Source organism: Amblyraja radiata, chromosome 6, assembly GCF_010909765.2.
Source record: "Amblyraja radiata isolate CabotCenter1 chromosome 6, sAmbRad1.1.pri, whole genome shotgun sequence".
Lineage (NCBI taxonomy): Eukaryota > Metazoa > Chordata > Chondrichthyes > Rajiformes > Rajidae > Amblyraja > Amblyraja radiata.
In genome coordinates this window covers 83,014,817-83,158,995 of record NC_045961.1, presented here as the reverse complement: position 1 = coordinate 83,158,995, position 144,179 = coordinate 83,014,817, and positions in this window count along the sequence as shown.

The window sequence follows — 144,179 nt, the reverse complement described above, 5'->3', positions numbered from 1 at the left end:
AGCAAAAAACAAATTGGTGGAGAAAATCAGTGGATCAGGCAGCATCTGTGGGGGATAGACACAAAATGCTGGAGTAACTCAATGGGTCAGTTAGTAGCCACCTGACTAACTAAGTTACTCCAGCACTTTGTATCTATCTTTGGTATAAACCAGCATCTGTGGTTTCTTTTTATTACATTTTACAGCATCTGTGGGGGGAATGGATAGATGACGTGTCTGGTGTGTCAGGCAAGTTGTGCACAATAAATTCTAAACCAGCTAAAGTATGTACTATTGACTAGATCATCTGCCTTTCTGTGAGGCTGGTTAAAGGATTAAAATATTGCCCCAGGATATCAAGTAGGACTCCTCTGTTTTTTAATATAATTGAAATGGAATTTTTTATGTTGACTTGAAAGGCTGAAAAAGCTTTTGGAATAAAGTCTCATAAACCACACCAATTCTGATGGTGAAGCACTGTTTCGGTGCTACATTGGGAGTGCCAGCCTACATTTTCAGTTCAAGCCTCTGGAGTAAAAATATAAATAAAAATAATTGGAGTCTGATAAAACACCAAACTGACACCATCTTTACACTTTGAAGTGCTCATCATCTACAGAAATTAAGATTTGAAGCCAATAAACCATAATTTATGTAAATTAGATTTAGCAAGTGCAATTATGGAAATGCTTCAATATATAACGCCAGCCCTTCTGATGCTATTAAGATGTACTCAAAAATACATATTAGGTCTCAGCAAGGTGAGTCAAGGGAAAAACAATTTGTAATTACCAGACTCATACACGTATAAAGATACAACATATCTTTATTAAACACTTACAGCAATGGATATGCAGTACGTTACATGTCCAAGCTGCTACATCTACTGCGTGACGTAGGCGAGTTCTTAATATTATAAAGCATGTACTAGGCGGGGCTACTACTAACAAGCACTATGATTGGCGAGCATGTTATAGCCGATCTACATCGCTTCTTGTAGAGAATAAAAGAAACTACGGTGCCTTAAACAATATACCGAAGGGATGCTAACAATATGCTGGCAAGATTATACAAAATCGCCATATCTAACGGGTGGCCTGCAAACCCGTCCAGCCCTCGTGCGGTAGAAGACCGCCTCACCTTCTTTCGCGGGAGAAAAAATGGGATTCGGGAGTAGGGACACGACCGGCAACCCGGCGGACCTGGCGGAAGTAGCCATAGGCGAGCCAGGTGTAAACCGACGCAGCAATAACGGCTGGTTGTGGAGTAGCTGGAACCGATGTTGAAGCGGGGCATCAGGACCTGTAGTTGCAGAACGCGGTTCCTTCACTGGATGGACATGTTGACGATTGCGTCTGTAGATGACTCCGTCCACTTCGACAAGGTACGAACATGGTTCTTTGGACGGGCCGTAAATGTGCCCCAGTCATGTATGTCCTTTGTCAGTTTGCAGGCGTGGTGCTAAACTGTTGCAGATAACACACGTTTCGTTTTTTTCACGTATGAATTTTGTAATTCCGGGCCAGTTAAACATACTTTGGGCCCGCAGAAGAGTGGCTTCCGTGCTGGGGTGGCCCCTGTGGATGTTGTTGTAGTATTCGCCCCATAGTGCGGTTGGAACCACCGCCTTGTGGCCTTTGACTATGATTACATCCTGTAGCACTAACTCGTCACGGACTAGGAAGTAGGGTCGTATCTCGAGCGGGGTATTTGACTGTTTATGGGGCCAGCTGTTCCGTATGAGAGTGGACAGCAATTGCAAAGTCTGTAGTCCGAGCACCACATCGCGTTCCACATGCTATGCGCGAAAGAATACACAATGAACTCAAACGCATGGTCTCAATGGGAATTATTGCTGAAGTTGCTGACCCCTCTGACTGGATTTCAACCATGATCGTTGCAACTAAGAAAAACAAAGAAGATACTCATCTGCATCAATCCCACTTCTGACACCATGTACTTATTGGACTCGTACACGTATAAAGATACAACATATCTTTATTAAACACTTACAGCATTGGATATGCAGTATGTTACATGTCCGAGCTGCTACATCTACTGCGTGACGTAGGCGAGTTCTTAATATTATAAAGCATGGACTAGCAGGGCTACTACTGACAAGCACTATGATTGGCTAGCATGCTATAGCTGATCTACACAATTAAATGTCGTAAGCATAACCGTTGAGCTCAAAGCATTTCAGTCTAGATTGCTAGGCCAATGGCTTGAATTTGTTTGTGTGTACGAGCCATCCTTTCACAGGGAAAAAAAATACACAGTGCTGGAGTAAGTCAGCTGGTCAGGCATGGATAGGGGACATTTCAGATGGGGCACAGGGATTTTGATTGATTGAATGCCACAGCATGGTAACAGGCCCTCCGGCCGACCAAGTTTATGCCGACCATCGATCACCCATTCAAACTAGTCTGAAGAAGGGTCTCGACCCGAAATGTCACCCATTCCTTCTCTTGTTCTTTCCTACACACTAGTTATATGTTGACCCACTTTCAAATCTACTCACTATACATTAGGGACAATTGACAGTGCCCAATTAACTTACAAACCGACAAATCGGCATGTCTTTGGGATGTGGGAGGAAACCGAAGCACCTACATAAATCCATGCAGCCCCAGAGAGAATGTGCAAACTCCACATAGACAGTACCCAAGGTTAGGATTGACCTTGCAGCTCTACCAGCAGCTACATTGTGACACCTAGAGGATACAGAAATGAAGGTTGGGAAATAAAGTTACGTTGATGTAGGGCAAAGGTTTGTAAATCATTTTTCTATACAGTACACAAAGGAAATTTGTGCGGGTTTCCTCCCGGTTCCCCAGTTTCCCATGGGGAGAAGGCAGGAGAGTAGGGTTAGGAGCAGGCACGTGCTGTCAGGGTAGGCAATGTAGGCACTGCCTACCCTGACTAAAATGATAAAATGGTAATAACTAAATATAAATAGTAAAGGCATGGGAGAAGTATGCCTATCTAAGAGACCGATCTCTTAGGTAAGCATATTTCTCCGTGCCTTTCATCCGCAACACTTGTCACCCTTGAAGGTCTGTGCAGCCCATGTGCCGTCAGCGCTGCTTCGAGCCGTCAATTTCAAGCGGAGCTGAAGGCAGCTGAAATTCTGCCTTTGCTGCATTGCGCATGTGCAGCACTGGTTTCTTGGCGGGGTTTTCAAATATGGGTTGTCATTATTTTAAGTGTATCTTAGGAAACAAAGAGAGAAGAATGGAGTTCGTGTACCGATAATGTGGTAAGTATATTTGTGTTTATGTTTTTAAATACCATATTTCCCGGGATGTGGAGGGAGAGTTCCTTTTACAGTGTTTGGGGAGTCTGGCCCAGGGTAAAGTTGCGGGGAGGGCACAAATGTTGTGAAGGAGGGGATCAGGATCATGCCACTTGCGACGCTCCTTGCACAGAGCCACCGCATTGAGGCCGGGGGGGGGGGAGAATTACCTCGGGTGGCTGTGAGCGGCCGCCGGGCCGGACAGCGGAACCGGCCGCCACCTCAGCGCCTTCTGCTGGCCCCCGCTCACCTCTGGCAGCTTTCCGTCTAAAAACCTCTCTCCTGACGCTCGCTGGCCTCACTCATGTCCGCCGCTTCCCGCAAATCCTTAAATTCCGACAGCACGATTACGGTTATTTGGCTGTGGGAATTTAAGGATTTGCGGGAAGCTGCTGACATGAGCGAGGCCGGCGAGCGGCAGGTGAGAGGTGTTCAGACGGAGAGCACTGCCAGAGGTGAGCGGGTTGGCAGAAGGCGCTGAAGTGGTGGCCAGTTCTGCTGTCGGCTCCCGGCAGCCACTCACAGCTAACTGAGATGCTTCTATCCCCGGCTACAATGTGGTGGCTCCATGCCTGGAGCGCCGCAGTAGCGGTGAGTGAGTGAGTTACTGGCATTATCCCCGACCCCCTTCTTCTCAACACTCCTGCCCACCCCGCAACTTCAGCCCTGGCACAAACTCTCCACACGCTGTGATAGGAACTGTCCCCCCAATTGGTCCCTTGAACAAGTGTTGTCATTCAATGAGATGACAATTGATTCGACTTTTCCCTGTGCTCCCGTTTTTCCCACCATCTCTCCACCTGCCATCACCCTTCACCCCCCACCCATTCAGTAATTCAGAATAAAGGAGACTTGGAAGCCTTGGGCAAATTGAATTGTTACTGTCTTTATTTTAATTTTTAATATTTACGGAGAGAACAATCTGCGCACGTGCGGTTTAATTTTTTTTTAAAGACGACTGACTGCCTACCTTGAGTAATTACTCACGGCACGTGCCTGGTTAGGAGGAAGAGATAGATCAGCCATGATTAAATAACGGAGTAGACATGATGGGCCGAATGACCTAATTCGTGGCTTGGTTCGGCAATTTGAGCGCCCTGGCGAGGAAAAGACTACAAAAAGTAGTAAACACTGCCCAGTCCATCATCGGCTCTGACCTTCCTTCCATCGAGGGGATTTATCGCAGTCGCTGCCTCAAAAAGGCTGGCAGTATCATCAAAGACCCACACCATCCTGGCCACACACTCATCTCCCTGCTACCTTCAGGTAGAAGGTACAGGAGCCTGAAGACTGCAACAACCAGGTTCAGGAATAGCTACTTCCCCACAGCCATCAGGCTATTAAACCTGGCTCGGACAAAACTCTGATTATTAATAACCACTTTCTGTTATTTGCACTTTACCAGTTTATTTATTCATGTGTGCATATATTTATATCATGGTATATGGACACATTTATCTGTTTTGTAGTAAATGCCTACTATTTTCTGTGTGCTTAAGCAAAGCAAGAATTTAATTGTCCTATACAGGGACACATGACAATAAACTCACTTGAACTTGAACTTGAACTTCTACTCCTATTCACAGTGTTATCCCAGGGTTATGAATCTGTGGAATTCTCTGCCTTAGAGGGCAGTGGAGGCCAATTATCTGTATGCTTTCCAGAGAGAGTTGGATAGAGCTCTTAAAGATAGCGGAGTCAAGGGATATGGGGAAAAGGCAGAAACAGGGTACTGAGTGTGATCAGCCATGATCACAGTGAATGGTGGTGCTGACTCGAAGGGCCAAATGGCCTACTCCTGCACCTATTGTCTATTGTCTATTGCCTATTGTCTATGACCTTGTGAACATAACGATGTGCGCATTTGTAGATTAATTGGTCTCTGTAAATTGTTTCTTATGTGCAGTGAGTGGATGAGAAAGTGGGATAATATAGAACTAGTGTGAACAAGTGCTCAATGGTTTGCATGGACTTGGTGGGCCGATGGTGTATGCTGTATCTCCAAACTAAAAAAAAATAGCACCTGCATTTCACAACAATAATCATTCATGGTTAAGCATTTAATTGGTTCATAGTACATTGGAATATCTTGAAAGATAAGTAGAAGACACTGTCTCTTTTAATGGATTCAGGAGATTGATTACCTTCAAATTCCCAAAGGTGTGAGCTGATTTTCCTGATTAATTTCGATGAATTGTGTAATCCATCAACATGTGGGAAAGGGGAGTTTCAAAGAATTAACATTCTGAAGGCATTTGATAAGATTCTACAGAGGACCCTATCAATGGAAAGGAGAGAGCAAACTGTACAAACTGTTATAAACTGTAAAGAAAAATTGCAGAAGTGATAACATTGAAAAGCTATTTCAGAAAATTGTAGAGTTATGATTTTTACAGAAAAAGCGATGACAAAATACAGTAATAAAGGGAACTTCAATGTACCAGAAGGCCAGAAATGTTTGTGTGTGGCTGTCACAGTTCATGGATGATGCATCAACTTGGTCTTGGACTTGATGCCACAAACCTCTATACCTCCTTGGTCTATGGGTTTGCCTGCTCTCATACCAGAGACAAAAACAAACCTTGCAGAGGAACCAACACATCTGGAAGTAGAGTTTCAGGGGGTCTGGTTGGTGAGAGACAGCTAGGGTTTATAGACCAAAGGTAAGAATTGCAGTAGCTGGTCTACCTTTGTGGGACCTCCTTTGGGTGTGGGTTGAAAGTCATGAAATGTTGGGAATTGGCTGATGGGAATGGGAGTGTTAACTAGAGACTTGGTGACCATGGATGATCACTCTTTGGGACAACATGTACTAGTTCCCAGCATGGTGAGCAACAGTATTTGATCCAGATCCGATCACAATCCGAACTGCAGATGCTGATCTACACAAAAAGCTGGAGTAACTCAGCGGGTCAGGCAGCATGACTGGAAAAAAGGAAAAGGTGACTTTTCAAGACCCTTCTTCAGACTGAGTCAGGGGAGAGGGAACCGGAAGATATGAAAAGGTACATAGAACAAATGAATAAAAGATATGCAAAGAGACAGATCAAAGACAGCAACTATGATCAGGGAAGGATGGAGCCCACAATGACAGTGAAACTAATATGATGACTAGGTTTGGGGAGGGACGGAGAGAGAGGGGATGCAAGGGTTACTTGAAGTTAGAGAAATCAATATTCATACCGCTGGGTAATAAGCTGCTCAAGCAAAATATGAGGTGGTGTTCCTCCAATTTGCGTTTGGCATCACTCCGACAGTGGAAGAGGCCCAGGACTGCAAGGTCAGTATGGGAATGGGAAGGGGAGTTAAAGTGTTTGGCAACCGGGAGATCATGTAGGCGAAGGTGGACTGAGCAATGGTATTCAGCGAAACGTTCAACCAGTCTGCGCTTGGTCTGACCAATATATAGGAGTCCACACCTGGAGAAGCGGATACTGTAGATGATGTTGGAAGATTGAGAGTGAACCTCTGCCTTACCTGAAAGCCCTGGACAGAGTCAATGCTCAAGAGTGGTTTGCAACCAGAAATACCTGGTTACATTTCCATAGTAATATAATCTGATCAAGAAATGAATAAAATCAGCTCCTATCCTGGAAAAATAAACAAGGCATGTAGCACTTAGAATAGCAGTGCACTATTTCAAAGTTTTAAGGCAGTATCTTCAAATTTAAGACAATTCACTCTCCACTTAAAATCTATACAATTTTCAAATGAATTTACTAATCTGACATTGTACAATATGTAGTAAACAAATTTATGGAATGATACGGCACATTTCCCCCGTCATAACAGTACCAGCTCATTGAGAGAGCTCTTCATTTAGTATATGATATGCATTGAGTATAAGAGACAGGAAGTCATGTTGCATTATAAATATTTGATTAGGCCCTATTTGGAGTATTATGCGCAGTTTTGGTAGTCCCATTTCAGGAAGGATGCGATGGCTTTGGAGAGCGTGCCGAAGAGCTTTACTCGAATACTGGCTGGATTAGAGAGTATTGTCTATTAGCTATAGACAGTGAGATTGGACAGACTGTAAGTGAGATTGGACAGACTTGGATTATTTTCTCTGGAGTGTCAGAGTTGAGGGGAAATTTCATAGAAGTATATAAAATTATGAGAGGCAGAGATGAGTAGAAATATTTTCCCATGCTGGAAATGGGCGGCCACGGTGGCACAGCCTTACAGTGCCAGAGACCAGGGTTCAATCCCAACTGTGGGTGCTGTCCGTATGGAGTTTGTACGTTCTCCCCGTGACCACGTGGGTTTTTTTCTGAGATCTTTGGTTTCCTCCCACACTCCAAAGACGTACAGGTTTTGTAGGGAAATTGGCTTGATATAACTGAAATTGTCCCTAATATGTGTAGGATAGTGTTAATGTGCGGGGAATGCTGGTCGGTGTGGACTTGGTAAGCCAAAGGGCCAGTTTCCGAGCTATATCTCTAAAATAAAAAATAAAAATCAGAGATGCTGTATCACTAAACTAAACTAAACTAAACTAAACTAAACTAAACTAAACTAAACTAAACTGAATGAATCAACATGGCTTTAAGGTCAGAGAGGAAATGTTTTAAGAAAATGAGCGGGACAAGTTTTTCACACAGAGAGTGGTGGGTGCCAGGAAGGCATTGCCAGTGGTTGTGGTGGAAGCAGATATTATAGTGTCATCTTGGAGGCTTTTATAATAGGCACGTGGATATGCAGGGAATGAAGAGATATGGATCACATGCAGGCAGAGGAGATTAACTTGGCATTATGTTCAGCATTAACATTGAGGGTGGGTATGCTTGTTCCAATGCTGTACTGTTGTACATTCTCTGTTCCTTCTCTTTTTCCATAACACTCAAAGCACAGAGAAATGAAATGCTTTTGTTGTATTAAAGACATGCTTCTGTAATTTAAGAAATTACAGAATACACTCACACATAAATGACTGAGCTTGCCATATGTCTAATTAATTGTTGATTATTTTCCCCTTACTGTTCTGTCTTGAGGCCAAACTAGCATGGAACGAAAGGGCTTATAAATCAACAGCTGGTGGAACACAGCAGAAGGAAATGTTAATGATATATAAAAGACAAATGGCGCAGGCTATTGGCAAGGACCTATTGAAGGAATGGATGTGGAGAAAGTTGGGCATTTTGACAGAACACCTGGTACCATATTAAACAAATCTTGCACAAATCACAATGGAAGCCTACTCTTACTTATAAGGAATGATTCCAGAAAATAATGCAAATCAAATGCATTATTAGCTTTCATAGGATTGAAGAATACAAATCATAAATATTGTTAATAATTCCATTTCTGATTTAATTGGGGAATGTATGCTCATTTCTGATTTAAAAGGGGAAAATTCATCGCACTATACGAATTAACTGCAAGGAAAGGTTGGCTAAGATGTGCCCAATTATGAAAAAATATTCCATAGTAATGGAAGCAACTGAGAGAAGTGTTTATCCCAGTGGCATGCACAAAGTCTCTTCTTGTGAGGTTAGGTTGCAAAGTGGAAATCTCAGCAAGACTCACCGCTCAAGACTTATTAAATGCATAATAACAATTGGTGCCTGACAATCAGTGATTTATGCCCAGGAAGAATAGTGATGTTTCTCCTGGCTGGGGTGCCTAGAATCAGGAGCCACAGACTCAAAATAAGTGATTGGCTTTAGGACACTAATGGGAAGAAATGTCTTCACCAGGAGGGTGGTGGATCTTTGGAATTCTCTATCTGAGTGCTCTGGAGGCTTTGCTACTGAGTATATTCAGGAAAGCGATTGATAGGCTGTCTGATATTAGAAGAATCTATAGATATGGACAGTGCCCAAAAATGGTGCTGTGCTAAAAGGGCAATCACAGAAGTATTATGATTATAAGAGCAGGTTTAATTTGGGCTTGCTGAGGCCAGTCACTCACTCCTTATACCCCCAAAGTATTCCAGCCTTCTACAAGACACAAGTTTGGAGTATGATGGAATGATCTTAACTTGCCGAAATGAAGGTATCTTCAACAATTCTCAAAAGGTTCAACATGATTCAGTGTAGCAATCTGCCACCCTAAACATTCACCCTTTGGATCACCATGCGGTCAGTGTGTACATCCATGCAATGCATTGTAGCTGCCTGCTAAGTTACCAAGAGCACCTCCTAAACCAACAATCTCTACTACCAAGAAGATGAAGGCCAACTGGTGCATGGGAACGCCACCATTTTCAAGTTCCTCTGCAATTGCTCACCATCTTGATTTGGAAAGTCTTTTGTTGCTGCTGAAACTAAACCCTAGATTACCCTCCCCCTGAGCAATGTGGGAATGTCTTCACTAATAAGACCACAGTGGTTTATGAAGATGCCTAGACCTTGAAAAACAATAAGTTAAAAAAATCTTAGTGAACAGCAACTGGGATGGCACAGTGGTGCTGTGATACAGTTGCTGCTTTACAGCGCCTAAACCCGGGTTCGATCCTGATGATGGCTTCTGTCCGTAAGGAGTTTGTATGTTCTCCTCGTGACCTGCGTGGGTTTTCTCCCAGTGCTCCGGTCTCCTCCCACATTCCAAAGTTGTAGAGGTTTGTTGGTTTGGTAAATTGCCCCTTGTGTGTGTGGGATAGTGCTAGTTTGCAGGGATTGCAGGTCGGCATGACTCGGTGGGCCGAATGGCCTGTTTCCACACTATCTCTCTACACTAAAAAGGGCACGAAGTAGTGAATGGCCTTCTCCTGCTTCAGATTTTTTTGTTCTTGTGTTTTATTTCTGTGAATTTTTGGCTTTGCATCAACTATATCTCAGGAGGCGGCAGCACTGATCCCTGAGTCGGACTGCACTGAGATCAAGTCTCGTTTTGACATTTGAACACTAACCTCTAGGCTGTTCCAGTACAAAACTGAGGAAATATGTATAGAGATACAGCGCGGAAACAGGCCCTTCGGCCCATCGGGTCCACGCCGACCAGCGATTCTCGCACATTAACACTATCCTACACCCACTCGGGACAAATTTTACATTTACCAAGTCAATTAACCAACAAACTTTCACTGTCGTTGTCATGGGTGCTGTCCTTTGGATGAGATGTTAAACAGACCTCTCATTTGTTTTATTGAGTTAAATGGAATTATTCAATGAAAAACAAGGCAGTTATGCCCCTGTCCCACTTAGGAAACCTGAACGGAAACCTCTGGAGACTTTGCGCCCCACCCAAGGTTTCCGTGCGGTTCCCGGAGGTTCCTGGAGGTTTTTGTCAGTCTCCCTAATAGTCGAAAGGGGTTTCCATTTCTTCTATGTTCCGGCGATTATTTCAAAAAATTAAAAACTGGTCGCGACTAAAAATAGGTTGCCGTTTTAAAAATCGGCAATTTTTTAGTCGAAGCCGGTTGCGATGCTAGTTGAAGGTGGTTGCCGGAGGTTGCAGGTAGTGGAAGGTAAGACATTAGGGAGACTGACGAAAACCTCTGGGAACCTCCGGGAACCGCACGGAAACCTTGGGTGGGGGCGCAAAGTCTCCAGAGGTTTCCGTTCAGGTTTCCTAAGTGGGACAGGGGCATAATCCTCTTGGCCCTGGTCAATTTTTATCCCTCAACCAACATCACTAAAACAAATTGTCCAAACACTATTTGATTGCTGCTTGCAGCAGCTTGCTCTTTGAAAAGTGGCTGCTGCGTTTCTGGAATTACAAATAATCCATTGGCTGTGAAGAGAATTGAAATGTCCAGTGGATGTGAAAGGTTCTTAAAGAATTGATGCCATTCTTTAAGTGGTTGAAATTTTTTATCATAGATGACTGGAGGAACTACAGTGTGCTAATCTTTCAACAGCAGGAATAAACAAAGCCAGGTGTTGGAATACTGAAATAAAAACAGCGGTAAAAACAGTTAGTAGAGTTGCTGCCTCACAGTTGCTGCCTGGATGGAAAAATCATATAGAGTAGATGAATCAAGGTGAGAGGGGCAACGTTTAAAGGATATGCGCGGGGCAACTTTTTTTACACATGGGGTGGTGAGTGGTGGGTTCGCACTGCCAAGATTAGGCAGGTTTAGGCAGATATGGTAGTGGCATTTAAGAGGCCTTTGGATAGGCATATGGAAATGCAAGGAATTGACAATAGACAATAGACAATAGGTGCAGGAGTAGGCCATTCGGCCCTTCGAGTCAGCAACGCCATTCAATGTGATCATGGCTGATCATCCCCAATCAGTACCCCGTCCCTGCCTTCTCCCCATATCCACTGATTCTGCTATTTTTAAGAGGCCTATCTAGCTCTCCCTTGAAAAATTGAGGGATATTGATTACATAGAAGTCGATAAGAGATGGTCTTGGCGTCACGTACAGCACGGCATTGTAGGCACTGCTGAAGGGCCTGTTCTTGTACCGCACTCTTCTATGTTCTGTGTTGTCACATTTCCTGTAACCTGGGTTTAATCCCCACCTCTGGTGCTGCCTATGTGGAGTTTCTATTTTCTCCCATGGGGTTTCCCTGGGTACTCCGGTTTCTTCCCACACTTTTCCTTGACAAGGGCTCAGGTTTTCTCAGCTGGGGTAAGAAACTGCTGACCTTATATTAACCCCTTCCCCCAACAAATTACTATTTGTTTAATGGTGACAAGAGTTTGTAGCTGCTGCAATCTTGAGCAGAAAGCAAAGAGCTAGAGGAACTCAATGGATCAGGCAACATCTGCAGAGGGAATGTGTAAATAGCTCATTGTAAGCTTCCCCCCAGTCTAGTTTCAGTCAATAAGATACTGAGTCAAGCACTTGACTTTATTTTGGACAAACACAATAACAGTTCCCCACCACTATACCTAATCACCGCGAGTTTGATCCTTGTATCCGCTTGGCCAAGCAGAGACACAGTCACACAGTCCTAAGCGTTCTCCCAGAGGATCGACACAGGACCTCGTGGGAACCACCTTTTATAGGTCCCCGAACCTTGAGGGGCCGAACCATATGGGGGTGATCTCTTTACAGTCCAATAACAGATATCGATTAATACTGTACATGATAGACATTCCCCTAACCCAATAATACAGTAACCAATACATTGTATTCAAATGGAGTTTCTGGAAGGAGGCAAACATAGCAACATTTGCCTAAATATTCAAGAAACCCAGACAAGGCTCAACACTTAACCCAATCAACATCTAGCAAAGTAAAGCTTTGCAACAATATTTACAATGTGTATGTCTGATTTGCATTCACCCACCCATTTCATGCAATTTACACCTAATTGTAAGAAACTGCAGATGTCCCATTCATTCCCTGCAATTCTTATCTAGGCTCCAGACAAGCTGGCACCATTCGGCAGCTTCTCATTTATGCAGAAGGCACATTTAAATTGACCAAATGACCTAGCAGCCCAGAAGCCTTTACTCAATTTTAGTGTCCTGGCATCTCCAATTTGGCCAGAATTAACATTCCTTCCTTTTTATCATAGATGATAAACCATCATTTATGATAACCAAATAATCAGATAATCAGATAACCAGATATATGTGTGACTATTACATTCTCCATCTATTAACAACAACAAGATGATGATGTTTCTTCCCAGAATCTTATCAAGCTTCCCGAGTTTTCGTGGGCATAGCTTCTAAATTTCCGTCTGATGAGTTCACCTCCAGAGTTTTTGTGGGCACGAATTCCCTCCATCCGTGGTGTTGACCATTCTTCCATCCCTTTGCATAGTCAAACCTATAACCTATAATTCCTGAAAAACTTGGCACAAAGCAAGTTACCATTCATATACTAATGCTTTCCCATACATTCCACTGTAATTCTGTTCTGTCACAAACCCTTTTGGGGATGGGAGATTGCAACCTTCACGTGGTCTGCCCTGTTTCAACGAATGCAATCAACCCGGCGTGCACAATCAAATAAGATCAAATAGAACAAGTTGTCCTACAACTTTAGGCTGTGCACGCCATACGCAAGAAGAAGACAAACCCTTTTCTATTTCACTATAGCTATCTCTACCACATTCTGCTCTACAATATACTCTTTACTATCCTTGGATCAACACTAATCAGCCCTCTCCGTATTCACATGATGTTCCTTAATGTATATCTAATGATGGTTTCTCATATAAATTTCAGCTGGGTTCACTCCAGATTTCCCTACATAGGCTGTGGGCCGAGCATCAAAAATGTGTCTAGAAATAGGATTTCGTGACCCAAGTCACCAAACTACATGAAAGGCTGTACATAGTACTCTCTATTGCGGCCGTTATCAGACCCCTACAACGGGAGAAAAACTGAATGGAATTCCACTGCAATGGAAGCCTATAAATAGCGATCGATATCCCTCCGTTTTTTCCCCGTTGTCTATCTGTTGGCCTTCCCAGATGGGGCAGTATCATTTCTTCTTTGTTGATGGTCTTTGTTTCTGGGGAGCTACCTTACCTGTGCTGTGTCTTCTGCCCGTTCTCAAGGGTTCACATAATCTTTACCTCACTCCCCAGATAGTAGTATGCTGTAGATTATACTGTCCTGGAGGCACAAACTTATAGGCTGTGGGCCGAGCATCAAAAATGTGTCTAGAAATCAGTTTTCGTGACCCAAGTCACAGAACTACATGAAATATTCCACAGATTTAGATGAAATATAATTGAGAAGGATGTCATAACTCGTCATTGCCGAAAATTGCACATTAATTAATTAAACTAATTAGAAAATGAGATCGGGAAAGTAAGCGCCATCTAGTGGCCAATGCCCATATTACACGATGGGCAGCCTATTTCCATGTTGCAGTCCATATAAACTAGATATTATTATACCTATATATATATATATACCCATCTCATAGTCATTAAGTCTGCATGGACTTCAATTCATAACATTTCAACCTCTTCTTAATGTTAATGAGAATAACACTGTTACTACCATAGATAAATTAGTTCAAGTTCTATGTTTCTATGTTTCACATACACCAATTCATTTCTACATAAACATCAGCCATTTCTTACCATTTCTCACTCCAATGGCAGCCTATAAAGTGCAATGAATATTACTCCGTTTTTCTCCCGTGGTCGGGGCCTGCAAATGGCCGCTACGGACGGCACTATGTACAGCCCCCCCCCCCCCGCCCGCGGAGATGATCCGCGGCTCCGCATTCGCGAATCGGCCGCTTCACTATGTTAAATCGGAGCACTTTTTCCCGGTAAGTTATCGCAGGCAGCTCCGAGATTAGATGGTTAAGACTTATTACTCTACAACGCTGGCATTAGTGAAAATGTTTAATTTACTTGTTATTGATACATATAGTTTAGGCCCTCAACTTCATGAATGAATGAATAAAGTGAATGAATGAGTGAATGAATGAGTGAATGAATGAATGAGTGAGTGAATGAGTGAGTGAGTGAATGAATGAAATGAGTGAATGAATGAAGGAATTAATGAGTGAGTGAATGAATGAGTGAATAAGTGAATGTACAGCCTCCAAATCTCATTTTTTTCACATTATAGAGGGTGCAATTAAATTAATTAAAGTTCATACAGATTAATTTTCATAAATTCAGACTTTAGATCTTACCTTTCAGTTTGAGTTGATTCACAAAGTTTCACAACTTTGTGTTGCAGCACCTCAGCAGGGACTTTGCTTTCAAGACTTTCTTCCACTTCTATCCACTTAGCTGCACATTTTTCAGACTTCTTAATGCTTTTCTCACTAAATTCAATTACCCTGCTGCAAGTTTCCACGACATGTATTCCACAGAACTAGAAAGAACCTTCATCGGAATCTCCAGTAAAACAGGCATCAGTGAAGTCCCCTCAGCCATGTTGTGTGCTAGCCTGAAGCAAAGCGCGTGATTGGCCAACTGGCATACAACTCAATGTTAAACGTGCTTTGATTGGATAAAAAAGACCCAATTTTTTTTCGTTTTTTCTCTAATTTAATAAAAATGTGCAAGTCTTGTTCATGACGAGTTTCAGGGGTGATTTATATAATATTTTTACACAATATGTGAAAATTTCATATAGTTCTGTGACTTGCGTCACGAAACACTGGAATAAAGCTCCTCAGCCCACAGCCTATTAATAACAAATGATTGATCATAGTCACAATGGTTTAATGACTCCTATCACTACTCCTGCACCTCCTGCACAATTCATCTCTTCTTTCCCTAGTGCCAGTTTAGTTTTCTTTAGTTCTTATTCTTTCTGACACCAGCTACTATGTTTCCCTTTTCGTAGTCGTTACTTTTAGTGAGGTTTCTCGATCCCAATTAGATTCTTTGTGACTCTCTTCCTGGGATTCGGAAGGGGTGGTGTTCTTGTTCTTATAATTTATTATTATCTTTGGCCATGTGAGGATGCCCACAGATTTCATACTTTGTATTAGCTGCCAGATCAGGGCTACCAGAAGGGAATGTCCCTGCTCCCTGATTTTCTGGCCAGTGTCCTCTTCCTCTACCTTCGGGGTCCCAAGTGTCCCTGTAACCTCTAGGGATCCACTGACCTCTTAAACCCCATGGCCCTCTTCTTTTCCCCCTTCCTTCTCGATATTCCCTCACAGGGGAAGATCGGCTCCAATGTCCTGATTCCCCACAGTTGTATCATTGATCAGGTCTAACAGCTCTATACCCTCTCCAACCAAACCGAGGGAAAGTCGGCTCTCGGTAAGGCATGTCAATCCAGGCTTAAAATCCTCCTCCTCCTTAACATCCTTCGAAGTTACTTCCCGTTTCTGGATTTTTAGTATCCATATCGTCGGGAATTTGCTCTGATCTTATAATATTATCGATGTCAGGATCAGCCACTTCATAGCCTCCTACTGTCTCACCCTCAGAAAAGCTGCTCGTTCTGCTACCGGAATCTCTGTACTTTAGGAAGGATTCTTCCACTTTCTCACTTGACTTTCCAATTAATTTTGGCACCCACTTCTGAGGAACCTACCTCCTAGCTCCTTGATCCCCACACTATCCTCTGCTGGTGAAGCAATCATCGGAGTTAGAGTGTCCTTTCCCAATTTTCCTACTTTGGATTTGAATTTAGTGGGTGGAGTCGAAGATAACACTGACTCCTCCCGAGCGCCCTGTTCGCAAGCTGCGAACTAAGAACATGAGAGTGCTGAGAGAAATGCTGTGACTCTGTTCCGAAAAAGTCTACCCACCCTTGTATATATTGGGCTTCACTCCCTTCGGAATCCACGCTAACCGCGGGACTCTTACTAAATTTAATAAGTTTGATATTAGTCAGCACCTCCCCTTTAAGAACCATCACAGTCACTTCTCTTTTAAAAGCTGATGTCCTCTCCTGCTCCTGCTCCTGGCTTCCACTATATTCCTTTCCCTGTTCTGGAATATCTAGAGAAGGACCAGTTCTCTCTTTTTCCATTCTAATCCCTAACTTGAATGCTGCCATTCTTAATGTAAAAGCAGAATGACTTCTTTATTTCCTTTCCTTTCAGTGAAGAACATTCTCCATATCTCAATAAGCTCGTTCCCTTCTTCACTGTTTCCATATCGTCTAACAATTGTCTCTATGTAGGTTATTCCTACTATAGACTTTAGCCCACCTATCGGCTAAAGTTCGTTCCACAAAACTTTATTTAATTTTCCCGATAATTTTCTTAATCTGTCTGCTTCATACGGAATTTTCTCACAAATTATTCTTATCGGACTTTCAGGAATATTTGATAGGTCCTTCTCCAGTACATTTCCCATCCTCCTTCACAATAGACACAATACAGATAAGATTCAAAGCCCTCACACCTATTCAATACTCGCTCCTTCCTTACAGACTCCAAGGCCACTGAAATCGCTCCCACACAATAACTAAAGTCTAGCAGATTCACACCTCTCACACAATTGTACCTTCAATCTTTCCCAACCATTATTCAATCATTCTACTCAATCGCTCTTATTCAAACGCGCTCTCAACTTTCTTATCAGCTCAATCACAATCACTTCATTCAACTCTCAGCCTTTATACAATGAATCTCCGGTTTCCCCAACTAAGGCTCCGGCTCTTAATATTTAAATTTTAGCAGCAATCTCTCCCAAGCAGCAATCTCTCCCACTCAAAACACTTTAAGTTCACACAGACAAATAAACCAGAACCACGCAAGTAAAACTATAATCAAACACGAAATTATTCCCCCAATTACAAGTAAACCAAGATACACCCAAATATAAACTATAAGTATCCACTTATTATGACAATGAATCGCACTCTAATAAATCCTCCTCGTGGCGTACTCGGTTAACGAAATTACTCCTCCCCCGACACAGCGATCGAAAGAATACGGACCCTGATCGAACCACCACAAATCAGATTCTAACAATATTACAATCCCAATTTAAACAGATACAAATATTCAATTCAAACGCACTTTTACTTCAATTATCTAACACCCAAAAATCCTTAAGCACTCACACAGACAATACAAGTAGCGGTCCACGATCTTAACATACTCTAAATCTTAACATACTCTAAATCTTTTTACATAGGCTCCACAGTCAAAAAGACACAACAGAGGATGTACTTCCTACGGCAGCTGAGGAAGCACAATCTGCCACAGGCAATGATAGTCCAATTCTACACAGCCATCGTAGAGTCTGTTCTCACCTTCTCCATCATGGTCTGGATTGGCTCAGCCACAAAGCACGACACCTGGAGGCTGCAGCGAATCCTCCGATCAGCAGGGAAGGTTATTGGCTGCAACCTTCCCTCCATTGATGAATTGTACACTGCAAGGGCTAGGAAGCGAGTGGGCAAGATCATCTCTGACCCCTCTCACCCTGGCCACAAACTCTTTGCATCACTTCCCTCTGGAAGGCGACTCCGGATGGTCAAAGCTGCCACAGCCAGACATAAAAACAGTTTTTATCCATGAGTAGTTGCTCTACTCAACAGCCAAAAATCTGTAGCCTCTCTTTAATCCCCTTGATGTATTTTGTTGGTTCACATGCTTGATCAATGGTGTTTTATCATTAATGTTTTATTATTATTAATGTTTAGTGTTTTCTGAGTCATTCGTAACTGTCACTGTATGTCATGTTGTTACTTGTGGGCGGAGCACCAAGGCAATTTCCTTGTATGTGAATACTTGGCCAATAAACTTACTTACTGACTTACTTACTTACATACACAAAGTATTTATACAATTCAGATCCGATAAAGATGCTAAAAAAGACGATGCTGGATTTTTACAATTTACAATAATAATTTAACACGCTAGCGCGCAGTTTACAAACACGCGATCTCAATGCCGCGTCACACTGTTATCAATCCGTGATCCTCTCCCTCCAATACCGAAGATTTTCCCCATTCCTAGGATACTGTTTACTGAGGGGTACTACTTATTAAATGGACTACTTTTCCACCTAAATGTTACATTCCCCTGCTAAGACTGGATTTCTATAGGGGAACCTCAATCCCTTGTCTCTTAGTTCTGCAGAATTAGGGGTACCTCTCACAACCGGGTACTTTTCACCAAGTAAACCTGGTTCTCGTCTCTCAGTTACTCTTCGCTATTAAGTACTAATCAACAATCGATCAGAGGGTTACTATTCACTGTTGATCAGCTGCTATTCGAAATCAATCTCAAACATGCACAAACTCCAAAGTTCTATTTACAGAGAATTCAAATTCTACCGTACACGCAGAACTTCAATATGAAATTCTGTATTTGGAAATTTGATTCTGCAAATCTAAACTCGTTCTCGGACCAACTAGTTTTGGTGCATATCCCTCCACATACGCGGGCTCACAAATTCAAATTAAATTGCCCAATGAAATCTCGAATGGACTAGAGTATTCCCAGCCAATCTATACTCTAGCCACCGAGCCCAGTGCCTTTACACGATTCCTCGTCAGTCACTTCAGGGAGGGATCTGGATATCTTCACCCAGGCGTGGCCTCTAACCAACCTAGATTTTACCTCTTCAAAAGGATTTCCTTTACATCTGCTTGACATCGAGTGTCAGCGCCTAGCCTCTTCGCGCTGGCAGTCGATGCCGATTTTCGGAATGCACCGCTCCAGTTAGCGCTCCCAGCAATGACAGGTCAAATGCTTCACTGCTTAGCATGTAAACCAGACTTGTATTTCAATGCCCCACCAGTTGGATACCAACTCTGGGACAGGTTGCTCTTTTGGCTCTCGTTAAGCAGCTGCAGCCTGCCAACTATGATTAAGTTTTGGGCCATCCTCGCCCTTGTTTTATGGAGACCTAACCCAACGGAGTGCTCTCCACCCCTCCCCCCCCCTTCCCTCCCGTGTTTGCTTGCTGGACTCTTTTTTACGATCTCGTTGGGACCCTTTCCCAATGATCGATCAGCTCCGTCTGGCGAAGTGCCAAAAATCAATGCGCAAACCGATTTCTGCACTCGCGATCAAGACAGCTCAACACCATTAGTCTAGGTATGTTACAATACTTACCTTCAGCGGCGCTGCAATTCTGCCACTGGTCGTGTGCATGATTTTTGCGCATTTGAGGGGGGGATGGCGGGGTTAAAACGGGGTTTTTTCCCGACCTGGTCCTGAATTATATTTGTTGGAGTGCAAGATGTTGCTAAAGAATCGTTCCTACGGCCGTTCTGTGCGTTTAAAAAAAAAATTCACCCGACAAGTTAATCGCTGGAATTATTTTAAAATCAGCTTCTGAAGCCGTCAATGCCGACAACTGGGACGGATTTTATGGAGGTCCAGGTGAAATAAAGTAGTATATTTTTATGTATAAAAGTGTTTCTTAAGATGTATTTAATTCACATTTTAAGTTGCGAAATGGTGATTTTTCCCCCCCGAAGAACCGGCAATGTATTTGCTGCCAATGTGGGGGACTAAATTCACCTCCACCCTGAACGTTCCAAATGGTCCCGTTCCAGAAAATCCCACTCGCAAGCTGATTTAAATGGCCATTAATTTACAGGTATTAAACATTAAATTCCTTCCATTTGGCCTATAAACCCATGACAATGAGATTTAAAAATTATGTTATATTCTTAATTCTTGTGTGGATGTTATTTGGACACTTAGGCTATTTAAAAATGTTTATCTATTCTTAAGAAATGGATAGATGTTTAGATCTAGTAATTGAATTTTGTAATTAGCTACAATTAGGTTAACTAATTATATGCTTTAATTTCAAGTCATCTAAGTAAGATTGTTTCATATTTGTTTCAGAATGCTTCAATCTATAATAACTGAAAATTTCTTTCAGTTCTCTTAAATTTTAAGAAAGTTATCGGCTTTTAAATGTTCTTGATCACAGCTTTTGTGTTAAGTCAATGAAAAAGCAATAGGGAACAAGATGCCAATTTCCGAGTATGAAAATGGCCATAACCTTTTAAATACTGAAGATATGAAAGTGAATTAGGTGTGAAATTAAACTTTTTTTATGCTTTATCTGATGGGATAAATTAAAGACTTGATTTTTAAAATCTCAAAATTTTGTAACATTGCTACTTAATCGCAAACTTGTGTTTTGGGGGTCCGTTGAGATCTCGGACGAGCCCCCAATGTAAATGACTCATTCTAAGCTTCCCCCCAGTCTAGCTTCAGTCAATAAAATACTGTCAAGCACTTTATTTTGGAAAAACACAATAACAGTTCCCCACTACTATACCTAACCACCGCGGGTTTGTTCCTTGTATTTGCTTGGCCAAGCCCTTCTAGCCTCGTGCAAGCAGAGACACTCCAAAAGGTCACGCAGTCCTAAGCGTTCTCCCAGAAGATCGATATCGGACCTTGTGGGAACTACCTTTTATAGGCCCCCGAACCTTGAGGGGCCGAACCATATGGGGGTGGTCTCTTTACAGTTCAATAACAGATATCGATTAACACAGTGCATGATAGACATTTCCCTAACCCAATAATACAGTAACCAATACATTGCATTCAAACGGAGCTTCAGGAAGGAGGCAAACATAGCAACATTTGCCCAGATATTCAAGAAACCCAGACAAGGCTCAACACTTAACACAATCAACATCTAGCAAAGTAAAGCTTTGCAACAATATTTATTTACAATGTGTATGGCTGGTTTGCATTCACCCAATCCGTTTCATGCAATTTCCACCTAATTGTAAGAAACTGCAGACGTCCCATTCTTTCCCTGCAACTCTTATCTAGGCTCCAGACAAGCTGGCACCATTCTGAGCCAGAGTGCTGGGGCCCTCGGACCAAGGCAGGAGTGCGCCAACCACCAATCAGAGCCTTCATGGACAACCTGACTGTCACCACTGAGTCAGTGCCAGGAGGCAGGTGGATCCTGCAGGGGTTGGAGAAAACTGATTGGATGGGCAAGGATGAGGTTTAAGTCAGGAAAATCAAGGTCACTGGTGCTGAAGAAGGGCAAAGTCATGGACAGGTTCCGCTTCAGCATCGAAGGGACACCAATCCCAACTGTCTGAAAGGCCAGTGAAGAGTCTTGGCAAGGTGTTTAACAGCAGCCTGAAGGATACAGCATCTGTCCAGGCAACCTGTCAGGAGCTGGACAGTTGGTTGAGAGCAGTGGACCGGTCGGGGCTTCCCGGCAAGTTCAAGGCATGGATTTACCAGCATGGTATCCTGCCAAGGATACTCTGGCCACTGCTTGTCTACGCAGTCCCAATATCCATCGTAGATAATTTGGAGAGGAAAGTCAGCAGCTTTCTCAGGAGGTGGCAGGGACTGCCCAGGAGCCTTAGCAGCATCACCCTTTACGGAAATAACACCAAACTCCAGCTGCCCCTGAAGTCCCTGGAGGAGGAGTTTAAGGTGACTCGGGCCAGAGAGGTGATGCTGTACAGGGACTCCAGCGACCCCAAGGTGGCTCAAGCAGGGGTGGAGGTGAAAACTGGGAGGAAGTGGTGAGCCGGCGAAGCCGTGCTGCAAGCGGAGTCTCGGATACGCCACAGAGTCCTGGTGGGAGCAGTGACTCGGGGAAGAGCTTATCTGGGAATTTTCCCATCTCCCCAGTTTGACAAGGCCAAGGGGAAGGAGAGGCGCAGGCTGGTCCAGGAGGAAGTGAGGGCAGTGGTGGAGGAGGAGAGGTGTACCAGAGCAGTTGGCTTGAGGCAGCAGGGAGCCTGGACAAGGTGGGAGCAGGCCATGGACCTGAAAGTCACATGGACTGAGCTCTGGCAGGCTGAACCACAGCGCATCAAGTTCCTGGTCCAGGCAGTGTATGATGTCCTGCCCAGCCCATCGAACCTCGTCATCTGGGGCAAAGTGGAATCTCCAGATTGCCCGCAATGCTCAGGCAAGGGGACGTTGGAACACATCCTGAGCTGCTGCCCAAAGCCTCTTGGGCAGGGCCGGTACACCTGGCGTCACGACCAGGTTCTTAAACCCATTACAGAAGCCATCAGCATGGGAATCAGCAGCTGCAGACGAGCACGCCCCACCACCCAGATGATCACCTTCGTGAAGGCCGGAGTGCAGCTGCCAAGAACCACAGCAGCCATGAAACCGTCAAGAATCCTGGCGACTGCGCAGGTCTGGCAGTTTTCCGTAGACCTGATGAAACAGCTGAAGTTCCCACAGCACATTGCCACGACCATTTTTTACACAGAGAGTGGTGAATCTGTGGAATTCTCTGCCACAGAAGGTAGTTGAGGCCAGTTCATTGACTATATTTAAGAGGGAGTTAGATGTGGCCCTTGTGGCTAAAGGGATCAGGGGGTATGGAGAGAAGGCAGGTATGGGATACTGAGTTGGATGATCAGCCATGATCATATTGAATGGAGGTGCTGGCTCGAAGGGCCGAATGGCCTACTCCTGCACCTATTTTCTATGTTCCTATGTTTCTATGACCACCCTGAGGCCAGATATCCTCCTGGTCTCAGAGGCGACAAAAAACATTGTCTTGTTGGAACTGACAGTGCCATGGGAGGAACATTCTCAGTGGAACATTGCTTCAGTTCTCCCGAGGTAGCAATGATCTGCCAGCACCCCATGTTGCTAATGTTCTACCAGTGGATATAATAATAAATAACAAAATGTAGTTCAGTGATAGCTTCCTGATTCCATTGACGGATAGCTTCAGAACACAAGCATTTGGCTTCCCTCAATAAAACGGTGACATGAAGGCAATTGCAGTATGGAAGTTACCTACCAACACCTGTCTGGCCAGCTGTCAAGGGAGCATGGTTTCAAATGAATGAACAGGAAACAGTATTAACATTTTGGCAGATTTGGCATTTTGGCTCTATTCCACGAGCAGAGCTGAGTAACATCGATTGCCTTTGAAATCTAAATAATAACCTAAGGGTGACTGTAGGTATTCAGTGAAATTGCATAGCACAGTTCAATTTCATCTCAGGATGTGTGATACTTGATGATTAATAACCAACAAGCAGCCTGACTCAAATAGCAATTAGAACCCACTGCTTAGCTCAATTTAAACTGCTCAATTAATTCACAGTTGGAAACAAGTCAATGCCACTGGTCCTGTCGCAAAACGATGCACTTGGTCCAGTAATGTGTCTTTTGGACAAAATGTGGAGCCCTGTTCTATAAGGGAAATGTAAAGAATCCCACAATGCAATTTCATAATAGAGCAAGGAAGCTAATTCTGGTCAATGCGTATTATTCAGTCCTCAACACGTGGATGGTGCAAGAAAATTTCCGATCATCTCCCCTTGTTCTCTTCTTGAAAACCAGCCCATTGTGTCTCCCCAGCCCACTGGTCCCTCAACACAGTCAGATGGTACATTGAAGGGCCATAAACTGCAAGGATGTTGACTTGGACACCACGTGTGGTGAAAGCATAGGTACAAGGTGATAGGCAGGAGGTTCAGAAGGGATGTGCAGGGGATATGTTTTACACAGAGACCGGATGGAATCTTAATTTCAGATTTCTAACTTCTGCAACTTTAGTTTTGGGAAGATCCACTGCCAGCATTAATCCTCCATCAAGTCTCGACGACACTTTCACAAAAGGGCAGTCTCCCATCTTGTTTCACTCTTTCAATGGGTAGTTGATGGTTGACATGGACATGATGGGCCAAACAGCCTGTTTCTGTGCAACTCTTTGTGACTCTGACTCTTTCATCCTCTTCCTGCTGAGTTACTTTTTAACTTTTCACTTTTGGCCCTTGACCTTTCCTCTTTTCTCCGATCTCTGCCTTCTGGTTCTTATGATCCTGTTTTGAAAGGTGGGGAGGAGGGAATTCAAGAGCATCAAGAGACAAAGAGTTTAATTGTTATATGCGCCAGGAATGGAAAAATGAACTTCTTACTTGCTGCTGGTTTACTGGCACACTAGTCAAGTCAAGTCAAGTCAAGAGAGTTTATTGTCATGTGTCCCAGATAGGACAATGAAATTCTTGCTTGCTGCAGCACGACAGAATATTTTAGGCATAAATACAGATCAGACCAGATCAGTGTGACCATATACCATAGAATATATATATACACAGATAAAGTGCAATAGGCTGTTATAGTTCATAGTTTGTTTGAAGTTGTGTTTAATAGTCTGATGGCTGTGGGGAAGCAGCTGTTCCTGATTCTGGGTGTTGCAGATTTCAGGCTCCTGTACCCTTCTACATGATGTAGACAAAAGTGCTGGAGAAACTCAGCGGGTGCGGCAGCATCTATGGAGCGAAGGAAATAGGCTACGTTTCGGGCCGAAAACAATCTTCTACCTGATGGCAACGGAGAGTTGAGTGTGTGGCCAGGGTGGTGTGGGTCCTTGATGATTCTGACACTAACATAGCAACACAACAAATAAATGTACAATGATCAATGATACAATAAATTATTAGTTATACTGTGTAACCGCACCATAATAGTCCAAGCTGAAATATGCGGTGGAACCTATACAAAGTCCATAGTACTTTGTTGCTGAGGTAAAGCTGTAGCTAGGGTTGTGCAGGGTGGTTGAAGAGCCTCAAGGAACACCTCTGCTCCTGTCTTGCTTTAGCTGGACCCTTAAAGAGGGCAGGGCTCCCCCATCATGGAAGGAAGCAATTATTACCACTTTACCCAAGGAAGGCAAAGACAAAGAGCAATGTAAACATTTCAGGCCAATCTCAATTTTAAATGTAGACTACAAACTATTTACCTCAATCATTTGCAAAAGACTCGAGACTTTTGTACAAGATCTGATTAATGAAGACCAAACTGGATTTATTCGGGGGCGTCAAACACAGGATAATATTAGAAGAACCCTCCGCATTGTGGATAATGCTAAAAAAAAGGATACAAATATGGTCCTGGTCAGTTTAGATGCAGAAAAAGCCTTTGATAGTGTTAGTTGGGTATTCTTATATGAAGTACTGAGGAGATTTGGTTTTAATGAAGATGCAATTCGGTGTATTAAAACAATATATCAGGAGCCTACAGCAAGGATTAAGGTAAATGGAAACATATCAAAAAGGATCCAGTTAGAGAGGGGCACAAGGCAAGGATGCTGTCTTTCTCCTACTCTCTTCGTTTTGTATATCGAACCCTTAGCACAAGCAATAAGGCAGAGAGAAGACCTGCAGGGGGTCAAAATAGGGGGGAAAGAACATATAATTGGTCTTTTCGCTGATGATATCATTATTTTTCTTGAACGACCAGATATATGTCTCCCAAATCTAATGAACCTATTTGAAACATATGGATACTACTCAGGGTATAAATTGAATATAACAAAAACACAAATTCTTTCATTCAATTATTCTCCATCCCAACAAATCAGAGATGCATATAATCTGAAATGGAACTCTAAAACGATGCAGTATCTTGGTGTAACTATAACCAAAACACTTTCCAACTTGTTTGAAACTAATTTATAACAAAATTGAAGAAAACATCAAAAAGGATGTTGAGAGGTGGTCGACCCTTCCTCTAGACTTCAGTGCCAGAATACAAACGGTAAAAATGAATATCCTACCTAAACTACTATATTTATTCCAATCTCTCCCAATTAATGTTCCCCGAGATAAATTCATAGCCTGGGATAAAATGATCTCTAGATTCATTTGGAATAGCAAAAAACCAAGAATAAAATTAACAACACTTCAGCTGCCGAAAAGCGAGGGTGGAATGGCTTTACCAAATCTGAAGAAATACTTTTATGCAGCTCAACTCAGACCTCTGGCTTGTTGGTGTAGACCTGATTATGAATCTCGATGGAAATAAATGGAAAGGGAGATACAGGGTTTCCAGACCCACATTTTGGTGGGAGACAAATATCTGAGAGGGGCTTTGAGACATGCTATGGATCCAATAGTAGCATTTACGTTAGAAATATGGAATGTTATAGTGGAAAAATACAAATTAAAAAGAGGGGTTCACGCATTGAAGTGGTTCGCATATGACTCAAAGTTTAAGCCAGGGGTGTATGATTCAAAATTCAAAGAATGGGCACAAAAAGGCATAACGGCAATGTATACAGTTTCAGAAAATGGCGAGTTTATGAGCTTCCAAGATTTAAAGTCAAAGTATGGTCTCGAAAACAAAGATTTTTTTAGATACTTGCAATTAAGAGACTACTTTATAAAAGAGATAAGGCCAGAACTAGATGAAACTTCAAATAATGTGATCAAGGTGATTGTGGATGCATACAAACAGAAGGGGTCTCGGGTCATCTCTGCTTTCTACCAAGCTCTGTTGGAAAACGGGGAAGAATCAACGCTCTACATAAAAACAAAATGGGAAGCAGAATTAAAGATTCAAATAACAGAAAAAGAATGCTATCAAATGTGTGAAACACAATGTTCATCCACAAGTTCACTAGTATGGAGAGAATTTTGCTGGAAGAATCTATCTCACTTTTTTATAACACCCAAAATAAAAAGCAGACAACTTGCTGTCCAACAACACTGTTGGAGGCTGTGTGGGAGTACGGAGGCAGACCACTCGCATATTTTCTGGAACTGCGTAAAGATAAGGCCATACTGGGAAAATGTTAATGCAGCTGTAAATAATATCTTGGGTTATAAAATCCCAAATACCTGCCCTGTGATGTAACTGGGGCGTATTAAAGATAGTGTAAAAATAGAAGATACATATTTGATTAAAGTTTTGCTTGCAGCAAGTAAAAGCCATTACCAGGCAGTGGCTTAATGAAAAAAGTCCAAAACAGGAACAGTGGTTAGAAATTGTGCGAGACATCTTTAATATGGAGAAATTGACATATTCCTTGAGAGTCAAGGAGAATTCATTTGAGAAGATCTGGGAAAAATGGAACGTTTATTTGAGCCATGACACCAATTAGATAAATGCCGAGCTAGATATGGGAAGATTGCGTTATATAGAACTAGATGGTATGTTTGTATGAATGTTGAATTATCTCCAGATAACTAATCAATGTAATGGTTTTTCTTTTTTTAATTTGGTAAGTGAACCACACGGACTTATTCCAATTTTATTTTTTTATTTACTTCTTTTTTTTTTTTTCCCCCATCTACTTATTTTTTTATTTTGATTGCTGTTTTTCTTACTTTGTTTTATTTATGGTGATGGTGATGCACTGGTTTGAAAATATCTCTTAAAAATAAATAAAAATTTAAGTGAAAAAAAAAGAAGAGCCTCAAGGTTGTAGAAGAGAAATGGAGGACATTTAAAGGGGAAAATTTAAGAGTACAGAATCTTTATGTTCCTGTTCGGTTGAAAGGAAACAGTAAAAATTGGAAAGAGCCATGGTTTTCAAGGGAAATTGGACATCTTGTTCGGAAAAAGAGGGAGATCTACAATAATTATAGGCAGCATGAAGTAAATGAGGTGCTTGAGGAGTATAAGGAATGTAAAAAGAATCTTAAGAAAGAAATTAGAAAAGCTAAAAGAAGACATGAGGTTGCTTTGGTGAAAGGTGAAAGGTGAAAGTAAATCCAAAGGGTTTCTACAGCTATATTAATAGCAAAAGGATAACGAGGGATAAAATTGGTCCATTGGAGAGACAGAGTGGACAGCTATCTGCAGAGCCAAAAGAGATGGGGAGATATTGAACAATTTATTTTCTTTGGTATTCACCAAGGAGAAGGATATTGAATTATGTGAGGTAAGGGAAACTAGTAGAGTAGCTATGGATACTATGAGTTTCAAAGTAAAAGAAGTACTGACACTTTTGAAAAATATAAAAGTGGATAAGTCTCCAGGTCCTGACAGGATATTCCCTAGGACATTGAGGGAAGTTAGTGTAGAAATAGCCGGGGCTATGACAGAAATATTTCAAATGTCATTAGAAACGGGAATAGTCCCCTAGGATTGGCGTACTGCGCATGTTGTTCCATTGTTTAAAAAGGGTTCTAAGAGTAAACCTAGCAATTATAGGCCTGTTAGTTTGACTTCAGTGGTGGGCAAATTAATGGAAAAGATACTTGGAGATAATATATATAAGCATCTGGATAAACAGGGTCTGATTAGGAACAGTCAGCATGGATTTGTGCCTGGAAGGTCATGTTTGACTAATCTTCTTGAATTTTTTGAAGAGGTTACTAGGGAATTGACGAGGGTAAAGCAGTGGATGTTGTCTATATGGACTTTAGTAAGGCCTTTGACAAGGTTCCTCATGGAAGGTTGGTTAAGAAGGTTCAACTGTTGGGTATAAATGCAGGAGTAGCAAGATGGATTCAACAGTGGCTGAATGGGAGAAACCAGAGGGTAATGGTGGATGGTTGTTTGTCGGGTTGGAGGCAGGTGACTAGTGGGGTGCCTCAGGGATCGGTGTTGGGTCCTTTGTTGTTTGTCATGTACATCAATGATCTGGATGAAGGTGTGGTAAATTGGATTAGTAAGTATGCAGATGATACCAAGATAGGGGGTGTTGTGGATAATGAAGAGGATTTCCAAAGTCTACAGAGTGATTTAGGCCATTTGGAAGAATGGGCTGAAAGATGGCAGATGGAGTTTAATACTGATAAATGTGAGGTGCTACACCTTGGTAGGACAAATCAAAATAGGACATACATGGTAAATGGTAGGGAATTGAAGAATACAGTTGAACAGAGGGATCTGGGAATAACCGTGCATAGTTCCTTGAAGGTGGAATCTCATATAGATAGGGTGGTAAAGAAAGCTTTTGGTATGCTAGCCTTTATAAATCAGAGCATTGAGTATAGAAGCTGGGATGTAATGTTAAAATTGTACAAGGCATCAGTGAGACCAAATCTGGAGTATGGTGTACAATTTTGGTCGCTCAATTATAGGAAGGATGTCAACAAAATAGAGAGTACAGAGGAGATTTACTAGAATGTTGCCTGGGTTTCAACAACTAAGTTACAGAGAAAGGTTGAATAAGTTAGGTCTTTATTCTCTGGAGCGCAGAAGGTTAAAGGGGGACTTGATAGAGGTCTTTAAAATGATGAGAGGGATAGACAGAGTTGATGTGGATCAGCTTTTCCCTTTGAGAATAGGGAAGATTCAAACAAGAGGACATGACTTCAGAATTAAGGGACAGAAATTTAGGGGTAACATGAGGGGGAACTTCTTTACTCAGAGAGTGGTAGCGGTGTGGAATGAGCTTACAGTGGAAGTGGTGGAAGCAGGTTCGTTGGTATCATTTAAAAATAAATTGGATAGGCATATGGATGAGAAGGGAATGGAGGGTTATGGTATGAGTGCAGGCAGGTGGGACTAAGGGAAAAAAGTTGTTCGGCACGGACTTGTAGGGCCGAGATGGCCTGTTTCCGTGCTGTAATTGTTATATGGTTATATGGTTATAAGGTTGCTGGGGAGAGGCTGTTTGTGAGCCCCTCTCCCTCACCTACCCTGGGAAAAAGACTGGCTATCAACCTTATTTATGCCCCTCATTACTTTATAAACTTCTATATAGTTTCTTCCACTCCAGTGTTAAAAGCCCTATCTATCCCATCTCTCTTAACTCGTCCTCCAATCCCAGTATGATACTTGTGATCCTTTTCTGCTCCCTTTCCAGTTTAATGACATCCTTCCTATATCAGGGTGAACATTTCTAGACATCTAACAATAGGAGCGATGTCACTTGGAGGCATCATTGGTGGCTAATGAAGGAAGCTTGGTCACAGCGATAAGACAGAATTCCTCCTCATAGGCTCCAAAGCCACACTCAGCAAAATCAATAACCCCACTCTCACCATCGACGGCACCACTGTCTCCCCATCTCCCCAGGCCCGCAACCTTGGCGTGATCTTTGATTCCACCCTCTCCCTTGAGCCTCACATCCGCCATGTCATTAAAACCTCCTTCTTTCATCTCCGCAACATTGCCAAACTCAGACCCTCTCTCACACTGCCTGCTGCTGAAAGACTCATCCATGCCTTCATCTCCTCCCGACTGGACTATTGCAACTCACTTCTCCTTGGCATCAGCTCCACCTACATCAACCGACTCCAACTGGTCCAGAACGCAGCCGCCCGACTCATCACCCACACCAAATCCTGGCATCACATCACTCCAGTCCTCAAAAAACTTCACTGGCTTCCCATCTCCCACCGGATCACCTACAAAATCCTGGTCCTCACCTACAAAGCCCTCCACCATCTGGCCCCCCCATATCTCACTGACCTCCTCTCCCCCTACCAACCCTCACGGTCCCTCAGATCCACATCAGCCGGTCTCCTCTCCATCCACAAGTCCAACCTCTGCAGTTTTGGGGACAGAGCCTTCTCCAGGGCAGCTCCCAGGCTCTGGAACTCCCTCCCCCAACTGATCCGCAATTCCGTATCCCTCACCATCTTCCAGTCCCGCCTCAAGACCCATCTCTTCACCACTGCCTATCCTTAGCCCCACGTCCCCGTCCCTTTTCATCTGTGCATTAATTGCCTCATACTGTGTTTTGTATTGAATTCTGTCTTTACTTTGTGTACTAGTCATGTCTCTACTATTTATTTCATTCCCCTTACATGTTTTTCCTCTACATGCTCAATTTTTGTAAGGTGTCCTTGAGACTCTTGAAAGGCGCCCATAAATAAAATTTATTATAATAATAATAATTATTATTATTATTATTAACTACATAATTAAAGAATAAAGAAGAAAGTATGTACTGATCATTGGAACATTGTTGTACCTCTCCTCTGCACCATATCTCATCCCATCACATCTGTTCTCATAACACCATACAATATAGCAGAATTAGGTGATTTGACCCATTAAATCTCTTCCACCATTTAATCATGGTTGATCTATTTTCACCTCTCAATCCCATTTTCCTGCCTTCTTCCTACTTTGATATCCCGTATTAGATACAAGATACTACAACCCATCAGGTTCATACTATTTCCCAGGGAAGTAACCCCGCTAGTCTTTCTCTATTACCTATCCATTGCACCTTATTCTCTCTCACACATCATGATTACTACTCCTTTTGATTATTTTTCCACCTTATTTTATGCTAAAGAGCAATTTACAATGGTTAAGCAACTAATGGGTACATCTTTGGGATGTGGGAGTGCCCTGGGGAAATCCACACAGTCACAGAGAGAATATACAAACTCCATATACATCAAAGATCTTATAGCAGAGCAAGATAGACCACTCCTCGAAAAACGCGTAGTATGACGTGTGTGATTGTCGACGCCATTTTTTGAGGTATTTTATTGGGCTTCCCCCACACTGTCATGGCGTCCTCATCTAAATCAAAGATCTTATAGCAGAGATCTTTGATCTAAATCTTCACATCACTGCTCTGCTATCAATTGTTCTAATCGTAAATCTAAACAACCAGACCTGTCAATCTTTAGGTTCCCCAATAAAAAAGAAAGGTGAGAAAATATTATTATTATTTTCAGTCGATATTCTGTCGTGAAAATGTTATTTTCTGTTCTCCCATCAACGGCCATTGGGAAACTAGGTTTGTCGGTACATTAGAAAGTTATTAGACTTATTTTTAATAGATCTTTACTTACCATAATAATAAATACAATTTTAACACTTCTGTACATTTTTGGTTTTGTTCTTGTAGGGGATTGGTCTCCAAAATATGGCCCGCGGGACACATTGGGCCCAGTGACCACGGGATTTTTCGAGCTCAGATTCAAGTCCGAGAACGCGGCGGCTGTTACCCGTTATATCCCTCGAATTGTCGAGACATCACAAGCAAAGATCACAAGCCCGCCGTGAATATTATACAACTCTGCTCTATTATCTTTGGGTGCAATGGTGGCCGGGGGGTTCGGCGGCGGCGGCGGCCGCAATCAAAGATACGAGAGGAGCTCTGCTCTATAATCTTTGGTCGGAATGGGACGGCTGCGCGTTATAATGTGCTATCGTTCCACTCCCTCTCCCCCTTCTCCCTCTCCCTCTCCCCCTTCTCCCTCTCCCCCTTCTCCCTCTCTTCTCTCGATCTCTCTCTCCCCTCTCTTTCGATCTATCTCTCCGCTCTCTTCTCTCGATCTCTCGCTCCCCTCTTTTCTCTCGATCTCTCTCTCCCCTCTCTTCTCTCGATCTCTCGCTCCCCTCTTTTCTCTCGATCTCTCTCTCCCTCTCTTCTCTCGATCTCTCTCTCTCTCTCTCTCCCTCTCTTCTCTCGATCTCCCTCCCTTCCCTCTCCCTCTCCCTTCCCTCTCTCCCTCCCTTACCTCTTCGTGAGAGTTGGCAGCTCTGCTATGCCTTGGGTCCAAAAGAGGATAGAAAGAAAATACTTAATGGTCTTTGTAAGAAGATTTTAATAAGCTCTTCTACATTTAAGGTAAATTGACATATTAGAGGCAAAAAGCATCTTCAATATACAGGTCTCTCCACACAACTGAAAACAATTGCATTTAAGTGATATATCATCCATTGTTCAGGCATGTAGTTATGATCATCTTTTTTCTTATTAGTTAATCCTAAATGATATCTCCTGTAATTTCAGATGTCAACAGTGGGTCCAGAATACTCGTCGACAAGATCTCCTGCACCGAACTGCAGAGTATTTGTCAAATAACTGCCGTCTTATGTACATTGTGTGAAATTGTGATTTGTTAACTGCACAAAACTAATGCAAATGGCGATATATTTATTATTGTATCTACGTTGGACATTTTGCTCTTTGGTGTCAGAACGCGGGGTGGGAGATTGCAACCTTCACGTGGTCCGCCCTGTTTCGACAAATGCAATCAACCCGGTGTGCACAGTCAAATAAGATCAAATAGAACAAGTGTCCTACAACTTTAGGCTGTGCAAGCCATACGCAAGAAGAAGAAGTAGAAGTGTCAGAACGCAGTCTGAAGAAGGCTTCCGACCTGCAACGTCACCTATTCCTTTTCTCCAGAGATGCTGCCTGACCCACTGAGTTACTCCAGCATTTTGTGTCTATCTCTGTTTAGATTCGACTCGTGGGTGGAGATTGCGGCTGGTCTGGTGATCTAGACCTAGGGCCAAAGTCTCAGAATATGGGTCATGATATTTAGTAATGAGACAAGGAGCAGTTTCTTCACTCAAGGGCTGGGAATCTTGGAATTCTTGATCGCGTGAGATGGTGGAAGTCGAGTCCTTGAAAGGAGAGATATTTTTTTTCAAATACGAAAAGGATGAAGGATAATGGAGAGAATGTGGGAATAAGGTGTTGAGGTGCAGGATCAACAATAATCTTACTGATGGTGGTGTGAACTTAGATGGCTTATCCTTGCTTTTATTTCTTACAGAGATACAGCGCGGAAACAGGCCCTTTGGCCCACCGCGTCCGCTTTGACCAGCGATCCCCGTACACTAACACCATCCTACACACACTAGGGACAATTTACACTTATACCAAGCCTACAAACCTGTATGTCTTTGGAGTGTGGGAGGAAACCGAAGATCTCGGAGAACACCCATTCAGTCACGGGGAGAATGTATGAACTCTGTACAGACAGCACCCACTGTAAGGCAGCAACTTTACCGCTGCACCACCATGCCGCCCTTAATCCACTAGGGCACTAGGTTACAATAAACTTCCTACATATTCCAGGAATGCATCTCATAAAAATGGGAGAGGTTTAAATGCATTGTAAAATCTGCTCTCAGTTTCCTAGTATTTCCTAGTTTCCGGTATTGCTCTAATGGCCTCTTTGTATAATTTTCTTTGATTTAAACCATCCATTGTTCTGCATTTAGATTTTATTTTTTCCCCTGTGGATCACAAGGCACTGTTTGTTTCAGGAGTGACTCTAATCTCCAGCGTAATTTGACAAGACAGCCAAGAGGGCAAACACAGGCAGTTCAGAGCTGCTGCCTGTATCGCATGAGAGAACAAGAATGAGACCAACTTGTTTTTTGCAGATCATCAACCCTTGACTGATGTTATCAATGCCGATGGTGACTCAAGGAGACTCAACCAGGTGGTGGTTTACAAAGGTCCATGCCCATTGTTCCTCATGGCATACCACCAGCCTCAACAGATCACCTAGTCATAGAGTCTCACAGCGTAGAAGCAGGCCCTTCAGCTCAACTTGCCCATGCTGGCCAACATGTCCCATCTACACTAGTCCCACATGCCTGCATTTGGCCCATACCCCTCTAAACCTGTCCTAACCATCAAATAACCTAACAGAACTGTCATATGAGGAAAGATTGAAAAGACTTGGCTTGTATTCACTGGAGTTTAGAAGGATGAGGGGATATCTCATCATATTGTTTACAGTGTACTATGTTTACAGATTCTGTTGTGCTGCTGAAAGTAAGAATTTAATTGTTCTATCTGGGACAAGCTAGATGTAGGAAATTGTTCTACATGACAATAAAACACTCTTGTTAGATGCAAGGAGATCTTATAGAAACATATAAATGTATAAAAGGACTGAACAAGCTAGATACAGGAAAATGCTCCCAATGTTGGGCGAGTCCAGAACCAGGGGCCACAGTCTTAGAACAGAGGGGAGGCGATTTAAGACTGAGGTGAGAAAAAACGTTTTCACCCAGAGAGTTGTGAATTTGTGGAATTCCCTGCCACAGAGGGCAGTGGAGGCCAAATCACTGGGTGGATTTAAGAGAGAGTTAGATAGATCTCTAGGGGCTAGTGGAATCAAGGGATATGGGAAGAAGGCAGGCACGGGTTATCGATTGGGGCTGATCAGCCATGATCACAATGAATGGCGGTGCTGGCTCGAAGGGCCAAATGGCCTCCTCCTGCACCTATTTTCTATGTTTCTGGAACACTCATCCAGCAATCCTTGAGCCCACCAGCTCATCCCGTAGTCAATTCATCAGCTTTTCCATAAGAACTTCCATCAGTTCTTCCAAAAGAACGACAATCAGCCAATCTCGATTACCCTCAGCCCATCAAGCAGCCCCTTAATTCACCCAGAAGTCAAGTCAAGTCAAGTTTATTTGTCACATACACATACGAGATGTGCAGTGAAATGAAAGTGGCAATGCTCGCGGACTTTTGTGCAAAAGACAAACAACCAAACAACTATAAACACAATCATAACACACATATTCTTTTACATAATAAATAATGGAAGGAAAAACGTTCAGTAGAGTTAGTCCCTGGTGAGATAGGCGTTTACAGTCCGAATGGCCTCTGGGAAGAAACTCCTTCTCAACCTCTCCGTTCTCACCGTATGGCAACGGAGGCGTTTGCCTGACCATAGCAGCTGGAACAGTCCGTTGCAGGGGTGGAAGAGGTCTCGTGATATTGTTGGCTCTGGAGTTGCACCTCCTGATGTATAGTTCCTGCAGGGGGGCAAATGAAGTTCCCATAGTGCGTTCGGCCGAACGCACTACTCTAACACAAGTCTGAACTATTGAATGCTCACTGCATCTCTTTCCATGTCGGCAAGTTAATATCCAGCTGCATGAACCATGTGAAAAGGGAAAAAAAATAGATGCATGTGGTGCAGTGATTTGTGCAGCACTATAGGCCTGGAGACCAAGATGAGTTCACCATTTAACGGAGTTTGAACGGGGGGCTTGAGTCCCCCGACCGAGGAAGAACAAAAGGAAGGGACTTGAACTTTATTTCGCCTTCCATCACAGTGAGGAATGTGTAGGAGTCACTGTGGTGAATGTCCGTGGTAAAATGTGTTTTTTAGTGCTGTTGCTTTTAATTGTATGACTGACCTGGCCAATGAAATTCCTCGTATGTTGCAAAACATACTTGGCAACTAAAATCTGATTCTGATTCTGAAAAGCCTTTCCCTTCCATACTCTTTCCTCTCTTTGATCTTTTTGCAGTTGACTGCCTTTCTGTATTGTTGCAAGAGATTGTCGCGGCATCCAGCATCCTCGGAGAATGTAGAATTAAAGGCAGAGGCAATGCCAGTTTTAAAGATGGTTATTTGCCTCAAGATTGGATTATTGTATCTCCAGAACCTCCCCAGAGGCTCTGGGAGACAACGTTCAAGAGGGAACACAAAAAGCCTAATTAGGAAGAATATTAAGAGTGAGATTTTCAATTAAAATACTGTAATTGATGGAACCTTGCCTTTAAATTGGTTCTTGGATGAAACCCTGATGGTTCTCACATTGTCTCTTTAAATTTACACTCCTTTTCACACGCATTAAAACACACAGCCACCGCCATTCACAGTGATACTGCCCGGCAGTCTCATAATTACACAGTCAACACAGCCACCTTGACAGCCACACAAAATGATGTAAATAAAAATTGTTTTCCTTGTTTAAGAAGTTCAATTTAGAATTATTTGAAATTGTGGGGGTTGGTACAAAATACTGCTGACCCACAAATGTGTTGCTATGAGACATTCACGTTTAAAAAATCCATGTCTCAAGAAAAGCAAGAAGGTGCCCATGTTATTTGAGCAACGTATCAGATGAATTTAAATATGTAGGTATGTATGCATTAGTTTTGCTCCTAATTCCCTTTTACAAATCATTTATATATATGGTAAACAGTTGCGGCCCCAACACCAAGCCTTGCGGCAAAAAAATCCAGAAGATTAATCAAACATGATTTCCCTTTCATAAATCCATGTTGACTTGGACTAATCCTTTTACTGCTATCCAAATGCCCCATTATTACATCTTTAATAATTGACTCCAGCATCTTTCACACCACCAAAGTTGGGCTAACTGGACTGTAATTCCCCGTTTTCTCTCACGCTCCTTTCTTGAAAAGTGGGATAGCATTAGCTATCTTCCAATCCACAGGAACTGATCGTAAATCTATTGATCGTTGGAAAATGATCATATGTATAAATATATATGTATGTGTATATATGCATGTATGTGTATATATGCATGTATATGTATATGTGTGTATATATGTATGTATATATATGTTTATATGTGTGTATGTATGCATATAAATGTATCCATATGTATGTGTGCATTTGTATGTGTGCATATGTATGTGTATACGTGTCTATGTATGTATGTGTATATATGTATGTGTGTATATGTGTGTGTGTATATATGTATGTGTATATATGTGTGTATAAATATATATATATGCATATATTTATTATTACTATATAATTATATATATAATTGCCTTTATGGTTTATGTATATCATCTTACAAGACAAATGAATTAATAATGATTATTTAAATCAAAGTTGCTTCTGATCCATGAGAATAAACTTTATTATCTCTAACTTGCCTCTCACACACAGACACACATTCATATAAATATATAAAATATAGATACGTTAAATTTAATTTTGTGCAGTGTGTGTTAAAGCAATACAAGGGAAACTGCACAATACAATGCAAGGGAAACTACATAAAGGAGGGGGCTGTTCCCGCTACAAGATACTCGAGGATCTTTGCTTTGGATCAAAGATTATAGAGGAGCTCTATAATCTTTGCTTTGGATCTCAGCGGGTGGCATACCGGAAGTCGCGTGTCGCATTAAGAAATGGCGGCCGTGACGTTCCGTCACGTACTACACGTCAGTCCATTGGATTTCGGAGGAGTGGTCTATCTTGCTCTGCTATAAGATCTTTGATATACACAGCATCCACGTTCGGGATCAATTTCAGTGTAGACTAGTGCATGTTCCTTTAACACAGTGACCTCACCACTACTAACCACTCCCCATATCACCAGTATAATTGTAACCTCCCCACCTCCAGATCGCTCTCTAGCTCCGGTGACAGACCACGGACAGCTAGGGCAGGAATGTGTATGAATAGTAATGTGTGTGTGTTTAGTAATAAAACAGTGGTGAAGACTTAGTGTGTTTCCGCTAGTCTTTACATGGTGTCATAGTAGTAACTTGCACCTCCTGTTTGTCGGGTTTTATTTGCTTTTCGCCCAGTTCCCTACCCTTCATTGTTTCTCTGCCGTGTCTTTACCATGGCCAACTCTTGTCGCAAGCCTGATATGTTAGTCTTCGACTCCGACATTGCACATCGGTGGGCTGTCTTCCGACGCGACTTTGAGCACTACATTGCGATTGCCCATCCTGGTGCCACCCCCGCGACACAGTCACACCTGCTCCTCAACCTGGCTGGCCCGGAAGCCCTGGAGCGAGCGGAGTCGTTTAAATACGTTGCTGGTGAGGATGCTCAGGACCCGGTATGTCTTTTGGCTAAATTCAACGGTCTGTGCGACATTCCCACCAACTGCATTCTAGAGCGGTTTAAATTTTTCAATCGGCGTCAGGCACCCGGTGAGCACATTGACACCTACATTGCCGCGCTACGGCATCTAGCACGGCGTTGCCGCCTGGGCGCGCTGACCCCCGATCATATGACCCGGGATGTCTTGGTGTTTGGTCTACAGGACGAGAAACTGCGGGCTGAACTTCTAAGGAAGCCAGATCTGACTTTGACCGAGGCTCTGCACGCGTCTCGCATGGCGGCGGCTGTCGCCTCCGTGCAGCCTGCAGCTCAGGATGTTAACGTTGCCGTTGTTTCTGGACGCCGGCGGGTAGATGGCCCGCAGCGCCAGCGTTGTTCCCCCGCCCCCTCGGGTGGCAGCCCGCGCCGTTGCCCCAACTGCAACTTTGCATCACATCAGTTTAATGTTTGCCCCGCGCTGGGGAAGACTTGTAATTTCTGCAGAAAGCTAAATCATTTCTCTGCCTCTTGCCGCTCCCGTGGGAAACCTGTTCCTGCTCCCAGGAGAATGCTAAACAACCTTGGGGAGGCTGATAGCGCGCTCGGTTCATAGTACCAGTCAGACGAACTCCCTGATTCTGATACCAGTTCTTCCCATGATGATTTAAGCCTTTTTTCACTGTTGAGTGCACCTGCGCTGATAACGGATCCTTCAGTGCGTGTTACTGTGAATGGGGTGACCTTCCCAGCAAAGGTCGACACGGGGGCAGTGGCCAATGTTATGTCAGTGAGCCTCTTCAAACAGATAAGGTCTGGGGAGAAGGTCACTCCCGGCAACTCGCGTCTACATGCCTATGGGGGAGGCGTGCTCGTACCAGTCGGGAAGGCAACTCTTATCTGCAAGGTTTTGAAGGCCGCTCGGCCCCTCACTTTTTATCTGCTGGACACTGAGAACATCACGCTGTTGGGCGCCCGTGCTTGCCAGGACCTCGGTTTGGTCTCCTTTCACCGCGATATCCACCAGGTGCGGACCCTCCTGGACCCCCTGTGTGAGTACCCTGATCGTTTCGACGACGAGCTGGGCAGGCTGCCCTGCAGTTACAAGATCGTTGTCGACCCGGGTGTCGAGCCTGTGGTCCGCCCTCCACACCGCGTCTCCTTTGCCATGAAGGACAAGGTGGAGTCGACTCTGCGCCACATGGTGGCCGTGGGCATCCTCAAGGAGGTGAGTGATCCCACCCGGTGGGTCTCCACCATGGTTGTTGCTGCAAAGAAGGATGAGAGTGAGCTTCGCATTTGTATAAACCCCAAGGACCTGAACCTTGCCATTAAGCACCCGCACTAACCCATGCGGACGGTGGAGGACGTCGCTGGACAGGTTGGCCCGGCCACTGTCTTCTCAGTCCTCGATGCCAAAAGCTCTTTCTGGCAGATACCGCTGGATGAACATTCCTCATACCTGACCACCTTCAGCACACCTTTCGGCAGGTTCCGTTTCCTTCGCATGCTATTCGGGATAAATTCTGCCAGCGAAGTCTTCCAGTGCACCATGGAACAGCTGTTTGCCGGTCTGCCGTGTGCTATCATAGTCGACGACATCCTGGTATACGGGAAGGACGTCGCTGGGCACGACCTCCACCTCCGCCAAATCCTGGACAGGGCTCGTGAGATCAACCTTAAGCTCAACCCTAAGAAGTGCCGTTTCCGCGTCCCAGAGGTCACGTATGTGGGCCACGTCTTCACTGCTGAGGGGCTGAAGCCCGACCCGCAGAAGACGGCTGCGGTCTCTGGGATGTCTGCACCCGCCGACGTGCCCAGCCTGCAGCGCTTTCTGGGCATGGTGAACTACCTGGGGAAGTTCATTCCCGACCTCAGCGAGCTGAGCGCACCCCTGAGGGAGCTGATCAAAAAGGACACTGCCTGGGCTTGGTTCCCGAAGCACCAGAATGCGTTTGACATCCTGAAGTGCAGACTGGTTAGTACCCCCACTCTCAAGTTCTTCGACTTGCAGCGACCAATTGTCCTCACCTGCGATGCCTCGAAGTTCGGTCTTGGTGCCACCTGCCTGCAGCTTTACGATGGCCTGCAGCTGCCTGTCTCCTACGCTTCTCGCACCATGACCCCCGCTGAGCAGCGTTATGCTCAGATCGAGAAAGAGCTCCTCGCCGTAGTGTTTGCCTGCTCGAAGTTTAGAGATTACATCCTGGGCAACACTTTCACTGTCGAAACCGATCACCAGCCGCTGGTCACGATCCTGAATAAACCGATCCACGTCGCCTCATCCCGCTTGCAGCGAATGATGCTGCAGCTCCAGCGGTTCACGTTTCGGGTCGTGTACCGCAAGGGCAAGGACATGTTCGTGGCCGACACGCTGTCCCACGCACCGCTGACGTCCACTGCCCGACACCCGTACGAATCGTCTGACCTGATGGTGTTAAACATTAATATTGTGCCTTCACAGCAGATGCAATCCCTGGTCCAGCACACTGCCAAAGATCCTGCCCTGCAACAACTTGCCGACGTCATCCGGCGTGGTTGGCCTGACCGTCCCTCATCCTTGCCGGCCGGTGCATGCCCTACTTCCTGGTCCGGGACGAGCTTGTGCTGCACGATGGCGTGGTGGTGAAGGGCCACAAGGTTGTGGTGCCTGCTGCGCTGCGGGACCACTACTTTCAAACCGCCCACAGCGGCCATCCCGGGGCCGAGGCCACTCTGTCCCAGGCCCAATGCCAGTTCTATTGGCCCGGCATGGCCCATGACATCCGGGAGAGGGTCTCCGCCTGCTCCACCTGCAATAGCCTCTCTCCCCATCAGCAACGGCAGCCGCTTCTGCAACAGCCTGCCCCCGATCTGCCATGGATGGCGGTCACCACTGACATCTTCGAGTGGCGTGGCAAGCACTTCCTGGTCTTTGTGGACTCCTACTCCAGCTGGTTCAAGGTGGACCAGCTGCCCTCCCTCACATCTGCTGATGTCATTGGCAAGCTGCGCCGCCACTTCGCAACCTTTGGCTCCCCTGCGAGTTTGCAGTCGGACAACGGAGGGCAGTTTTCCAGTGCGGAGTTCCGCGATTTCGCTGCCACCTGGAACTTTCGTCACTTCACCAGCAGCCCCGAGTACCCGCAGAGCAACGGCCTTGCTGAGCGCGCCGTCCGCAGTGCCAAGGAGCTGCTGGAGCACTGCAGACTTTCCCGGTCGGACTTTTACCTGGCCCTCCTCAACCTCCGCAACATCTCCCGTGACCCTGCCCTGGGCTCGCCTGCTCAGCGGCTCATGTCCCGCACCACGCGCCCTCCGATTCCTGTGTCCCAACGGTCCCTGGTGCCTTCTGTCCTCTGCCCTGATGCCGTCCAGGAGCGCATTGCCCAAAAGCAGGATATACAAAAACGCTCCCACGACAAGTCCTGCCGCCCCCTTCCGCGTCTGTTCCCTGGTCAGGTCGTCCGGATGCAGTCCCCCTCCGGCCACTACCGTCTGGCGGTTGTCGTCGGCTCTGCCGGCTCGCCGCGGTCTTACCTCATCGACCACGAGGGTACCATCTACCGCCGGTCCCACCAGCATTTGCGGCTGGTCAATGAGCCCGCTCCGCCTCCTGCTGCCCCTTTCGCCCCCCCGGTTTCTTCCTCTCTGCCTGCCGCTCCTCGCATGCCCCGAACTCTACCCTCTCAGCTCTATGTGCCCCGCTCCCCTGCTGCCAGCCCGCCCTCGCCTGTTCGCGTGCCCGGCCCTGTGCCGCCTTCCCCTCCCCGGTCTCCGAACCTTCCCTCTCCTGCCGGTTCTCTGGCTCGTTCGCCCGCTCCTGCTCCTGCTCCTGCTCCTGCTCCTGCTCCTGCTCCTGCTCCTGCTCCTGCTCCTGCTCCTGCTGTTCCTGCGGAGGAGGGGGAGGGCGGGTTGCGTACCCGCTCCGGGCGTTTGGTCAAGCCGCCTGTACGTTACGGGGAATTTGTTTAACTGTTGCCTGACTGTGTTAACTGCTTGTAGCGTATGAGTCGTGGTCGCCCTGTCACTGCTGTACTGCTTTGTTTCCAAGGGGAAGGATGTAGACTAGTGCATGTTCCTTTAACACAGTGACCTCACCACTACTAACCACTCCCCATATCACCAGTATAATTGTAACCTCCCCACCTCCAGATCGCTCTCTAGCTCCAGTGACAGACCACGGACAGCTAGGGCAGGAATGTGTATGAATAGTAATGTGTGTGTGTTTAGTAATAAAACAGTAGTGAAGACTTAGTGTGTTTCCACTCGTCTTTACATTCAGGTCCCCAGATCAATGAGGCAGCAATGTTACCTGCTGTTCTAACCCTGTAGCTAGTACTCTAGCTTTAGCCCAAATAGTAACTTACACTGTTCCTACATGAGCTTCAGTTTTCTTAAGATCCAGTAGTAATGTTCTAACCTCATAGTTTTGCTGAGTTTAAAGTACGTCGTGGCCTTGTTAGTTCCAATACTGGTACCAGCTGAATAAGCAGTAGTTTAAACACTGGCTTTATTTTGACTCTTTCTGAAAATTAGGAGCTAATTTATAATATCTTTCAGGAGTCAACATATGCCATCTAATTACTTTGCCAAAATACATCTAACTCTTTGTCTGTAGTGCCTGTCAATTTCTTCAAAATGGTTACTCTTTGGATATCGGAGGTCTCAGCTAATGGCTCATCTTCAGCGTGAAAGGGCTTGCAAGAAATCACCAGCTACAAGAGGAAATCCCCTCGCTCCTTGGACAATCGTCAGTTGACCAACTACCTGAATGAGTAAAAAAGAACTGTAGATGTTGGTTTAAATCGAAGGTAGACACAAAATTCTGGAGTAACTCAGAGGGTGAGACAGCATCTCTGGAGAGAAGGAATGGGCGACGTTTCGGGTCAAGACCCTTCTTCAGATCCTAAACGTCGCCCATTGCTTCTCTCTAGAGATGCTGTCTCACCCACTGAGTTACTCCAGCATTTTGTGTCTACCTAACAACCTGAACGGGTTCTACTGCAGGTTTGTTAGACAGAAACATAACCCCAGTTCCCTGTCCCCCTCTCCCCCCATCCACTCCTCCCCAATTACCACTTTACACCTACTCACAGCCTGACTCCAGTCTGCAAAGACTGGGGTCTCGTCCACAACCCACCCCCTCCTTGCTGCCTAACATCAGTCTGGCCACTTCTCCATCACTAACAATAGAAATTGAAGAGTTGGAGAAGCTATTCAGGAGACAGAAAAGCCAGAAAACTCCAGGACCGGACAATGTTTCCCCCTCAACATTCAAGCTCTGTGCCCAACAACTGGCGCCAGTCTACACTGACATTTTCAACCAGTCCCTGCTAACCCGCACTGTCCCTGCCTGCTTCAAAGTCTCCACTTTTGTTCCTGTACACCAAAAGCCATGGATTACTGGTCTTAATGACTACAGGCCTGTCGCACTGTAATAATGAGGACCTTTGAAAGGAATGTGCTGGCCCACCTGAAAAATATCACAAACCCCCTGCTGGATCCCCTGCAGTTTGTACACTGGGCCAATAGATCAGAGGATGACTCAGTCAACCTAGGCCTGCACTTCATCCTCCAGCACCCAGGGGACCTAGGCAAGAATTTTGTTTGTGGATTTTAGCTAAGCGTTCAATGCCATTGTGCCAGAGCTACTACACTCCAAACTCTCCCAGTTGACTGTGCCTGAAACCTCTGTCAGTGGATCACCAACTTCCTGACAGACAGGAAGCAGCATGTGAGGCTGGCAAAGCACATCTCGGGCCCGCTGACCCTCAGCATAGGAGCACCGCAAAGCTGCGTACTCTCCCCTCTCCTTTACACTCTCTACACCAATGACTGCACCTCCACAGACTCCTCTGTGAAGCTTTTCAAGTTTGCAGACAACACAGCCCTGATTAAACTGATCCAGGATGGGGAGGAATCTGACTACAGACAGGAAGTGACACGACTGACGTCCTGGTGCCATCACAACAACCTTATTGAACAAGCATTTATTCCTTCCAAACACAGTCGTACCTAATAAAGCATTTATTCCTTCCAAACACAGTCGGACCTAATAAAGCATTTATTCCTTCCAAACACAGTCGAACCTAATAAAGCATTTATTCCTTCCAAACACAGTCGGACCTAATAAAGCATTGTACTTTCAAGCACAGGCAGGGCAGTAGGCCAAACAACTCATGGCATTGTCATTAAGGGCTAACAAATCATTTATTGCAAGTATATTGCAGACTCACAGTTCAGTTGATTCACAGCTTTGAATGACAGTTGTGGCCTCTCCCTCGCGATCTTGCAGAGTGACTGACTCATGTCCGGGCATCCGGGGTTTTATAGTCCTGCCACCCCCTGGAAGGGGCGTTACCTTCATCGTGGTGATTGACAGGCGAGAGGACCAATCAGCTGATCTTAAGGTTTTTTAAACACACACAATTTTTTTATTTTTCATCGATGGGAAAAATCCTCAGGGTTGACTCAGCAGAGGAGGACTTTGAGTAAGATGGCCAAAAATCACAGTGATACAGGGTAGCATTTTTTCTAAAATCAATATAAAGCACAGACAGGAAGTGGTCAAGATGAGACTTTTAATTGTATAGATGTTTTATTCTTAACTGTTTACTGTAGATTGTGTTGTTACTTGCAAGCAAAGCACCAAAATAAATTATTTGTATGTAGACATATTTGGCCAATACAATTTATTCAATTCAATTCAATTTTCTAATTGGCAGTGATTACATAAATTCTATGCAACAAAGTTCTGAACAACTTGTAACTGTCTCTGACAGTTGGACAGCACACAGCTGTTAAACCTCTCTCTTCCTCATTAAAGAAAATTGAAGTACTTGCATTTCATCTCGCATCCCTTTCAGAATGTCCTAAAGCTCTATGCAGTGCGATGTAGAAAGCACACCAGCCAGCAAGTTCTCACAACAGCGAAAAAATAATAGGGATGAAATAATTTATTTTGACATGAAAATCAAAAGCAAGCTGCCGATGCTAGAAATCTGAAATAAAAACGGGAAGTGCTGGAAATACTCAGCAGGTCAGGCAGCATCTGTGGAAAGGTTTTGTGGAAACAGATGATTTTTCAAGACCGGATCATTCATCGGAACTGTAAGGAAATATGAAAAACTTTCTGAAGATTGAGTCTGATTACTTTGCCAAACGTTGCTCTGTTTTTGGTGACCATTTTCCATTGGACATAGTTGAAAGGAGCTGTTCCTAAACCTAGTTTTGTGCAACTTCAAGTTTCTGTACTTCTTGGCCGATGGTAGCAGTTAGAAGAGAGGATGGCCCGAATGGTGGGGATCTTTGATGATTGTTGTTGCCTTCTTGAGGCAGCCTCTCATGTCGATGCTTTTGATTCTATATATAATTTACTTTTTGTGTATTGTCAGAGGCTATGTGCCTGTGATGCTGATGCAAGCAAGATTTTCATTGTATATATCTCATTGGCTACATGGCTGAGGTAGCAATAAACTCAACTTCACTTGACTCATTTACTCTTCCTCGGTCTGGAAGACAAGGAGAAAATTTATAAGGTCAGTAAAAAATCTGCTGGTAGAACTCACTGGGTCAGGCAGAATCTATGGAAGGAAGTGGACAGGTGATGTTAGGAGATGGGACCTTTCTTTAGACACGTCAGTTGTTCAACTCAGTTATAACTCAGGGCAGCACGGTGGCGCAGCGGTAGAGTTGCTGCCGTATAGCACCTGAGACCCGGGTTCGATCCTGACTATGGGTGCTTGTCTGTACGGATTTGCACGTTCTCACCGTGACCTGTGTGGATTTTCTCCAAGATGTTCGGTTTCCTCCCACACTCCAACTATGTACAGATTTGTAGGTTAATTGGTTTGCTATTAAAAAAAATGTAAATTGTTCCTAGTGTGTGTAGGGTTGTGTTAATGTGCGGGAATCGCTGGTCGGTGTGGACGGCGGGCCAAAGGGCCTGTTTCCACGCTGTATCTTTACACTAAACTAAAACTAAACTAAACAATATGCCTGGTTTCCAAGTAAACTGATTCAATTGCAATAACTTACTGTTTTAACCAACTTAATCTAATTATCTCAAGGAGCTTTGTCGATGCATTATCTAATAAAATCAGACAACATGTTGTTGCTGTTAACCAATGGCAAGATGCTGTCCAAAATCTTTAGTTTGAGTTTAATTTAGAGATAGAGCACAGAAACATGCCCTTCAGCCATTGTCTATGCCGATCATCACTAGTTCCATGTTATCCCACTTTCTTATCCTCATCCACTCCCTACACACAAGGGGCAATTTACAGCGGGGTAATTATCCTCCAAACTTGCACATTTTTGGGATGTGGGAGGAAACCGGAGCACCTGGAGGAAACCCACGCAGTCACAGGGAAAACGTGCAAACTCCACGCATGCAGTCAGCACCCAAGGTCAGGATCAAACCCGCGTCTTTAGAGCTGTGAGGCAGCGGCTCTACCATGTCGAAGTAAGTTTTAAGAAGGAGTTAATGAAGGAGAAAGATTGAGAGGTGGAGGAATTCCAGGGCTGAGAGCCATTAATGGTACAGTTATTAACACTGAGAACGATTGCGAGGTCAGAACTGAGGATGACAAATTTCACAGAAGTACTCATTTAATTTGAAATATAGTCCAATAAACTACTATGCAGATGAAGTCAAGATGCAAAATTGTGGATATGGCTAAAGATTAGGGGATTCATCTCCAAGTTATTTTATAGGATAATGATTAGAATAAACATCTCTTCTCGGAAAAGCAAAAAGCTGCAGATACCACTGAATCTGAAATAAAATACCACTGAATCTGAAATAAAAACAGAAAGTCTTGGAAACACCTAGCAGGTCAGCCAGCATCTGTGAAAAGGAAAATAATGAACATCTCAGATCAAAGATACTTCATCAGTTACCATTTGCGGAACGTGAGCAGAGTTTCTGGTTCAAAAGGTCTACCCTGTTTTGGTTTCCACAGTTTGGTTTCCACCAATGCTACCTGCTTGTTGAATATTTCCTGTGATCCTTTATCCTGTAAGTACTTGATGACTGCATTACTGAAGAATTGGAAGGAAATGGGTTATTTTCATATGCCTTGGTGTGCCAGTATATGGAGTAATATTTTACTAAATGAAGGTTGGATCATTGCCATGGTGTTATGAGGTGTGAGCATGCAAATAACTTATTCAACCTGGTTGGAAATGCTGCAGTGGAGTTATAGAGTCAGGGAGTTGCACAGCATGGAATCGGATCCTTCGGCCCACTTTATCTATGCCATCCAAGCTGGCATCCTGGGCTAGGATTTGCCCAGATTTTGCCCCCATCCCTTTACAACCCACCTATCCTATCCTGTAACTTGCCCAGTGAGACTGTAAAACGCCGATATTTCCATCACAAATATCCAGGATGCTGTTCGCATTTTTCCACACCACATGATGAAATCTCTGCAACTGTCAAGTGGCTACTTTGATCAAAGGCACATCTATTTTCTCACAGAGTGTGGCTGTCAGAGTGTGCGACATTTATCTTGGAGCCTAGGAAACTTTTAGATGTTTCATCTTTCATTGTATACTAAGCTGGGCAAGAGCCAAAATCTGTCGTGATGATTGAATCTCTCCCTATTATTTATTCTTTCACTGTTACACTATTACTTTCTGGTGAACTATACCTTAGTTAGTCTCCAAAGAAATGGACAGGTACTTTTTCTTATTGCCTGGCTAAATCTACTTGTGAATTGTTCATCTGTTTGATCTTGAGACAGAGGATTTGTCATTGTAAAGCCAGGAACAGCAGTGACAGGGAAAAAAAAAGTTTAATATACAAGTCAGCAGAAATTAATTCTTGGAAATTAGGCTGCAGAATAAACTCAGAGATGGCCTGTACATTTCAGAGCCTCGTGTAGTGCCGTAGGAGGTCATTTTTGGTAATTGTGCCTATGGTGGTCCCTGAAAAGAGTTGCCCATCAAATGCTCATTTATTTCCTTGTAAAGTGTGGCTGTCAGATTGTTAAGGGGCTGTCCCACTTGGGCGAGTCCTAATTGGTGAGTTTAGAAGAGTTTGAAAAAATAACATGTTGAAGACCTCCTTCGACTATGTTGAAGACCAGCTTCGACTAGCTATGACTAACTTTGGGAAAATTGGACACCGAATAGTGGAGAGTGAAGACGACCTCCTTCGATCTCCTTCGACCCACTTAGACTATGATGAAGACTATCTATGACTACCTTCGACTACCTTCGACTGCCCTCGATTACCTACGACTAACATGCCGACCTACTACAACCTACTACGACTAAACCTACGAGTAAATAAAGTATCAGCTTTTTCCATGGCGACCTTTTTTTACTCGTGGGCATTTTTTAACATATTGAAAATATCGCCGCGACCGAGCTGAGGCCTCGAGTACGCGAAGACCACTCTCGAGCATGAAGGAGAGTTACGAAGACCTCCTATGACCTCGTGTCGACCATGCAGCGAGTATGAGTCAAGGGCAAACTCGCCAGAACTCGCGGATTAGGTCGCCCAAGTGGGACAGCCCCTTTATAGGCAATCCAATTGATTGGAGCCCCAATCATCAAAGCTCAAACAAGCATTCCTTGACTGTGGTTTGCAGAGAGATGTGAACGCAGCCCAGTCCTTCATGCAAACCAACCTCCCTCATCCTCCTCACCAACTCCATCTATAGTTCATGCATCCTCGGGAAAGCAGCCAACGTAATCAAGGACCACCTACACCTCTGCCATTCTTTCTTCTCCCCTCTCCTGTCAAGGAGAAGGTATAAATGCTTGAAAGCATGTACCACCAGCTTCATACACAGTTACTTACCTGTTGTTACCAGTCTACGGAGTGGCCCTCCCATAAGCTAAGATGTAGAGTCGATCTTCCAACCTTCCTCACCATGGACTGTTTAATGTAACTGTAATGCTATGATGTTGCAACACTATGTTAAGCACTTTTATGCTTTTCTCTTTGCACTACCTGTTGTACGTTTGCATGGCTTTATTGCACATGTGTATAGTATGATTCGATTGGAGAGCATACAGCCAAAACTATTCATTATGTCTCTGTACATACGACAATAATTCCTTATAAACCAATTCCTTGTTGAGGACCTTGAGTTTTTAAAAATCTGCACTTTCTCTGTAGATGTGACACTATATTCCACCTTCTGTTTCTTTTCTATGTTTGCTCTAGTTTAGCTTAATGTAGTTTATTGTCACATGTACCAAGGTACAGTGAAAAGCTTTTGTTGCGTGCTATCCAGTCAGCGGAAAGACTCTACAAGATTACAATTAAGCCGTCCACAATGAACAGATACATGACAAAGGGAATAACATAAAGATAAGGATAAAGATAAAGTTCAGTAATGTTGGCCTTCATTGCAAGAGGATTTGAGTTTAGGAGTAAGGAGGTCCTACTGCAGTTGGACAGGGCCTTGGTGAGACCACACCTGGAGTATTTTGTGCAGTTTTGGTCTTCTAATTTGAGGAAGGACATTATTGCTATTGAGGGAGTGCAACGTAGGTTCACGAGGATGGCGGGACTGACATATGATGCAAGAATGGATCGACTTGGCTTGTATTCACTGGAATTTAGAAGGATGTGAGGGGATCTTATAGAAACATATAACATTCTTAAAGGATTCGACAGGATAGATGCAGGAAAAATGATCTGATGTTGGGAGAGTCCAGAACCAGGGGTCACAGTTTAAGAATAAGGGGTAGGCCATTTAGGATTGAGATGAGTAAAAACTTTTTCACCCAGAGAGTTATGAATCTGTGTAATTCTCTGCCACAGTAGACAGTGGAGGTCAATTCACTGGATGTTTTCGAGAGAGTTAGATTTAGCTCGTAAGTCTAAAGGAATCAAGGGATATGGGGAAAAAGCAGAAATGGGGTACTGATTTTGGATGATCAGCCTTGATCATATTGATTGGCAGTGCTGGCTCAAAGGGCCGAATGGACTACTCCTGCACCTATTTTCTATGTTTCTCTGTTTCTATGTAAAGTCCAATTTTAGATTGTCCATGGGTCTCCAATGAGGTAGATAGTAGCTCAGGACTGATCTCTAGTTGTTACTACGATAATTCAGTTGCCTGATAACGGGTGGGAAGAAATTGTCCCTCAATCTGGAGAAATGCTTTTTCGCACTCCTGTATGTTTGCCTGATGGGAGAAGAGGGAATGTAATGTCTGGGGTGAGACTCGTCCTTGATAATGCTGGTGGCCTTGCCGAGGCAGCGTGAAGTATATATGGAGAAATGGAAGGGGGGTTGGTTTGTAGATGGTCTGGGCTGCATCCACAATTCTCTGCAATTTCTTGCAGTCCAAGATGGAGCTGTTCCCAAACCATTCAATGCATCCCAATAAAATACTTTCAATGGCACATCTGGAATAGGAATAGGAATACTTTATTGTCACATGTGACTAAGCACAGTGAGATTCTTTGCTTGCATACAAAATGTATACATAATCATTCTGAATGATGGAACAAGCTTGGTGCAAAATAGAAACATAGAAAATAGGTGCAGGAGTAGGCCATTCGGCCCTTCGAGCCTGCACCACCATTCAATATGATCATGGCTGATCATCCAACTCAGTATCCTGTACCTGCCTTCTATCCATACCCCCTGATACCTTTAGCCACAAGGGCCACATCTAACTCCCTCTTAAATATAGCCAATGAACTGGCCTCAACTACCTTCTGTGGCAGAGAATTCCACAGATTCACCACTCTCTGTGTGAACAATGTTTTTCTCATCTCGGTCCTAAAAGATTTACCCCTTATCCTTAAACAGTGACCCCTTGTTCTGGACTTCCCCAACATCGGGAACAATCTTCCTGCATCTAGCCTGTCCAACCCCTTAAGAAATTTGTAAGTTTCTATAAGATAAATAATCTATTTCAGGGCCTATTTTTCTCGCTTCTAAATTACACAATTTTAATCTATTGGTAATCTAAATAGTAAATTGCAGCAATTTAAAGAGCATTTGGATGTCCAACATCTGCAGGTTGGTGAGAGTTGTTCCTGTTGTACGCATGTATTGGCATGATTTGGTTGGACAGCATGCAATACAAAGTTTTTCACCGTATCTCAGTATATGTGACAATAATACCAATACTGATACCAATGCATGATTTACAGGGCACTTCAGTACTTCATTGTTTACTGCAGTGGCACATATCTACTGACCTGGGCATTTATAGAGTTTGAAAGGTTTACAGCATAGAAACAGGCCCGTTGGACCAACTCAATCAAGATGGCCATCTACACAAACCCCACTTCCCCGCATATGACCCATATCCTTCTGACCTTTCCTATCCATCTACCTGTCCAAATGTCCTTTAAATGCTATTGTTGCAATTTACTATTTAGATTACCAATAGATTAAAATTGTACAATTTAGAAGCGAGAAAAATAGAACCAGAAATAGATTATTTGGCACCGAGCTTGTTCCATCATTCAGAATGATTATGGCTCAATACCATATTCTTTGACTCCTTTTGTATTTGGAACTTTATCCAGCTCATTTGTTCACTATATTCAGTGTTTTGACCTTCTGCAGTGGAGGATTCATTGTTCATCACCCTCTGAGCAATGACATTTCCCTTGCCTTAAGTCCTAAACACTTGGCCTTTATCCTGTGATCTTGACCCCATGTCTAGACCACCTCAGCCAGGTGGAACATCTTCCCTGCATTGACCCTGCTTTGTCAGAATTTCTCTCATTCTTCCCAACTTGACGGAGTACAAGTCTAATCAACCTAATCTCTCCTCATGTGACAGTTGTGACATCCAGGAAGCAGCCTGGTACACCTTGGCTTCACTCCCTCCTTTTCATTCTTGGGTAGCGAGAGCAAAGCTGCACACAAAGCTGGCCTACTTCCCTTGGCAGTAGCTGGACAGTAGCCTTAAGGCCATTGGTAGGATTAGACTTTGGTCAGTAGACTTTCTAGGTACAGCGCAGAAACCACCCCTCCAAGTCTGCATCACGCCATATATTAACATGATCCTATACACTGGGGGACAACTTTAACAAAGCCAAATAACCTATTAAACCTGTATGTCTTTGGAGTGTGTGAGGAAACCGGAGCACCCAGAGAAAACCCATGCGGTCACAGGGAGATGGCACAAACTCCATACAGACAGCACCCATATTCAGGATTGAACCCGGTTCTCTGGTGTATGGAAGCAACTCGACCGCTGCGCCACTGTGTCACGCTTTAGATTAGAATAGAGATTATGAAAATATCTTGTCACCCAGTGTGGAGCATGGAACCCAGCACCTGAACGAATGATGAAGATGGAGGCTAACGTCATATATAAATCATAGAAACATAGAAACATAGAAAATAGGTGCAGGAGTAGGCCATTCAGCCCTTCAAGCATGCACCGCCATTCAATATGATCATGGCTGATCATCCAACTCAGTATCCTGTACCTGCCTTCTCTCCATACCCCCTGACACCCTTTAGCCACAAGGGCCACATCTCACTCTTAAATATAGCCAATGAACTGGCCTCAACTACCTTCTGTGGCAGAGAATTCCACAGATTCACCACTCTCTGTGTGAAAAATGTTTTTCTCATCTCAGTCCTAAACGATTTCCCCTTTACCCTTAAACTGTGACCCCTTGTTGTGGACTTCCCCAACATCGGGAACAATCTTCCTGCATCTAGCCTATCCAACCCCTTAAGAATTTTGTAAGTTTCTATAAGATCCCCCCTCAATCTTCTAAATTTTAGCGAGTCTTGCTCAGAAATGCCACATCTGCAAGACTGCTGGCCTAAATATTCCCATGTTGGTGTGTTTAAGCCAAGAGAGCATAAATATAAATCAGGGGGTAGGGTCTTTAGAGGTGATGCAATTTTTTTACTTGGAGAGTGGCTGGAATCTGGAATGTGGTGCCTGAGAAAATGGTGGGTGCATATATTCTTACAATATTTAAAAGGCATTTGGACAGGTACTCAAATCCTCAAGGTATAGAAAGCTAGGGACCAAATGCAGATAATGGGGCTCGTAAGATATGTGCAATGGTCGGCATGGACATGATGGGCCTCTTTCTGTGCTAAATGATTCTATGACTTGCAGACTGGAATTGAGAGTGGATTGAATTAGAGTGCTTTGAAATGACCAGCATTGATATAAGGAGAAAATAAAGGCTCCTTTAATGTACCATTATTAAAGGAATATTTGACTGGAATAGTGGTAAACATTGCTTATTCCATCGGGTATTGACCACCCCACCATCATAAGGGTGTACAGGAAGCTCTGCCTCAAGAAGACACCTAACGTCATCAAAAGCCATGTCACCTTGACCATGCTCTCACCTCGTTGTTACCATCGGAAGGACGGTACAGGAATCGGAGAAGTGGTTATCTCCAGATTCAAGGACAGCTTCTCCCCATCAACCATCAGACCATTGAACTGCAATGCAAATCCCAAACCATAACCCTACCTCAGCAACGATCTATTGTGGACTTTGTTAAGGCTGCACTACATACTCTGGCTTTCTCTTTTATGGTCTGATTGCCTAATATAAGATGGCCAGATAATCTGTTCTTGTGATGTCGACTGAGTGGACACCATCCACGGCACTGAGCAGAAATCTTCTTCTCTCCTTAGATCTTGTGGCATGAATCTTTTATGGTCACTTGAGTGAGCAAGCAGTTGAACGCCTCAGCCAAAATGAGGCATCACTGACATTGCAGCACCCCTACTCTATTGCACTCAGTCTACATAATAAAAACCCAAGGTAACATATTATTCCCCCCCAAAAAACTCAAGGCAACTTATTAACTGAACCACAAGGCTAGTGCATCCTTATTAATGCGAAAACCCTCATTCTAAAACTAGCTACTTTAAGCTCCACACTGCCACAGTTAGGGTGAACAGAATCATCACATTTTAAAAATGATCAATGATCAATTTCATTATTTATCAGGCAGCTAAGATCTAGTACACAGAAGACCTGCAGATGCATTTGTCTGCACAAACGGAGAAACAACACACCTCGCCAACAACTAATTTGTCTGAAGTTGCGTGCACCTTTTCAAGTGGTAGTATTTCCTTTGAAGCATCTGGATTCAGTCTCCACTGCCTAGAAATATCTGTCCCATGCCTCATTAAATTCATTTGCTACCTCTGCAGATTCTCCCACATTTCCAGTTTTGTAGAACTGTTTTGTCGAGCAAAATCAAAAGGAGAAATTCAAACTTTTCTCCTGCTTGGAATCATTACTTGGCCAGTGTTTGGTGCTGAACATTATCTTAATAGTTGCCCCCAGTTTGACCATCTGACCTCATATCCTGTCCATCACTACCTACTTCCACCTCCCTAAACTGCATCACTGTTGCGATCTTTTATCTCTAGACAACCATTTCAACGCCCTCCTGACTATCTTATCATCTTCTATCCACACAGACCCCTTGCTCACGTAACCTCTTGTTTCCTGTATCCTGATTCACACAGAGAGTATGTACTGCATGTGGGGCAGAGCATAACTAGTGGCCCTCAATATAAAAATGGTCACAGAGGAATCCAATAAGGAATTCATAAGGAGATTATTTTGCCCAAAGTGAGGTGAGAATGTGAAATCCGATCCCAAAGGGAATGGTTGAGGTAAATAGAATAGATCACATTGATGAATTTAGGTAAGAAGGCCAAAGTGGAGCTGGCATATATATGAGTTGTACAGAATGGCTTGTATTATATGCCCTGTGTAGTCTTATATAATGTGAATAACCACAATTCACCCATCACACTGTGATTTTCAAGCCAGAAATCCGAGCCTTTAAATTCTTCTGTAACCTCCTTCAGCATCGAAAAGACCGACCCTCCTCTATTTCAATGAAGGAAGCATGGCAGCCAAATACCTGCAGCAAAATCACACAAACAATTGTGCTCAGATTATCTGATTTGCGGGGACAATTTACAATTCTTACCAAAGCCATTTAACCTACAACCCTGGAATGTGGGAGGAAACCATGGCTCCCGGAGAAAACCCATGTGTTCGCCGGGAGAGCATATAAACTCTGTACAGGCAGCACTCATAGTCAGTCAGGTTTGAACCTGGGACTCTAGCGCTGTAAGGCAGCAACTCTAATCCTGCGCCACCGTGCCGCTCATCGTCTTCAGCTTCAATCATTAAACCAGATAACACAGAACTGGCTGCGTATGGCATTATTTTCCTTAAATGTCATACCACTGAAGTCACAGGGATTGAAATTGAAAGCTGAATAAAATGCACACGCACTGCTCTGTTGTATAGCTGGGCCTGAATTTCCACCCTGGACTCTCTGATGTGGGAATATTCCCTTAATGCTGCATGGACAGACAAGAGAGATTATACATTCAAGGGGAATAATTGGCTGTGTTCTACAGCACTGATGGCATGTATGTGGTAGCTGGTTGTATTTTCCCCACTCTCACCTCTATGATTCCATTGCCGTCATGCAGCAGTTGATGTGGGTGATACTTGAGCACACATTTACTGCCAGAAGCCGATGAGGAATTCTGCTCCACAGTTTCTGGCACGGAGCTGAAACCCACTGTTTCTTGGTAAGCTCCGACACTCAAGAAGCTCAACACCATTCAGGCCAAAGCAGCCCACTTGGTCGGCATCTTATCCGCCATCATAAACTTTAATCCGTCCACCACCTGTACACTGCAGGTGGCTCGATTGTAATAATGTATTGTCTTTGGAAATGTTTTTTTCTCCAAGTTGTACACCATCCTAATTTGGTAGGATTTCTTCATTCATGTAGGGTCAAAGTCCTTCCCTATCCAACACCATAGTGGAATTGTCTTCAACAGAAGGAATTTGATGCTTGGCGTAGGCAACTCACCCCTGCCTTCTCTAGGGCAGTCAGGGATGGACAATAAATGCCTCATTAGCATTACCTACATCTAGTGAATGAATTTATGATAAAAAAGATGTCAACAACCAATGAACAAAGGCTGTTGTAATAGAAGCTAAATGGTTAATTAAACTCTGGGTTTAATGCTTACATTTTCTACCATTGCTTTATTTTATTTGGTATTTTGCAGGATTTGAGACAGTAAGAAAATAATTTCCCATCAGTCTGACCTTCATGAACTCATTAGTATCCAGCATGACAGGTTCTTGATACGTCGAAGAGGAGTGAGTCACACTACACTTGGGTTCCAGTGCCATAAATGACCATCTTGATAGGTCAAAAAACTGGAAAGAGGAGTTTATTTTGTTATTAAAGGCTTGTTATTGGACTTCTAAGATCTTAATTCAGACGTTGGTTTTATTTTGATGGCTGAGGAAGTTTAATATCCCGATTACACCTATCACATTGTCAAAGTTGTGCAAAGATATTTTAGAGGCAATAGGTACAATATACTCCCAGGAGATCACGAGGTTTTTGGGGTGGAGAGGGGTAATAGCGGTATAAAGGGGAGGGTAGTGTCTTGTGTTCTGTGTCTTGTGTCTACTGTTTGTGGGTAAGTGTGTCTGTTTAGTGTTCAGCCATGAGCGAATGGCGGTGCGGGCTCGACGGACCTGGTGGTCTACTCTCGCACCTACTTTCTATGTTTCTATGTTTCTATGTTATACATGGTTAGCCATGCCAAGATCCAAAACTCCAAACAAAAAAAGAAAGTTCCAAGCAGATGGATATGCTCCACTCCATTACAATTGGACCTTATGAACGATACCCTAAATTCAGTCCACAAACTTGTTATTCAAAACTGCTAATTTCCCAGCCTTAGAAGTCCAGTCGCAACCCTGATTTATTGCATTCATTTTATTATTATTGTGTGCTAGTTGAACATGGGGAATGCCTCAAATGGAAACTGCATTTTAACATGACTTTAACTTTTGTCAATACTTTGTGGTGCATGTTGTCACAGCCTTGCCTTCTTAACTCAATTCTGTTCATCTGCTCAGGCCATCTCGTTTCCTTACTCAGGGAATTCACCTCTACCATCTAGTTGGTGTTCTACATATTATGCTAAACCAATGCTGCAATGAATTATATTCGGCACTCATCAACTCTCCTATTAACTTGTCACCTATCCGTATTCTCCAGGGATGCTGCCGGATCCATTGAGTTACTCCAGCATTTTGTCTTACCTTCATTTTGTTCTTTGCTCTGTCTGCCTTTATCCATAATGCATCTACATTTGCCTCCCGATTCCATCCCTCTCCCTCCCCTACCTTGCCCTATTGGGACGACAGATGGCACAATGGGCTAAGTGTTCGGCTGGCAACCGGAAGGTAGCCGGTTCGAATCCCGCTTGGAGTGCATACTGTCGTTGTGTCCTTGGGCAAGACACTTCACCCACCTTTGCCTGTGTGTGAATGTGTATGAGTGATTGGTGGTGGTCGGAGGGGCCGTAGGCGCAGATTGGCAGCCACGCTTCCGTCAGTCTGCCCCAGGGCAGCTGTGGCTCCAGAAGTAGCTTACCACCACCGAGTGTGACTGAGGAGTGAATGAATAATGCGATGTAAAGTGCCTTGAGTATTAGAAAGGCGCTATATAAATCCCATCCATTATTATTATTATTATCTGTCTGTCTTCCTACATCCCTCCTCGGGCAACATATTATCTCTTGTTTTTGTCTCACCCCCTCCCCTTCTTCTCTGTATGCCAGTAATTTCCCCTTTCCATTCACAGTCCAGATGCTGGGTTTTGACTCAAAACATTCCTTTCTATCTACAGATGCTGATCAACCCTGTGATATCCTCCAGCAGATTGTATTGTGGCTCCAGATTCTAGCATCTGCTGCCTCTTGTGTCTCCACAGTCGCAAATGAACCAAACTCCGGGTGTCTGGACTCACTTGTCACCCAAATCATGACAGTAGATTGAAACTAAAAAAAAAAGTGAAAGCGTGAAATCTAAAACAGAATCAGAAAAGGCCGGAAAAACTCAGCAGGTTAGGCAGTACCTGTGTTAGGCAAAACTGTCAACATGCCAAAGAACGGTCCCTTCCCAAAACGTCAACATTCATTTCCTTCCACGGATTCTGCCTGACCCACTCAGTTCCTCCAGCAGTTCCCTTTTGAGTTCATCTTTTGAGTTTTTCTTGCATTTTCTGTTTTATTTCAGGGCAGGAATTTCCTCCCTGAAATTTTATTAATAAACTGGGAAATATGGATATTTAAACATTGTGTGGTCTTGGTGGTCACCACTAAAATTGGTTAGGTTTTAAATCATAAACTGCTGAGTATTTTAATAGAACTTAAATTCCACAGCTGTCATACATTATGTATGAACACATTTTCTTTATATGTTTCATAAGGCTTCTGAGTTGTGAGATCAGAAACCTAACCACTGCACTAAACCATACCTTTACTGGTAATGCATTGGTCAATAAATCATTACATTTAATTGGCACTGGCACAAAGGCTTAGAATCTTCTCAAGGATCTTAAAGACCTTTGAAACTGTTTTCGAATCAGCTTCATCGGAAAAGAAAATCCTTCAGTAGATTTAAGAAATGCATAGTTACTGAAACAAAAACTGAACAAATTAATTATCATAGCAGACAAAGGTTTGTTAATCATTTATTTTAGTCTCATACTAGATGACGTACTATTTCAGCTTCAATGGTATCCACTAAATAAGCCCTAACCTTCTTCATCCTGGGCAGTTCCTCAGGATTGATGGAGATGTGTTTCTACTCTGAGCCTCAGCTCACAGATTTACAAAAGTCAATGAATGTGGCCTTTCTTCTCTCATAAATCTAATCCAGTCCAATAACCATCTGAAGTATCCACGTTCTTCTTAGTCTAGCTTCTAACTGATTCCTGAAATGTCTTTCTTCAACGGCGGTCATGCCATCAGTTGTCTCTGATCTCTGTGATTCCCTCCCTCAATCTGTCTACCTCACCCTTTTACTTTAAAATCATCCTGAAAAGCTTTCTCTCTGTGCAAGTCTTTGACCATCTGTGCTTATCTCTCAATATTTGGCACGTAATCAAGTTTTGGTCGACAATGTTTCGGTCAGGTTCCTGGGCTCTTTTTGCCATTTTAGGATGTTGTATAAATAAAAGTTTGTTGTGTTCATAGAACAGTAGAATACAGCACAGGAACATGCCCTTCAGCCAGCCCCCCGGCAAGGTCATGTCCGTTATTTGACTTTTATGTTGAGCGGCATTCGGTCCGTTGGTTTGTAGGCTACGCCGCCTTTCGGGTAGGTGGCGTTTCGGCAGAGCGGCCATTCGGTGAGTTTGCTTTTAGGCAACACAGCCTTTTGGTTAGTTGGCTTTTAGGCGTTCCGCCCTTTCGGTTAGTTTGCATTTAGGCATCCCACCCTTTCGATAAGTTGGCATTTTGGCTTTGTTTCCATTCGGTTATTTGGCTTCCACTTCTTTGCTTCGGCTTCTCGTCCGTCAACGCCACATCCGCACACGGTAAAACCTGACTTGTTTACGTAACAGCATGTTGACTGTCCCATTCTCTTCCAAGAATGGACATTGTTATTTTGTAGTGAGGAGGGAGAAATGGTTGATTTCATAAGTTAAGTAAGATGGGACTGAGGGATGGGTGATGTTTCGGGTCGAGATCTTTCTTCCTTTGAGATCCAATGCAAATTGGAGGAACAGCACCTCATAGTTTGCTTGGTCAACTTACAACCCAGTGGTATGAATATTGACTTCTCTAACTTCAAGGTACCCCTGCTTTCACTCTCTCTCCATCCCTCCCACATCCTTGTTCTCAGACTAGTTTTTCTGCTCTCCTGTACATTTTAGTGATTGTATTCCTTGTTGTCAACTTCCCCTCAGTTAACAATGATCTATTTTACATTTTCCTTGCTCTTCGTCACCTATGATCTCTTGTTCTCACACCTTACCCTTCCATTTTTCTATGTCTCCCTCTCCCCTGACTCTCAATCTGAAGAAGGGCCTCGGCCCGAAACGTCATCCATTCCTTCTCTCCAGAGATGCTGCCTGTCCCGCTGAGTTATTCCAGCTTTATGTGTCTGTCTTCCATGCTCAAAGGATATATCTGGCTTGCTCTTGGTCCTATTTCATTAGAGATTTCTGTGAGCTTGTGTGCATGATTTGCTGCTGGATTTGTTGCATTGCCGCTGTGACTGTATTTAAAAAAGTAGTTATAAGATGTTTTGGGATATTCCAAAGTTTTAAAACAAGCCTTCCCCTGCGGGGAAAATATCCTGGCAAATTAGAAGCCAGTACAAATTCAGCAACTTTCTACTCCATTCAGTCAATGTGAAGTAAAACAGTAGTATACTGTATGTTTGGTCCAATCCAGGCTCATAGCAGACAGGTAAATCAATGATTATCTGCCCTGCAAGTGCCTGAATAGCTCAGCCTGGAGACAAGGTCTCACAAGTCAATATCTGATGGTGTCAAATGCATGGTACATTATTTTAAGTGACAAAGAAAACCACTGAAACCTTCTATGTGATAAATAGGACTCAACGTCAGCATCAACAGAAGGCACACTGTCCCGATCGTGAGACTCCCTTCATATTCTCTTTGGAACAGGACGGATTTACTCCATGGGATTGTGGTTTGCTCAGCAGTAAAGCATGAGAATTTCAAATAATCATCTACTGCAGTGTCACTGCAAAGCGCACACATACTCACACATACGCCCACATACACACACACACACACACGATAGATCAAGTCAAGTTTATTGTCACATGCACAAGCACAGTGAGGTATAAGAACAGTCTTTCCGCTGACTGGTTAGCACGCAACAAAATAATTTGAAACTGTTAATTCTCTACTGCCAATCCAACTTCCCTTTGAAGCTTGAAGATGCTCAAAAGCTTGAAATGAAATTTGAAAACACACCATCAGACCCGAGAACAGCTTATGCCCCTTTGTTATGATGCTTCGGAATGGTCATTCCACAAGAGGGGATACTAAGGTCATATGTTCATAAGGTCAATAGAATTAAGCTATTCGGCCCATTAAGTCTACATCATTCAATCATAGCTGATCTATCTCTCTCTCCTAACCCCATTCTCCTGCCTTCTCCCCCTAACCTCTGACACCTATACTAATCAAGAATCTATCTATCTCTGTCTTAAAAATATCCACTGACGGCCTCCACAGCCTTCTGTGGCAAATAATTCCACAGATTCACCACCCTCTGACTAAAGTTCTGTTCAATACTGCTCAACTCAACTCGCCCCCATTGTGAACAATGAACTGTGTCTATGGACATATGAAAACTGTATTCTTCACTCTGCATCTTCCCTTTATGTGCCTATTATACTTGAGTTTAATTTGACTCTATTTATATATTACATTATCTTATCTGATTGGATGGCATGCAAAGCAATGCTTTTCACTGTACCTTGGTACACGTGACAATATTAAACCGAAACCTAAACCTTTCTGAAGCCAACGGTTAGTTCTTTGGTCTTGTTGATGTTGAGCGAAAGGTTCTTGTAGTGTCAACACACAACAAGGTGTTTTATCTCTAAACATACATGCACTTGCACGCGCGCACAAACTCACACATATACAGACTTACATACATCCCAAAGATAACAAGAACATTCTGACAGCTCATTGCAAAGTTGTCATATAAGTATTATATTTTGCATTTTATTGTTTGGGGCTACTTCATAGTTATGAGAAAGTTAAGCAACATTGCAAGATAATCCATTGTATACATGGCACATACTCTGGTATGCAAATATATTCTCTTCAACTCAACACTTTTCTTGATTGGCAGATACTGTTTGACAATTTATTAATTTTGCATCTTTCATATGAAAATACTTTGAATTGATTTGAACTGAAAATGATTTCTGGTCTTTTTACTCATAGCTTACCAAGTAATAGACACATTTTTAACATATTTAAAACAATGCACAAATTGCATGTTTCAAAACAACGCAATTACATACAATTGATCTTGTACATGTTTATTTAAGAGTTGCATATACTGTAAATGCCTAACCAGAAGGGTTGTATAGTATCCATTCTGGTTTAGGCATTCAGATGCATCTTTTAAACAAATGTATCCAAGGACTCCAAAGACGTACAGGTATGTAGGTAAATTGGCTTGGTAAATGTAAAAATTGTCCCTAGTCTGTGTAGGATAGTGTTAATGTGCAGGGATCGCTGGTCTGGGCGGACTCGGTGGGCCGAAAGGCCTGTTTCCGTGCTGTATCTCTAAACTAAACTAAACATATATAACATGTATAACATCATATCTACTTTCAATATCTGTTTCCCAGTATGAAATACAATTTGTTACATAAATATCCTTGACTATTCTCATGTTGATTGCTCATAACACGTTGAACAACATTATGCTTTTGAAGGCTTTTAACTGATGCAATAAGCCTTCTGGGAGCTAAATGGATCTGTTATGCCTCATCTATACCAACTTCATGTAGATCACATGTTTAATGTAGCAAAACAACCTGAGGTCTTTAAGGGAGCATTGTCAAAACAACATCAAGCCACTATGGAATTTTGGGGCAGAGGAGCTCATGCTTAATTAGGTAGGTAGGGTTTAAGGAGAGTCTTAAAGGAGGAAAGAGAGGGAAAGATGTGGAGAGTATTTCAGGAGTGAGTTCCAGAGCTTGCAGACTTGGCTGCTGAAGCTTCCACCGCCAATGAATAGTAAAAACTAGAGGGCATTAGGTCAGGAGTGGGAGGATGAAGCGATCTCAGAAGAATGTAGGGCTGGTGATTACATAGATAGAGAAGTTTGTGTGTGTGTGGGGGGGAGGGGGGGCTAGTTTGAAATTTACAATGAGACCTTTAAAACCAACATGTTACTTTACCAGGAGTCATTGAAGGTTATCTAGCGCAGCAGTGGTGATGCTCTTTCAGAGAGAAAGAAGAAAATAATAGAATAATAGAATAATAGAAATTAAATGCTTTGAGAAAATAAAAAAAGTTATTGATTGCAAAATTCTGCTTACTTTTTCAATACAATATTTTAGGGGTGTCTTTAATTAATTCAGTACCCAAACATTAAATCTGGAGAATTGCTTTGCTTCATTTAATTACTTCTCGCCGTATCTCTCTGACTTTCCATCAATACCTTCTCCTCGATCTCTTTCTGCCTCTTGTGTTATTCCCTTTCCATCTGTCTCTCTGCCATAGAGTAGCCTGAATAGTTACATCCCTATTAACTAAACTGCTGATTTGCCACAAATAACAGTTTAGATTGTTTGCAATGTCACTTGCAAAGAATCCAGGAACGCAGGATGGCGCAGAGAACGGCAGATTCAGCCCAGTCCATCACGGGCACAGCCCTCCTCTCCATTGAAAGCATCGGCATGATGTGCTGCCTCAAGATCGTGATATCTATCATCACGGCTCCCCACCATCTGCGTCATGCCCTTGTCTCATTGCATACACAGAGCAGGTACACAAAACCTATATGTATGTTATGTGTTATTTATGTTTTTGTGTATTTGTCTGACTTTATGTGTCCGTGATGTGGCTTCTAGTCATTGTACGTCCCTTATCGTACTTGTGCATATTGACGACTTGCCTTGAGAAACCAGAATGGTGAAAGGCATTTTGCTGGGTGCATACTTCTATCTCTCTCAATTTAATATGCTTTCTGATATTTACAGAATAATTATAGTATTATAACCAAGTAAAATCCCGAAATATTTCTCTCATTTTGTCAGTAATTTGGGTGGTCTGGATTTTACCGAGAAGTGTTAATAACTTCTTCCCTTTCCTATGTATCAGGATATTCAATATCCCAAGTAAGTGTGCATGTTACAACCTCGCTCATGGTAACTACTCCAACATTCCTTTGTCCAGTCCATTGTCAATTTCCTGCAATTTCCCAGACCCTGAGGAACACCTCTGTTGAATGTGCGCTGGTTTAAACCAGTGCAGGAACAGTCAAGTCACAGAGCAATAAAATAATAATTTATGGGAAGGGAAGGTTGAGAGGGATATGTGCCAAATGCAGGCAAATGGGACTAGCCATGATGGGCATCTTGGTAGGCATTGACAATTTGGACCAGGGTTTCTGTGCTGTATGCTAATAGTCTAGGACTCCATAAAACATGGAAACAAGCTGTTTGACCCATTGAGTCCATGCTAATCTTTGAGCATCCATTATACATCCGGAGCTGCGGACCTACTCACCATCGCGGAGCTGGCCGAGTTCGGAGCGGGAGGAGCAGTGGTGGCGCGCTGCTGCGACCTGACCCCGGAGATTCGAGGCTTACCGCAGGTCTGGCAGACAGGAACACCGGGAGCCCGCGGGTCCCTGCTGGGAGACCGCTTTTCGGTGCTTCCGCAACGGCGACTTCACCCGCCCGAGTTGCTGGGTTGAAGAGTACCTGGAGCGGGGCCTTACATCACCGCCCCGCGCGGCTTGGAATGGCTGCGGGACTTTGCTAGCGCCCGCCGGGGGCTCCAACAACAAGACCCGGAGCGTGGCCTTGCATCACCCGGCGCGGCGTAAATGGCCGCGGGACAATTACCATCGCCCGCCGGGGGCTTTGACTTTGACTCTGACATCGGGAGGGGAATGGGAAGTGCAGGGGAGAGATAAGTCTTTGCCTTCCATCACAGCGAGGAGGAGATGCGCTGTGATGGATGTTTGTGTAAATTGTGTTGTGTCTTGGTTATTTTGTATGTGTATGACTGCAGAAACAACATTTCGTTTGAACCCCAATGGGGTTCAAATGACAAATAAATTGTATTGTATTGTATTGTATTGTTGTACACCAATTTTACATGAAACCCACTATATTCTCCCCTCTATTGTCATCAACTTCCCCAAATTCTACCTTTCCCCTACAATTTAGGGGCAATTTACAACGCACAGTTAACCTACCAATCTTATCTTTGGAATGGGGAGAAAAGTGGATCATCAGAGGAAGCCAACATTGCCACAAGGAGAACGTGCAAACTCCACACAGATATTACTGAAGGTTAGGATTGAACCCGTTCTACTCGATGAACCACAGTGTCAGTGATAGGGATTGTCATAAGGGACATAGCTCAGTAACTGGTAATCTTAACCTTGCTCTCAGAGTTTAATCTGATTAGTTTTTGAATGAATCTGAATGTTAGAGACTGATTTGTTGCTGTTTTTGGCAGCTATCTATACCAAGATTAACAAATGGTCGTATTTTCACCCCATATTTTGCTTGGGTAGTTTACAATTCAGTGGTATAAATGTTGAATTCTCTAATTTTAAGTAACTTCTATTAACACTCCTCTCCCCTGCAGCCCTCGCCCCCTTCTTCCACCATAGTAATTTAACCAGTTGCACTTTGCCACCATGTATCTCACTTGAGATCATACGTTTCCCAGCCATCTATTGGCCTACTAGGGCATCACACTACCTGAGGTCATCTGTTGCCGGGCCAGATTTGTCCTAGTCTTTGTGGTCCTCCACCTCTTTCCTACCCCCTCACCACCTACTTTCTGTCTGAAGAAGGGTTTTGAACTAAAACTTCCCTATCCTTTTTCCCCAGAGATGTTGCCTGACCTGATGAGTTGCCCCAACACTTTGTGTCTATCTTTTTGTTGTAGTTTCATACCTGGGGCTAAAAAGTCTTGGGATTTTACATGTGGAAGACCACAATGATGATGATAGGGTGTGTTTCTGCAGTGAAGCTCCCACTGTTTTTCTACACAAACTAAGCATCAGACCAACAGAAGGTAACTAATAAGGCAATACGGAGAGAAAAGAGGAGGTATGAAGGTAACTGAAGGTAAGCTAGCCAAGACTGTAAAGGAGGATAGTAAAAGCTTCTTTAGGTATGTGAAGAGAAAAAAATAGTTAAGACAAATGTAGGTCCCTTGAAGACAGAAGCAGACGAATTTATTATGGGGAACAAGGAAATGCAGACGTGTTGAACAGGTACTTTGGATCTGTCTTCACAAAGGAAGACACAAACAATCTCCCAGATGTACTAGTGGCCAGAGGACCTCGGGTGACGGAGGAAGTGAAGAAAATTCACATTAGGCAGGAAATGGTGTTGGGTAGACTGATGGGACTGAAGGCTGACAAATCCCCTGGGCCTGACGGCTTGCATCCCAGGGTACTTGAGGAAGTGGCTCTAGAAATCGTGGACGCATTGGTGATCATTTTCCAATGATCTGTAAATTCAGGATCAGTTCCTGTGGATTGGAGGGTAGCTAATGTTATCCCACTTTTTATGAAAGGAGGAAGAGAGATAACAGAGATTTATAGGCCAGTTAGCCTAACATCGGTGGTGGGGAAGATGCTGGTGTCAATTATAAAAGATGAAATAGCGGCACATTTGGATAGCAGTAACAGGATCAGTCTGAATCAGAATGGATTTACGAAGGGGAAATCATGCTTGACTAATCTTCTGGAATTTTTTGAGGATGTAACTAGTAAAATGGATAAGGGAGAGTCAGTGGATGAAGTGTACCTGGACTTTCAGAAAGCCTTGAATAAGGTCCCGCATAGGAGATTAGTGGGCAAAATTAGAGCAGATGGTATTAGGGGTAGGGTATTGACATGGATAGAGAATTCCTTGGCAGACTGGAAACAAAGAGTAGGAAAAAATGGGTCCCTGTCAGAATGGCAGGCAGTGGCGAGTGGAGTACCGCAAGGCTCGGTGCTGCGGCCCCAACTATTTACAATATACATTAATGATTTAGATGAAGGGATTAAGAGTGACATTAGCAAATTTGCAGATGACACAAAGCTGGGTGGCAGTGTGAACTGTGAGGAGGATGCTATGAGGAAGCATGGCAGATGCAGTTTAATGTGGATAAATGTGAGGTTATCCACTTTGGTGGCAAAAACAGGAAGGTAGATTATTATCTGAATGGAGTCAAGTTGGGAAAAGGGGAAGACAACAAGATCTGGGGGTCCCTGCTCATCAGTCACTCTCCATATTTAAGGAAGGGCATTCTTGCTATTGAGGGAGTGCAGCGAAGGTTCACGATGTTAATTCCCGGGATGGCGGGACTGTCATATGTTGATTGAATGGAGTGACTGGGCTTGTATACACTGGGATTTAGAAGGATGAGAGTGGATCTTATTGAAACATAAGATTATTAAAGGATTGGACACGCTAGAGGCAGGAAACATGCTCCCGATGTTGGGGGAGTCCAGAACCAGGGGTCACAGTTTAAGAATAAGGGGTAGGCCATTTAGAAAGGAGATGAGGAAAAACTTTTTCACCCAGAGAGTTGTGAATCTGTGGAATTCTCTGCCGCAGAAGGCAGCGGAGGCCAATTCTCTGGATGCTTTCAAGAGAAAGTTAGATAGCCGAGTCAGGGGATATGGGGAGAAGGCAGGAACGGGGTACTGATTGTGGATGATCAGCCATGATCATAGTGAATGGCAGTGCTGGCTCGAAGGGCCGACTGGCCTACTCCTGCACCTATTGTCTATTGTCTATTGTGTATAAGGAAGATGAGTGCTTAGTGTGGGTGACTTGTTTTTATCAAAAGTCAATTTGCAAGTTTTTAAAATAGCTTTTCACTGTCAGCGAGACTGTCAATATAATTAATACTTTCGTAACTTTGACGGCGCTAATACATTATACTTTGTGTATTGTATTCAAAACAAATACTTTCACCGTACCTAGGTACATTCGACAATAAAGTATCATTGAATCATTCAATCATTGAGGCAATGGCAGAAATGCAGTGGTCCTGCTACTGGTTTTCCTGAATGCGTTGCAAGAAATAAGGATCCATACTAACTTCCAAAAGGAAAGTTACTAACAAAATATGGCTTTATAACAAATGAGCCAGTGTAAGGGATTAACTGTATAGCACTTTCAAAAATATGAGTCGGTCATGGTTTCATTTCAATACTTGGACAATAGAATTGCCTTCAGTGAATACCAAAAAGAAACTGCATGAGATCAAATCATCCCAGTAGTGTCCCCAGCCAATGATGTATATTGGTAATGCAGTCAGTGTTGTATTACAAGAAAGAAGGGAGTTAATTTGCCCACAGAAAAACCCTAAATCCAACAGCATGACAATGATCAGGTGATCATGTTTGACTGAATGTTGGTTGAGGTATTCCTGAACCCTGTAGAGGGGTGGCTCAACTGCACAAGGTTTTAAACTCACAGACTCTTTCAGACATCAGAGAAACAGGTTTAAGCTGAGAGGGGAAAGATTTACTAGGAACCTGAAAGGTAAACTTTTCTACACAAAGGGCGATAGGTATATGGAATGAGCTGCCAGTTGAGGTAGTTGAGACAGGTACTATAAGAACATCTATATAATTAAAAGTCTAAACTTGACCACTTTCAGTTTGCACTGTATATTGATTTTAGAAAAGATACTACCACTTACGGCTGTGATTTTTGGCCATCTTACTCAGAATCCCGCTCCGCTCATCAGGTGCAGAGGATTTTTCCCATCGATGAAAAATAAAAGAGCTAATAGTGTTTAAAAAATGTTGCGATTCTCTCTCCTGTCAATCACGACATGAAGGCCACGCCCCTTCCGGTGGGAGGGGGAGGGGCTATAAAACCTGGAAGTGTGGGCGTGTCTCTGCAAGATGGGGGAGGGAGGGATCACCTTGTTGGCCTTACATACAGCCTGCTTGAAATGGTAGGAAACTGCTTTTGAATTTGGTGGCTTTGCACCCTGCCTGAAATGGTAGGAAGCTGCTTTTGAATTTAGTGGCCTTGCATCCTGCTTGAAATGGTATGAAACTGCTTTTGAATTTGGTGGCCTTGCACCCTGCTTGAAATGGTAGGAAACTGCTTTTGAATTTGGTGGCCTTGCATCCTGCTTGAAATGGTAGGAAACTTCATTTGAATTTGTTGGCCTGCGCTCTGCTTGAAATGGAATTTCAAGGAATAGCCGTGAGTCAACTGCCAGTCCACCAATCGTGAGTGAGTGAGCTGCCAGCACACCAGGCTTGAGTGACTGAGCTGCCAGCCCAAGAATCCATTTGGCCCACAATGTCCCTACTAGGGGCAAAGGTTTTTCCTCAGATTCCCCCCTAAATATCTCGTCCTGACCAAAAAAAACCTTTCCTCCAGTTCTAGTTATCCCTGCGAAAGGAAAAGGCTTCCTATGACTTACCCCATCAACACTCCAGACGTACAGGTTTGTAGGTTAATTGGCTTGGTAAATGTAAAAATTGTCCCTAGTGCATGTAGGATGGTGTTAACATGCAGGGATCGCTGGTCGGCGCGGACCCGGTGGGCCGAAGAGCCTGTTTCTGCACTGTATCTCCAAACTAAACTAAACTTCTCATAATTTCATACAACTATGTCTCTTCTGCTCCAAGAATAATAAACGTAGCCTATCTGGTCCCTCTTCATACTTTGTATGTCCACCTGAGGTGTAGAGAGGCTCTCACATAGTCCATGCAAGAAAGCAGAAGGGCACAAGTTAATGTTCTTTTTAAAAGTGCGTTGAGTTTTAAGGCAGGTTAAATTATTAAATTAAATTTTACCAAAGGCATGAAAAGATACAAAGTCAAGTACAATAAAAAAATTCAATTATCTTGTCATGATTTATGTACCTTGTTGAATACATTATTTTATGCAAAACCATAATTTGGTTATTAATCACTTGAATTAATATTTTAAAAAGCACACTTTATTCTGTGCAATACGAGTTAAGTCATTAACAAATCATGAATGTGAAATAATTATATAAAAATCCCATTACAAATGTTTATACATGCATTCTTTATTCAAAGCCTTCACACGTAAATTATTGCAGGAAATAACATTTTTGAAAAGGAAATTGGTACCATGTATCTTTAGAAAAAGATACTGTAGATGCATTCCAAAAAAACGACAGCATGTCTTATTCATATTGTGACAAGCAATGTTTGTTTTTTTGCGGTTTACACATAAAGCTTTGTGATTTCTGAACAATCATCTGAATGTTGGATGTGTGTAGTGGTGCTGAGTGTAGACATTTGTATTTGTCTACCAGTAATACATTGCACAAGTTGCCTGTAGTAGCCTCCATCTGATGCTCGGCTGCATTGTAGTTAATGGGAGGCCACAAATCTTTTGTGTGTTTACCATGGTCATGAAAAATGGGTTTCCACTTTTTGATACTTCCTGTAAAATCTGGTGTGTAAGTCACCCTGGTGTGTAAGTCACTTTGTCTTTGTATCAACTTCAGTTTTTGCTAAAATATGTCGTAATTTTTGCCATATAAGCTTTAAGTTAAAATAAAAATCAAATCAAAATATGAGACCTTAGTTCTTTGATTAATGATGCACTGTGTTCTGTTATAGTTTATTGCTTCAAGTAAAGTTTAGCAAAGTATGGACATGTGAACATATGAACTTCAACAAGTAATGTTTTAACTTCAAGTGGTGTTTTACCAGCTATGTCACCCCTACCTACTTCAATCTGAAAAGGATCCCGTTCCAAATCTTTATTTGGACAGGTAGAGATTAATTAAGGATAGTCAACATGTTAAGTGGACATCCTGACTATTTAATTTGTTGGAAAATTTCAATGGAATAACTTAGAATGTTGACATGGTAGTCTGCATGATCCTTGATAAGACTTTTGACAAGTTCCCACATGAATTGTTCACAAGTTATAGGAGAAGAATTAGGCCATTCGGCCCCTTGAGTCCACTCTGTCATTCAATCATGGGTGATCTCTGCCTCCTACCTTCTCCCCATAACACTTAACACCCGTTCTAATCAAGAATTTGTCTATCTCTGCCTTAAAAATATCCATTGACTTGGCCTCCACAGACCTCTGTGGCAATGAGTATCACGGATTAACTACCCTCTGACTGAAGAAGTTCCACCTCACCTTCTTTCTAACAGAGCACGCTTTAATTCTGAGGCTATGACCTCTGATCTTAAACTCTCCCACCAGTGGAAACATCCTTTCCACATCCACTATATCTGTCTTTCATTATTCTGTAAGATTCAATGAGGTCCCATTCAATCTTCTAAACTCCAGCAAGTACAGGCCCAGTGCCGACAAACTTGAGGAAGGACATTCTTGCTTGAGGGAGTGCAGCGTAGGTTCACGAGGTTAATTCCTGGGATGGCGGGACTGTCATATGTTGATAGATTAGAGTGGCTGGGCTGGTATACTCTGGAATTTAGAAGGATGAGAGAGGATCTTATTGAAACATATAAGATTATTAAGGGTTTGGACTTGCTAGAGGCAGGAAACATGTTCCCAATGTTGTGGGAGTCCAGAACCAGGGGCCATAGTTTAAGAATAAGTGGTAAGCCATTTACAACAGAGTTGTGAGTGTGTGAAATTCTCTGCCTCAGATGGCGATGGAGGCTGGTTCTCTGGATGCTTTCCAGAGAGAGTTAGATAGAGCTCTTAGGGATAGCGGAGGTAAGAGATTAAGCTGCCTTTACCTCTTGTAATTGGATTCTACCTTTCGATTAATGACCAAATTTCATTCAAATTGGGCAAAAACAACTTGGATTTTAAAATGAATGGGAGACTCTTGAACATTATGCATTGTTAGGCATCTGTCGGAATAGGAACATTAACAATGAACATTTCAGTAAAGTGGGAGGAAAGAGGCATTACATTTGCAGTTTATTTAAACAAATTTAGGGCATATCTTGTCTAGGTTGGAAGGACAGATGAGAACTAAACTTTTACTGGTGGTGTTGGTAGGGGGGCAATGAACTAACAGCACACAGATGCTTAACAGATAAAATTATAATATATTAAAAAGGCATGCCGTTTTTCGAAAGCCACTTACCAACCAATATTAATCAAATTTGGTGACAACACTGGAAACAGCTGCATGGGAGGTTGAGAGATGCTAGAATACCAATGGCTCTGGTTTCCTGGAAGTGTGCTGTTTGATTGTCGATGCAATCTGCCAACATACTCCACACTTCTCCACACTGGCCACGGTTTGTGATGAGGTTGGGCCAATTTAGAATTTGGGAATTGAGTCCTTGCCCATTTTAGTGTTAGAAACAGGTCTGGGATTTGAACAAGTTTGCTGATGGATCCAATGTTCCTTTACTACATTAAATGTCCTGTATCAATTGTGCAGAGATGAGATGAATACTGGGGACCTGCAAAATTCTGCCTGAAATTCTTTCAAAGATCTTTGAGCTATTGAAGTCACTGCAGGTAATGTGACCGTTTCAAAAGTTTGTAAATGACTGGGTTTTGTAATAAATTCATTGTCAGCTTCCTGTGCTGTATACAAGTTGGCCAGTGCTTATCGTTGCTGCACATACAACAGGAACTCCAGCTGCACCTTCCTTAACTGTACAACCACTGAGGGAACAGGGGGACAGGAATTAATACAGGGCATGACATTATATAGAAAGAATCAGACTGCTTTTGTGTGAGAGACTCGAGACCATTTGGCTATAAAGATGTGTAGGTTAATTTCTGCACCAATCCAAACATCGGTTGTTGAAGAGTTCTGGTTTTGTTCTGTGCTGGTACACTTCCACCCTGGAACCAAGGCTCTCTGTTGAGAGAGTTAAGAGATCCCTGCTTTCAGCCTACTCGGCATCTCTAAGCAGAAGCAAAAGCCATTGCCATAGGAACCTGCAGGAAACAATGGACGGGGACCAGCTTTGTAGGACGAAGGAGAAGGTGTTGAATTTTCCTGGTATTGGGAATTGTGCTCCGGGCTCTCTTCAAGAACAGCACAGTTACAAAAATGGTTTGTGGTGGGCAAATTAATGGAAAAGATACTTAGAGATAATATATATAAGCATCTGGATAAACAGGGTCTGATTAGGAACAGTCAACATGGATTTGTGCCTGGAAGGTCATGTTTGATTAATCTTCTTGAATTTTTTGAAGAGGTTACTAGGGAAATTGACGAGGGTAAAGCAGTGGATGTTGTCTATATGGACTTTAGTAAGGCCTTTGACAAGGTTCCTCATGGAAGGTTGGTTAAGAAGGTTAAACTGTTGGCTGAATGGGAGAAGCCAGAGGGTAATGGTGGATGGCTGTTTGTCGGGTTGGAGGCAGGTGACTAGTGGGGTGCCTCAGGGATCTGTGTTGGGTCCTTTGTTGTTTGTCATGTACATCAATGATCTGGATGAAGGGGTGGTAAATTGGATTAGTAAGTATGCAGATGATACCAAGATAGGGGGTGTTGTGGATAATGAAGAGGATTTCCAAAGTCTACAGAGTGATTTAGGCCATTTGGAAAAATGGGCTGAAAGATGGCAGATGGAGTTTAATGCTGATAAATGTGAGGTGTTACACCTTGGCAGGACAAATCAAAATAGGACGTACATGATAAATGGTAGGGAATTGAAGAATACAGTTGAACAGAGGGATCTGGGAATAACCGTGCATAGTTTCTTGAAGGTGGAATCTCATATAGATAGGGTGGTAAAGAAAGCTTTTGGTATGCTAGCCTTTATAAATCAGAGCATTGAGTATAAAAGCTGGGATGTAATGTTAAAATTGTACAAGGCATTGGTGAGACCAAATCTGGAGTATGGTGTACAATTTTGGTCGCCCAATTATAGGAAGGATGTCAACAAAATAGAGAGAATACAGAGGAGATTTACTAGAATGTTGCCTGGGTTTCAACAACTAAGTTACAGAGATAGGTTGAATAAGTTAGGTCTTTATTCTCTGGAGCGCAGAAGGTTAAGGGGGGACTTGATAGAGGTCTTTAAAATGATGAGAGGGATAGACAGAGTTGATGTGATCAAGCTTTTCCCTTTGAGAATAGGGAAGATTCAAACAAGAGGACATGACTTCAGAATTAAGGACAGAAGTTTAGGGGTAACATGAGGGGGAACTTCTTTACTCAGAGAGTGGTAGCGGTGTGGAATGAGCTTCCAGTGGAAGTGGTGGTGGCAGGTTCGTTGGTATCATTTAAAAATAAATTGGATAGGCATATGGATGAGAAGGGAATGGAGGGTTATGGTATGAGTGCAGGCAGGTGGGACTAAGGGAAAAAAGTTGTTCGGCACGGACTTGTAGGGCCGAGATGGCCTGTTTCTGTGCTGTAATTGTTATATGGTTATATGGTTATAAGGGATATGGAGAAAAGGCAGGAACAGGGTACTGATTGTGGATGATCACATTGAATGGTGATGCTGGCTCGAAGGGCCGAATGGCCTACTCCTGCACCTATTGTCTATTGTCTATTACCTATTGTCATATTTTCTAACCCACTAATTCCTGGAATCATTCCTATAAACCTTCTCTGGACCCTCTGAAGAGCCAGCATATCTTTCCTCAGATACGGGGCCCAAATCTGCACACAGTACTTCAAATGCGGCCTGACCAGCACCTTATAGAGCCTCAGTATCACATCTCTGTTTTTGTATTCCAGTCCTTTTGTCATAAACGCTAGCATGGAATTTGCCCATGGATTCCAGGGCAAATGGAAAATTGCATCTGAAATTGAAGGCAGCGGGTGATGGTTAAGTGTTATATTTGCAATTGGAAGGCTGCCAGGTTCCTGTATTTTATGCTAAGTGAATGTATTAAAGTACCAAGCCATAAAATAGCATCTGTCATTCTGCCGCTAATTTATTGATACTCAATACCAAGTTCGTTGACAATCACAATGGTTCAACTTTATTGTTACATGTACTGAGATACAGTGAAATTATTATTTGCATACAGTTCAGTAAAAGTATTACTAAGTAAATCGTAGATTAGTTACAAATGTATAGTAATACATGTCTGTTTCAATGTTTCTTGGTATGTTTTATGTGGAGGGGGGGGGGGGGGAAAGTAGGGGGAAACCTTTTTCAGTCAGTTACCTCGACGGAGATGTGCTCTTTCTCCGACGCCCCCTGCGGCCTAACAACTTGGATTGGTGCGACCTTTCCCGGAGACCGGCCCGGAGCTACAAGCAGCAAGCACAGCACGGACTTATAATTGCGAAGCGGGCAATCCTTTGCCAAGGATCACCGTGGAAGTGCTCCGACTGCGGGGCCTGTGGACTTTAACACTGTGAAGCCGCGGACTCCGATAAGAAGAGGCCGACTCGGGAGCTCCATGCCGCGGAGTGTTCCGATCCGTCCTGACGCCGGAGTTTCCATTATCCGAATGTTGATTCCACTGTGGTGGATTGGGTATTTGTGTTCTTTTTTACTTGTATGACTGTATGGTAACTCAAATATCACTGTACCGTAATTGGTGCATGTGACAATAAATGTGAACTTGAACTAATAGTACATTGAGATGGTATAGAAGTGTTACCAGAGTTGGTGCCTTTTTCAAGTTCAAATTAAAGGTGTAGAGTTCTTAACTTGGCTATAAAAACCAGTTGTCCTGACGGTGTTGCAGGCTCGGCCTGACCAAGCGAAGCTGTTGGTGTCCTCCACTGTTGCTCCAACATTCCATGTCATTGCAAGTCGCATCCGCTCCTCATGCTCAGCCATTCAGGAGCGGTGCCCGATTCTCTCCCTCCCCCCCTCCCCCTCCCCCCCCCCCCCCCATCTCTCCCTCCCCCTCTCCCTCTCTCTCCCCTTTATATGGGTTTTTCCCCTTATTGGACTTCTTTTTCACTTTCGTTCATATGGCTGATTTTTCTTGCCCTTGGCAAGCCGCTTAGCTTTCCTGGCTGGCTGCAAGCCAACGATTCAAACCCAATCAGGTATCCTGTTTTTATGGAATGTTAAAGAATGACTAAGTCTCTGGCCCAGAGATTCCTTCACTCACGGTGAGGAGAGGAAACTGAGGATTGCATTTATTGAATTGAAAACTTGCCGCAGAGAATAGCCTGGTACAGCGATGCTCATTTGTACTCTGCTAATTAATCTTTGAAGGCATTTGAGAAGGAGCCATCTTGGGGAACGGCTGCTAACCAGCAGCCGTCCGTTTAATTCACTTTTTTTTGGAAGTTTTAGTGTGTTCTGTGCCTTGTCTGTGGGATAAATTACTTTTTAATGTGGGGGGTAGGGGGTAATAATATTTCTAGGTCCCTACCTGGTCGGTGAGGCAGCTTTTTCTCCGGGCTGCCCCGTCGACCCGTCCCCGTGGCCTACCAGCGGGCGTGGAGCACCGTTTCCTGTCGGGAACCGCCCAGCACCTCGGCTTCGGTGGTGGCACAGCGCTGGAGCGCTATCGTGGAGCGGAGCGGGCGAAGCGTTGCCTGGGTCGCCGCGCTGGATCGACGCGCTGGAGCTCCGGTGAGCTGTGACCGCCGTATTCAACACCTCCGGGCTGCGGGTCTGCGGAGCGGAACGGGCGGCGCCGACTCTAACATCGGGAGCCTGGGAGCTCCAAACCGGCGCGGCCTTGTCGGCTTCGGGAGCCGCGGTCCCCAGTTACGAAGCGGCCATTCCAGGTGGCCCAGCCGCTGAAAGGACTCTCCCGACGCCGGGGCAACACCACCCGGCCAGAACGGCCAGGAACATCGGGCCTCCGTAGAGGCAAAAGCGGTGGCCTCAATAGGCCTGACTTTGGGAAAACTGGAGATGGGGACTGGACATTGTGCCTTCCCCCACAGTGGCAATCATTGTGGGGGGATGATTTTTTTTTGTGTGTAAGTTAATATGTTGGTCTGTGTCCAAGATGGCTGTCGGAAGGGAGAGTGGACGCTGGCGCGCTTTAGCTGCCGCTGCTCTCTCTTCACATTGTGTTTTTGATTTTTTGTCTTTGGAGCGATTTCTGTCTTTAATTTGTGTATTGGTGATGTCCTTATTATTTATTTTACTCCGACTATATGTTTTTTCTCTCTTGTTAATCTCTGTAAGGTGTCCTTGAGACTTTGAAAGGCGCCCGCAAATAAAATTTATTATTATTATTATTATTTGCAGAAAATGGGAATGGAGTCTCTGTTAGCTAATCAACTGCTATATTTGAAGGACTGAGTTTTTTTACAGAGGCACAAATAATTAGATGGAGACCAATCCTAAGTGGGAAAAGCACAACTAAGTAATGTAATGACTTCTAATTAATAACAGGCGGTTATTTTAATAACTGCATTTTAATTAGAACACCACAAGGCAGCTCAGCGTAGGCAATGTAACAGTATCTTTACCCACAAGAGTTCTGATTACAATACTTCTCCCCAGTATGCGATGCAATCAAACATAATCATAGGTCTTGGAATAGGACAGAGGTTTGCAGCAGCCCCAGGGCTAGAAGTGAAATGATTCCCACTCAGAGTAAGCATACCACTCTGTTCACAGAGATTTCTGTCAATTATAACTGTACAAAGAAATTTTAGAATCCTTGTTGATGTAACACATGCAATTACCATTTGTAGTTAGCCTTCATGCTGTGTCCTGCAAGCAATTATTGGGATTAAATGGAAAAAAAATTAACGACTATAATACACTGGTTCAAAAATATTATGCAACCGTTTTGAATAGGACGGTACACATTTCAGTTTTGATTGCTTCGAAGACTCGAGGATGGTCTGCAAGGATTGTTCCAGCAACACCATTCACAATGTTTAAACTAAATGAATTCTGAAGACAATAATTTCTTTAATCTGACAAGCTCTCCTATTTTCACAGAATTCAAAAGGCATATTTTCTGCAATGGACCACCAATAAAAACTTGAACTGACTATATTATAAAACAGCAAAAAACACTGGGAATTCTCAGCAGGTCTCTGATCTGAAACATCAAGTCTCTTTATTTTTCTGCTGATTTGTTGAGCATTTCCAGCAATTTCTGTTCTTAATTTCAGATTTCCAACATCTGCATTTAAAAACAAAACTTTTGTGCATTGATTGATGACTTTCCTGATCTTAAGTCATTCTTCAGACTTTTAAAACAATGGAGTAACTTTTTGAAGAATAATTTCTTTGATAGTGTAAGCATGATAAGATCCACTTTTGTTAAAATCATATTTTGATTGGCGAACATTATTTTCTCAGTTCCAAGTCTCTGTGAGAAAGTTGGCGTGCATCATCTTATTGAACAACTGCAGATCTTGGGGTGAAGATAGGTACAAAATGCTGGAGTAATTCAACAGCATATTTGGAGAAAATGGAGATGTGAAGTTTCGGGTCGGATTCTTCTTCAGTCTGAAGGAGAGTCCCGACTTGAAACGTCACCTATCCATCTTTCCAAAGATGCTACCTGACCCGCTGTGTTATCCAGCATTTTGTGTTTATCTTTGGTATAAATCAGCATTGTTCCTTTTTATTACATTAGAACTCAGGGTGAAGATGCTCTGCACTGGTATTTTATTAATGTATTAATTTTTCAGCATGTGGATATTAATGCCTTTAAATTGGAATGTTACTGGGCAATTTCAGAGTGAACCACATTTGTGGGTCTGGGGCCACACAAAGGACCAGAATAAGCATCGGCAGCAGATTTCCTTTCCTGAACAAGAACAGTGAAACAGATTAAACACTAATTCCACTAATGTAGTACCAGTGAAACATTTCCTAACCAGGGTGTGTGACTTGGAGATGATCCTGAAGGTGGTGGCATTCCTTACACTTGCTGTCCTTGTCCTTCTTGGTGGTAGAAGCTTCAGCTTTGTGAGTTACTGTTGGAGTCGCCTGGGCAAATAACTGCAGTATCCATTGTAGGTGGCACATTTTGAAAACTCTGTGCGTTAGTGGTGAAGGGAACGTACATTATGCTGATTGATGGGGTGCCAATGAAACACACAGCTTTGACCTGGATGTGGCCAAGCTACTTCAGTATTGTTGATGTTGCTTTCAACCAGCTGATTATTCCAATGCACTCCTGATGCATCTTGAGGTGGCAGTAAGGCAATGGGGAATAAGGAGGACACCAACCTGGTCCAGTTAATTTTTTGGTTAGTGGTGAACCCTGGGGTTGTGCTCGCAGGAGACATAGAAGTGGTAATGTTTGTAACATACAAATTAGATGGTTTGACTTTTCCTTCTGGAGATGGTTAGAAACTGGTACTTGTTTGGTATAATTGCTATTGGCAGGCTTTAGCTCCTGTGTGAATATTGGCTTGGTCTTACCACATGAAGACTTGGGAGTGCGGTTACCACATGGCCTGAGTATAAGAGCAGGGAGGTTCTACTGCAGTTGTACAGGGTCTTGGTGAGACCACACCTGGAGTATTGTGTACAGTTTTGGTCTCCTAATCTGAGGAAAGACATTCTTGCCATAGAGGGAGTACAGAGAAGGTTCACCAGACTGATTCCTGGGATGTCGGGACTTTCATATGAAGAAAGACTGGATAGACTCGGCTTGTACTCGCTAGAATTTAGAAGATTGAGGGGGGAATCTTATAGAAACTTACAAAATTCTTAAGGGGTTGGACAGGCTAGATGCAGGAAGATTGTTCCCGATGTTGGGGAAGTCCAGAACAAGGGGTCACAGTTTAAGGATAAAGGGGAAGTCTTTTAGGACCGAGATGAGAAAATCATATTTTACACAGAGTGGTGAATCTGTGGAATTCTCTGCTACAGAAGGTAGTTGAGGCCAGTTCATTGGCTATATTTAAGAGGGAGTTAGATGTGGCCCTTGTGGCGAAAGGGATCGGGGGGTATGGAGAGAAGGCAGGTACAGGATACTGAGTTGGATGATCAGCCATGATCATATTGAATGGCGGTGCAGGCTCGAAGGGCCGAATGGCCTACTCCTGCACCTATTTTCTATGTTTCGATGTTTCTTTTTTTTAATTTCTTTTTTTTTTTTATCAATTACTTCTGCTTCTAGTATTTTTATTTTTTATAGAAAGCGAGAAAAAGAGAGGGTAGAAAGTTACAAATAATAAAGAAAGCAAAAAGAAAAAAAACACAATAGAAAAACAAGGGAGGTGGAATGGGTTACCTGTAATACATCAATGGAGATAGGTTCGTAGGTTATAAAGTATAGCTTTTCATCTGTTCCTGAGGTCAAGTTTCAGCTGGGTCCTCGTGCTGTGCCAATCTATCCCTTCAGATAGTTAATGAATGGAGCCCAAATTTTATGGAAAAGATCTTGTTTGTCCATTAAGACAAGTCTAATTCTTTCTAAGTATAGGGTCTCCGACATTTCCGTAATCCACATTTTAATTGTGGGGGTTGTAGGGCCTTTCCAAAATTTTAATATTAATTTTTTTCCGGTTATTATACTGTAATTGAGGAAGTTTCTTTGGTTTGTTGTGAGTGTTAAGCTTTGTTCTGATATTCCAAGTATTATTAATTTTGTGTCTGGGTCCAGTTTTGTATTAATAACTTCTGAAGTTATTTCAAAAATATCTGTCCAGAAATGTTTAAGTTTTATACAGTTTGCAAACGTATGTGTTAAATTAGCCTCTAAATGTAGACATTTATCACAAATAGGAGAGATTTGTGGGAAGATGTTTTTATGAAGAATACTACGCCAGCTTCAGAGGGCTTCTGGGTTTTTTACATTATGAACAGCAATCTCCCAAAAACAGTAATGCGTTAATGACCAGATATATATATTTTCAAATTGGTTCAAATAATCACTTGTACACATCCAGGGGAGAAAGGATAGTTCCTTGTATTCAGTCCTCATTGAAAGGAAAGGGCAACTCGCCACTGGTAACATGGACATTCAAACTCAAATATGAATTGAACACGCAGGCTCACGACTCGGAACTGTGAGCTGCTCAGTCGCCCCGGTTCACAATTGCTCATGGCAACACAGGAAGCCATTTGGCCTGTCGGGTTCATGCCTGCGACCAGCAGAATAATCCCATTAGTCCCATTTCTCTTTTCCTGACTATGCCCCACAAGTGTACAGATCAGCAGTCAAACCAAACTCATGAGCGACCTGAACAGTTGAACATTCTCACGGCCAGTCCCTCAACCAGTGTTCTGAAGTCAGCTTTCACACTTTGTCAAATGATAAATGTCCGACCATTTCTATTTCCCAGCAAACGTTTCCCTTTTGTAGCGCACTTTTAAAACAATTTAATTTGCCTTTTCAATCCTGGGGTTCATTAATATTTCAAATAGTTTAACCACTGTTAACTGAAACGACAGTCTTAATCACATGACTAAGAGGCAAATTGTTTTTGAACTGCCATCCGACTTTTAAAGAACATATGTTAAATGTAATTAGGAAATAATGCTTTGCCTGCAAGTTATGCATTTAATTTAGTTTAGTTTAGAGATACAGAGGCCTTTGGCCCACCGAGTCTGCTCGGACCAACGATCCCCACACACTAACACTATCCTACACACAAGGGACAATCTACAATTTTACCAAAGCCAATTAACCTACAAGCCTATACATCTTTGGAGTGTGGGAGGAAACCGGAGGACCCGGGGAAAACGCACGTGGTCACGGAGAGAACATTCAAACTCCGTACAGACAGTACCTGTAGTCAGGATCGAACCCAGGTCTCTGGCACTGTAAGGCAGCAAGTCTACCACTGTAGCACAGTACCACCCAAACATGTTAATAGAATTGCATTGGATTAAGAGTGAGGCCACAGTCATCTTCATCTGGGCACTGGATGCTCTCCATAATATTGATGACCATGTCTCTCGGTATTTATAGAGTTGCAGCATACTGTTCTTCTCTCTGTAATGGTAAACTACTGCCTCATGCAATGATCTTATGGTAGGTGTGATGTTGTACATGTTTTTCTTGTATTCTGATATCAATCAATACTTCTGATATCAATCCAAAAATGTACATGTTAAGAAAAAAGGAGCATAGGAGGCTGAAGGCTGAACATAGATATATAAAATCACTAGACTAAGTGGGAGCCATTGGGTCCCTGTGACACGGGAGGCCTGGTCCCCCAACGTAACCCGTTCCTCAACGCAATATTCCACCACTCACCCGTTCCCCAATGCAATATTCCACCACTTACCCGTTCACTCAATGCAACCCGTTCCCCCAACGCAATATTCCACCACTCATGCTTATCCCCCTCCCATCAAATCCACACCTCCCTGTCCCCCTCTACTCCCCCCTCTATCCCACCTTGCCCATCACGCCAGACCCCTTCTACCCCCTTCCCTACCCCCCCTGCACTCCACCACCCCTCTACCCCACTCCGTCCCTCTCTTTCCCCACTCCTTCCCTCCCTCTCCCCTTTCCTCCCCCCTCCCTCCCTCTCTTCCCTCTCCCTTGCCCCTCCCTCCCTCTGCCTTAAAGTCTGAATGTTTTTGGTCTGGGGGACATTTATACCTAATGCGGGACTTAGTACCAAAGGTGGAGTAGGCATCTCCCTACAAACAAACTGTCTATGGGGAATCTGTTCTAAACCTCCTTCATAAGGGAATTGCTCTGACATAATAATATTATCAACGTCCGTATTCTCCTCCTATCTCACCCTCAGAAAAGCTATTCGTTCTATCTCGATACTTCAGGAAGGATTCCTTCATTTTCCCGCTGCTAGATTTTCTAATCAATTTTGGCACTCATTCCGATGGAACCTTCCTTCTAGCTCCTTGATCTCCCCTACTGTCCTCCACTGGTGGAGCAATCATAGGAGCTAGAGGATCCTTCCCCGATTTCTCCACTTAAAATTAATTGGGAGGAGCCGAAGATAATGCTGACACCTCCCGTGTGCCCTGCTCGCAAGCTGTGCATGGTGTCTCCAAACTGGGAACATGAGTGCTGTGAGGACTGCAGTGACTCTACTCTGAAAAATTCTGCCCACCCTGGCATATAGTAAGCCTCTCTCCCTTTGAGGTCTACAGATACTGCTTCACTCTTACCAAATTTAACAAGTTTAATTTTTGTCGACACCTCCCCTTTAAGAGCCGTCTCAGTAGTCTCCCTTTTAGAATATGGTATTCCCTCCTGCTGTTGGCTTACTAGTCCTGGCCTGTCTCTATTCTGGACTGTCCTACGAAGGACCAGATCTATCGTGTTCCCCTCTAATCCCCAATTTTCACGCCACCATTCTTAGGGTGGACATCAAAACGATCTCTTTATTTATTTTCCTTCCAGTGAAGAACATTCTCCATATTCCAATTAACTAATTTCCTTCTTCACTATTTCCATATTTTTTAACAATCATTTCTATATAGTTTATTTCTATTACAGATTTTAGTCCACCCAGTGGCCAAAGTTTGCTTTTAATTCTCCAGATAATTCCCCATATAATTCCCCAGATGCTTCATGTGGAAGCTTCTCGCAACTTATCTTTATCGGGCTTCCTGATCTGTTTGATCGGTCCTTCTCTGAGACATTCCCCATTCTCTGAACAATGGTCGCAGTACAAAGTAAAAATTCCAGACACCAACACCTATTCAAAATTACTCCTTCCTCTCAGACTCCTCCCGACACAACTATCGAAAGAGTACAACCCCTGATCGAACCACCACAACTCAGATTCTTACAACACCACGCTCTAAATAATTACAAATATTTTTGTACACACTTTTACTTCAATTATCTAAATCTGTAAACACTCGCACAAGCAGCAATACAAACACAGTCCGCGAACTTAACACAATCTAAATCTTAACTTTCTAAATCTTAATACACTCTAAATTTATTTATGACACAATTAATATTGACACAATTTAGATCTGATAACAATACAAAAAGCTAGATTTTTACAATTTAGAAAATGATTTAAAGCACTAGCGCATAGTTCCCAAACACTCGATCTCTACGCCGCGTTACGCTGTTATCACTCAGTGAACCTCTCCCTCTGATACCAAATATTTTCCCCTTCCTAGGTTACTCTTTGCTGAGGGGTACTACTTCTTAAATGACTACTTTTCCTCCCAAATGGTACTATCCCTCTGCTAAGACTGGACTTCTATACGGGGACCTCTATCCCTCCTCTCTAAGTTCTACGGAATTAAGGGTACCCTTCACATTCGGATTACTTTTCACCAAGTAAATAGGTTCCCGTCTATCAGGTACTCTTCGCTATCAGGTAGTACTCAACAATCGACCAGAGGGTTACTATTCACTGTTGATCAGCCGCTATTGTGAATCGATCACGGACATGCACCAACTCCGAAGTTCTATCTACAGGAATTTGAATTCCACCTTACCGGCAGAATGTCAATGTGAAATCCTGTAATTGGAAATTTGATTCTGCAAATATAGACTTGTTCTCGAACTCCTAGTTTTAGTGCGTATCCCTCCTCATACTTGGGCACTCGAATCAAACTAAAATTGCCCAATTAAATTCTCGAATGGACTAGAGTATTCCGGCCAATCTATACTCTGACCACTGAGCCCAGTACCTTTACAAGATTCCTCATCCGTCATTCCAGGGAGGGACTCGGACACCTTCATGCAAACACTCGTCTCTGCTGGGCACTGGGGGTTCAGCGCCTAGCCGCTTCTCGCTGGCAGATGTCAATGCTGATTTGCGGAGCGCACTTTTCCAATTTTCGCTCCCGGCAAAGATTTGATCGATACATAGGTCAGACATGTATTTCAATACCCCACCAATTGGATACCAAATCTAACCTTGGGCCACTCCTCGCCCTATGAAGTGCGTCACACTCTTGATAAAGCAGCTGCAGTCTGCCAACTATGACCAAGTTTTGGGCCACTCCATGCCCGGTTTTATGGGTCCCCAACCCAAAGGAATGCCAACCCCCCCCCCCACCCACCCACCCCCCACCATGCTTGCTAGACTCTATTCTAATGATCTTGATTAGACCCTTTCCCAAGCCCGCGAATGATCGATCCGCTCCGACTAACGAAGTGCCGAAAACTAATGTGAAAACCGCACAGTTGGCCCCATTTCTGCACTCGCAATGTAAAACAGCTCAACACCCTTGATCGCAAACTTGTGTTTGGGGGTCTGTTGAGATTCCGGACGAGCCCCCAATGTAAATTGCTAGTTCTAAGCTTCCCCCAGTCTAGTTTCAGTCAAAACCCACTGAAACAATCACTTGATCAATTAATAATTATTTTAGCAAAACACAATTACAGTTCCCACCGCTGTACCTAACCACCGTGGGTTCGTTCCTCTTATCTGCCTGTTCAAGCCCTCTAGGCCTCGCCTAAACAGAGACACTCCAGGAGGTCACGCAGTCCTAAGCGCTCTCCCAGAAGATCGAAGCGGGACCTCGTGGCAGCGGACTTTTATAGGTTCCCAGACCTTGAGGGGCAGAACCACATGTGGGAGGTCTCTTTACAATCCAATTACGGATATCGATTAACCCCATACATAACAGACATTTCCCTAACCCAATAATACAGCAGCTAATACATTGTATTCAAACAGGGCTTCTCAGGGAAGCAAACATAGCAACATTTACCCTGATCTGCAAGAAAACCAGACAAGGCTCAATACCTCATCCAATCAACATTCGGCAAAGTGAAACTCTGCAACATTATTTACAATAATTTACAAGGTGTACATCTGGTTTGCAGTCATCCAATCCATTCTATGCATTTTGAACCTAATTGACAGGGTCTTCAGAAGTTCCCATTCCCTTCCTGCAGCTTGGATCTAGGCTCTGGACAAACTGGCACCACTCTGCAGCTTGTTCCATTTCCACAGAGAGCACTTTCAAATTAACCAAATCTCCCATCAGCCCTGAAGCTTTTACCCAATTTAAAAGTCCTAGCCTCTCAAATCTTTCCAGGATTAACAGGTAAGACATAAAAGATTTAAAGGGGACTGAGGGTCATTTTTTTCAGACTGATGGTGGTGCGTATGTGGAAAGAGCTGCCAGAGGAGGTGGTAGAGGCAGGTATACTTACAACAAGGGTTCCCAACCTGGGGTAAATTTACCCCCAGGGGTAAACTTCACCCACCTGTGGGACGACAGATGGCACAATGGGCTAAGTGTTCGGCTGGCAACCGGAAGGTAGCTGGTTCGAATCCCGCTTGGAGTGCATACTATCGTTGTGTCCTTGGGCAAGACACTTCATCCACCTTTGCCTGTGTGTGAATGTGTGTGAATGTGTGTGAGTGATTGGTGGTGGTCGGCGGGGCCGTAGGCGCAGATTGGCAGCCACGCTTCCGTCAGTCTGCCCCAGGGCAGCTGTGGCTACAGAAGTAGCTTACCACCACCGAGTGTGACTGAGGAGTGAATGAATAATGCGATGTAAAGCGCCTTGAGTATTGGAAAGGCGCTATATAAATCCCATCCATTATTATTATTATTACCTTGGGGGTAAATTTGTTGATTCTGGATTTGTACATATTTTTTCTCATTGACTGATTGCATTTGGTTCTGGTATACGGTATCTGTTCATCATTAGTTGTTCATAAATAAGTGAAATAACATTGTTATGTGCTATTAAAGTTGCCAGGAGTAAACAGAACGAAAAAGGTTGGGAACCCCTGACTTACAACCTTTGGACTGGTCCATGGATAGAAAAGGTTTGGAGAAGTATATGGGCGAAACACAGGCAAATGAGACCAGTTCAGTTAAGCAACTTGGTTGACATGGACGAGTTGGGTCAAATGGTGTTGGGTGAAAAAATTGATTAACCATGATCAATTGATGGACCAGACTCAATGGGCCAAATGGCCTAATTCTGTTCCTATTCTTATGATTTTATGATGCTATCCCTGGTTCCCAACTAACAAGATATCAACCCTGCATCTGACCCTGTAGTATTTTGTACGCAAACATCTAGACTACTAGCAAATGAAAGCAAAACTCTTTGGAGAAAATATACTTATTGCGCAATTTTAGTTATTGCACAATCAAATGAAAAGAGAACTAAAATGTAAATAAATGCTTTCACAATCATACAATAAGATTGAGATTATTATATGATATTGAAAGCATTTATTTACATTTTATTTATCTTTTCATTTGATTGTGCAATAACTTAGATTGCGCGATGCACCGCCATTGGACCCCAACCTCCACACCAGGGTGATCTCCCCCTCCCCCCCCCCCCCCCTCGACCCCCGGACCTTGACACCCACACCAGGGACAGACCTTTTATTTATTACCGTCTCTGTGTTTGCGGAACGCACCCAAGCTCCCACGCACAAAACAGTTAGCATCTCTGGAGAGAAGGAATGGGTGATGTTTCGTGCCGAGACCATTCTTCAGTGTGCGTCTGAAGGGTCTCGACCCGAAATGCCACCCGTTCCTTCTCTCCAGAGATGCTGCCTATTCAGCTGAGTTACTCCAGCATTTTGCCTCTATCTTTGGTGTGACAGTTGTCTCGTTTGTATTGCGCGCCCAGGAGAGAAGCTGTACATGCTGCTTGCATGTATTCAAACAAGTGCGCTCAAATTGAAATCCCACATCTTTGCGAGAGAGGGATGGAAAATAATGCCACCAGTTAATTAACCATGTTCCCGAATGTAAGAACGGTTTATACATGTAATACATGATATACATTTATACATGTTTAATTAACTGGTGTATATTCAACAGTTATCTTTTGTTGTTGGTTTACCAGATTGCATGTGTTCACTATCTTTGTTTTGCAAGCAGAGGCGATACCTGATTCTACACTGCCTCATTTGTCTAGAATTTACAGTATATGAGTACCAGAGATGAAATGTCTTTTCTTGCCGGTCCCTCAGTTCCACAAATGCTATAGTCAGATAATATTTCACAGTAACATCTTGTACATGATCTTATTTAGATCCCTACCTGTGTGTTTTGGGATTGTGAGCATCAGAACATTCAAGTGTGTTTTACAGTCACAATCTATTGCTATGTTCGGAAAAACGTAGAACCAGGACATTGAATGCACAGAAACTTTGACTTCTGTGTGTTTTTATGTTGCTTATATTACTAATAAGTCACAATGTTGTAAACATTAAGAAAGCTCCTTGGAGAATTATTCAATAAAGGTTTGCAGGCTTCATTTTCCCTGTGGTTTATTTTCCCATTCCATTCAGGGAATTAAAAAAACAACACATGGGTGTAATAACTATAAAAGACCCAGGGAAATATAGCTAGGGGAAGTATTAAGCTCCCTTCATTGAAGCTTTCTTATGTTGGTGCAGTATTACAGCACAGTACAATTTGACTCTTCCTATTGTAATTTAGTGGACCATGACTTTGACACCCATTTTCAGGTCTTGGCTGTTGAACACCTTTCCTCGGGCAGTGAGATGGAGGTGAATTTTATTAGATCTGGACTGATGAAGGATCCGGGCCCCAAATTATTAACAGTTTCGCCTTCCAAGGACAACATAACAGCAATATACCTACCACCCTTTGTGTAAAAAAGTTGACCATCAGGTTCCTATTAAATCTTTCCTCCCTCACCTTTAGTGTCAAAGTCAATTAGGTCACCTATCCTGCATGCCCACCAACCCAAGTGAAAGAAACTCAGAATGTATTAGACAATTGCAAAAGGCTAACTCCTGCACTCCTGCCCTCTTCATCCCTTTATTTGACTCATTGAATCATGATCCTCTGTTCCTGACCATTGATCAATCCAAAGACTATTGTATGGGATGTGACCACCTCCTGGTAAAAAACATCCATTTAACATTCCATTCAAAACATTCGACCCACCACACACCTTCTTTCTGCACGGGAGTATCAGCTTAGAACTTGATGGCCTGCTCTCCGAAGTGAAAGTTGAACCATAGCCTTCAACAGAGCCACATAGAGTCACAGATACATTCAGCATGGAAAGAAGCCCTTCAGCCCAACGTGTCCATGCTGACCAAGAAGCCCATCTAAGCTAGTCCCACATGCCCGCATCTGGTCAATATCCCTTTAAACCCTTCTCATCCATGTGCCTGTCCAAACGTACCTGTTTCAACCACCTTCTTTGGCAGCTCGTTCCATCAGCCTGCCACCCTCTGTGCGAAAGAATTGTCCCTCAGATTCCTACTAAATCTTTCCCCTCTCACTTTAAACAGGTCAGAAGTCATAAATAAGCTATTGAGGCTCATACCAGACCAATCATTAAGGTGCACACATTTGTATTAGTAAATTATTTTGGAAAGTGTGTATCTTAAATCTCTCTCCTATCATTTACCGAATTTTCTGAATATGTTTTATGCTGTAATCACATATGAATTAAATGTTAGATTATTAAAATTAACCTCTTTACCACCATCAGCTAATTTGTAGCTGTATGACTGAAGTTGGTGTTTTGGAACTATTATTCTTGCTTGACAAAGGCAGCAGGAAAAAAGCTGCAGTGCAATTAATCGCTTTAGGAGATCATTCATAGATTGAAGAAGACTTGTCATCTTATTCATTAGCCATCTTTATTCTGCCATAATAAGTGGAAGGTATGTAAAGTGAATGAAATCAAAGTTAATGGCAGTGCAGAAAATGTCACTGCAATATTTTTAAACTGAAGTTATAAAACAAAAGTTGGTTAGCGTATTTGAAAAAGAGGAAACAAGAGTAACTTTAGCCTACTCTAAAGGATGGCTAGGGATGAGAGAAGGTTCACTGGGATGTTGCCTGAGATGGAACAATCCAGGCAAGAGGAGATATGGGGTGGACTGGATTTGTTTCCGTTGGAGTAGTGAAGGCTAAGTGGTGACCTGATGGACCTAATAGGCAATATTATAAAGAGCATAGGTAAGGCAGATAGTAAAACACTTTTCGCTTTAGCAGAGGTGTCTATGACTAGAGAAACATAGAAACATAGAGAATAGGTGCACAAGGAAGCCATTTGACCCTTTGAGTCAGCACCGCCATTCAATGTGATCATAGCTCATCATCCACGGTAGATAAAAATGCTGGAGAAACTCAGTGGGTGAGGCAGCATCTATTGAGCGAAGGAATAGGTGATCTTTTGGGTCAAGACCCTTCTTCAGACTGACCTTCATCAGACAGCTCATCATCCACAATTAGTACCCCATGCCTGCCTTCTCCCTATATCCCTTGATTCCGTTAGCCCCTAGAGCTCTATCTAAAGCTCCTGTCCCACTTTCACGACCTAATTCACGACCTCCGCCGAGTTTGCCCTTGACGCATACTCGCAGAGTGGTCGCCACGAGGTGGTAGGAGGTCGTAGGAGTTCGTAGGTAGGGCGTAGCAGGTCGTGATTCTAGTCATAGGTACTCCTGGCATCAAGCAGGTCGCAGCGGTTTTTCTAGCCTGATAAAAATTGTCCACGAGTAAAAAAAAGGTTGGCATGGGAAAAATCTATACTTTTTACTCGTAGGTAGGTTGTAGGTAGGTTGTAGGTAGGTTGTAGGTAGGTTGTAGGTAGGTTGTAGGTAGGTTGTAGGTAGGTCGTAGTAGGTCATGATATAAGTCATAGGTAGTCGTAGGTGGTTGGAGGCAGTCGAAGGTAATAGCTCCGGGGTGAAAAAAAGGTCAATAGAAAAAAAAGGTTATTTAAAAAGCAGATTAATAAGGGCTAATCTATCCTCTCCCCCTCTCCCCCTCTCCCCCTCCCTCTACCAAGGTGTTGCCTGACCTGCTGGATTTCCTGCATTTTCCGTGTTTACTCCAGATTTCCAAGTTTTACACCCACGACGTTTTTAACTGTATGAATCAGACCCATGCAGAATTATAACTGTTTGATTTCTCACGACGGCAGTCCTCTAAACCATTTGCTACATTCACGTAATTGGAGGAAATCTTATTAAACTGTCAAAAGTTAAAAGAAGAGGCTGTGCTATGATTTCTGTGTCTGTCTTTAACCCTTTTGAAGTTTCAGAAAAAAGTAACAATAAGAACTTGAGGAAAAGTATCAATACCCAGAGATTAGTTACTCAAAGGACATTGGAACTAGAATTAAAAGGGAATTGGATATGCACTGGAATGAGTATAATATCCTGGGATCTGAGGGGAGGGGAAATGGAACTGATGGGATCGCTGTAGTGGGAGCTGGGACAGTTTCAAAGTCAGGAGCTCGCCACCATGAAAGATATAGCAATCTGTTTAATAGGCACCTCATCAACAACCATTCATTCCCCTACTGACACTCAATCAGCAGTTTGTACCATCTACAAGATGTACTGCAGCAACTTACCAAGACTCCTTGGACAATGCTGTCCAAACCCACCATTTTGACCAGCTAGAGCACAAGGAAGCAAAAGCAAGTGAACCACCACCTGAAAATTGCCCACTAAGTCATACACCGTTTTGACTTGGAACTATATCGCCGTTCCTTCACCATCACCCGGGGATGATTGGGTTAACATATGATGAACGTATGAGGGCTCTGAGCCTGTACTCACTGCTGTTTAGAAGGACGAGGGGGATAGAAACATAGAAAATAAGTGCAGGAGTAGACCATTCGGCCCTTCGAGCCTGCACCGCCATTCAATATGATCATGGATGATCATCCAACTCAGTATCCTGTACCTGCCTTCTCTCCATACCCCCTGATCCCCTTAGCCACAAGGGCCACACCTAACTCCCTCTTAAATATAGCCAATGAACTGGCCTCAACTACCTTCTGTGGCAGAGAATTCCAGAGATTCACCACTCTCTATGTGAAAAATGTTTTTCTCATCTCGGTCCTAAAAGACTTCCCCTTTATCCTTAAACTGTGACCCCTTGTTATGGACTTCCCCAACATCGGGAACAATCTTCCTGCATCTAGCCTGTCCAACCTCTTAAGAATTTTGTAAGTTTCTATAAGATTCCCCCTCAATCTTCTAAATTCTAGCGAGTACAAGCCGAGTCTATCCAGTCCTTCTTCATATGAAAGTCCTGACATCCCAGGAATCAGTCTGGTGAACCTTCTCTGTACTCCCTCTATGGCAAGAATGTCTTTCCTCAGATTAGGAGACCAAAACTGTACGCAATACTCCAGGTGTGGTCTCACCAAGACCCTGTACAACTGCAGTAGAACCTCCCTGCTCCTATAGCTTGTGCTGTCCCCTCCCCTTCCTTCACCCTCTAGCTGTCTCCTCCCACCCTCCCATCCGCCCGTCCTCGGGCTCCTCCTCCTCCCTTCTTCCTTCTTTCTTTCCCCACCCCCCATCAGTCTGAAGAAGGGTTTCGGCCCGAAACGTCGCCTATTTCCTTCGCTCCATAGATGCTGCTGCACCCGCTGAGTTCCTCCAGCAATTTTGTGTACCTTGCTCCTATACTCAAATCCTTTTGCTATGAATGGATCACATTGAAACTTACTGAATAGCAGAAAGCCTGGATAGAATGTGGAGAGGATGTTTCCACCAGTGGAAGAGTCTAGGACCAGAGGGCACAGCCTCAGAATAAAAGGGCATACCTTTAGAAAGGAAATGAGGAGGAATTTATTTATTTAGGTGGTGAATCTGTGGAATTTGTTGCCACAGACTGTTGTGGAGGCCAATGAATATTTTAGGACATTTGGTATTTTAGTAAGGATGTCAAACCTTACGAATGGGTTGAGGGAGAAAGATAGACCAGCCATAATTGAATAGCAGAGTAGACTCAATGGACTGAATGGCCTAATTCTGCTCCTATGGGCTTGTATACTCTGGAATTTAGAAGGATGAGAGGGTATCTTATTGAAACATATAAGGGTTTGGACACGCTAGAGGCAGGAAACATGTTTCAGATGTTGGGGGAGTCTAGAACCAGGGGCCACAGTTCAACAATAAGGGGGAAGCCATTTAGAACAGAGATGAGGAAACACTTTTTCACACAGAGAATGGTGAGTCTGTGGAATTCTCTGCCGGTGGAGGCCGGTTCTCTGGATACTTTCAAGAGAGAGCTAGATAGGGCTCTTAAAGATAGTGGAGTCAGGGGATATGGGGAGAAGGCAGGAACGGGGTACTGATTGGAGATGATCAGCCATGAACACATTGAATGGCGGTGCTGGCTCGAAGGGCCGAATGGCCTATTCCTGCACCTATTGTCTATTGACTTATGAACTTATGACCTTATAGCCTCAGTTCTGCTATCGTCCTTATAAAATCATGGCACCTTCTCCGGTGTCTGACAATCATTCCAAAATAATAAAGAGCTTGTGTCCTGACTCAAACCATTGCCTATCTATTTCCCTTCACAGATATTGCCTGACCTTTTGAGTTCTTCCAGCAGTTTGTTATTAACGGAGAGTCTGTGCTAAATTACAAGTGAAGTCCAACTCAAGAATTAATTAAAATTAACTTTATTTTCCAATTTTGTTTCTCCCAAATGGAACCCCACAGAGAACCGGTATTCAAGACATATTGCTGACATAGGAATTGTCTCCTGGTTCAGTCAATGGTGAACGTAAACCAACGTTTAATTAGTATATGTACAGCTTTGCTGCTAAAGTTGTACAATTTAAAATTCATTGCAGAGCAGCAAGCATTGATAGCTTTGAAGTAGAATGGGCAAATGCGGTTGGCCCAGAATACCAACATAATTGCTATAGGCTGGCTTCTATGCACTGTTGATCTATGACTCAGTGATTCCAGTGACCCAGATTCCATCCTGACCTCTGCCACTGTCCGTGTGGATTTTCCACGTTCTTCCTCTGACTCCATGGAATTTCCCCAGTCTAAAAATGCTCTGGCTGTTTGGTTACCTGGTTACTGTAAATTGTCCCTAAATATAGATGGGAATATCTGAGGGAGTTAATGAGCAGATATAAGAGAATTGACGACAGTGAAGCAAGCAGATCAATTGGGCTGCTCTGAGAGAACTGAAGACCATGTGACCTTCTAAGAGCCATGACTACAGTTCATATAATGTATAGGAAGGAACTGCAGATGCTGGCTTACACCGAAGATAGACACAAAAAGCTCGAGTAACTCAGCGGGTCAGACAGCATCTCTGGAGAAAAAGAATAGGTGACGTTTCGGGTCGAGACCCTTCTTTAGAAGTCTGAAGAAGGGTCTCGACCCAAAATGTCACCTATTCCTTTTCTACAGTTCATAGAATCTGAGTAGGGAGAAAGTCAATAAAATCCTGAGAAAGGAACATGTGGAGGGAGAGCAACTGGTAGAACTCTTGTATGTACATAGCACTAGCAACTAGAAGATGCAATTTCTCCCTCAAGTAACTCTGCAATCTCAGAACACCATGTCTGGGCAATTGATAGTCCAGAAAATATAATCTTGATCTATGTTACGCAATCCCAACGTGGCTAATTAGAGTTTTGCTTCCTCGATGTGCTGCATTCTTTAGAATCTTGGAGGTTCCAAAGTACATGTTACATTTATGCTTCTCTGTCAGAAAATGCTACATTGGGGAAAGGAAATCTTTAAAAAAAGGATGATTTAAAAATAATGATTAAAACTCATGAGAGTAGAGTCTGCTTGAAGCTGGATCCATGGTACAGGGTATGTATATTGAAGAAATGGGACCATTTCAGAAAACAATATGCTTTCTGATAGCTTTCATTTGACATATCTTTATTACATTGGTAATTAATTTCATACCTTTAAATCAAAAAGCATCACCTCTTTCCAATTCCTTTAAAGTATTTTCACCTGTAATATAATGGGACATGTCACAGACAAGCAGGCCTGAGGGATTGTAATGCCCCCGTCCCACTTAGGAAACCTGAACGGAAACCTGAACGGAAACCTCTGGAGACTTTGCGCCCCACCTAAGGTTTCCGTGCGGTTCCCGGAGGTTGCAGGTGGTTGCCGGAGGTTGCAGGTAGTGGAAGCAGGTAGGGAGACTGACAAAAACCTCCGGGAAATTCCGGGAACCGCATGGAAACCTTGGGTGGGGCGCAAAGTCTCCAGAGGTTTCCGTTCAGGTTTCCTAAGTGGGACAGGGGCATAAAATGAGCTTTTAGTCATTGTTATGGAGTCATAGGGAGATCCACAATGTCTGTATTGATCATGAACATAGAACATAGAATAATGCAGCACAGGAATAGACCCTTTGGCCCACAATGTCTGTGCAAACCATGATGCCAATCTAATCCTATTTGCCTCCATATTGTTTATAATCCTCTATTCCCTGCCTGTTCAAAGCTTCTTAATTGTTGAAGAGCAGGGGCTTTGAGGTGTTGATGATTATTGAAGAGGAAGTGTTGTTGCAATTTATACTGATAGTGGTTTGCTGGTGAGGAAGTCATAAATTGCACAGGGATAATTAGAGATCTAGTCCTGAATAGTGTGATGATAGATTTAGAGGGGATATTGGTATTTAATGTTGAGTGGAAGTCAATGACCAACAGCCTGACATACATGTTCTTATTGTCCGAGTGGCCCTATGCAGAGTGGAGAGCCAGGAAAATTGTAGCCCTGTTGATCGGTTGCGATGGTTGCTGAATTGGAGTGGGCCCAGGTCCTTGCTAAGGTCGGAATTGATATGCATTATAACTAACCTCTCAAAGCTTTTTTGAAGGTGGTGGGATGGTAACATCATTGTTGGACTAGTAATGCACCAATCTGGTCTAATGATCTGATGACCCACTACAACAGCTGTGAAATTTAAATACAGTTCATTAAATAAACAAAAAAAAAACTGGCATAAATAAACGCTATGCATTGTGTCAAAGAAATATATAGCACCGACACAAAACCTTCGGCCCAACTTGCTGATGCTGACCAAGTTGTCTATCTGAGCTAGTTCCATTAAAACCTTCACTATCCATGTAACTGTCTAAATGTATTTTAATCATTATAATTGTACCAACCTCTATCACTTCCTCTAGCAGCTCGTTGCATAAACCACCAAAGTCCCTTTTAGATCTTTCCCCTCTACCCTGAAATCAATGTCCTTTAATTTTAGTCTCCCTACCCTTGGGAAAAGACAGTGACTATTCACATTATCTACATTCCTCATGATTTTATAAACCTCTATAAAGTCCTATGCTCCAGGAAAAAACAGTCTCTCCTTAGAACTCAAGCTCTCCATTACTGCTAACATGCGGCCACCTATTTTCATCCTATTTTAATCTTATAGTTTCCCCAGTCATGGCATCTTATCAACCCTACATACATTTGGGGACATCTGTCCAAATGGGAAACTTCCTTGGTCACATGACAATCCAATAATGCTTCCACCACTGAAACGTTCCGGTGGGTTCATAAAGTCAAGAAATAGAGACAGCACAGAGACAGGCCCTTCAGCCCATCAATGCACATCTGTTCTAATCCTATTTACCAGTGCTTGGTCGATAGTCTTCCATACCTTGACAAATCATGTCAAGATGCTTCTTAACACTTGTGTTGGTATCTATCTCCACTACCACTGCAGGCACCGAGTTCCAGATTCCGGTCATGTACTGGGTAAAAAAGCTCTTTCTGAGATTTTCTCTAAATCTCCCACCCCTATGCCCTTGAGTTCTGATGTGAGGAAAGTGTCCTCCATCTACCTATCTATCTATCTCCGCTACTCATTGAAACAGTCTTATAGGTCCATTGTGTACAGACTGAGTTGTAGTTTACCATCTCCTTTGAAGGTAGATCTCTTCAACAAGAGCTTGGAGTTTTTTACCCAGTCCCTCCAGTGGGATTTGAGTTGCTGATCTGTAAGGTTTGACCCAAGTGTACAACTTGAATGGTGTGTGGAGGTGCATTGTGCTTCGATTACAGATGATCATATGCCATCTTGAACACATTGTTTTAACAATTTGAAACATTAAGGCTGCTTCTCTCAACACAGATGTTGGCTGACAAGTTTAGTTTAGTTTATTGTCATGTGTACCGAGGTACAGTGAAAAGCTGTTGAGTGTTCCCAGCCATCTTCAGTGTTTAATTCAGATTTTCAGCACCTGCAATATTTTACTTTTTATTTATTGAAGCACCTGTTTGATTGTGTGTGTGGACAGTGCAGGTTGTTCAGATCTACATATAGGTAAAGGTTTCCACCAGTGAAGTTGCTTATATTGATTCTTGTTCTTAGCAGTCTTTTGTTATTTAAAACTGCCACACAAATGTGATAATGATGGATGAAAACATACAAGAAAATAGTTCACCAGTGTCTTTAAATTCAGTCTACCTCCTACAAATCATTGTTGCTTAAAGATTTAAGATGTTCCCATATTCTTTGACCAGCAAATCCCATTACTCTGGAGGGAACTGTGAGAAGCATTTGTCAATAGACATCCAGATAGGTAATCCAATTAGAGCATTCTGCAGTCCCAACCAATTCCTTGGACACAGTTATTATTTTTGCAGATTATTATTTGAAAGGATGTAGTGTTGGAGGTAGTATGCATCAAAGGAAACATTGTTGTTTATTAATCAGAGGAGTACTATTTGGGGAATTCATGCTGGTGTACTGAAGAAAATGTTGTAGAGTAGAGAAATCTGCAGTGATACTACTGAGAGTTTCCATGGGGCTTTTGAATTTGGAAGACCCGGGATGATAATGAAAATGAAAAACTGTCAAATATATAAATAGAGATGCTCCAGAGTATTTGCTCTTGTTCATTCCAAAGATTTTATTCTGAAAGAAAATGTTGGTTATTGATGCATTATGTTTTATACATGATGGCTATAATAAAAGCTGGCAGGTGACAAATAGGGTCAATTTAAGGCACCACTGCGGATTTAGGTGAGGACTACTTATGTGTAGAATGAGTTTTTACGTCTAGGGGACTGTGCATGTGCGTTAAGGAAGGGAAGTGTGTGGGTGGGAGGCAGTGTTGGAATGTAGGGGTGTGCGTTTTTTTATAGGGGTTGTATTTGTGCACATTAATGTGTAGAGAGCGTATTGGTGTGTAAAGAGCTGTATGAGTGGGAGAGGAAAATGTTTATGGAAACACAAGAGGGTGCAGTTGCTGGAATCTTGAGCAAAAAACAAACTGCTGGAGGAACTCAGTGGGTCTGGCAGTATCCATGGAGGGAAATTGACAGGCAACATTTTGGGTTGGGACACTTCTTCATGCTGAGTTCCTCCAGCAATTTATTTTTTCGTGCATGCTTATTTGAGTTGCGTCTTTGTGTATCCACAAGCAGGTTGGTTGCATGATGTGTGCAAGATTTTGTACAGTGAAGAATGCATATGTATAGGGGTATGTGTTTGAGTGCGGGAGAAGGTGTGCGGGCAGCGTAATTTGTGTGTATGTTCATGTTCATGTTATAGGAGCAGAATTAGGCAATTCAGCCCACCAAGTCAACTCTGCCATTCAAACATGGCTGATCTATTTTTTCCCTCTCAACCTCATTCTCGTGCCATTTTTCCCATAACCTCTGACAGCCATACTAATCAAGAACCTATAAATCTCCTACCATTGACTTAGCCTTCACAGCCATCTGTGGCAATGAATTCCACAGAATCACCTCCCTCTAACTAATTCTTCCTCATCTCCTTTGGCGGCTGACATTTGTATGTTTATAGGGGAGATAGTGTGCTTGGGAGTGTGTGTCTTTTTAGGAATAGAGTTTGTGTGCAGGGGTGTGTGCGTGTTCGTGTGCGTGTGTGCGCGTGCGTGCGTGTGTGGTGTATTTGTGTGTTTGTATATATGGAGAAGCATGTTTGTATGTGTGTGTAGAGCGGAGTGCATGTGGGAAGTATGTTTGTATATAGGAGAGCGTGTTTGTGCATGGCAGAGCCTGTTTGTGTGTGTGTGTATGTGTGTGGCAGGGGTGTGGAAGTATGCTTGTATGTGGATTATATATGATTGTGTCTCTAAATGTGTGTGTTCAGCGTATCTGTAAATATTTTGGGGACATTTGAATGTAATCAGCTACCCACAAGCTTTTGTTTCTGAGGGTTCTGGTGTTGCAGTGCAACGTGCACTTGTCCCATGGATTAGTCTGGTGGGATGGGTGCAGGAGTGGATGTTGGAAGGGTTTTAACCATTAATTACCCAGCTCTCTTTTGTGATGTTAGTTACAACAGTCTGAGAAACATTTCTGGGAATTGAACCTGTGTGAACTGGGTTGATGAGTCCAGGAATTCACGCTCCTGAAAGCTCCTTCTCTTTGATTTATAGCACAGTGATGCAGCGGTAGAGTTGCTGCCTTACAGCGCCAGAGGCCCGGGTTCGATCCTAATTACAGGTGCTGTCTGTACGGAATATGTACGTTCTCCCCGTGACCTGCGTGGGTTTTCTTCAAGATCTTCGGTTTCCTCCCACACTCCAAAGATGTACAAGTTTGTAGGCTAATTGTTTGGTATAAATGTAAAAAAATTGTCCATGGTGTGTGTAGAGTCATGTTAATGTGGTAGTGTTAATGTGCGGGGATCGCTGGTCAGCACGGAGTCGATGGGACACAGGGCCATGCTGTATTTCTAAACTAAACTAAACTAAACTAAGAAGCCCAACTTTTCAGAGCTTGTGAAGCTCCAATTAGAGAAATGGCACAAACCATGGAATGGGAGATGTAATTGATAGTATTGTTTCCCAGTGGCAATATTAGTGATGCTACACTTGAACAAGTCTTTTAACTAATAACTCTGGACGTAGAAAATCCAATTTCTTGGTGGGCTTCTTTAACCTCCCTACCCTTGTATCCTTCACACAAACGTTTAATGAGATTAATTGTTTCTTCTCAAGACAGAAGTAGGAGGTTTGATGAATAATTTGCCGCAAAAGGTATCAAGATATTGCCAATTACGTGCAAGTTCAAAGTCTGCCACCTGTAGAAGAGTTGAGAGACAGACACATCTTTGATTCTATGTCTGTGCCTGCGGTTCAAAATCATACGACAGGAACAGAAAGTATCTAACCGAACCCTAGCCTATTGATTTCACTGATGAATGAAACAGGCAGTGCATAGATCTAATTATACACGCTGCAAGGGCATATTTCCAAAAAAGAGATATCAATGATTGTAAAGTAACAGACAAGCTGATGTGGGCAGTTGAGATTCTGAATTTTCTTTTGTTTTAAATTCATTTTACCACCCGCTGGGTATTTCTAGGAGATACAAACTTTATTGTCTATGCCAAATTTTCTTTCAGAAGTTGGAGTTAAGCACCTTCTTGAGACACTGCTGGCCTTATGGTGCTACTGGGGAGGGAGTTCCAGGTTTAGACCCAGCGATGATAAAGGAACAGTGACATATTTCTAAGTTCGGATGGTGTGCAACTTTTAAACTTGACTTTAAAAAAAGTCTAAAAGTTTATTATGGAGTTTTTCTTAAATCAGATATATAGATCTTATTTCAAGCAAGCTGCATGAGTTAATTAGGCATTCTGGTTTGCTGTCAGTGGGACTTCTCCAATACAAAAAGCTGGAGGAACTCAGCTGTTTGTGTCTATCTTCGGTTTAAACCAGCATCTGCAATTCCTTCTTACACATTTCGTCTTCTCCAATACAAATGGCTGATCTGTTTATGCAGGTACAGGTTCCTAGGATCTGTTTGAATTAATTGCTGATAGTAACAGATGTTGGAAAAGGGATAGCGTTTGCAACAAAAATCATAATATTCCAACAAAAGAACATTTCATGTTGCTGCTGACCCAAAATTTTGGCAATAGCTACCAAAAAAATGGAAGTGATTATTTAGTGGACTCTATTCCGTTATTCAAGACAATAGCTTTGTCACAGATATGAACTTGATAAAACATGCAATAGAAATGAACAGTTCGATCTGAAGAAGTTGGGGTTAAGCAACTTCTTGAGACACTGCTGTCCTAATGGTGAAGGTGTTCCCATAGTGCTACTGGGGAGGGAGTGCCAGGTTTAGACCCAGCGATGGTAAAGGAACCATGACATATTTCTAAGTTGGGATGGCGTGCAACTTAGAGGCTGATCTTCAGGTGGTACATGCATGTGCTACTTTTGTCCTTCTTGGTGGTGAAGTTCACAGGTTCCGTCAAAGTAGTGTAAATGAGAAAATACATTGTGTTTTGTTGATGGTGTACACTGCAGTCTCAGAGATACCAAAGTTAACAATCCCAGAACATTAAAACAAGTGGGTTTGTGCTTATTGAAGATTTTAATCTCAAAATAGTTGAGTGTAAAATCACAGGATTAGGACTGTGTAACAGGCACACCGAGATTCCATATGACAGCATATTCTGGCTGCGTACCTTGGAGCTCCTGTGAACAGTATGACGTTTAAGAATAGGAAATTGCCCATGACAACCATTACGTGGTTGCATCTGCTGAAGTCCTGCTTGACTGCTTAGTCATTGGCATGTGACATTTGGCTAAATTACTGGACTTGTCACCAGATGTCTGCGTCATTGATCCAGTCACACGAGTTCAAATCCCGCAGGCTGGAGACATCAAATCCAAGTAATTTAAACCTGTAAAAGAGAACAGAAACTCCCAGCCTTTACGAAGCTACTGGATTATTGTACACTTACAATGCAGGATCTAACTCAGTCTGGCCGATAGCTGTCTCCAAACCCACTGGCGCTTCAGGTTGGGGCAATTAGGGTTGGGGAATAAATGCTGGCATTGCCAAGAACCATCTGGATTCTTTTAACAACACTAAATAAAGTAATGAGATCTCAATGATCCACACTGTGACCGGCCATTCTCTAGATTTGTGAAATTAAATGCCAATCTCAGCGTTGGCATTCCAAACAAAAGCACTGTCCCCAAAAGACTAGTTTCTTTTATGTAAATTAAGAGCAAAATGTGGGTATTTCAAATCCAAATTATTGTTCATTTTAAACCAATCTTTAGAGTGCCAGCTGTACAATGTCCACACTCAAGTGACCTTGAGCTGGTGTCATTGCATCAGCAGATTGGACTCTGCCACAGAGAAAATTAGAGCATTTGAAATCAGAAGGTCATTGCTTTGCATTGGGATATTCTCCAGTCCAGAAGGTCTTACAAGTCCAGCTGGCGCAAAGTCAAAGTCAATTTTATTTGTCACATGCACCTGAAGGTTCAGTGAAATGAATTTGCCAGCAGCGATACACTTAAAAAGACACACAATATACAATAGAATTTAACAGAAACATCCACCACAGCATTCTTCACTGTGGTGAAAGGCAACAAAGTTCAGTCAGTCCTCCTCCTTTGTTCATCCGTGGTCAGGGCCATAAACCCTCCGTCGTCGCCGTTACGGAGGGCCCTCATGTACAGGCCCTCTCATCAATCCTCTGACATCGGGACGGTCAAACACACTCGACGGCTTGGAGAGTCCGAATTGGCACTTTGCTATCGGAGACCGCGGCTTCAGGATGTTATAGGCCGCAGGCAGGCGGTCGGAGTTCTTCTCCGGTGATCCCCGGCAAGGGATCCCAGACTCCGGATGGTGAGTCCACGCCATGCCCATGGCTGGAAGCTTCGCAGAACACAGCCCCATGATGCCAAAGTCACAAGGCCAGCGATCGGAGCACTACTCTCTGGCAACCCCCGGCAACCCTCGCCAGCTCCACAATGGAAAAGTCCATGCTGCGCCCGCTGCTGAAGTTCTGGGCCTGACTCTATGAAAGGCCGCTCCAATCTATCCTGTTAGGCCGCGAGGGAGGCAACATGGAAAAACTCCCCTCTCCGACGTGGAGGCGACCGAAAGCGGTTCCCCCCTCCCCCCCGCCACCCCCCATGCAAGACACACCAAGAGACACCTAAACTAACATTTAGATACACCAAAAAAAAAAGTCGAAATAACGAACACGCTGCTGGCAGGGCAGCTGACTCGCAGCACCCCCACCGGCCACCAAAGCAGGTATCCAAATGCTGCAGGTATGCTCCTGCTTCTATTTCTGCGTTTTTGTTGGGTCAGGAGAAGGCCATTCTGCCAATTTTTTTTGTTTTTGTTTAGTTTGGTTTATTACTGTCACATGTACAGTAATAAACCAGGTACAGATAAAGCTTTTTGTGTGCTATCAGCCAAAGAAATAAAAATAATATAATCAAGCCATCCACAGTGCACAGAAAATACATAAGGGTAGAACATTTAGTGCACATTGAAGTCCGATCAAGTTCAATTAAAGATAGTTCAAAGGTCACCATTGAGGTAGATGGGAAGTGAGGACCTCACTCTGAAGAGGATCATTCAGTTGCCTGTTAACAGCTGGGGAGAAACTATCCCTCAATCTGGAGGAAGTTCAGGCATCTTCGATATTAATGTCAAATTGGTTACACTTTTTTTAAACTATTAGAGGAATCACAAGATATTGAGGTAATGCAAAAAAGTGGTGCTGAGGTAAAAGGTCAGCCATGATCTTATTGAATGGTAGGGGAAGCTTGAGGGGCGGAATGGCCTGCTCTTGTTTATCTTTCTTACGTTCACTTTTGAGTCTCTGGTTTGACATTGTTGCAGTGCTGCTCTGTTCGTGGTTTTTTCTGTCAGATGAACTCTCAAATCAAGGCTCACTCTGCTCATTGAGATGGATATACAGTGTCCCGGAGGACATTTATGGATAAGAGCAGGGTCTTCTCTCATTTTCTCTGTCAATATAGTGGGTCTGGTCTTTATGACGTTGCTGTTTGCAGGATGTTGCATTGCCCAAATTGGCTGCCATGTCAGCCATATAACACTGACTGCACTTCCATAGTCATTTATTGGCCGTAGAGCTGGGAAATTACCTGTAAATTACAATGGTTTGTAAATTACAGAGAGTAATTTATGTGGTTCCATAACTGTGTGAATTTCAAGGACAGGGTTTTGCCCTGTTCTGCCATGGCAATATTGTATACAAGTTGTCCAGACAAAGGTCTTGACTCGAAACGTTGATTGTCCATTTCGCTTGACAGATGTTACCTGATCTCTGCGTTCCTCTAATAACTCTCTTTTTTCCCTCGGACCCTAACATCTTTAGTCTCTTGTGCTAACATTGTAAATACCCGGAGTTTTACCCTTGCGTTGGTAAATTAAACACATACACTCATGCTCCACAAAGTAGAGACGGCATGCTGCTCTTTATAACCAAAATAAGTTTATGCATGTGCTCACAATTGTTTTGTTCATAAATGTATACACACACAATATTCTTGAAGCGAATCAAATAATATAACTTAACATCAGCAAAATATAACATTGCTGGTGTCTCAATGTAACATAGTGAAATCCGAAGGGTGAGAAATCTTCTGTTTACCTGTGGTGACTGAGACTTATCACTGGTTGTTATCACCTCTGCACCATATGTGGAGGTGAATCCAACCAATAGTTTTTGCCCCCATGTATATGTATAGCACTTGTTAATATTATACGTAATTGCAACACTCAAAATGAGCGTCATCCTCACAAGCCCGTGCACATGTCTTTAGTTCAAATGTCCAGTTTCTTGTCATTTTGCTCGTACAATAAAGCGTAAGTACAGTGAAAAGCTTGCTTTCTGCAGCATCAACGGTACATACCGTAGACAAGATGCATAAACAAAAATTATACATAAATTAATACTTAAATTATGCAAGACAATGAAAATATAAAGACTAAAAAACAAGAAATGAGTGCAAATATACAATTTTACTTCGGAGTCACGTGAGTGACTACGTGAAGAACCCCGCCAGGACGCATGCGTGGCATATCGCTACACGCATTGCGAAACAGTCAGGCGGGGTGGAACGACGTTCCCCCGCAGCGGTAGTTTTAAAAGCCGGAACCTGCAGGTAAGAGATACTCTGCGGTCTTTTGTGTTGTTCCCATACTGATTTACAGGTGGGGAGTCAATGGACAAGTCCATGAAAACAACGAAGGCTGCGACAAAGCTGGCGGGGGAGGACCGCAGAGTTGCGGGCAGCCAGCAGCGGCCAGCGGCACATGAATCACCCGTAATGGGAACAGCTGTGCCCGACTTCGCCTCCGCACCAGCCAGATCCACTCCGCGGCCGGGCGGTAAGGCAAAACAAAAAACCAACAAAGTCGTTGACTCAGGTGAGTCCGACTTAGAGTAGCCGCGAGCGGCCAGCGACCGTGAGCGCTGGAGCCGGATGGAGCGGTGTGTGGAGCAGTTGCTCCAACGTGACAGGCTCCGGGAGATGGAGTCTAGTCACTGTGGGCACTATGTTAAACCCACAGCAGCACCTCTTGTAGGGCTGCACAGTGCATCTCCCTCGTCAGAGGGGAGTACTGGGGGTCAGTTCTGGGCTGATCCTGAAGAGGGGTTTGCAGAAGAGAAATCAAGTGTGCAAGGGGTGCAGGACAAGACTCTGCGTCTGGTATTTTGGTAGTACCCAATTGGCCTACTCAACCATGGTTCCCTGTGATACTCAACGGTATTAGAACCATGTATCACCATCCCGAATAGACCAGATTTATTGGTTCATCCCGTAACAAGGGATAGCCACCCATGTCATAACTATATGAATTTATTAATTTTTAGAGTCTAAAAATACCTCTACTACAGCTGGGACTGACGGACCGAACAGGGAACATAATTTCGGCGGCCCACAGACAGTCCACCAAAAAACAGTATCTGGCCTATATCAGGAAATGGGAGATGTATTGTCACAGAAACAGCATCACCTACAGATCAATGAACATCCCGTCTGTTCTGGAATTCCTGGCAGGCCTCCATTATGATGAGGGGCTCAGTTATAGTGCCATCAACTGCGCCAGAAGTGCCCTATCAACTTATCTATGGCAAGGAACAGAGCGTCATTCTGTTGGGACTCACCCCCTGGTAACAAAACTTATGAGGGGAATTTTTAATACCAATCCCCCAAGAACCAGGTACTCTCAAATATGGGATGTGAGTATTGTCCTGACGATGCTAAGGAATTGGTCTCCAGCAACAGCTCTGTCCCTACATAGACTGACACTGAAAACAGTCATGCTAATGGTTTTGATCACGGCACAAAGGGTACAGTCGTTACATAAATTAAGACTGGACAACATGACTTCTTCATCTGGAAATATTACGTTTCATATTTATGAATTAGTTAAGCAGAACAGACAGGGATCAGCAGGCCTCAATATAGAATTTAGGTCTTACCCAACAGATGATCGTCTCTGTATAGTATGACATTTGTTGTTATACATGGAGAACACAAAAATCATCAGAGGCAATGAGAAGGCACTTTTAATCAGCCACAGGGGCCAAGGAAAGAGCGTTCACGTCGCGGCCCTGTTTCAACCAATCTTTCCACCACCACGCACAAGAAGCACAAGAAGCGCAAGACAGACACCATTGTGCAGATGCCGAGAAGTGTGTTCAGCTCTGGCTGAACAACTTCTAATCTTGTGTGTGGACTCGATAAGAAGAAGATCAGCCACAAGCAACCACACAAAAGAGTGACGATCCAGACCATCTCAAGGTGGCTGAAACAGGTTCTAACACAGGCTGGGGTGGATACTAATATTTTAAAATCTCATTCCACCAGGGCTGCAGCTACATCGGCAGCTATGCAGTTGGATGTACCAATGGACTAAATCCTCAAGACAGCAGGATGGTCAGGGGAAAAAACATTCCAACTATTTTATCATAAACCAGTCATTAAACCTGGAACGTTTGCAGAAACAATTTTAAGTTCTGTAATTTTATTTACCCCATAAATAGGGGCTATAATTTGGTGTCAATACATTTTTCATGGATTTCAATGTCGGATTCATGTCTAAATTATGTTGACACAATTCCTCCCACAGTCATTAAGGCAGATGTGATGCATGGACTCGTTTCCACGGCATGAAATCACAGAGCTTTGAAATCTTCACGTAGTCACTCACATGACTCCAAAGTAAAATAGTAAGATTAAACGAGAACTTACCAGTTCGAAGTTTGATCGTTATTTTATGAGGAGTACGTTGAGGGAATACGTGCCCTCCGCTCCCACCCATGATCATATACTCAACTGGTATTTCTTCTCTAATCTTACTATGTTCAGTCATTACAGTTATCTGTGATTTCACATAGCTGCTTTGAAGAATGACACGCATGCGTCCTGGCAGGGTTCTTCACGTATTCCCTCAACGTACTCCTCATAAAATAACGATCAAACTTCGAACTGGTAAGTTCTCGTTTAATCTTACTATTAAGAAACGGGTCCATGGTAGTGCATGGTAGTGGCCCACAAGATAGGATTAGGGTTGTGCAGGCGAGTTCAAGAACATTGTGGTTGTAGGAAGTTACTTGTTCCTGAACCTGGTGGATGGCACTTTAGGGTTTTGTACATCTGCTTAATGGTACCAGTGAAGAGGGCATGGCCTGGATGGTGGGGATCCTTGATGATAGATGTTACCATCTTGAGGCAATGTCTCAAATAGATGCTTTCAATGGTGGGGAGGGTTGTGCCCATGATTGACGAGGCTAAGTTTAAGTCTTTTTTAGTTTTTAGAGATGCGGCATGGAAACAGGCCCTTCAGCTCAATAAGTCCATGACGCCCACCGATCACCCTTTTACATACTAGTTCTATGTTATTCCAATTTCTCATCCACTCTCAACACACCAGGGTCAATTTACAGAGGCCAATTAACCTACAAACCCACACATCTTTGGGATGTAGGAGGAAACTGGAGAACCAGGAGAAAACCCATGCGGTCACAAGGAGGACATGTAAAATCCACACTGGCAGCACCCAAGGACAGGATTGAACCCGGGTCTCTGGTACTATGAGGCAGTGGCACTACCAGCTTCTCCACTGTACTGACTTCAAATCTATCTCCTTCAAGTCTACAATCTCTGCAATCTCTGCATTGGAAGTTCTGTATCAGTCAGGATACTTTTTACACAAAGTTCATACACAAGGTTCATACACAACCTGTCTTAAGTTGCAGAGCTTGTTATTATTCTAGGTGAATCTGCTTTTCTGTTGTAGCAAAGAATTATCAGTATTGCTTTCGTGATAGTGGTGATGGCAAAATGATTAGCTTAGTTTTAGCTGTCATTATTTGGTGTAATTGACTGGAACCTATGGATTTTTGTGCACATACATTTCAATCTTAGATTGCAAATTGCTGTCAATTAGACAGTGTTCCTCCACAGCCTTCTTTACTCAAGGGAAATGACAAATGCTACTCTGCACTCGTTCCACTGTCAAATGTGGTGAGAATGTGATTCTCTATTGCAGCAGGTGTTTTGACAAAAAATTGAAGTACAGGTTGAAACTCTCTTGTCCGAAAGACTTGGGGCTTGACAGTGCCAAATCACAGAAATTGCGAGGAGAACCCCTTTGTACACATATTCCTAATGCTTCGGCTTGCCTGTTCACTCTGTACATCGCTTGAGTGGCACCTGCTGTGAACTGGCAGCTGCAACTGCAAGTATTAATAAAAAATATTGCCGTGTCAGTTTCCAAAGCAAATTCCTAAAGTGGCCTCCCACCATGAACAGGTAGCCCGCGTTTGTTGTCATTGAAAAACGAGTTCAGTTCTCTACATACATTCGGCATTTTTATAACATAAACTAGACTAAGTGGGACCCGTTGGGTCCCAGTCACACGGAAGGCCTGGTCCCCAACGCAATATTCCACCACTCACCTGTTCCCCCACCGCAACCCGTTCCCCCAAAGCAATATTCCACCACTCACCCATAGCCCCTAACTGTGCAGGCGCGGCTCATTTCCCCTCATCCCCAAGCACCCCCCCCCCTTCCTCTTCACGTGTGGGAGGGGAGGCATGTGTGCGGTAGGAGGGGACGAGGGGAGTGTGTGTGTGTGTGTGAGCAGGGGGGTGGAAGTGGGGGGGAGAGCGTGGTGTGGGGGGAGGGGGGTGGTGGGTGTGGGATGGGAAGGGAGGTGTGTATGTGTTGCGTCTATTGTTGCGTTCTTCAGGCGGGGGCTGTCGGGGGCCGGTGGGGGAGGGGGGAGCATCCTGCTCCCGGGGGAGGGGGACAGCTTCAGTCAGGGCCTGTTGGGGGCCGTTGGGGGATGCGCTGCCGGGGCCTACCGCTGTATAACCCTCCCCCCCGTCCCCTGACAGCCCCCTGCTGAAGCCGTCCCCCTCCCCGATGCAGGACGCTCCCCCCCACTGGCCCCCGCCTGGAGTCGCCCCGTCCCCAGCTGCAGGGCACTCCCCTCTAATCAGATATTAGATCAGAATAATCAGATTGCATAAATTAATTAACAATTGTGCTTTTTGCATCCTGGTTTACAGTCAGTAAGACTTATTCAATACAAATGGCTGCTGTTTATGCAGATGCTGGTTCCTTGGATCTGTTTGAATTGATGTCTGACAGTAGCAGATATTGGAAAAGGGATAGAGTTTGCAACAGAAATCACCAGATCATAACTTCCTACAAAGGTTAAGAAAGAACATTTCACTTTGCGACTGACTCAATTTGACAATAGTTACAAAATAAATGGAAGTGATTATTTAGTGGACTGTTCCATTATTCAAGCCGATATGTTTCATTTTGTCATCCAAGAGACCGTAGCTATGTCACAAATATGAACTTGATAAAACATGCAATAGAAACAAACAGTTAGGGTGGCATGGTGAAGCTGCGGTAGAGTTGATACCTTACAGCATTTACAGTGCCAGAGACCCAGGTTCGATCCCGACTATGGGTGCTGTCTGTATGGAGTTAGTACATTCTCCCCTGGACTACTTTGGTTTTTGCCGAGAGCTTTCACTTCCTCCCACACTCCAAAGTTGTACAGGTTTGTATGCTAATTGGCTTGAAATAAATGTAATTTGTCCCCATTGTGTGTGGGATGTTGTTAATGTGTGGAGATCACTGGTCGGTGCGGACTCGGTGGGCCGAAAGGCCTGTTTCCACGCTATATCTCTAATAAAAATTAGATTTGAAGAACTATATGAAACTCACTTTCAAATGATGGTCCTATGGAGAAACATTGGCTGTCTGATCTGCCAACATCTGAAAGCCCAGCCAGGTTTGGACACTTGCCCCCTGAATGCACCATGTGATGGAAAGAGGGTCAGGATGCATTACGGATGGATGTTCAGTAATGTCCTTCAGGGAATGAAACCTCCTGCCTTTACCTGCTCTGGCTTGTGTGTGACTCCAGCCCCACATGCCTGATCAACTTATAACGGCCTCAACATTAAGCAATATGCACAATAATCTCCATTGCTAGTAATATCCATATTAAGTGAGCAATACGTTTTGAGAAAAGAACTATTATAAGATAGAATTGAAAATCTACTTTTCTTTCAATTCATGAACTGATTGTGAAATTGAATCACTTTCGAATGAAAATTTACGTTCTGCTACCACATCGTAAAATACTGAAAATGTAAAATACTGTAAATGCAGATTTTTGTAAGGTAGCATGTTATTTCTATTATTTAATGTTTTCTTTCAGTTACTATCCTGAAAGATCCAAATATTTAGAAGTGCTATATTTTCCCAAGACTGTATCTCTTAAATCTCAGTGTGACAGCAGAAGTATAGTATTCTGTTCGGTTGGCTGAAGCCATCAGCAACATGAGTGTGAGATGTGTTATTCATCTATACAAATAACCATCTTCTTCTTTCTGCTGCAATACTTAACGCACATTTCTCCCAAAGGGTGTTCCAATGTTTGTAAATAGAATGCGCTATCTACAGTAACATTGTCTGTCTCAATATGGTCTAGAGGAATGATTTGCATAGTAACTGAAAGAAAACATTAAATAATAGAAATAATATGCTACCGTACAAAACTCTCAGAGTGTACGTCAAGTACCTTGTCCATGAAACAAAATGTATCTGACAGAAAATACAGGTGGCCAAGTCTAATCCCATCAGTACCGTATTCCTATAGAATGTTTCTTTTTACACTGTACACCTGAAGTATTTTGCACAGTTTTAGAGTCCAAATTTGAGGAAGGACATTCTTACTATTGAGGGAGTGCAGTGTAGGTTCACAAGGTTAATTCCCGGGATGGCGGAACTGTCATATGTTGATAGAATGGAGCGGCTGGGCTCATATTCTCTGGAATTTAGAAGGATGAGAGAGGATCTTGTTGAAACATATAAGATTATTAAGGGATTGGACACGCAAGAGGCAGGAAACATGTTCCCGATGTTGGGGGAATCCAGAACCAGGGCCAACAGTTTAAGAATTAGGGGTAGGCCATTTAGAAGGGAGATGAGGAAAAATGTTTTCACCCAGAGAGTTGTGAATCTGTGGAATTATCTACCTCAGAAGGCAGTGGAGGCCAATTCTCTGGATGCTTTCAAGAGAGAGTTAGATAGAGCTCTTAAAGATAGCGGAGTCAGGGGAAATGGCAGTTCTGGCTCGACGGGACAAATGGACTACTCCTGCACCTATTGTCTATTGTCTATTGTATATCATGTCATCTTAAACGATAGTAGGATAGGTGAGCAAATGTTTGGTCAAATAAATAAGTCATAAGGATCTTACTAAAGAAAGAGGGAGAGGTAGAGAGATGTACGAATGAGACTTCTAAGATAAGGGCCCAGGCAGCTGAAAGCAGTGATGAATGGTGCAGACAGGAAAGGGGGAGATGCAACGAGACCTGGGTGTCATGGTACACCAGTCATTAAAAATAGGCATGCAGGTGCAGCAGGCAGTGAAGAAGGCGAATGGTATGTTAGCATTCATAGCAAAAGGATTTGCGCATAGGAGCAGGGAGGTTCTACTGCAGTTGTACAGGGTCTTGGTGAGACAACACCTGGAGTATTGCGTACAGTTTTGGTCTCCTAATCTGAGGAAAGACATTCTTGCCATAGAGGGAGTACAGAGAAGGTTCACCAGACTGATTCCTGGGATGTCAGGGCTTTCATATGAAGAAAGACTGGATAGACTCGGTTTGTACTCGCTAGAATTTAGAAGATTGAGGGGGGATCTTATAGAAACTTACAAAATTCTTAAGGGGTTGGACAGGCTAGATGCAGGAAGATTGTTCCCGATGTTGGGGAAGTCCAGGACAAGGGGTCACAGTTTAAGGATAAGGGGGAAATCTTTTAGGACCGAGATGAGGAAAACATTTTTCACACAGAGAGTGGTGAATCTCTGGAACTCTCTGCCACAGAAAGTAGTTGAGGCCAGTACATTGGCTATATTTAAGAGGGAGTTAGATGTGGCCCTTGTAGCTAAAGGGATCAGGGGGTATGGAGAGAAGGCAGATACAGGATACTGAGTTGGATGATCAGCCATGATCATATTGAATGGCGGTGCAGGCTCGAAGGGCCGAATGGCCTACTCCTGCTCCTATTTTCTATGTTTCTATGACAGGTTAGCATTGGAGGAGTGTGGAGTTGTCAGAAGTTTGTACGGCTGGCTTATGCTTTAAGTTTCCCATTTCAAGTCAGAGGGACAGTGAGAATGACCTTTATGCTGTACATACATGCTTGATTTGTATCTGCAACAAAATCTCAGATGGTAATGTGGCTCTGGAGATGGGATAAATATACTTTAGTCATGGCCAAAATGTCAGATTGCTTTTAATCCTCACGTACTTTCCCAGCTTGCAAGATCTCCTTTGTAATGATTTCTAACAAATCTTATATTAGTTTTGCAGTGGCCTGGGATAAATGTCATTCCTTCCCAAGGATTGGTTAATTAAGAGCACCACCTACCTTAGAATATCTGTCAAATGTGGTCAAATCCCATGGATCAACTCGTATTTGTTCCATTAATAGAATGGGTATTGCTCTAGCTTTCTCTTGAAATTACATTGAGGAAAACACCATTTTTGACAGTTTACCCTGATTTTCACTTATTCAGCACCCGTTATATTTCCCACCTTGTTCTGCTATTATAAAGAGAGAGAAGCATTTCGCCCTGCTGTAATTAGAATAGGACGCAATGCAAATTCCCAATTCTCTCTATATCCTCCTTGTGCATCAGAAGCACTATTTGAGGAAACCAACAGCATGCTCAGTAACGATCCTGGTGACAAGATGGGTTCAACTGTTTTTTTCTACTGCCTCTGCCGATGTACATTAACTTGATTTGTGTCATTAGTCAGAGTTGAATAAGGTGGCCTTGATCTGCAGGGGACCCATCACAGGCTTTGTCATCAAGTGCAACTTGCACAGATGTCTGATGCAAAATGAAAACGTTTTGACTGCTGTGGACATTAACCGAGGTAAAAGGGGTGTTGTTAATCACTCAGCAGCTGCAAGCTAATGATCTTCAATCCTTCTCCACTTATGCATTGTACTTCTGACGACATCAGTCACTTTCTGTGCGTCTAGGTCTCCAGCAGTGAGTTGGACAGATCAGTGGGCTCTCATTCCTATTTTACTTCGGAGTCACGTGAGTGATTCCGTGAAGAACCCGCTCAGCACGCATGCGCGGCATTACGTTTCAGCAGGCAACAGCGGCAGGAGGGAGTCAGGCGCTCCCGCTACAAGCCTGAAAGAGGAAGCTTTAGGTAAGTACTTATCTTCAGTTTAACCAGCGACTCGCGTCTGTTTGTTGCTCCAGGTGGAGCAAAGCAGCAGACGCAAGCGGCCCCCGTTGGACTCCGGGCAAGGAGCGATCCGTTCACGGAAGGGGGAGAGACGCCACCAGGACCACACACGCTGCGGTCCACAGACAGGGTGCTGCGCCGGTGCCAGTCCAGAGGCAAGCGGCCCCCCCTTGGACTCTGGGGGAGTCAGGCGCTCCCGCTACGGGGTGAAAGAAATGGACCGTCAGGTAAGCTCTGAGGTCGGGTTTTTCTTTCACAGGAGGAGCCTTCTGCTTTCAGGCAGAGAAGAAAGGCTCTAGAACAAACCTGTTCCCCAAGCCACGGAAGAATGGGGGGCAGCAACAAGGCGGTAGGACCGCTTACCCGGCCTCCGCTATTCCCCGACACCGCGTCTGAGCCCAGCCCGCTTGCGCCTGAGCAGCGGGCTGGAAGTAAAGCCACGGAAGAGGCGTCCGGCCGGTGGCTTCCGATTTGTCGGACGGGGATGTCTCTCCACCCGCCCGGGGGAGAGACAGCCGCTTGAGCCACTGGAGCGGCTCCTGGAGCAGGAGCTCCAGCGAGACGCGCTTCGTGAGGGGCGCTCTCGCAGGGGGGAGTTCAGGCACTCCCTCCACAGTGCCTTCTGCACTGTCCATTGCTTCCTCCTTACCCGAGGGTAGCTTTGGTGACCAGGGCTGGGCTGGTCAAGAAGAGGGGACGATGGCTGAAGATCTCGGGAGTATGCAAGGGGTGCAGGAACAGGAAGAGCTGCTAGGTGGGGTGGTCAATGAGGTATACAGCTCCAGAGAACTGTGAGTCCCTTAAAGTGCCGGCTGTAAACAGCCAAAAGTGGGGGCACGTTGGGGCAAACATTCGGAGCCAGGAGCTAAAACTGCAGCAGGTCCTCAGGCTCCTGACGTCCGCCATCACATCGTCTGCTCGTTCCGTGGACCAATATGGAGATGACCACAACCTTCGTAAACAAATCATAAGACCTGCCATAAAATCCTAAATTTGCGGGGTTGTGCAAAACCCCAGCCACTGAGCCAGACCCACTGCTCTCTGGCAAAAACCTCACAAAGCATATGAAGGATATGGAGAGGCCTTAACAAGCTTTCGGTCTCATGAGGGCAGGCCCCGGGACGAGCAAAACCAAAAACAATAAGCAGCAGCACCCCATCGCGTCCATCAGTCGACGTCTACATATGGGACTGATGAAAGCTCGGGGTCCGCATTCTATCACCGAAAGTCTTCTTTAGACCAGGGCCCAGAGTGGACCCCATGGAAAATGTGCCACCCCCCAACGTCACCGCCACGTCAGACGACGTGCAACACTCGTTGGACCGGCAGGAAACAGAAGAATACCCATAACCATGGAGGTAGGTGGGTCTGGTTCCTACCAGCATATAGAGTAATACTAACATACGGGAGTCTATCACGAGTGATCAGTATATACTCAATGGCATTAGTGGATACAAATACAATTCATACTAGAAAAATTGCCACCAGTTCAACATTCACCCCAGAGGGTATTTTCCCCTCTCCGTTAAAGAAACGAGGGACAAGCTGAACTGGTGAGACTAATTACAAAGGGTATCATGGGAAAACCTGAACCCTTGCAATATATTCACTAAACCCAAACAAGATGGTGGATGTCGCATCATCATTGACTTAACTTCACTAAATATGTTTGTTAAGTATATACATTTAAAAATGGAAACAGTTGTTACTGCCAAACAACTACATTCCAAAGGATACTTCATGGCAAGCATTCATCTTAAAGATGTTTACTATTTAGTACCATTCACAAGGGTCATCGCAGATACCTGAAATTTACCTGGATGGGGCAGCTATAGCAGTTTAAAGCGATGTCTTAAATGGTAGGCAAGACCATGGAATTGACTATGTTAGCTGTGTCAGCTACAAAACAGTTATTCGAAACCCTGGGATTGTCTTACATCCAGATAAATCTAAGTTTAAGCATCCACAATCATGGACTACTTGGGCTTCACAATTAATTCAGTCTACGTGACTGTAACATTGCCAAGAGACAAAATAGTTGAATTGGCACAATCATGCAACAATTTAATGGTCAACAAACTACCAACTACTCAACAAGTAACAGAGTAATTGGAAAAATGGTAGCAGCATTTTCCGGCTACATAATTTGGACCTTTGCACCAAAAACAACATACAGGTCATTATGATCGTGTCATGAAGTTACCCACTGAAGCAATATCAGAACTACAGTGGTGGGCAAAAAACGTTTGGCATAGTTTACAGCCCTATTGTCATCACTAACCCTATGTTAGTTATCCAAACAGATGCCAGTGCTCAAGGCTGGGGAGCAACTAACTCTATATCTAGCACAGGTAATTGATGGACTAACCCGGAGTCATCATTACCACTTACACTGGGCATTAATTATCTAGAGATGGGTGACTTTTATGGTTTAAAGCATATGCACAAATATGCATCACTTGCATGTACGGTTACAAATAGATAAATACTACGGTGGTGGCCTACATTAACCATATGGACGGCATAAAATCGGTATCATGCGACAAGTTGGTCAACACAATTTGGCAATGGTGTGTCGAAAGACATATTTGGCTATCAGCAACTTACCTGCCAGGTAAGCTAAATGCAGTGGCAGACACCAGGCCACGTAAATTTAATGACAACATCGAATGGATGTTAAAACCCCCCCCCAAAAAAAAAAGTTATCAAGCAATATGGCACGCCAGATATCGATTTATTTGCATCCAGGCTAAATCACCAGGTACCTATGTATGTCGCTTGGGAACCAGACCTGAGGCAGCAGCGGTAGATGCGTTCGCGCTGGATTGGGGAAATTCTTCTTCTATGCATTTCCTCCCTTCTGCCTCATCAGTCGGTGACTACGCACAATACAAATGGACTCTGCTTCAGGTATTTTGATAGTACCCGACTGGCCTACGCAGCCATGGTTCCCAATACTCCATGACATGGTTGTTGAAACTCCGATGGTATTCCCCAGTGACCCAGAGTTATTAACACCCAGTGTCGGGCATAAGCCACCCGTGCCATGAAAAAATCAAACTCCTGGGTTGCAGATTCTGCACAAACCACTTCTGGGACTGGGATTATCAGAACAAACCGTCGACACCATGTCAGCATCCCTCCGAACATCCACTAAAAAACAGCACTTGTCCAGCATCAAAAAATGGGAGAAGTACTGCTTGGATACAGGGACCACCTACTCAACCGCTACAGTTACCAACGTACTGGAATTCCTGGCGAACCTTCACCATGATGAAGGACTCAGCTACAGAGCCATCAACACAGCTAGAAGTGCCCTGCCTGTCTATTTAAAACCAGCTCCAGGACAACAGGCCATGGGGTCCCACTCGCTGGTGGTCAAACTAATGAAGGGTATTTACAACTCTAACCCCCTAGACCAAGGTACACCCATACATGGGATGTCAGTGTGGTCCTGACATACCTCAGGGGATGGCCACCAGCCAGATCCCTAAACCTGGAACAATCTATGCTCAAAACACTCATGTTGATGGCACTTGTATTGAATTGAATTGAAATAATTTATTGCCACACAACCAAGGTCGGTGGTATTTGGGTTGCCAGCAGCGGTACAATAATAAAGAACACAACCACAATAAAAAATTTACACAAACATCCACCACAGCATTCATCACTGTGGTGGAAGGCACAGAGCTTGGCCAGTCCTCCTCCATTTTCCCCCGTGGTCGGGACCAGCACCCTCCACAGCCGTTGCTGCGGGCGTCCAGATGGTAAGGGACAAAGTCAAAGTCAAGGTGAGTCCAGGATCGGCTCTTCCCAACCAGAGACCGCGGCTTCAGGCTGGTGTAGGCCACAGGCCGGCGGTCAAAGTTTTAAAGTACCTGCCGTGCCGCAGCCGGAAGCACCGCAGTCTGCAGGGCCGGCGGTCGAAGCTCCCCTCCTGGGGTGATGTTAAGTCCATACCACGCCCGCGGTAGAAGATGGCCGCGGGCCGGCGGTGGAAGCTTCTTCCCCCGGGTCCCCAACGTGAAATCCCGGGCTGTAGATGCCGCACCAGCTGGAGTTCTGCAGACCGCTGCTTCAGGCTGCCGGCTGCCGGCTGCCGCGGGCCAGCGTAACGGAGCGCTCCCCTCCAGCGAGGTCTCACCCGCTCCGCGCCGAGAGTCCACGCTGCGCCCGCCGCTGAAGCTCCGGGCGCGTCTCCGGGAAAGTCGGCGCCGATCCTGCTGTTAGGCCACGGGGGAGGCGGCCTGAAAAAGTCGCCTCTCCATGGAAGAGGCGGCCGAAACGGTTTCCCCCTTACCCCCCACACCACCCCCCACACTTAACACACAGAGAAACATTAAAAGCAGACTTTTAAACATACTAAAAAAAATTTAAAAAGTTGAAAAAAAGACGGACACGCTGCCGACAGGCGCTGCCAGTGCAGCGCCCCCTACCTATCTGCACAGAGGGTCCAGTCACTACACCTATTGCGACTGGACATCATGCTCACAGCTCCAGACCAGATCTCTGTCGTTATCCAAGGAATGATCAAACAGAGCAGACCAGGAACACCTAATCCAGTTGTGGAATTCCGGGCTTACCCGCCAGAAACACGGTTATGTGCCATGACCCTACTATCCTACATAGACACAACCAAAATATTCGAGGGAGATGAAAAGCCTTGTGGGTCAGTCATAAAAAACCTTATGGTCGGGTGACGAGCCAAACCATTTCGAGATGGCTCAAGCAGGTGCTACAAGCTGCTGGGATAAAATCTAACATGTACAAATTTCATTCCACCAGGGCAGCATCCACGTCGACGGCTAAAAGAATGGACGTGCCTATAGACCACATCCTGGCTACAGCAGGATGGTGGGGGGAAAGACCGTTCAGAAAATTTTATAATAAGCCGTTGGCAAAACCTGTTTTAGTTGCAGGAAAGATTTTACAGACTGCAAATATTTAATTTAAGCCCAGGGGAGCAATTTAATTTCTTTGTTGTTATTGTTAAAAAATACCATTGTGTTTTTCTACAAACAGATTCATTCGTTGATTACGATAACACATTTCCTCCCTCAAAGACTTCGGCAGTGATGTAGTAATAACTGTTACACGGTTTGAAATCACAGAGCTTTGAATTCTTCACGGAATCACTCACGTGACTCCGAAGTAAAATATTAAGATTAAACGAGAACTTACCAGTTTGAAGTTTGATCTGTATTTTATGAGGAGTTACGATGAGGGATTACGTGCCCTCCGCTCCCACCCTCAATAATATGGGTCAAATTCATAAACTGATGTCTCCTTGTCTTTACTATCTGTGATTCCACACCGCTGCTTTGAAGTATGCCGCTCATGCGTGCTGAGCGGGTTCTTCACGGAATCCCTCATCGTAACTCCTCATAAAATACAGATCAAACTTCAAACTGGTAAGTTCTCGTTTAATCTTACTATTTATTTCCACTGGATTTTGCTCATGGGAGGCAAAGTTTCAGGGTAAACAGTAGTGAAAATAATCAACCAGAATTCAACATGAAAAGGACACAAGACTTGCAGAGAGATTTAACCCTTGCAGGTTGGACAACCGGATTACTTTGTCTGGCTCTGTAGATGTTGATGTTGAATCCATAGAATTCTCTGTTTCATATGATTATGGAGACTAGATCAATGGAGCTTTTTAAATAGAACAAACAGAATTTATAAAAAATAATTAACTTATGGAGCACATGGCACTTTGGGAAGACTTTACCTTTGATAATAATTTGATCACTGGTAATCACTCCTGCCAGATCTTATAATTCCTCTGTAGCCCAAATTTCCATCTTTCAGCCATATATATATATATATATATATATATATATTTTTTAACATCTTCTCCTAGGCAGGTCCATGGAAATGCGGAAACTTACCTTCACTCCAATTTTGTTGGCTCTCAGGTGGTTGATGAGTTCAGAATGGGAACTGCAGGTCATTCCATCGATGTGGCAGGAGGTGATTAATCTGTAATTTGTGAGATCATTTATTCAACAACACAACCTCCACAGCTCTCTGGCATCGATAGAACTGCAAAGATTCATGACACTCTGAGAGAAGAAATATCTCCTCATCTCCATGGAATCTGCAGGAAGAGTTGCCTCAAGAAGGCAGCTAATATCATCAAAGACCAACACACACCATCCTGGGCACACAGTCATCTCGCTGCCACCATTGGTAGGAAGTACAGGAGCCTGGGAACCGTTACCTCCAGGATCAATAACAGCTTTCTCCCAACACCATCTTGAGCCATCCTGCATAACCTGAACCACAACCCTACCTCGACACCGATCCACTTACTTGCTCTACATACTTTACTCTCTTTCACTATTCATGGTCTGGTTTGCTCAGAAAAACTTATCTGGAGAAAAGGAATAGGATACATTTTGGGTGGAGACCCTTCTTCATTGTTCCAGTTCATATCTTGTGCATATGCTAAATAAGCACTTGAACTCTTAAAATATCCTGAGAGCTCACTTATTAGCCAGGGGGAATATCCTCTCCATCTTCACCCTATCAAGCCCTTTCAGGATCTGTATATTTGAAAAAGATCACCTCTTCCCCTTCGCACATGCAGAGGATATCGCAGCTTGTATGGCTGCTCCCTATTAACTTCAGCATCCCAAGTTCAATTCTGATGCTGTCTGTGAAGAGTTTGCAGATTTTGCCTGAGGTATTGTCCCTTTTCCTGCCACATGGGGGATAATAGGATAATTGACATCTGTAAATTGTTTCTTGTGTGTAGTTGTGTGGTAGAATCTAGGGGGGGGGGGGGTCTTTGATAGCATGGACGTAATGGTCCACAGGGCTTTTTTTTCCGTAATGTCCATCTCTATTAATCAATAAAGGAATTGTTTCAATCTGAAAATTTAAAAAAATGCAATTGATGCTGAAAATCTGAAAAAGAAACAGAAAATCTTGAAAATACTCACAATTGACAGGCAGCTTTTATGGAGCGAGAAACAGTTCAGATTAATTCTGGTTCTGATTCCACAGATGCTGCCTGACCTATTGAGATTTTCTGACACCTGTTTTTATTTGAGGTTGTTAATTTGTCTGACTGGGCAACGTTAAGCTGCACTTATTTTTTTAAATATATTTCTAATTGAGAGATAAATATAAACGATATAACTTTATTTCTTCTTGCTGATTGTCTTTTAGGAAGTTGACCTTTCAGGATGAACTTATGAACAAAGTAGACGTTAATACATTGACCTTTGGGATGCTCAGGATGTGGGTAAAGCTACATCTAAAGACGCCAACCGTGGAGAAATATTTGGTGAGCCCATTACTTCACAAGAGATCCTCTCAAAGGATAGCTCATGTAAAATTCATCTAGTGACACAGGGAAATAGATTGGAACCACAGACAGCTAGAAAAGGCTGCTAACTGTGGTAGATGATGTCAGTGACACTGAGAAAGCCAGAGGTTTTGGGATGTGAAATAATTGAAGTGAGAGATGAAATACCCTTTTTTGCCATTTTCTATTCTCGTATTGCAATGCCATTTTTTTATCACTTTTATTAGATGTGTGGACTGGCAGATGGGGTTAACCTGAAACACACGTGACCTTCAGGTAAGTGTAAAGAGCTTGGATATTATCACATGTGACAACTGGTTGATACTGATGTTATAAAGAATGTCAATCAGAAAAAGAAATGAGTGCCACGGTGGCAGTAGACTTGCTGCCTTACAGCACTTGCAGTGCTGGAGATCCCGACTATGAACCAGAGTTTGAATGTTCTCCCTGTGACAGCGTGAGTTTTCCCCGATATCTTTGGTTTCCTCCCACTCTCCAAAGACATACAGGTATGTAGGTAAATTGCCTTGGTAAATGTAAAAATTGTTCTTAGTGTGTGTAGGATATTGTTAATATGCAGGGATTGCTGGTCGGCACGGACCGAGTGGGCCGAAGGGCCTGTTTCTGCATTATATCTCTAAACTGAAGGCCTAAGTAATGCACCTGACATGACTATTTGACTGTACTTTTGAATAACCTTCCTAGATTTGCTCTCAGTAACCTGATGGTCATTTGAAGCATTACTGTGTGTGTACTAACTCAAGTGAAGTCTCACTCTATTACACAGTTTACATTATAGATCTGGATGAGCGGATAGAGTGTAAAACATCCCAGTTCGGAGTTAACACCAAAAATGGTGGGAGGGCAGGTTGCAATGAGTATAGTTGGAATCAACAACAGGTTATCGACAAGGTGCCACATGAGAGGCTGGTGCATCAATTAAAAAGCCAATGTATTGGAGGAAGTGTGCTGACAAGAATTGAAAGCCAGCATCACATAGCGTGCAAAGAGTTGGAATAAATGGATCCTTTTCAGGCTGGAAAGATGCAAGTGGTGGAGTACCCTTATAATTGTTTAGAGGAACAGCATTTATACAGGCCCTTTGACTTACTGAGCCCACACTGGCCATTGATTACCCATTCACAATAATGTTATGTTATCCCATTTTCTCATCCACTCCCTGCACATGAGGGGCAATCTATTGAGGCTGATTAACCTGCAAACCCACATGTCTTTGGGATGTGGGAGGAAACTGGAGCACCTGGAGGAAACTCACGTGGTCACAGGGTGATTGCAAAAATTCCACAAAGACAGCACCTGAGGTCAGGATTGAACCCAGGTCTCTGGTGTTGTGAAGCAATATCAGGTGAGTCACTGTGCCAACTTTGGAAACTTAATGTTCATAAGTTTGACCCACGAATTTGACTCATTCAGACAATGAACATCATTGCAATGTCAATCTCCTTGCTGTCTTCAGGTAGAAGGTGTGCCTTCAGGTAGAAGGTACAGGAGCCTGAAGACTGCGACGACCAGGTTCAGGAATAGCTACTTCCCCACAACCATCAGGCTATTAAACTCGGCTCGGACAAAACTCTGAGCATTAATAGCCCATTATCTGTTATTTGCACTTCATCAGTTTATTTATTCATGTGTGTATATATTTATATAACGGTATATGGACACACTGATCTGTTTTGTAGTCATTGCCTATTATGTTCTGTTGTGCTGAAGCAAAGCAAGAATTTCAGTGTCCTATCGGGGACACATGACAATAAACTCTCTTGAATTTTGAATCTTGAATTATACAAAGCTTTTGTTGTGTGCTATCCAGTCAACAGAAAGACAACACATGATTACAATCGAGTAATTTACAGTGTATAGATACATGATAAGGGAATAACGCTCAGTGCCAGGTAAAGCCACTAAAGTTCGATCAAATATAGTCTGAGGGTCACCAATGAGGTAGATAGTAGTTCAGCATTGCTCCCTAGTTGTAATGGATGCAGATGCCTGATAACAGCTGGGAAGAAACTGTCCCTGAATCTGGAGGTGGGTGTGTTCACACTTCTATGCCTTTTGCCTGATGGGAGAGGGTAGACGAGGGAGTGGACAGGGTGCGACTCATCCTTGATTATACTGCTGGCCTTGCCAAGGCAGCGTGAGGTATAAATGGGGTTAATGGGAGGGAGATTGCTTTGTGTGATGGTCTGGACTGAGTCCTCAATTTGATGTTTTAACTGGAGCAGATGGTAGATTTGAAATCCAATTTTAGTCTTGTTGCCTATTTTTAAAATGATTAAAGTTTGGAATAGGAAAGCATTTGTATAACAACGCTTCGATGAAAGTTTGCTCAACTGAATCATTGACTCTGCTTCTAGAGATTCTCCCTGAGGTTTGCAGGTCTTTTGTTTCTGATACAGGCCTTCCCATTGATTATATGAGCATTTGTGCTGGAGTTGCTTCAAACATCAACAGCAACAACAGTGTTGGCACTAATCATGCACCAACACATCGCAGAGTGTTTTACTTAATCATTCTCAAATGAAAACCAATGCTGACCTTAAAATATATTAGAGCAAGTGATCAAAAGCTTGGTCAGAGAGGGAAACTATGAGAATCATCTTAAAAGGGGAAAGAGATGTAGTGAAATGGAGAGGTCCAGGAGAGGAGGAGGAATTCCAGAGGCCAGGCAATAAAGACACAGCCACTGATGGAAGAGCAGCTAAATTTGGGGATGATCTTGAATTAGCTGACTGCAAAGAGCCTGGTTGAATTGGGTGGCATAATAGGCACTGGGGATCTGGATTTAATCCTGATATCTGGTGTTTGCATGTTCTATCCCTAGGGTTTTCTGGTGCCTTCCACATTCCAAGGATGTGCAGGTTGGAAGCTTAATTGACCATTACAAATTGCCCCTAGTGGTGAAACCTGGGGGAGGGGGGGATATATCATGGCCTGTTTCCATGGTAAATCTCTCTTTGACTCAATAGCTCTCTATGCCTGTTCTCCTGAGTTTCACGTGACATTCCTACGAACACCCGATTCTGATTTGCTCACTTCTACCCTTCATCCTGTTTGTATCATTCCCCACAAAGTTAATTTTTTTCTCTTCACCTGGGACTGACGTACAGCCTCAGCTGAAGCAGATTACTGACTACAAAGTGGACGGGGACCCCTGTGTTCTCACCTTCAACGCATTGGAATGGATAAGCCTGGAAACGTTCTCTCGTATTGCCAGGTTTGGAAGTAATGCCAGCTGCATCTCCAGCAAAAGTCACAGCTCACAAACTTGGCTGTCTCAATTGTCTCTACTGAGAATGAGCTAACGAGGCAATGACCATTGACAGATGACAAGAACAGATGGGAACTCACAGAGTGAATCTGCTAAAATATTTGTTTACAGAGCACACCAGAAGGCTATTAATAGGAACACCTTGGTGTTGGTTGACATGCATTTGCTTCTGTCATTCAAACTAAGTTGCCACTCTGACTTCAAGCATGAGTAAAGTTGGGTAAAGATGAGAAAAACAATTTTCTTACTTGTTTGTAGTTACATGTCGAGAGAGCTGTCAGCACCAGCTACGACTGTACGGAGCAGAAATAACTTGAATTAAGAAGCTTTCTGAGAGGAGGGGGGCATTTGGAGAGTTGTTAATATCTCGAGGCACTGGAAGCAACAAGATTAGATTAATCTACAGAAATGTTTTTATTGTGCGGCATTAGGTATCAACTTTCCTCATCCCTGGACCATTCAAATACATTCTGCTGTCATCTATGGCTCACTGGGTTTCTCACCTATGGATCCACCCCAGGAACCTGAGCACAAAATATTCCTGAGGTACTAAGACAGGGCTGCTCTGGCACACATGATGAGTGCTCTCAGGTGGAAGTAAAAAATTTGCAATGTCATCTGAGGAAGAACGGAGGATTTAGCCAGTGGTGAAAGTAACTTAAATTTCTAAACTAGATTAAATGCTGCCAACATCCATGGTTTCTCCCGAGACTGCGAGCTCTTGATGGTAAAGTCTGCAGGCCGCGGTTGGAGCGATCCCAGGCAAGGGTAAGTCCACGCCCCGCAGTGGGGCTCAAAGTCAGTCCCAAGAGGACTCCTGCTCTATGATGTTGGGCTGCAGAACGACCGGAGAGCCGACACGAAAAACAATCGCATCCCCGGCAAGGTAAGAGATTGGAAAAAAAACGATTCCTGCTAACCCCCCCTCTCCCCACATAAAACAAACCAGAGAACATTTACCCAAACTTTTAAAACACACTAAAAATAACAAAAAAAGACAAAAAGACAGACAGACTGTTGGCGAGGCTGCTAATTGTAAGGCGCCCCCTGGTGGAAAAGTAGAGGATTAGAACTGCTTTCAAAACTCCAGCTGGAACTCAGCCAGTAATTTGTAATGATTAAACATCACTTAGTTGCCTTTGTATCCTGTATCTCTATTTATAAGGGCTCCTGTTCACTTTTTTTTAACAGCTTTATCAGCTTGTCTTGCCACCTTCAAAGATTTATGTCAGCGGATCAAATCATCCGCTCATTATACACGCACCTGACTCCGTTAATTAAGTGGTTTAAAGCATAGCCGACAACACATGACATTTTCCGTACAGTAACAATTAAGAGAAAGCAGTCGAATCCACTCAGTTTCAATAGAACAAAATGTTATTTATAGGTTTGATGTGATTTGTACGGCGTTTGATAATTCATGGCTTATGCAATCACCTCTCGTGCAAGGAAAGAACAAGGCTTGCGTATATTCCAGCAGCGATAAATGATCAACACCAGTGAGAGTTAACAGACTTATACCAATAGCGATTGCCAATATATACTCCACTGTATGATTGCCACACATGAAGACCCGCTTGGCACTTTAGGCGAATGATTCTATTTCTGGAAATCAGTCATGGCTTCAATTTCTGAGAGTGCTGCTGTCAAGTGCTAGATTACAAAGGCAATTTAAACAATTCTGTTCCATTCTTTGCATCATGAGCTCAAAAGGGAAGAGTTGTTACAGTCTTTATATGAAATTGTAATGTCTATTTGCCCTTTATCAAGCAATTTTATTGTTATGCCTTTTCCCCCGTGTTTACATTTAAAGTTTAAGTCGTGACATTGTGAGTTTCGGATTTTTGATTTGGAGTTAGCAATAATGTGAAATAAGTTATTGGACTTGACCCATGCCTGTGACAATCTTGAGGATATTTGTGAGGTTATTGTTGTTATCTTGGCAGTGCTACAGGCAGTTTGGTTCATATACTATCTCTCATATAGTATTATTGTAGATTAAATCAATATTAGCACCAACCGAGCTGATGATATTTATGCCTGGCTTATGCAATTATCTCGTTTCCCCTCTTCCACCTACTCCATCTGTTCACTACACCCCTCCCTGCATTGGGCTCCCCATTTTTCTTCCTCTTCTCCAATGCACCCTACTTCCCGTTTCCATCTCCTCGCCATCCCTCCCTCTGGCTTTACATTGCATTCTCCACCTTCACATCCCTTTGTCTTTTTCATTTATCATCTTCAGCCTTGTTATTTATCCACCCATCTCTCACCCTCTTGACTCATCTGCCAATCAATTCTTCCTTACCTGTATCCACCTGAAACTTAAGATAGACACATATAGCTGGAGTCACTCAGCGGGCCAGACGGCATCTCTGGAAAAAGGGAATAGGTTTCGGGTCGAGACCCTTTTTCCTCTCCACCTCTCACTTACCAGCTCTTGCTTCACCCTTTTCCCTCACCTCTTTCTACCAGTTATCTCTTGCCTCTTCCATCCATCTGACAAAGGACTCTGATTTGAAATGTTGTCTGCCCATTCCCCTCCATAGATGCTGCCTGACCCATTGAGTTCCTCCAGTAGATTTTGTTTGCTCAAGATTCCAGCATCTGCAGTCTCGTGAGTATCCGTGGTTCTTTCTTACGTGAGAAATAAACACACTTGTTCTTGTACAAAATGACACAAAGTGCTGCAGTAACTCAGTGGGTCTCGGGTATTCATATTCTCATACCCTAACACTTGATCATGGCAAATCTTTTACCTCAGCGGTACTTATCTATATGTCCTTGGATTCCATTCATATCTAAAAATCTGTCAATGTCTGTCTTGAATATAGTAAATTGAAGATTGATTCGATATGTCGATGAATACTCTCTTGTGCGATATTGAGTGGTTTCTTCTTCTTCTTCTTCTCCTCCTCCTCCTCCTCCTCCTCCTCCTCCTCCTCCTCCTCCTCCTATTTGATCTTATTTGATTGTGCACACCAAGTTGATTGCATTCGTCGAAACAGGGCGGACCACATGAAGGTTGCAATCTCCCACCCCATTGGTTGCATCATGGCCTGGTTCACCAACTTTAACGCTCAAGAGCAAAGAAGATTACAGTGGTGATCACTGCCCAGTCTATCATGGGCATATGGCTGTTTTCTGATTTAAATTTGCACTAAGGAATAATAAGCATGGTAGCACAATGGTAGAGTTACTACCTTACAGCACCAGAGACCCAGGTTTGATTCTGAGTACGGGTGCTGTCTACATGGAGTTTGTACATTCTCCCTGTAAACTGCGTGGGTTTTCTCCAGGTGCTCCTGTTTCCTCCCACGCTCCAAAGACATACAGGTTTGTAGGCTAATTGGTTCGGTAAAATTGTAAATTGTCCCTAGTATGTGTAGGATAGTGTGCTGGAATCGCTGGTTGGTGAGGACTCAATGGGCTGAGGGCCCTGTTTCCACTCTGTATTTATAATCTAAACTAAACTAAAAATATTCGTTGATGCTTTTGAGAATCAGGAGCTGAGCAGGTTGATTGTTCCAATTAGAATGTGGCATATCTAAAAAACATGATTGTGTTTGATTCCCACCTGCAACTTAACTGATTTGAGATACTGTAATTAATTGTGCTGAACCATGTGTAAGTTGGTTCATTAGTAAGATAAATACCTTTAATGTCTGAATCTTTCAAGAAGTGCCAACTGTTTCATGAAACAAAAATGAATATTTAAAATAACCTCCCAGGATCTCTTGTTATTTTGATTTGGAACATGGGTGGGATAAACATGGGCAAAATGACTTTTAAACCAACATCAAAGGTGGCAGAAAATCAACAGGAAATGACTTGACTTTAAACTCCCCGATCTTATGTACTAGTTTCCTTGATGAAACCAGCTCAAAATAATGAGAATTTCCACTGCTGTGTAAGTACTCCAACAATGATAATTTAAACATCAAATAATCAATTAATATGTATGTTTGGCCCAGGAGTGAGTCATCTTCTTCTTATCGAGTCCACACACGAGATTAGAAGTTGTTCAGCCAGAGCTTCTCGGCATCTCCATACAGTGGTGTCTGTCTTGCACTTCTTGTGCATGGTGGTGGGAAGATTGGTGAAAACAGAGCCGCGATGTGAATGCTCTTTCCTTGACCCCAGGAGTGAGTCATGAAAAGGTACAGAAATGGAAACAGACCTTTTGGTTAATGTTGACCATCAATTGCCTATTTAGACTAATCCTACACTAATCTCCACATTCCCAACAACATCCCCTAGATTCTACCATTCACCCACACCAGGGGTTGCTTATAATAGTCAATTAAATTACCAAACAGCACGTCCCTTTCAGAATGGCAGGCAGTGACTAGTGGGGTACTGCAAGGCTCGGTGCTGGGACCGCAGCTATTTATAATATACATCAATGATTTGGATGAAGGGATTCAAAGTAACATTAGCAAATTTGCAGATGACACAAAACTTGGTGGCAGTGAGAACTGTGAGGAGGATGCTATGAGAATGCAGGGTGACCTGGACAGGTTGGGGGAGTGGGCAGACAGGTTGGGGGAGTGGGCACATGCATGGCAGATGAAGTTTAATGTGGATAAATGTGAGGTTATCCACTTTGGTATAAAAAAACAGGAAGCAAGATTACTATCTAAATGGGGTCAAGTTGGGAAAAGGGGAAGTACAGCAGTATCCGTGGGTCCTTGTTCATCAGTCTATGAAAGTAAACATGCAGGTACAGCAGGCAGTGAAGAAAACGAATGGCATGTTGGCCTTTATAACAAGAGGAGTCGAGTATAGGAACAAATAGGTCCTTCTGCAGTTGTACAGAGCCCTAGTGAGACCACACCTGGAATATTGTGTGCTGTTCTGGTCCCCTAATTTGAGAAAGGACATTCTTGCTATTGAGAGAGTGCAGCGTAGGTTTACAAGGTTAATTCCCGGGATGGTGGGACTGTCATATGCTGAGAGAATGGAGCAGCTGGGCTTGTACACTCTGGAGTTTAGAAGGATGAGATGGGATCTTATTGAAACATATAAGATTGTTAAGGGTTTGGACACGTTAGAGGCAAAAAACATGTTCCCGATGTTGGGGGAGTCCAGAACCAGGGGCCACAGTTTAAGAATAAGGAGTAAGCCATTTAGAACGGAGACGAGGAAACACTTTTTCTCACAGAGAGTGGTGAGTCTGTGGAATTCTCTGCCTCAGAGGGAGGTGGAGGCAGGTTCTCTGGATGCTTTCAAGAGAGAGCTAGATAGGGCTCTTAAAGATAGCGGAGTCAGGGGATATGGGGAGAAGGCAGGAACGGGGCACTGATTGGGGATGATCAGCCATGATCTCATTGAATGGCGATGCTGACTCGAAGGGCCGAATGGCCTACTCCTGCACCTATTGTCTATTGTCTATAGTCTTGGTTTCAAAGAATGAATCTTGATGCAGGGACTCGACCTGAAATGTCAACCTTTCCTCCCCCCCCCCCCCCACCCCCCCCCACACACACATGATGCTCGACCTGCTGAGTTCCTCCAGCAGTTCCTTATTTGCTTCAAATTGTATTTGACCAATTGATGTTTACATATAAATAAATCTCCTCAGTCATCCACATTTCATCTTGTTTTTGTAAATGCTTCAGTTTCTTTAGCTTTATATCCTGTCCAGATGAAATCCAGTGCCAGATTTAAGAGTCTTCCATCAGAATAGTGGTTAGGGATGCTTTGATTTTATGTCAGAGGCAAAGGTTAATGAAGATTAATGTCTGCTTTGGGACAGATCGTTAAAATTATTACTGAAACCTCACTGATTTGCCTCCTGACTGAAATAATATCTCTTGATGTCAGCTAGGCAATCCAGTTGCCCTTCTCGCCTGGATATGAGATTCTTTTTAACCCTTCACAATTTTACTAAGAAGCATTGAACTGCCATAAAATTGCTCTGAGCAATAACATGAGGAGAGTATTAAACAATAAATGACTTAAGTAACTCAGTTGGTGATTGTACACTGGGATTTAAAGAGATGGGAGTTCATCAGACAGGAGACACTATTTATTACCAGATGCAATATTGCAAGAAAAGGAACTTATTTTTATTGCATTACATTTTTGACATTAACTTTATTGGGTTGGTTTCTGCATTGATTTCTGAGGAGATTGCTATCTTGGGAGTTGCAGTAATCTCAGAAGAATGCAGACTTGGGTCACTCAGCCAAGCTGAAGTGAGAGTTTAGATCCATTTCCAAGATAACTACAGGCCTGACATGGCTGTAATGATGACAAAACCATTATCATTATTCCATGAAATTGGCAGCAAAAATGGGATTTCTGCAGGTATATAATTTATCGTGGAATCTGGGTTGTATAAGTAGATTTCTCCCCTGCAATCAAATGAAATTTGTTTGAATTGATACTTCAGGTATTTAGAAACTAAAATAGGCCAAAAAGCTTCAAGTCCAAGTCAAGTTGAATTTATTGCCATATGCACTATGTACATTGTACAGGTATAATGAAGATGTTGCTTGCAGCAGCATCGCAGGCACGTAGACTCAGACAAAGCGTAAAAACATAAATTATGCATAAATTATAAATAAATTGTACAAGACGAAAAAAATAATCTGTGCAAAAACAAGACATTACTGCAGAACAAGTCCATGGTAGTGCAAGACGTGGTTCATGGTGTTCCGTTGCTGAAGTAGGATTGGGGATGTGTAGGACTTACCTTTTTAGAACATAGAACGTAGAACAATACAGTACAGGAACAAGGCCCTTCAGCCCACAATGTCTGTGCTGAACATGATGCCAAGTAAAAGTAATCTCTTCTGTCTGTACGTGAAACATATCCCTCTATTCCATTCACATCCAAATGTCTCTATGAAAGCACCTTAAACACCACTAATGCATCTGCTTCCATCAACACACCTGGCTGTGTGTTCCAGGCACCCACCAATCTTGTGTACAAAACATTTCCTTTAAACATTCCCCCTTGATCTTAAAGCTATGTCCTTAGAGTTTGACATTTGCACCCTGTTATAAAGGTTTTGAGTGTCTACACCATCTATGCCTCCCATAATTGTATGTACTTCCGGCAGGTTTCCCGTGAACCTCTGACACTCTGGACAAACCAGTCCAAGCTTTTCTAGCCTTTCATATAGCTAAGTCCCTCTAATCCAGAGAGCATTCTGGTGAACCTCTTCAGCACCCATCCAAAGCCTCCACATCGGGCCTGTAATAAGGGCTACCAGAGATAGTTTATATGGTTGGTGAATTTTAGTAATTTTGCCAAACTGTAATTACTTTTCAATGAATCATAATTCTAAAAACAATCAGATTTATATGTGCACATCGTAATTCTCCCACATAAACATTTCAATGCAAATTATTATACTTTTAAAGTGTGGTTGTGCCGGTTTTTGCTGCAACTTTGTGGGAATGCTCAAGTTGTGATTTGATGCTCTTTACAATGATACAAAAAGTTAGCTTAAACCAATATTCTTTCCTTGCTGATCGATAAATCAATGGAGATGGCCAATGCGATTGTGAGCCAGGCTAACACGAAAACATGAAGAAAAAACATAAAGTGCTGGAATAAATCAGCAGGTCAGGCAGCATCTAAGGAGAGCAGAGGTAAATGACATTTTGGGTAAAGACCCTTGTTCAGACTGATTGTGGGGGGTTAGGGAAAGTTGGAAGAGAGGAGAGGCATAAATATGCCTGGCAGGTAATATGTGGAACCATTACTCTTGAACCACCCTGCAGAACTTTAATCACAACCCTGCCTCAGCACCAAACTAGAATGGGGTTTACACTAATATTGTACTATGTACTTTGGCCTGCATTAATATGGTTTAGTTGATATATAATTGATCATTTATTTCATCTTTATGTGTTGCATTTAATGTGCTTGTAAAACTGCAGCAAGTAAGAATGTCATTGTCCCTGTTGGTCCCAGTGCACACGACAGCTTGACACACTTCACTATGGGTAGTAAATGCCACTGATTCACCACCTCTTGAGCAAATAAACTTCTCCTTATCCCTACACCTGTATTCTGAAAGCATGAGACCATTTCTCTAAATACTCCAACTAGGGGAAAATTCTTCCCATATCCAATCCATTAACCGTGGGCAGCCACGGTGGCGCAGCGGTAGAGTTGCTGCCTTACAGAGCTTGCAGCGCCCCAGACCCGGGTTCGATCCTGACTACGGGTGCTGTCTGTACGTTGCTTGTACACTCTCCCCGTGACCACATGGGTTTTCACCGAGATCTTTGGTTTCCATCCACACTCCAAAGACGTACAGGTATGTAGATTAATTGGCTTGGAGTATGTGTTAATTGCCCTTATAGGGTGAGTAGGATAGTGTTAATGTGTGGGGATCGCTGGTCATCGCGGACTCGGTGGGCCGAAGGACCTGTTTCCATGCTGTATCTCTAAACTAAACTAAACTAATCATGTCCTGCCAGGATTTGACAGATAGCTCAGCTCATTCTTCTAAACTTGATTGTACACCATTTCTGATTGATACCCTTTTCCATCAGAAAGTAAACCCCTCTTGCACTATAATTATGACTAATTTATCAACAATGTGCAGCGCTTTGGGTCTTTTTTGTAAACCAGCATCTGCAGTTCCTTGTGTCAACATTCTATTGATAAATGATTTTATGTCATTTGAAAATGAACTTTAAAGATGCCAGCTTTTCAATCGAATGCATGCATCCATTAGTGAAGTAAACACATGCCAATCAATAGTGGAAAAACCTAAAACTAATTTGCTATAGCATCTAATGAATAGTTCAGAGTTGGAATTAGTAGGACGTGCAGAACAATGAACCTGTAGGCATTGTGGTTTCTGTAATTTGCCAAGCAGTGCACTTTATTGCATATGTTACAGACATGATGGCTGTGAAATGCTAGTCAAGTCCTTAAAGTGAGATGCTAAAAGTGCCTTAGTTTACCAGAATACTGCATGGATTAGAGGGTATTACTTATCCAGAGAGGTTGGACAAACTTGGTTTGTTTCCTCTGAAATTTTGGAGGTTGAGTGGAGACCTGAGGTAGTATATAACATTATGAGATGCTTAGATAGAGTAAACAGTCAGAACCTTTTCCCCAGGATGAAAATGCCAGATGAAAATTCAGGATGAAAGGACTAGAGGGCATAGTGTGGCGCCAGCTGATGGTTAGACCACTTACTGAGCAAACTCTCGGCACTAGGACTGGTAGGGTCATATGACTGTGTTTGGCGGGAAGACGTCACGGGGTTGAGGGGTGTGCCCTGGTAGTTAGTCAGAACTCTGGGAGAACCCTCACCAGATGCGTGTGTGGTGTTGGCTGTATTGCTTAATAAAGATCACTTTTGATTCACAATGCGTGGCTCGCTATAATAGGTTTAAAAACGAGATTGGGGAGGCAACCTATACTCGAGGGTAATAGGTATCTGGAACGCACTGCCCGGGATGATGGAAGCTTATACAATAGTGGTATTTAAGAGGCTTTTAGATATGGATATGCATGGAATTGAGTGATATGAATCGCATGCAGGCAGAGGAGATTAGTTTAATGTGACATCATGTTTAGCACAGACATCATGGAGTGAAGTTCCTGTGCTGCATTGTTCTACATTCTCTGTAGTATGATCCTTGTAATATTAATTCATGCCTTTCCAACACTTGCTGCACTGCACATCGGGCAGAGGGGGCGGAAAACAGATCAGTTCAGTTTATTTTATTTTCACGTGTACCGAGGTACAGTGAAAAGCTTTTGTTCAGACAATACATGATTACAATCAAGCCATGTATATCATTGTACATGATAAGGGAATAATGTTTAGTGCAAGGTAAAGCCAGCAAAGTCCAATCAAAAATAGTCTGAGGGTCACCAATGATGTAGTTAATAGTTCAGGACTGCTCTCTAGTTGTGGTATGATGATTCAGTTGTTAACAGCTGGGAAGAAACTGGGAAGAAACTGTTCCTGAATCTGGCGGTGTGCGTTTTCACACTTCTATACCTTTTGCCCAATGTGGGAGAAAAGGAAGTGGGCAGGGTGCAGCCCGTCCTTGGTTATGCTGCTGGCCTTGCTGAGGCAGCTTAGAAACATAGAAACATAGAAAATAGGTGCAGGAGTAGGCTATTCGGCCCTTCGAGCCTGCAATGCCATTCAATATGATCATGGCTGATTATCCAACTCAGTATCCCATACCTGCCTTCTCTCCATACCCCCTGATCCCTTTAGCCACAAGGGCCACATCTAACACCCTCTTAAATATAGCCAATGAACTGGCCTCAACTACCTTCTGTGGCAGAGAGTTCCAGAGATTCACCACTCTCTGCGTGAAAAATGTTTTTCTCATCTTGGTTCTAAAGGATTTCCCCTCTATTCTTAAGCTGTGACCCCTTGTCCTGGACTTCCCCAACATCGGGAACAATCTTCCTGCATCTAGCCTGTCCAATCCCTTAAGAAGTTTGTAAGTTTCTATAAGATCCCCCCTCAATCTCCTAAATTCTAGCGAGTACAATCCGAGTCTATCCAGTATTTCTTCATAAGAAAGTCCTGACATCCCAGGAATCAGTCTGGTGAACCTTCTCTGCACTCCCTCTATGGCAATAATGTCCTTCCTCAGATTTGGAGACCAAAACTGTATGCAATACTCCAGGTGTGGTCTCACCAAGACCCTGTACAACTGCAGCAGAACCTCCCTGCTCCTATACTCAAATCCTTTTGCTATGAATGCCAACATACCATTTGCTTTCTTTACTGCCTGCTGCACCTGCATTCCTACTTTCAATGACTGGTGTACCATGACACCCAGGTCTCGTTGCATCTCCCCTTTTCCTAATCGGCCACCATTTAGATAATAGTCAGCTTTCCTGTTTTTACCACCAAAGTGGATAACCTCACATTTATCCACATTATACTGCATCTGCCATGCATTTGCCCACTCACCCAGCCTATCCAGTCACCTTGCAGCCTCCTAGCATCCTCCTCACAGCTAACACTGCCCCCAGATTCGTGTTATCCGCAAACTTGGAAATGTTGCATTCAATTCCCTCGTCCAAATCATTAATATATATTGTAAATAGCTGGGGTCCCAGCACTGAGCCTTGCGGTACCCCACTAGTCACTGCCTGCCATTCTGAAAAGGACCCGTTTACTCCTACTCTTTGCTTCCTGTTTGCCAGCCAGTTCTCTATCCACATCAATACAGAACCCCCAATACCGTGTGCTTTAAGTTTGTTTACTAATCTCTTATGTGGGACCTTGTCGAAAGCCTTCTGAAAGTCCAGATATAACACATCCACTGGTTCTCCCCTATCCACGCTACTAGTTACATCCTCGAAAAATTCTATAAGATTCGTCAGACATGATTTACCTTTCGGAAATCCATGCTGACTTTGTCCAATGATTTCACCACTTTCCGAATGTGCTGCTATCCCATCTTTAATAACTGACTTGATGAGGGGGACGGGAGGGAAGGGGAGAGGGGACATTCAAAGGGGAAACTAGGTACTGAGCAGCTGTGATGTCATCAATTTGACCAAACCAAAAAGCACGTGACATAAACTAGGACGTGCAGAAGCTGGTTTACACAAAAGGACACAAAGTGCTGGAGCAACTCTACAGGTAATGCAGCATCTCTGCAGAACACTGATAGGTGACGGTCTCGGGTCGGAACCCTTCTTCAGACTAGAGCTTGATTATTGGCAAAGCAGCCATTATAGATTGGGACACCATTAAAATCTCATGCAGAACTAAGGGAAATTGGTCTGCCGAGAGTCACAACACACAAGGTACACAAAAACTTGAAATTAAAAGTGAAAACAAAAACAAAAAGACAAATGATGGTTGGCTGGCTGCCGTCTGCACAGCTCATTCACCGGACAAATGAACAAACAAACACACACAGACTTATTTCCTGGGCAGAGGATTCTAAACTAGAGTGCCCCCCCCCCCCCCCTCTCCCCGGGTCCCCCTTTGTTATCTCACGGCGGTCCCTCCACATCGGGACCCCATTATCTTCCCCTCCCCCTCTCACGCTCATCGACCGCTGATTGCAGGTCAATCACGAGGCTCCACCGCCACCGAGGCTCCCATTGCCGCCGAGTCCTCACCACTGCAGAGGCTCTTGTTCCCGCCGAGGCTGCTGCCGAGTTTCCCATCGTCACGGCTGCTGAGGTTCCTGTGGCCTAGGCCGACCTCGCCGTCCATCTTCACCACAGTCCCTTGGGAGGCCTGTGGTGTGAGTCGGGCCTACTGGGGCGCGTTCCGGCCGTCGGTCGTCGTTCCGGCCGTCGCCGCGATTCGCTGGGTGGATCGTGCTCCTCAGGCCACTCCAGCCGTGCTGGCGGCTCACCGGGATTACAGTAAAGTTCAATCAGTTCAACAGACTTCCATTGATCTTATATGAGGCAAACATAACAGCACCGAGTCATCAAGAGCATCCTGCAGCATTTTGCATTAGATCATGCTAGCATGGACAATCTGAGATTCTTACAGTCTGAAGAAGGGTCTAGACCCGAAATGTCACCCATTCCTTCTCTCCAGAGATGCTGCCTGTCCTGCTGAGTCACTCCAGCTTTTTGGGTCTATCTTCCTACATTGATGTTACTTTCATTCAGAAATAGCGGGAAATGTCATCCATTGTCATTATTGGTATGAACATTTTGTCGATCGGGGTTCCGTAAGAAAGCAGTGGGTCTTCCAATGTTTGGTATGAACATAACTACAAAAATAAGAGACTCTTTTAGCTTCACTATATAGAGATATTTCTGTGAATATTCTGAAAATGATGTACATTAATTGTCGAGTCCACTCCCTTTATGAATCTCTTTGATCTTCTATGCCATTCTAATGAAACTCACTTAAAACTTAAGGAACAGCTTTGATGCAGGCACACTAAAGTCTCGTGGACGTAGCACTTGAGATAAGTGTCAGATAATCAGTTTCTTCTTTCAATTCAAAATTTCACGGTTTATTTTTCTTCTTTTCTGATAATGACCAGATATCAACTGCTTTCTGCTGCATGCATCTTTTACTGATCAACTTTTATTATTCATTAATGCTTTCTCTTTCCTCCATCACACCTATTGTTAATCTTTACTCTGTTCTGCCCTCTTCTCCTCTCCCTAACCTCCAATGTATCTTAAATCTTGTTTCACCTCTAAGCACACGAATGAACCGAAAATGGAATTACATTTTTTGTGTTGAAGACATTGATCAATGAGTTTTGAGATCCATGTATTACAAATGGCAACAGAATCCAATGTGATTAAAATGAGAAGGAATATCTTTAGAAAATGATGAGAGAAAAACGTCCATTGTGGATGAGAAGTAAAGGTATTTAATGTATTTTATTTCAGCTTGATTAATCATTGCAAAATGAAGATCAAATGGAGAGATTGATCATAATGACTATCTGAACAGCTTTGCTACAGTCTCTTTAGTTATTAACTGTTCATTGTCCAAAGATATCTCATAAAAAGTCATTTTGTAAATGTCGAGTATTTGTTTTAGTCATAGAATCATAGAGGACAGCACAACAGAATATGTAAACATAGTATACTGTAAACAATATAATAAACGAGAGGGAAAAAAAAGTTCAGTGTGTGTATATATACACATACTCACAAATACACACAATATAGATCATACACATATATATATATATATATATATTTCAGGCTCCTGTACTTTCTTCCCGATGGCAGCAGTGAAATGAGTGTGTGGCCAGGGTGGTGTGAGTCTCTGATTATGCCGGCTGCCTTTTTGAGGCAGCAACTCCGGTAACGGGCCTGTCCAACTTGGGCGTCATTTGCGCGTCATGCAGGTAGCGGGCGAGGATTTTGAGAATCCCAAAATCCTGGGGCGCCGTGCGCTACCGCGCGTCACTGCCTACACCATCACGCCTCACCACGGGCACCACAAATGATGTCGCGTAAATGGCGCAAAAATAGCGCCCAAGTGGGACAAGCCCTTAAATCCCTTCGATGGTGGGGAGGTCAGAGCTGGTGATGGACTGGGCAGTGTTCACAATTTTTTGCAGATCTCTCTATCTCTCTCCAGGTGGATGTTATCCTGAATGGACCGGCCAGGGACTGTATAGGACTGGTCAGGGTGAAGTAGTTGAGACAGCACGGAGCCCAGGCGATTTGCCATCGCCCGTGCAAAACCCTTATAGTCTGTACAGAGGAGAGAGACCGGGCGCCAGTTCTTCAACAGGCGGAGTTCGCCCTTCTTGGGCAGCAAGACAATGACTGCCTTACGCCACGAGAGGGGCATCTCCCCGGTCGCCAGGCTCTCCCCCAGGACCTTCATGTAATCATCACCCAGGATATCCCAGAAGGCTCTAACAAATTCTACCATCAACGTATCCACCCCAGGGGACTTGCCCCTCCTGAACTGGTGCAGGGCACAAGTCAACTCCTCCAATGATAAGGGGTTTTCAAGAAGATCGGACGCCTCTATATCTCCAGTCGGTAGACCCTCCCACAGGACCCGCTGAGCCTCCCCGCTGAATCCATCTGCGGAGAACAGGGACCCATAAAAGGACCGGACTAAAGCACTGATCCTCTCTGGATCTGTGACAGAGGAGCCATCATCCGCGAGCAGCTCTACTAGCTGTTTGCGGGCTCTCTGCCCTTTCTCCAGAGAGAAAAAGAAAGGTGAAGCACGATCCAGATCATGCAACACCTGGACCTGCGACCTCACGTAAGCGCCTCGAGACCGTTCAGGCAGCAGGTTACTTAATGCTTCCTTCTTCTCCTGAAACTTTCCCCATTCACAGGAGCTCACCAATCCAACCCAGGCGAGACTCTGTGTCGAGTAGCTCCCTCTCGAGCCTCTCGACCGCTGAGTCCCACCTTCCGGTCAACCCCACGTGTATTCCTTACAAATGAGACGGATGTGAGCTTTCCCCACATCCCATTACTGCCTAAGGGAAGAGAAGCTCCTCTGCTTCTCTCTCCACTTCACCCAAAACCGACTGAATGACTCCCGGATGCCTCCAGCAGCCGTTTATTAAAATGCCAGTACGCGGACCCAGCCCGTGTGCGCGCTGGATTAAAGTCCACTCGCACCAGACAGTCCGAGCACGGCACCAGCTGCATTGTGGCCGCTGAGACATGGGAGACATATGCACCGGAGATGTACATGTCATCAATGCGGGAACCACCCCCCTCAGACCTTCGCGAAAAAGCAATGGAATCAGGGTGGAGGTTCCGCCATGCATCAACGAGCTCAAAGGAATCAATCAAACCTCTCAGCTTCTTCGCTACAGCAGGGGCACACTGAGTACCAGAGCGATCTCGCACCTCAAATGTGCAATTGAAATCCCCCCCCCAAGGAAGACACACTCTCCGCTATCAATAGTGCTCAACAGAGCAGTCACCTCCTGAAGTAGGCAGGCCTGCATCGTGCCGGTGCTGGGGACGTACATGTTAATGAAATGTAACAGTATGCCATCCAGGCTCACGGCCAGATAGAGCAAACAACCTGGCACAACTTCCTGCACCTTCAGGATCTCAGGCTGAAAAGTCGGGGCCAACAGAAAAGCCACCCCACTCAAATTCATTCTGAGGTGGCTCATGTAGACCCCCCCTTCCCACTCCAGTCGCCAGGTGGGTTCATCACTGACAACAGTATGGTCTTTTGCAGAAAACTCACTGCATATTTCCCCTTGAGGACTGATAGATGATGAATTCTACGAAAGCCCCCTCTACTACCATTAAAATTTAAAGTAGCAACTATGAATGTGCAAACACACTAGAATGTGTTCCTCACACTCCTCGTGGACTCGGACACTTTCTCTCTGAGGAACTTTAAAAAGTCCCCAAACTGATGCTTCTCAGACTCAGGAAGATCACTGTCTTTGCTGCCAAGGATAATATCAAGAGTCGTAATAAATCCCGGCAGATCTGTCCACCGCCTCCGCACTGCTTCAATTCTAGTCCTAGCACTCCTGTTTATTTTTAGAAAGTCCCGAATCTCACAGATAATGACCGATCGAGGCACAGCCCTAGAGTCCGGGCACTCCGCCAACCTACTTACACCTGGAGCAGCATCCTCCCCTGTACTGCGTTCAAGGTCATTGTCAGAGTTCGAAGGTCTACATCTCGCTGAATGCTCACTCACCCCACTGCACAAGCCGGCCCCATCACTCTCCCCCCACCTCCGGCATGACATCACCCCCAGGATCAGTGCCGAGGGAGAATCCCGATACCGCTGTCAGCAACGAGCTGTCCTGTGAAAGGCCAGGCTCCTGCCCTCTCCCACCACCCCACCACCACCACATCTTGCAAGCTCAGAAGAGGCAATAACATCCCTCTTGAAAAGGTCATGCATGCTCTTCGCTATTGCACCCCTGCTCCACAGGAACCCGGTTTGGACCGAGATCCCGTATATACTGCCATCCAAGTCAACATAAGGCTCATCCTCAAATGGCCCCGAAACCGCAGCCAAAGTCACAGCTGCATAACTCCGAGCCCGAGTGGCACAAACCAGCACCAGGGACACCAGCAACTCAGCTCAAAAACAATCTCAGAGACAGTCACAGTCCAGATAAGCAGCAGACGCAGTTCTCTCCAGCCGAGCAAGGAAAGTCCCCATGCTCAACTCCACAGCCGAGAGCAGCTTTTGGGAGGCTCTTTAAAACCCTTCCGAGTTTCTGGAAACTTCCGGAAGCAAAAAGTACCTTCTTCTCATTAAGACCAGGCAGCTGCTCTGTGCAAAACAGTATGGGGGCAGAGATTCGGTGCTAGAAATGTCATTCTTACCCCTCGATCTCCAGGCACTTTTGTCAATCCGCCAGCCACAGCCTCTCCCACGGCGGTCCAGAAGAACTCAGGAATTCCTCACTAAATGGAGAAATCCTTTAACCAAGGAAAGTTTCAGCAGTCCAACGTTGTCAAACTTTGAAATTTCAACAAGTTTATTCATGGATAACCCCTTGAGATGGACAGTCATCTCGTTTTCGAGGGGGTCCAACATAGAACATACAGCACAAGACATAACATACATAAAGGCTCTCATTGACCCACCTACCCACACACCAATCCCATGACCCATCCATCCCCACTTGTTACAGTTTATAACAATTGTTAATTGACTTTACATATCCAATAATAATAACAGTTATATGTTACAGCACAAATGATCACACACAGAGCAAGCTAGATATAGGAGCTCGAAGACTCTAATAGTAGAAACAGGTACATGGTTTTATAAGGAAGGGTAAAAGTGTATTTTTAAATAGACGAAATGAGCTAATAGTTCTTATGGTACTAGGCAGAGTGTTCCAGTCAGAAGGAGCTTTGAATTTAAATGCACGTCTCCCAATTTCTTTGTTAGTTCTTGGAATGAAAAAGAAGGGTTGCTGAATATGTCTTAGTGAGTATGAGGGTGTGTATGGTAATAGGTCTTGTTTTAAATAAGAAGGGTAATTGAGATGGATGCATTTAAAGATGAACTGGAACCAGTGGTAGCATCTTCGAGCGTGGGGATATAACCAGTTTAGAGTTTCGTACATAGAACAGTGGTGAGTTATATATGGACACCTTAAAATAAATCTGCAAAGACTATTATAAACTACATTGACGGGTTGAAGATGTGTATCAAATGTATTCTGATAGACAATATCAGCATAATCCAGTGTTGGTAGTAGTAGTTGAGAGACAATTCTTTTTCTCATCTGAAAGGTGAAACAATTTATATGGCGGTAAAGAATAGCTAGATTACAGCTGAGTTTTTTAGTAATTGTCTCACTATGCTTCGTAAATGAAAGCGTTGGGTCGAGCCAAACACCAAGATATTTGAAGTTCAATACTTGTTCTAATGGTGATCCTTCAATAAATGATATAGTCAGATCTACAGAATTACCAAGGCCTTGTCTAGTACCAAATAACATACTGCATGATTTATTTTTATTTAAAATTAATTTGTTAAATAATAGCCATTTCTGAACAGAAGTAAGATCTGATTGAAGGGATCTTTCAATTTCAAATTTGTTAATACTAGATGTATATAGCACTGCATCATCGGCATATAGTTGTGTTTGACAGTCAGAACAGATATTAGGGAGGTCGTTTATGAAAATAGAGAAAAGGAGTGGTCCCAAAGACGAACCTTGCGGGACCCCCTTCTCAACAATTAAGAAATTGGATTGACTTCCATTAAAGGTGACACATTGGCGTCTGTTATGAAGGTATGAGTTAAACCACAGTAGATTGTTTTGAGAAAGACCAATAGAGTAAAGTTTATCAAGCAGTAGGTAGTGGTCAACAACATCAAAGGCCTTGGTTAAATCAAGAAAGATGGCACCGGTGAGTTTACCATCCTCAGAAGCAGTGAACACATCGCTGGTGAGTTTTAACAGAGTTGTAGTTGTGGAGTGATTAGGTCTGAACCCAGACTGGCATGGAGATAGAATGTTGAAAGTTGAGACATAATGTGATAGCTGGTTGAACACTAGTTTCTCGAGGATTTTAGCCACCGAGTTGATAATTGAGATGGGGCGGTAATTGTTAATATCGTGTGGGTCGCCTCCCTTATGCAGTGGAGTAACATTGGCACACTTCCACGCGGAAGGGAGGGTACAAGTTGAAAAGGACAAATTAAACAGGTCGCATAGTGGGTACATTAGAATATTAGCTCCTATCTTAATGAATTTAGTCTCAATACCAGCTGGTCCAGATCCACAATCATCCTTTAATTCATTAATAGCATGTTGAACGTCAACAGGTTTTATTTTTTGAAAAGAAAAAGAGCTTCTACATGTAGAGGTAGCTGGAAAATCACATATAATGGATGAGTCAAATACAATAGAGCTACATACAGTGGAGAAGTGCTGGTTGAAAGCATTGGATATAACAGCAGGGTCCTGAATGATGTCAAACTTTGAAATCTCACTGCCTCTAACCCTCTTCCATCAACAAGAACCTTGAAAGGTTGCTTCAAAGCTGAGAAAGTCACAATCTCTCTCCCTCTCTCCCTCTCTCCCTCTCTCCCTCTCTCCCTCTCTCCCTCTCTCCCTCTCTCCCTCTCTCCCTCTCCCCCTCTCTCCCTCTCTCACCCTCTCCCTCTCACTCTCCCTCTCTCCCTCTTTCCCTCTCTCCCCCTTTCCCTCCCTCTCTCCCCCTCTCCCGCTCTCCCCCTCTCCCCCCTCCCCCACTCCCTCCCCTTCCCTCCCCCCCCCCTCCCCCCCTCCCCCCCTCTCCCCCCTCTCCCCCCTCCCCCCCTCCCCCCCTCCCCCCCTCCCCCCCTCCCCCCCTCCCCCCTCCCCCTCCCCCCCCCCCCCCCTCCCCCCTCCCCCTCTCCCCCTCTCCCCCTCTCCCCCTCTCCCCCTCTCCCCCTCTCCCCCTCTCCCCCTCTCCCCCTCTCCCTCTCTCCCTCTCTCCCCCTCTCCCCCTCTCCCCCTCTCCCTCTCTCCCTCTCTCCCTCTCTCCCTCTCTCCCTCTCTCCCTCTCTCCCTCTCTCCCTCTCTCCCTCTCTCCCTCTCTCCCTCTCTCCCTCTCTCCCTCTCTCCCTCTCTCCCTCTCTCCCTCCCCCCCCCTCTCTTCCCCCTCCCCCTCTCCCCCCCCCTCTCTCCCTCTCTCCGAAAGCTCATTGTAACTACAAATTTGTAGCTATTAAATGCTTGTTAATTATTCGATCAACAAATTATCCACCAGAAAAAGAATGTAAATCTGAAATTTGAAATAAAAATGCAGCAGGTTAGCGTGAGGATAAACAAACAAGTTAATATTTTAGCTCTATAATATTTAATTAGAATTAGTCATCAATCTAAAAGATTAGACTCTTCTCTTCCCTCAGATGCTGCTTACATAATATCTCCAGCATTTCTGTTCATATTTTTTAACTGAAAGCATATGCTTATAAAAATTGAAATCCCAGGCCATATACAGAATCTATGATTATGGAGTGCTTGCATTAAATATTCCACCCATAACTGAGCATGACAAAAGTTTACACAAGATTTAATTTGAGTCTATGTTTACGTAGGATTTGGAGTCCACTGTCTTGCTATCAAATCAGTTGGGAATAGTTATTTGCTTTAGTTTGAAGAGTGAGGATGAAGGAGACTTAACACAATCTCATGTTATCCTCCATTCAACAGACAGCTGTTCAAGCATCAACTCAAATTGCCACTTCAAGGACATCTGGCACAGGAACTGCACATTGTAAGGAAATGTGAGCTTAGAGGAATTAAGAGTTGGAGTCTGGCCGAAACAACAACACCAGGAGCCTTAACTACTATGTGAATAATGTCCTAAATCAATAATGCACACTTAAATAAACTTATGAATTTACTTCTACTACAGTGGCTTACTTCTAATAGTTATGCAAAACTTTTATTGAACTACAATTGGATCGCACTCAGGCTCACACTAGTCCGGAGGTGTGGAGTTGGATTCATGGGAAGTGGTCTTGTGGGGAGGATGCTCCACCAAGATGCAGTACAGAACACCACAGGAGATACTTCTTCCCTGGTGCTATCAAACCTATAACACCTTCCCCTTCTGTCGTGGAGTGGACTGACTCCCC